The following is a 114,174-nucleotide window of genomic DNA, read 5'->3' as shown; positions in this document are numbered from 1 at the left end:
TGGTCATGTGGCAGCAGCTTGTAGGGAGGAGATTCCTAGATGTGAGAAGTGTGCAAGACGACATGAGACAAAGGAATGTGTATTATATCTGAAAGAAGTTGTGTATGTAAACTGTAGGGGTGCCCATGGTGCTGGAGATCAGAGGTGTCTGGTGAAAGAATGGCAGGTTGAGGTTGCCAGGATCAGAGTAGTGCAGAAGATGTCATATGCTGAGGCAGTGAAGAGAGTAGTAGAGGAAGATGGGTCCAGGGTGAGAGATCCTAAGAGGTTCCCTGTGAGTAGGCTGAGGCCAATAGAGAGTGATAGGAATAAAATGTGCTTAAGGTTGTTTTTCTGTGTGTTCATGGCCATGGTTGTCAATTGTACCACAGGAATGGAACGTAAATCAAAGAGGATAGATGTTGTGGTGGCAGCTGGAGAGAAGTACTTGGTTGTAGGAGATCACAGAAGAGTTACAAGATGTTTTGAATGATAGTGTCCTGTCCTCCCAGGCTGCTGGCCTGTCAACTAGCTCTCACAGTCTCACGTCAGAATTAGACGTTCATCCATGTTTCTTAAACATCAAAGTTATTGCAAATGTCACATTACAAAGTGTTTAAGGTTAAGTTTAGGCACTAACTCCAAATTGTTTATGTCAGGGTTAAGTTTGGCATTAACTTAGAATGGTTAAGGTAAGTGTTAAGATTTGGGATGGGCTTAAAACAGAAATATAAGAAATAACTTTCTATTGCAGGATTCAATATTTAGAATCAGAGGCAGATACTTACGCCCATCCGCCATCTCTATTGCCCCTAGTGTCCGTTTTCCACGTCATCTCCTAAAGTCCTCAGACATGGATGGATGCTGACTTGTATCACGGGTGACCTGGCTGGGCCTGGAGTAGTATCAGATAGTGGTGAGGTTTTAATGGGTGCAGGGTTAGTTGGTAGGGCAATTTTTTCACAAAGTGTAATTAATTCATACTGCAGAATAGTAGGCTGATACACAGCCAATACAGTAGGTGGCGGCATGCACCTATAACATTTGTTTGCGGACCGCCATAATACCAAAGAAGAAGAAAAACGTTGTCAACAGCGTTCTGCTAGAAAAAGGGTCAGGGCTATACAGCAGGTATCTTACACGGAGGCATGTGAAATAGTTGAAGGGGCGAGGGTAGCTGAAGATATGGCAGAGGATGCTCTGCAGACTGGAGTGTTGTTCGACAGTTGAGGAAAACTGGACATAATAGTATCTGCGGCTGAAAGGTTTTTGCGATTCCAGGACTTCACTGCCAAAACATTGCAAAGAATGCTGTCCAAAGGTGCTCTCCCTTTTCAGGCCCCAGAGTTTGTAGGGATGGGCGTTGGCAGTTGAATCTGAATAAAGGAGTACATTGAGTTTTTTTTATTTCGTTTATTTTGTTAATTATTTGGTCTGATATACAGCCAAAACAGTAGGTGGCAGCATGCCCATATAGCATTTGCTTGTGGATCGCAGTCATATCGACGAAGACCCCGTACAGTAGGTGGCGGCAATACAATAATATGTGTGGTCTTCGATAAAACTTTGAAGAAGAACAATCTAGGGAAAAAAGAATAACAGTGGGGTTCATTAGAGACCCGAAGAATCACTGAAACTGAAAGTATGGATTCCACTCCGGTAAGACTCAGACAATTCTAAAGAATAACAGTTATGACTTGACAACTAAGACAACAGTTGGTACAGTAGTAGCTAGCTGGCTAATACATCAGACTGTTACCATTGTCTTCCACTCAGATTCTAAAAAGGACGACTAGCTACCTAGCTAGCTAACGTTAGCTTTCTTCGTTAGCACCTCCTCCATTGTAAATTCCCGGAGTTGGTTATCTACAGCAGTGGTTCCAAAACTGTGGGTCGTGGCCCCAGGGGTTGGCAGGGGGGCACGCCCTCCCACCCCCCACACACACCAAAAAAAAATATGTTACTTTTTTATTTTAAAGTAACTCAGTCCGGCTTTAAAGTTACTCTTGAAAGTTGTTTATAGTAGAATTTCGTCATCAGTTCATTTTAGTCATTGCCTAACGTTACCTTAGAGCTATTGTCCAGATCAACTAGCTCAAGTCAGCTAACGCTTTTTTTATTTTGTTTTTTAGCCCATAGATATTGTTGTCATTTTTTTTGTCATTCAAATATCACATGACTACACATTAGACATGGCAAAATGTTTAGAATTGTAAGAAAATTAGGTTTAAAACCGCTAAATTCTGTACACCAACAGGAGGGGTGTGAACAGTTTGTCACGAGCAGCACTTGTGCCCATAAAAATAGGCATTGCGCGTGCGCGGGAAGTTCCGCAATGCTAGTAGGGGGGCCTCCTAGTGAAGGAGTTTGGGAACCCCTGATCTACAGCAAGATACAAAGCCAAATAGCCCTGTTTAGTTTATTTAATATTTATTTAACCTTTATTTAATTAGGAAAATAAGTTAAGAATACATTATTTTTTACAATGAAGGCCTACCCTGACAAAATCCTAATCTGGATGACTCTGGGCCAATTGTGCACTGTCCTATGTGACTCCCAATCACGGCTGGTTGTGATACAGCCTGGAATCGAACGAGGGTCTGTAGTGACACCTCTAGCACAGAGATGCAGTGCCTTAGATCGCTGCGCCACTCGGGAGCCTGAGGTTAGAGTGAGATGAAAATAAAATACCCAGACTTTTATAATTTCCCTGAAGAAGGGGAGTATAGACCGAGTGATTGACTGTCGTCATGACACTTTGAAGTTTATAATCTAGAGAGCTAACTAGCTAACGTTAGTGCTAACCAGAGCCATATGACTCTGGCGCTAACTACCTGTGCTGTGTAATGTAATCAAGTAAGAATCTAGCTATCTATCTATTTGTTTTGCTAAGTTCAAGAGCTCATAGCTAATTCCTGGGCATTGGAAGTAAACAATACAGCTAGATACCAATTTAGCTAGCTAACTAGTTGAAAATACATGGGAAACTGTTGAGCTTCATCAGACCTAGAAAACAAGCTTGTCTGACAGCACAGCATTTCCCCATAATATCTAACGTTAGGCTAGCTAGCTTCAATCAGCTGCTGTCTTTGGTCTAACTTGTGAAAAAATCAGAGGCACTCTTCATCAGTCACACTTCACTTCTTTGAGTCATCAGTGACACTGTTAAGTTGTTACCTACTGATTTGTCTTTGTAGGGCATCTTCTGGTTTGATCTGCTCAAAGAAACCAGGGGCACCCTTTGCAGGGCAAGAGTCGGTTTATGCATACTGTACATGTAGGCTCGCCTTTTCTTAGGACTTTTTCCTGTTTCTCACACCCTATGGCATTGTTGTGTTGCAGACTATTGGGGAGTTGTTCCGTACCCTGTGTGAGATGGGCTTCAGTGAGGAGCAGATCCAGTCTGCCTTGCAGGCAGGACACTTCTCTGTGCCTGACGCAGCTGAATGGTGAGTCCTCCCAAACCATAACCCTGTTATAATGGACAGGCAAGGAACTATGTTTTCCAATGTCAAACAGGATTGATAACTGACAAGTGTTGTCAATAATTGAACATGTCAAATATTGAATGTTGTTTTTCTATATTTTCTCAATGTGTTTATGGTAGGCTCTTACAAGGTGAAAATCTGAGGCACAAGCTGGTCAAAAATCCATCCCAGCCAGTTGGAACACCATTTGCTGCATTCAACCCTCCCAAAGATGCAGGGAGCTCTTGCCCCCCAAGCACATCACAGACATCGCACACTGACAGTAGAGGTATGTCACACCATTTTTTAAGAGTCATTAGACATTTGTTTCCAATGGTTGATTGCATACTGTAATGTAATAGTCCTGTGTCTTATTGTGCACAATTGACCCCTGCTCAGTCATTTACCCCTTTTGTACAAGTCAAATACCTGTCTTGTAAAACTTCTAGCAGCAGACTGGCTTTGCCTTGTTTGTAGCCTAATTTATCAGACTGTGGTAGCAGGTATTAGTCTGAGACTGCTATACAAGCCAGAATGTTAAAAACTCTACCTGTTGTCTGTGCGGTTGTTCCTTATGACTCTAGAAATGTATATTATTAATCAAGCTTTTCAAAACGCTTGTACTGCCGTTGAGATTTCATCACCTGGTACATGCGCAAATCCATGTAGAAGCCTGCAAGACTTTGGTTAGTATGCATGCATCGTGTGCATGTACTTAACTCTTGTGCGCGTGCCTCAGGTGATGAACAAACAATCGTGGGAGCAGCACACAGAAACCTGTGTTTTTGAAGTCAGTTTAATGATACTTTCCTGTGGATATTTTGTTTAAACTTTCCAACAACGATGGGATCAGCGGACAACCGGTAGAGTAAGTTCAAATGAAATGTATTCAACATTCTGACTTGTGAAGGGACTGTTCAGAATTTTACAGACAAGAATGGACTCTTCAGTCCACGCTCTGGAATTTGGGGGATGCTACCTGGTTTCCAGCTGCAGATACAAGGGAACTTTGTACAGGACAGGCCATTCTGTATAATTTGCAGGAATTATCCAAGCTTTTTGTTTCCAAGCTTATCTCCCTCCATCTTTCCAAGACTGCTTATTTGTTATATAGTGATGCTATTTCAGTACACCCCAGACACATTTCTGGCTTATAATTGTAGCCTTAAATGTATTACTTTACTGAAGCTTGAGGCTAAACATCCACCTACTCCGGGCATAGCAGCTAGGTATTTGACCCTTTATTTCAGGACAGTTCTTTCTGTTTCCAATGTAAAAAAAATAAAATAAAAAAATAAAATAAAAGTATTTTGTAAGTTTTATTGGATAGATAGAGGTGAAAGGAAAGCGTGCTGAAAGAGAATTGAGATGGATTTGAACCCATCCTGGCAGCGGTACAACATACAGTACATGTGCTTCAGAGGCAGCGGCTTAGACCGCTCGGCCACTCTGTTTCTAACGTGTGCCTGAAGGCCCCGCTTTAGTCCTGGGACCCCCACAGCCCTCCAGTCCATCCACAGACACCCCGCCGTTGGAGTCCCGTATCAGGCAGGACAAGAGTGACTTCCAGGAGCAGCAGAGGATGCGTGTGGCCAACGAGGCCAGGAATGAGAGGAGGCAGAAGAAACAGGTCAGCAGCACCTGCCTGATGGATCAGCTGAAACACACTGAGCACACACACACACACACACACACACACACACACACACACACACACACATAAACACACTCCGCATAGCCACAGGGTGGTACTTGCTAGTGTTACATACTTCATTGCACACAATTGATACGGAATATTGGTTTATTCAAATCATTGAGACTATATCTTCTGCCTTTTTGCAAACAAGTCACACTCAGACATGACATGATACCTGACATACAGTACTGTACCAGTCAAAAGTTTGGACACACCTACTCATTCCAGGGTTTTTCTTTATTTTTACTATTTTCTACATTGTAGAATAATAGTTTTGATGTCTTCACTATGAAATAACACATGGAATCATTTAGTAACCAAAAAACTCTTAAACAAATCAACATTTATTTTATATTTAAGATTCTTCAAAGTAGCCACCCTTTGCCTTGATGACAGCTTTGCACACTCTTGGCATCTCTCAACCAGCTTCATGAGGTAGTCACCTGAAATGCATTTCAATTAACAGTTATGCCTTGTTAAGTTCATTTGTGGAATTTCTTTCCTTCTTAATGTATTTGAGCCAATCAGTTGTGTTGTGACAAGGTATGGGGTGGTATACAGAAGATAGCCCTATTTGGTAAAAGACCAAGTCCATATTATGGCAAGAACAGCTCAAATAAGCAAAGAGAAACAACAGCCCATCATTACTTTAAGACATGAAGGTCAGTCAGTAAGGAACATTTTAAGAACTTTGACAGTTTCTTCAAGTACAGTTGCAAAAACCATCAAGCGCTATGATGAAATGAGCTCTCATGAGGACCACCACAGGAAAGGAAGACCCAGAGTTACCTCTGCTGAAGAGAGTTCATGAGAGTTATTAACTGCACCTCAGATTGCAGCCCAAGTAAATACTTGGGATGTAACAGACTCATCTAAACATCAACTGTTCAGAGGAGACTGCATGAATCAGGCCTTCATGGTCGAGTTACTGAAAAGAAACCTCTACTAAAGGAAACCAATAAGAAGACTTTCTTGGGTCAAGAAACACAAGCAATGGACATTAAACATCTTTGCAGTCTAAAACAGATGACCCCTCTCACTCTCTGTAACAGTTGTTACACAAATGACCATGGCTTTGAACTTGATGACCACTGCAGCCCCATTTGCAGTAGGATTTATTCTACTGTCCCTTGGGAATCTTTATTTTTTTACAGCAGGTCAAGTGAACCAGTGTAGAAGTCCACTGAACTAACCTTCCATGGCTGCGGAGATGGTGTGAGTGTGCTTTGCTGGTGACACTGTCTGTGATTTATTTAGAATTCAAGACACCCTTAACCAGCATGGCTACCACAGCATTCTGCAGCGGTACTCCATCCCATCTGCTTTCGCTTAGTGGGACTGTGTCCCAAAACACACCTCCAGGCTGTATAAGGGTTGTTTGACCAAGAAGGAGAGTGATGGAGTGCTGCATCAGATGACCTGGCCACTGCAATCACCCAACCTCAACCCAATTGAGATGGTTTGGGATGAGTTGGACCGAAGAGTGAAGGAAAATCACCTAACAAGTGCTTAGCGCAAGTGAGAACTCCTTCAAGACTGTTGGAAAAGCATTCCTCATGAAGCTGGTTGAGAGAATGCCAAGTGTGTGCAAAGCTGTCATCAAGGCAAAGGGTGGCTACTTTGAGGAATCTCAAGTATAATTTGAATTAACACTTTTTTTTGGTTACTAGATGATTCTATATGTGTTATTTCATAGTTTTGATGTTTTCACTATTATTCTACAATGTAGAAAATAGTAAAACTAAAGAAAAACCCTTGAATGAGTAGGTGTGTCTAAACTTTTGACTGGTACTGTATGTGTTGTTCCCTCAGGAGCGTGAGCTGGTGCTGAAGCGTATTGCAGAGGACCGGAGAAGCTTGCAGGAGAAGACCCAGCCGAGCACCCCCACTGAGACCATGTCCCCTCCAGAGAGCAGCCAAGGCCAGAGGCTGGGGGGTACGGTCCAGACCAGTGTGGAACACAACTGCATCCTCATGGTGAGGCTATACCCTCCTCCTCTGGCAATGTTTACATATGCCTAGCTGAATAGGTAGACTTTCGTCTTGAATGTTGACTTGAGAGCATCCCTATTGTTTTATTGGAGAGGCGTGCATGAATTGTGTAGCCTCGTTTAGATGGAGATTGAGGTGGTATGATATAATGGAGGTTTCACCCTCTCTCTGTGTCCCTGTAGATCCGGCTTCCCTCTGGGGAGTCCATGAGGGAGCGCTTCCCAGCCGACGCCCCTCTGCGCAGTGTGGTGGAGCACATCTCTGGGCGCCACCCCTCCCTGGCTTCCTTCTCTCTCCTCCAGGGGTTTCCGCGGAAACGCTTTGGGGAGGCAGAGTTGGCCTGCTCCCTGCGCTCCCTGGGGCTCATGCCCAATGCTGCCCTCTGCATCCAGACCACGCCACCAGAGACACCCCTGGACCCACCCAGCCCAGCTGCACACCTCTTATTGGGCCAGGAGGAGGGGGTGGTTCCACCTCCTGCGCCTCCCCAGCCACAGATACCAGTGCTGGAGGAGGGAGGGATGGAGGATCCCGCTCTGCCCCCACCTCTGCCTCACCTGTTGTGGGAAGAAGCAGTGGGCTACGCAGGCATCCCCGGTGTTGGTCCCCCAGTGACCGGACCTTCTCACTCCTGGGGTAAGATTGTGGCACATGGAGATCCCATTCAGAATGTAATTTATCCACTCACAGCCATCTTCAATATCCTAGTTGATGACTTGTCAGGTATTTTTCTACCTTTAGAAATGTATTTCCTTGGAGTATAAATGGTTATTCTGTACCCTGTAGTGCTGTATAATTGCCTTACGTACGCAGGCAATTACATTATGGACCCACTAGTTTGAGGCATCACTTTGTGATGACACCATAACACCATTACAGGCACTGCGTTTCTTTCAGGCATTCTCTGGGTTAGCTGAATGTGCAGTTTCCCATAGGTTCAGATCTAGGATCAGCTTCCTGTCCCCCAATCCTAACCTTAACCATGAGTGGGGAAAATGTGAAACTGACCCAAGATTAGCATCTAGCGTCAACTTCACTCTACACCAAAGTTTTGATGCTGTTTTTTTACTGACAGGACGTGGCCAGAAGCTGAATCCTGGTGATGCAGAGGAGGCTGCCAGCTCAGAAGATGAAGAGCTGCCAGAGGGGGGGGGAGAGCCACCCTTCCCCTTCAATGGTACTGCCACCTCTGTTTGGAATTGACTCTTACCCTGTGCCCTGTCCCTGACTCTCAGCCCTTCCTCTCTTTCTTTTCTCTTTCCTCTGAACTCTGTTCTTTGCAGTCTGAAACAGATGACCCCTCTCACTCTCTGTAACAGTTGTTGCACAAATGATCATGGCGTTGAACTTGATGACCACTGCAGCCCCATTTGCAGTAGGATTTAATCTACTGTCAGCAGTACAGCAAGTCAAGTAAACCAGTGTGTAGAAATCCATTGAACTAACCTTCCTTGGCTGCGGTCATGATAGTGAGCCAACTGGGCAGTTAATGATGTGAGATCTCCTTTCTATCGCCTCTCTGACTGTGAGAAAGCTACTTTGATTGGGAAATAGCAGGTGAATGCCCCCGACTGTCCCACTTTCACCGGTTGGCGCTGCACTCATCAACAACAACAAAAAAGCTGTCTCTCTGAGGTATTCTGACAGACAGTAATCTGTGTGTGACACTGAGTTTGTGAAGCTCGTTGCCGGGGATTCCTTTTTACAGTCACAGATGAAGATGAAGATTGTGATTGTAGAGAATATGTTGGTGAGAGGCATGTGATGGCCTATGTCTTGAAGACATTCATTCAGATTGTTAAGTAGTTTTGATATTTTTCTGAAGTAATTCAACCTGTATCGCTGTTAGAATTAATAGAGATTTTGGTGTGCGTGTTGAGTGTTTCTGTATTATAAAGGCCTTAAGTAATAACTGTGGTTAAAGGCCCAGTGCAGTCAAAAACATGATTTTCTTTTTTTTTCTGTGTTTTTATATTTCCACACCACGAGGTTGGGATAATACTGTGACAATTATGATAATGCCCTTTTAGTGTAAGAGTTGTGTGAAAAGCTTTATCCCACTGTTTTAGTGGTGACATCATCAGGTGGTAAATTAGCTAATGGACCTATAATAAAGAGTTCCAAACCTCTCAGGCAATGACAGCTAATGTTCAGTTTTCCACTCCCAGACAATCCTAGCAAAATTCTTGCTAAGAAGCTTGTTGGTTTTCATTTAAAATGGTCAAAAACAATCACAGTGAGGTACTTAATTGTTACCCAGAAATTGGTTTGATATTGAGATAAAAATTTCTGCATTGGACCTTCAACTCCAGCAGGTATGCCCCGGTTACCCTTCTTCCCAGAGAACCGGATGGAGCCCAGACACCATTGGCCAGACCAGGGGAACAGACTCCGGTGAGTGCCCAGCCTAAACCTAGCCTATATCATAGCCATGCTATCGCCTCCACAGGAAACTCAGTTAGTCACGCACAGTCATTATATACTTCTTACACAAAGAACTGCTTGCCTCTCCTAAGGGGTTCTCACAGCCTACATGTCTAAGAGAGGGAAGTGATGAGTGCTTTAAAGCCTATTCAGCTGCAAGAAGATTTCAACCTTGCGCAGGCCTCTGATGCAAAGGAGCCAGCAGCAAGTCACTCCTTTGCTCTGTGAGAAGAGGAAAACTAGACAGTCATGGAAAATTACCAGTTGAATGGCACTATACAACTCAACCATTTTTACATAGCATTTAGACTATAACAAAACCATTTATACATAGCATTTAGACTATAACTATGTCCTAGCCTTGTCTGAATCCTGGCTTAGGAAGGCCACCAAAAATCCTGAAATTTCCATCCCTAACTATAACATTTTCCGACAAGATAGAACTGACAAAGGTGGCGGAGTTAGCCTGCAGAGTTCTGTCATACTATCCAGGTCTGTGCCCAAACAATTCGAGCTTCTTCTTTTAAAAATACACCTTTCCAGAAACAAGTCTCTCACCGTTGCCACTTGTTATAGACCCCCTTCAGCCCCCAGCTGTGCCCTGGACACCATATGTGAATTGATCGCCGCCCATCTACCTTCAGAGTTCGTACTGTTAGGTGACCTAAACTGGGACTTGCTTAACACCCCGGCCGTCCTACAATCTAAGCTAGATGCCCTCAATCTCACACAAATTATCAAGGAACCTACCAGGTACATCCCCAAATCTGTAATCATGGGCACCCTCTTAGATATCATCCTGACCAACTTGCCCTCTAAATACACTTCTGTTGTCTTTAACCAGGATCTCAGCGATCATTGCCAGCGTGCGTAATGGGTCCAGATAGAGTTCAGTGTGTCAAATCGGAGGGCCTGTTGTCCGGACCTCTGGCAGTCTCTATGGGCTGACTCTCGGGCTGACTCTTTTCTCTGTATATATCAATGATGTCGCTCTTGCTGCTGGTGATTCTCTGATCCACCTTTACGCAGACGACGCCATTCTGTATTCATCTTGCCCTTTGGACACTGTGCTAACAAACCTTCAAACGAGCTTCAACGCCATAAAACACTCCTTCCGTGGCCTCCAACTGCTTTTAAATGCTAGTAAAACTAAGTGCATGCTCTTCAACCGATTTGCTGCCCGCACCTTCCTGCCCGACAAGCATCACTACTCTGGACGGTTCTGACCTAGAATATGTGGACAACTACAAATACCTAGGTGTCTGGTTAGCCTGTAAACTCTCCTTCCAGACTCACATTAAGCGTCTCCAATCCAAAATGTAATCTATAATCGTCTTCCTATTTCGCAACAAAGCATCCTTCACTCATGCCGCCAAACATACCCTCGTAAAACTGACTATCCTACCAATCCTTGACTTCGGCGATGTCATTTACAAAGTAGCCCCCAACACTCTACACAGCAAACTGGATGTAGTCTATCACAGTGCCATCCGTTTTATCACCAAAGCCCCATAAACTACCCACCACTGCAACCTCTATGCTCTCATTGGCTGGCCCTCACTACATATCCGTCGCCAAACCCACTGGCTCCAGTTCATCTATAAGTCAACATAGCAACACCCATCCGTAGCACGCGCAGGTATATTTCATTGGTCATCCCCAAAGCCATCACTTGCAAATGACTGGAACGAATTGCAAAAATCTCTGAAGCTGGAGTCTTATATCTCCCTCTCTAACTTTAAGCATCAGCTGTCAGAACAGCTTACCAATCACTACCTGTACACAGCCAATCTGTAAATAGCACACCCAACTACCACATCCCCATATTATTACTTACCCTCTTGCTCTTTTGCACCCCAGTATCTCTACTTGCACATCATCTGCACATATATCACTCCAGTATTAATGCTAAATTGTAATTATTTTCGCCTCTATGGCCTGTTTAATGCCTACCTCCCACTCTTCTCCATTTGCACAAACTGTACATAGATCTTTCTACTTTTCTTTTGTGTTATTGACTGTACATTTGTTTGTGTAACTTTGTGTTGTTATTGTCGCACTGCTATGCTTTATCTTGACCAGGTCGCAGTTGTAAATGAGAACTTGTTCTCAACTGGCCTACCTGGTTAAATAAAGGTGAAATAAAATAAAAAAAGAACAAAGCCATTTTCTCATAGTATTTAGACTGTAACAAAACCATTTTTGCCCCAACAAAATGTAATGGGTAACTATAGAAAGTGGATTTTTTTGGTCAATGTAGAGTTTTGATCAGCACTGCAACGCCTTGTTATAAACTTGCTTGTTGAACACGTAGACGTGTGCCAAAGGTCAACCGTAAGATTTGATGTGTTGGCATTCAGACTTCAGATTTGGCATGTAGGCTTGATGGCATGCTACCAGAGGAAGGTCCCAGGACCAAAACATTGCTACTATGGACTTGTTCTGTAAATACGAGAGTTTTGTCACATTTTAGCCAGTGTGCACTTGCACATTCCCCGTCATGTATTTAAAGCATCGGATTTGTGTAAGCATTGGCTTGAGGAATTTTCCACCATTGTTCAATCCATGACTGGGAGTGTGCAAGTGTACACAAGGGTGGAGAATCTTGATGCAGCCTTGTGCCCTTTTGTTTAATTAGTTGACTTGATGTGAACATACAAATGTGTGTGTGTCTCTCTCAGGGAGGGTGTGGTAGGTGACCCAGCAGTGGAGCCAGAGGAGGTTGCAGGTCGCATGGTGCCAGGGGCAGCGGGCCAGGCTGCAGTAGAGCGCCTCCAGAGAGCCGCCCAGGACGACCCTCAGGCCTCCCAAGGCCACCCGTCTCCCCCCAAGAGACCCTTCAGAACGCCCAGTGTCCCCTCCCTTTGTGTCATGGCCACCCGGGCCACAGTCAACCTCATGACAGGTCAGAGAACAACTTTAAAGTCCAACACTGTTATTTGCACTCAAACATTGTTAAAGGGGCCTCACTGCTAGCTAAGACAATGACCTAGCCAAACGAAATGGTCAGAATTGTACATACAATGATATTGGTTGTGGTTTATTGCAGTTGTGTAAAAATTCCTAAGCAAGATCACAGAAAGATGTCATGGCAGGAAAGCTGCATAGAAAATGCATTTCCTCCTCTCTCAGCTCCCAGCATGCAGTACAGCAGCAGTCTGTCATGTCTGACCCCTGAGCTGGCAGAGCTCCTGCTCAGTCACATGTCCCGCGAGAGGCTCCTTCGCCCACGTACCCTGGAGCTCTTTTTTGGCTGCCCAATGCAGAAATTTGTCCTCAACTGCTACCCGTACTCTACCAATGAGCTGCTCCGGCAGCTGCGGGCCTTCACTGCACTGAAGCACCTGAGCCTGGTCAACTCTCCTCTCATCACAGGTACACCTTTTACCTTGACAGCGTTGGTACTGACTGAGTATGCATCCCAAATGGCACCCTATTCTGTATATAGTGCACTACTTTTGCTATATGGCAACACTATTGTCAACACCACATGAATGTCAAGTTAAAACCTGTTGCATCTAGGCGTTCCGCTAGCAGAACGTCTTGCCAATATCCAATGGAACAGCGTGGCGCGAAATACAAAAACATCAAAAATACAATAATTTCAATTTCTCAAACATACGACTATTTTACACCATTTGAAAGATACACTTGTCCTTGATGTAACCACATTGTCCGATTCAAAAAGGCTTTACAGCGAAAGCAAAACATTAGATTATGTTAGGAGAGTACATAGACCAAAATAATCACACAGCCATTTTCCAAGCAAGCACATATGTCAATAAAACCCAAAACACAGCTAAATGAAGCACTAACCTTTGATGATCTTCATCAGATGACACTCCTAGGACATTATGTAATACAATACATGTATGTTTTGTTCAATCAAGTTCATATTTATATCCAAAAACAGCTTTTTACATTGGCATGTGATGTTCAGAACATGTATTCCCACCAAAAACCTCTGGTGAATTTACAAAAATACTAATAAAAAATGTTTACAAAATACATAACAATTATTTTAAGAATTATACATACAGAACTCCTTTATGCAATCGCTGTGTCAGATTTTAAAATAGCTTTTCGGCGAAAGCACATTTTTCAATATTCTGAGTACATAGCTCACCATCACGGCGAGCTATTTTGACACCCGCCAAGTTCGGGGCAACATAAACTCAGAATTAGTATTAGAAATATTGTATTACCTTTGCTGATCTTTGTCAGAATGCACTCCCAGGACTGCTATTTCCACAATACATTTTGTTTTTGTTCCAAATAATCCATAGTTATGTCCAAATACCTCAGTTTTGTTCGTGCGTTCAGGTCACTATCCAAAGGGTAACGCGCGAGTGTATTTCGAGACAAAAAAAGTGAAATGTTCCATTACCGTACTTAGAAGCATGTCAAACGCTGTTTAAAATCAATTTTTATGGTATTTTTCTCGTAAAATAGCGATAATATTCCAACCGGACAATAGTGTATTCATTCAAGGAGGAAAAAGAAAAACAGCGTGCTCGCGGGAACGCGCATATCCAATCTTTTTGTCCCCAGGCAGACCACTGAGAAACTGAGCCACTATACTCTGCCCAGAGACAGGAGAAGGCTCAATCCACTTTCTGAAGGCTTTAGACAGCCAATGGAAGCCTTAGAAAGTGCAACGTAACCCCACAGATACTGTAGTTTCGATAGAGAATCAAAAGAACTACAATTCTCAGACAGTCCACTTCCTGCTTGGAATTTTCTCAGGTTTTTGCCTTTCGTATGAGTTCTGTTATACTCACAGACACCATTCAAACAGTTTTAGAAACTTCAGAGTGTTTTCTATCCAAATCTACTAATAATATGCATATTCTCGATTCTGGGCAAGAGTAGTAACCAGTTTAAATCGGGTACGTTTTTTCATCTGGCCGTGAAAATACTGCCCCCTATCCTAAACAGGTTTTAAGGAATACAGATGGGTCGTACCACGTGCCTTTTTGAGAAGTGTAAAAAACATTTTGATTTCACCAAATTTTTACATTCTGTCAAAGAGCACATGTTCCACTTAATAAAAACACATGTATTCCCGTCTCGAGGCTAAATACAAAAATGACTATAGTAAGTGCCTATTAAAGACGCACTTTGCAGAAATCGCTCCGCAATTTCCTGGTAGCAAAAAATCTAATAGTTAGCCTAATTTCAGTTTGTGACAAAACAAGCAAGTATAGTGTAGAGAATCATTGTCCATCTAAACCACTATTAAATATATTTTTAATTTTAAGCTCTTTGAAGCTGTGTACAAAACCGAAAGTAAAAGACGCAAAACAAAATTTAAGAACAGGAAGCATAGAACAGATTTACCGCTTCTTAGACTTGCCCAAAAAGTCATGTTAGTCACACATAAATAAAGTAACAAGGTTGACTGTACAAGGGTTGACGTTTTAATCTTAAATCAGCCATAAATCCATTGTGTGTGTGTGTGTGTGTGTGTGTGTGTGTGTGTGTGTGTGTGTGTGTGTGTGTGTGTGTGTGTGTGTGTGTGTAACAGGGATTGGCAATTGAATGCAAGCTTCATCCTCAAAAAGTGTGTACCTTGTTTATCTATGGGTAACAGGGTTGCCGTGTTATGCTCGACCAGCTCATTTAAAAAAATGTTTTGGGACTATACAGATAACACAGTAAGAACAGGTAGAGGGCAGAAAACACACAGATCCCCAACAAATCAACCCCAATGCTCCACTCCAAAACCAGACTTAAAAGTAGGCATGGTAAAAAAAAAAATACAAAGCTATTGTAAAACAAAGTTAAAAAAGAGTAAAATAATGATACAAATAATTTGGGTTGGATTATGGAGTTGTGAAATTAGCTGGGTCCATCTCTTCTACAAAGGATAGGAAAGGTTGCCAGATATTATAAAATGTAATTGCAGAACCCCTAACAGAGTAGCGTATTTTCTCAAGCTTGAGATGTTGCATAACTTCCTTTATCCAATGGTTAAAAGTAGGAGGAAATCGATCCTTCCACTTAAATAGTGTGACGTCTAGCTAGAAGAGTAGTAAATGCCAGCATATTGCCCATATAACTGTTTAGAGGAGCCTCCTGTGGTGCCACTCTGAATAATGCAATAAAGGCAGAAGCTTCTATAGGTGTCTCCAGTATCTTAGAAAACAAAAAAAATGCATATCCAGAAATCTGTCAATTTCGGGCATGTCCAAAACATGTGCAATAAAGTAGAAGGAGCCTGCTTACATCAGTCACAAGTGGGATGTATATCTGGTGTAATCTTGGATAATTTTACCTTTTTGAACTATTTTAAATGGAATTACAGCATATAGATGAATGTATTCTCTTATGTATACTCTGCCAAGTTTCGTCTGAAAGTTGTTCACATTAATCCTCTTCCCATTGGTTCTTAAGAGTTCAGGGAATCCAGATTGTGCGAGTTTAATAACGTATAGATCATGCTTATGCCCCCTTTGATATTAGGGTTCACTTTAAAAATAGAATCCAGAAGGGAGTTAAGTGGGTGTGATGGGAAGTGACTGGAGTATGAAGATGCTAAACTATGCAATTGCAGGTATCTAAAGAAATGGGATCTAGGAATATTAAACTTTTGTACTCAATGTTCAAAAGATACAAAGTCCAAATCAATATACAAGTCGTTCAGTGAGGGGATCCCTTTTCCAGAGCAGATATGAGACGCCCAGTCTAATAATGATGGAGAGAATGTATGGTTCTTTAATAATGATGGAGAGAATGTATGGTTCTTTAATAATGATGGAGAGAATGTATGGTTCTTTAATAATGATGGAGAGAATGTATGGTTCTTTAATAATGATGGAGAGAATGTATGGTTCTTTAATAATGATGGAGAGAATGTATGGTTCTTTAATAATGATGGAGAGAATGTATGGTTCTTTAATAATGATGGAGAGAATGTATGGTTCTTTAATAATGATGGAGAGAATGTATGGTTCTTTAATAATGATGGAGAGAATGTATGGTTCTTTAATAATGATGGAGAGAATTTATGGTTCTTTAATAATGATGGAGAGAATGTATGGTTCTTTAATAATGATGGAGAGAATGTATGGTTCTTTAATAATGATGGAGAGAATGTATGGTTCTTTAATAATGATGGAGAGAATGTATGGTTCTTTAATAATGGGGCAGAAGTTAAATTCACTGAGACCAAACGATCGCCTGAACTGTTTCCAGATTTTTAGAGAATGTATCACAATAGGGTTTTTAGTGTATTTGAAGCAGGCTCAGCTAATGCAAGTTTTGAGCAGAGTAAGGCATTTTAAGTCGGTGGGGCCACAGGTTGAGATCTCCAAAGTCAACCATTTCCGGCCTTTAACATCAGGGATTTCTGTCATCCAATATAGATTGGTTCTTATATTAGCTGCCCAGTAATAATATTGAAAGTTCAGAAGTGCTAGACCACCCTGGGAGCGAAATTTAAATGTCTGTGTATTCACTCTGAAGGGCACTTGACTAAAATAAGTTTGCATGGCAAGAAGGATTAATAATCATCTCTAAACTTTTTAGTAGAACCTGGATCTCTGGAAGACCAGTTACAGGGTCAGACGTATAAAAGCATGTCATCCGCATAGAGTGAAACTTTATGTTCTTAAGCCACCTCTTCGAATACCTTTGATAGTGGTGTTATTACATATTGCTATGGCTAAAGGCTCAGTTGCGATGGCAAACAGCAGAGGGGATAGAGGTCAACCCTATTTTGTCCCACGTTGACGTTGGAAATGGGATGAAAGGTTATTATTTGTGCATACTGCAGCCATAGGGGAGGAGTAAAGGACTTTGATCCAGGACATAAAATTGGGACCGAATCCAAATAGTTAATCCCACTTCCCCCGATCAAATGCCTTCTCAGTGATAACAATATCTCTGGAGTGTCAGATGAAGAGGGATTATAAAGACGTCTGATGTTGAAAAAAGAATGACGATTTTTAATGAAACCAGTTTGATCTGTAGAGATAATGGAGGGAAGGACTGACTCGAAACGGCAGGCAATCATCTTAGAAAGTACCTTTACATCGCAGTTCAGTAAAGAAATTGACCTATATGAAACACAATGTTTTATTCTTTTTCCTATTCAGAATAAGGGAAATACATGCTTGTCTCATTGTCAAAGGTAATTTGAGGAGAATGATTCCTCAAATACGGAAAGCAAGAGAGGAGAGTTGATCTGAGAATATTTTAAAGGATTCGCTCAGAAATCCGTTGGGTCCAGGGGATTTTCCACACTGCATAGATTTAATTGCCAACACAATCTCTTCTACAGCTGCTGAGTTAAAAGAACAGCTCTCTGTCTCAGGTTCAACTGTAGGAATATCTACGTTCTTAAAGAAGGTGTCGAGTAAGGTAGCATTACCAGCGCATTCCGAAATGTAGAATTGTGAGTAAAAGTTACGAAAGCTTGAATTGACCTCTAAATGATCAATACATTCGTTACCCAGCTCGTCAGTTATCTCAGGTATTGTTTTAATTAGCTGTTCTCTGATGCAGCTGGTGTGCTGCATTTTAAAAAAATTACATTTTTTATTATCGAGATTTACTTATTAGAGTTTGAGTTGAAAGAAGACCAAACTCCGTCTGAAGTGTCAAACGTTGTTTTAGTAAATCTGAGTGTGAATATGCCATATCCAATATTTTATTTGGAAGTTCCCCAAGGTGTTGAATATTGCACTTCCTTAATCTTGTGCTGTGCAAAATAATTTGGCCCCTTAGATAAGAGAAATAGCACAATTTTAGGTTATGTAAAAGCAACAAAAGTTTCTTCTGATAGCAGTAGTGAGTTAAGCCGCCAAGGGCGATAATTAGGCTGTGTATTTGGTATCAATTGATTAATAGTAAGAGGAGAATGATCTGAAATGACACTGTGATAAGTGGCAAAGACGCTGTGATAAGTGGCAGAAATCAATTGTCTAGGAAGAAATAGTCTATACGTGAGAAGGTCTTATGAACTGGCGAGATAAAAAAAAATACTCTGTATGGGTTTTGACTGACAGCCGTTAATAAACTTGAGCACCGCTCGTGACAAGAAGATGCCCCGAGCCCTCCCGCTGTTTGGGATACTTTTGCACAGTGAGAGAAATGCTGTAAATCAAGAGGAATCAATGTGTTCTGAAACATGAGGATTATAAAAAATACCGCTTAGTCATACAACCAAAGATCCCATTCTATGCTCATTAAAATTACAATCTGTTTGTCTGATGTGCCTTTTTGAAAGCCTAACACTGTAAGATTGTATTTTATAACTTTATAGCTCACCATGTTGGCAATCAAATAAGCTTTCAAATAATGCCCACCTGACCAAGATTGCAATTTCTAATGGAACATGTTTGGATTGAGTAAACAACAACAGTAATTGCGTATTGGTGGGGACGCAGGGCTGTGTTCCAAACCAAAAAAAACTACCATTGTACTTGCTTCAATACCTCAATGGCAAAGCTAGGAGAGCAATAAAAACACCTTTTAGTTGAAGGCTCTTTCCTTGAGTGCGTTGAAATTACTTAGGAACACAGTTTGGAGGTGTGTGTGTGTGTAGCCAGTTAGGCCTCTCACTCAAACACTTGTAATAGTTTGTTCTTATCTTGCGTACTCAAATGTAAATGAATATTATTATGTTACTGAATGTATCCAGAGTGTTTTCAGGTTTCGTTATTGACAAATGCTGTGAAAAGAACAGTGAGTGTAAAATGCACGTCAAATGAACAGTGTAGTGTTTGGATTCAGTCTTGTGTCAGGTGAACTGTTGTCCTCACCTTTGGTCAGATAATTTCCTCATCTCCAAAGTGTTCTCTTTCAATTGCAACCATGGTCATGCAAATGCTCTTCATAGTTCCTTTGTTAGAAACATAAAAATCTGGCCCAATCCAGATAGGCCAATTTCCACGAGAGTAAAGGGTTAAAGGGCTCTTCATTTAATATAACAGGCCTTCAATATTGGTGCACATTTTCTACTTCAAATATCAAAGGACGCAAAAGGCACTATTTTTGTGGAATGACCCAAATGTAGTGGTGAGCTATCACTTTAAGAACCATATGGCCTGTTATGTTGAGGCATTGTTGCTATGATACTGAAGGTTCTCTCTCTTTGTCTTCCTGTTTTCCAGACACAGGCCTCTCTGTGTTGTGCAGCTTACTGAAACTGCAGCACCTGAACCTGACCTCTTGTAGCAAGCTAACTGACTCCTGTCTGCAACACATCACAGGTGAGGCTCTTCTCTAACCCTGGGTTGTATTCACTAGGCACCAAACTGAAGAAAACAGACTGAAACTGGGAGGGGCTATGCCTGCACTTGTCCAATAAGAAAGGTTTGTGAACTAATGAATAAGACCCTGGCTACAGCATGGACTGCCTGTGGATGAATGAGGTTTTTCATGTGGAATGGAGAGGTCAAGGGAGAAGGAAGGGGCTAGCTTTGTAACGCTGAAATGATTTAAGGCCCCCCTAATAACCTAGTAGCCTGCTATGACCCCATGCAAGAACACTAGATCAAAGCATAAACTGATTTAAAGTCAACCAAGGTAAAAAAAATTTACAAAAAATTAATTAATACATTTAATGAATTTGGGGAGCATAGTATGGCATGATTGGGTTTTTAACTTAAATGATTGAATTCATCATTATAGGTAAGTGTCAACCATTTTAAATTCCCAATAGTTCAACTCCTGTATAAAGTAATGAACACTTGAAAGGAGGATTAAGGTAAAGTGTTTTTTATCTCACCCTGTACCCTTTGTCTCCAAGGATTGAAGAGCCTGTCTTTCCTGTCACTGGACCAGACCAAAGTAAGCGATGTAGGGATGGTGCTGTACCTGCAGTCTGCTCCTTCATCACTCACCCAGCTCAGTCTGAACCAGACCTCGGTCACAGAGGCCACCTTGGCAGCGCTGCCCGCCTGTGTGCCACAGCTACGACTGCTCAGCGTCAAACACACCAAGGTAGCTCTCTCACTCTCTTTCTCGCGTTCACTATCATTCACACACACACACACCCAACCACAAAAGCTCTGCATTTCAACACACAAACATACACTCATACAGACAGAACCATTAGGCATCAACAACCAACACTGGTATAAGTTGTTTCACTCAGCATAATGATATCTCCTCCTCCGTCAGGTGAGAGACGTGTCAGCCCTGGCGGCCCTCCCCAGCCTGCAGACCCTCTACCTGGACGGCACGGGGGTGAGGGAGGGCTCTCTGGAGTGCCTGGCCATCCACTCCACCCTCTCTGCCCTTAGCCTGGCAGGCATCTCTGTCGCAGACGGCAACCACGCCCTCCAGATAATTTCAGGTGAGCTGTGTGTGTGTACTACAATTGGTCAATATTATTAATAATAATTTACGATTGCATCGTCTGTCGTCGATGTCTGACAGCCATCGTGATGTCACAAACAATGGTTTAGCATACTTGAATTTGACTGCTTCATCGGAGTCTTGCAGTGCACAACAGCGCAGCGAGCATACAGCAGAGCGACATGCCAGAGGACCTATTCCCTAATTGCCATAGCCTGAGTGTTCAACACATACAGTGCCTTGCTAAAGAATGCAGACCCCTTGGATTTCTTCACATTTTGTGTTACAAAGTGGGATTAAACCTCTTATGGACAGACTCTCACCAATATCCAATGGTAGCGCCTGGCGCGAAATACGAAAAACCTTAAAAATACTATCATTTCAATTTCTCAAACATATGACTATTTTACACCATTTGAAAGATAAGACTCTCCTTTATCTAACCACATTGTCCGATTTCAAAAAGGCTTTACAGCGAAAGCAAAACATTAGATTATGTCAGGAGAGTACCCAGCCAGAAATAATCAGACACCCATTTTTCAAGCTAGCATATATGTCACAAAAACCAAAACCACAGCTAAATGCAGCACTAACCTTTGATGATCTTCATCAGATGACACTCCTAGGACATTGTTATACAATACATGCATGTTTTGTTCAATCAAGTTCATATTTATATCAAAAACCAGCTTTTTACATTAGCATGTTTTGTTCAGAACTAGCATACCCACCGCAAACTTCCGGTGAATTTACTAAATTACTCACGATTAACGTTGACAAAAAACATTAACAATTATTTTAAGAATTATAGATACAGAACTCCTTTATGCAATCGCGGTGTCAGATTTTAAAATAGCTTTTTGGTGAAAGCACATTTTGCAATATTCTGAGTAGATAGCCCGGCCATCACGGCTAGCTAATTTGACACCCACCAAGTTTGGCCCTCACCAAACTCAGATTTACTGTAAGAAAAATTTGATTTCCTTTGCTGTTCTTCGTCAGAATGCACTCCCAGGACTTCTACTTTAACAACAAATGTTGTTTTGGTTCCAAATAATCCATAGTTATATCCAAATAGCTCCGTTTTGTTCATGCGTTCAAGTCACTATCCGAAGGGTGACGCGCCGGCGCGTTTCGTGACAAAAAATGTAAAAAATATTCCATTACCGTACTTCGAAGCATGTCAAACGCTGTTTGAAAGAAATTTTTATGCGATTTTTCTCGTAAAATAGCGATAATATTCCAACCGCGCTACGTTGTATTCGTTCAAACACTGAAAGTAAAAAATGGAACCGTCTCGTGCACGCGCGCGTCAGTGTCATTGTCCTCAGAAGGACCACTCACAAAAACCCCTGCTGTTTTTCGCCCAGAGACTGCAGAGCTCTCATTCCACTTTCTGGCGCCTTCTGAGAGCCAATGAAAGCCTTAGAAAATGTCACGTTACAGCAGAGATGCTGTATTTTTGATAGAGCTGCCCTAGAAGTAGAACAAATTGTCAGACAGGGCACTTCCTGTATAGAATCTTCTCAGGTTTTGGCCTGCCATATGAGTTCTGTTATACTCAGACACCATTCAAACAGTTTTAGAAACTTTAGAGTGTTTTCTATCCAAATATACTATATATACTTATATGCATATTCTAGTTTCTGGGCAGGAGTAGTAACCAGATTAAATCGGGTACATTTTTAACCGGCCGTGAAAATTCTGCCCCCTATCCCAAACAGGTTTAAAATCAATTAATTGTTATTCTTTTGTCAACAATCTACACAAAATACTCTGTCAAAGTGGAAGAAAAATAAGCTAAATAAAACATTTGTAACTAAAATGTAGTCGTTGTATATAAGTATTCAGCCCCTTTGTTTAGGCAAGCCTAAATTAGTTCAGGAGTAAAATTTGGTTTAACAAATCACATACTGAATTGATTATTATTATTTTTTATTTTTTTGTGGCTAACCCTTCCTCTCTCCCCCATACATACACTACTGTTCAAAAGTTTTGGGTCACTTAGAAATGTCCTTGTTTTTGAGAGAAAAGCACCTTTTTTTTGTTGTCCATTTTTAAAATGACATCAAATTGATCAGAAATACAGTGTATACATTGTTAATGTTGTAAATGATTGTTGTAGCTGGAAACGGCAGATTTTTTTGTGGAATATCTACATGGGTGTACAGAGGCCCATTATCAGCAACCATCACTCTTGTGTTCCAATGGCACGTTGTGTTAGCTAATCCAAGTTTATCATTTTAAAAGGCTAATTGATCATTAGAAAACCCTTTTGCAATTATGCTAGCACAGCTGAAAACTGTTGTTCTGATTAAAGAAGCAATAAAACTGGCTTTCTTTAGACTAGTTGAGTATCTGGAGCATCAGCATTTGTGGATTCGATTACAGGCTCAAAATGGCCAGAAATAAAGACCTTTCTTCTGAAACTCATCAGTCTATTCTTGTTCTGAGAGATGAAGGCTATTCCATGCGAGAAATTGCCAAGAAACTGAAGATCTGGTACAACGCTGTATACTACTCCCTTCACAGAACAGCGTAAACTGTCTCTAACCAGAATAGAAAGAGGAGTGGGAGGCCTCGGAGCACAACTGAGCAAGAGGACAAGTACATTAGTGTCTAGTTTGAGAAACAGACGCCTCACAAGTCCTCAACTGACAGCTTCATTAAATAGTACCCGCAAAACACCAGTCTCAAAGTCGAAGAGGCGACTCCGGGATGCTTGCCTTCTAGGCAGAGTTGCAAAGAAAAACCCATAACTCAGACTGGCCAATACAAATAAAAGATGGGCAAACGAACACAGACACTGGACAGAGGAGCTCAGCACAAGGTGCACCTGTGTAATGATCCTGCTGTTTAATCATTTTCTTGATATGGCACACATGTCAGGTGGATGGATTATCTTGGCGACGGAGAAATGCTCACTAACAGGGATGTACCGTAATTTCCGGACTATTAAGCGCACCTGAATATAAGCCGCACCCACTGAATTAAACATATATTTTTTAACATAAATAAGCCGCACATGTCTATAAGCCGCAGGTGCCTACCGGTACATTGAAACAAATGATCTTTACACAGGCTTTAACGAAACACGGCTTGTAACAAAAATAAATAGGCTTTAACAAAACACGGCTTGTAACAAAAAATTCCTCACGCTGCTGTTTCCAACGTCTTATCATCGAGTCATTACGTTTTAGATCATTAAGACCAAGCTCCCGTGCAGCAACTCTATTTCCTTTTCCAACAGCCAGATCAATCGCCTTCAACTTGAAAGCTGCATCATATGCATTTCTCTGTGTCTTTGCCATGATGAGGGTGACAAAATGACTACCGTAATCAGAATGTTGGGAAGTTTGAGAGCGCTCGATTTAATCTAAACCGTAAACAAAAAAGTTGTTTGACCTTAACCCGTTTGGCAATTTCATTGGTCTAATGAAAGCTTCATGCCGCCAAAAATCTGAGCACGTCACAGAATGTGTTTTTTTTTGGGAGAAAAAAAATTGAAAGCGGGAAAAATCCATATATTAGCCGCGGGGTTCAAAGCGTGGGAAAAAAGTTGTGGCTTATAGTCCGGAATTTACGGTAAACAAAATTTGAGAGAAATAAGCTTTTTGTGGACATGGAACATTTCTGGGATATTTTATTTCAGCTCCTGAAATATGGGACCAGCATTTACATGCTGCATTTATATTTCTATTCAGTGTGTCTATAGTTACTACGTGAAATCCCGTCACTTCCTTTTTGTTGTCTGAAACTGTCAAAGTAGCCTAATGGAAGAAAGAATATTGCAAATGCATTTACCCAGATGATCAGGATGAAATAACAATAGCCTACACGGTTATAATATTTATTTTTAAAAGGTAGGCTAATATAACTGATATCTGAGTACTTTTATGGACAAGAGAAACACAGCCCTACCAATTCTGCAGCCTAGACTAGATGTAAAAAAAATATATATAATAATAATAATAATAATAATTAAATAGGCCTAACACTGTTTTATTTAAACAATGATTTAATGAGATTGTTTGTGGCTTTTGTAACAATTTAAATAAAAAGGACATTATTACCAAATCACAGTTCTGGTATAACCAATGTGTCCTTCATATTGCATTGTTCCCGCCTATTGACCCCTCCATGCGCAAAGCCCCCAATGATGTTTGAACAGGACAATGTCAAACATCGCCCAAACCTAGCATGTACAGCAGGACTATTCAAATCAGGGCCTCAAGGTTTGCAGTACTGCTTTTGATTAAAAATCAATCAATGTTATTGATTTAATGTCATTAATTGGCCAAAGTCCATTCTCTTGTTTCCCCAGGTCTAGTACCTGATTTAGAGGGGAATATTGCTGCAGATGTTAATGTTTTGTATGACCGGAACTTTATAATTTTTATGTACTGTATTTACTAAACCACTATCTCTCTTTCTGTCTGTACCCCCCCAGGTCTCCGGCTGACCCAGCTGACCCTGCCTGGACGCCACTCGGTGACGGACGCTGGCCTGACCTTCCTCTCCAGACTGTCCCTGCTGTCCGAGTTGGACCTGACCGACTACACACACCTCACTGACCACGGGGTCACCCAGCTGGCCACCATGACCAGGTCAGATCACTCTCATTTACTTTTCTGCATCCCAAATGGAACCCTATTCCTTTTGTACTATTGTAGTGTACTACATAGGGCAGCGTTTCCCACGTTTTGGTTGTGCACATTTTGGTTTTTGCCCAAGCACTACACAGCTGATTCAAATAATCAACTCATCATCAAGCTTTGATTATTTGAATCAGCTGTGTAGTACTAGGGCAAAAACCTAAATGTGCACCCCTTGGGGTCCCCAGGACCGAGTTTGGGAAACGCTGATATAGGGATTATGGTGCCATTTGGGATGCCCGCATTATCATCTTTAGGTGTCAATATGAGACTAATCGTTACCACAGCCAGAGGCAGTAATTAATCACCCATTTTTGGGGGGGACTAACCAGCTATGTTAGTGCTGAGATGGAACAAACACTTGCACACTATTGCTCACAAGGACTAGGTTCACTCCTCTAGCTGATTCACCAGCATCGCCTACAGTTGCCTCTGTAACATTGCTGTAAATGAAGGAGTGCTGGGTCATATTCATTAGGAACCAAACGCAAGAAAACAGGATGTGACTACCTGTCCAATAAGAAATGCTTGTTTTTTTCTGTTGCAAAAAGGTTTTGTTACGGTGAGCATTAATGAATAAGACCCTGATAGAAATGCCCCTCTCTCCCATCTCCAGACTGAAGAGGCTGTCTCTCAGTAACACCCAGGTGACGGACATGGGTTTACCTTCCCTGTGCAGTCTGCAGGAGCTGCTGGAGCTGTGTCTGGACCGCACGGCCGTCACCAGCCAAGGAGTGGCTGCCCTCGTCACCTGTCTGCCACACCTGCAGGTACGGAGCACACATGTAACCCTATAGACAACTATTGAATCAGTCGATAAAACTCTACAATTAAGTAATAGAGCTAACAGAGCTCCGTTATAAAACTGTTGAAACCGCATACTATGATTAGTAGCATTGATGTTGTCTTTATGTTCCAGGTATTAAGCTTGGCCAGTACTCAGGTGGGTGACACGGTGGTGAGGAGAGGTCTGGTCCATTGTGCTCAGCTGTTCAAGCTCAACCTCAGCCGCACACGCATCACTGACCACGGTAAGGTCCCGCTCATTATCCACAATTACTACCATTGAATTCCAGCATTAATACTCATGAAGTAAGGGAATCCCTATTGCGACCATGGTCTCTTTTTCAATGATGCCCTGTGAATCCAAAATGAGACCAGGGTTTAGAGATGGATACCAGCATTTAGAGCTGGAAGGAATTTGACATACATTCTTGTTGTGTATTATGTTTCCCTCAGGACTGAAGTTCCTGAAGCGCATGCGTCTGAGCCAGGTAAATCTGGAAGGCTCAGGTGTGACCCCCTCGGGCATTTCCAACCTCATCGCCTCTTGTCCCCACATCACCAGCATTCGGGCCAGCCACACGCGGGCCATCCCACCTGACCAGGTCTCCGACGACGACGACAATCAGTAGAGAGACTAAGTATTGAGGTGACCCTCCAGCCTTTTCTGCTGAGGCTCGGGTCCGCTAGCTAGTAGCTACGACTGCTCGGTGGTCTTAGCCCCAAGTGTCATGCTGCACCTAGCTGACTGGCTCAGCATAGTCTGGGTGACGATTATCCCAGCTCTGTCTAAATGCACTGCTTCAACTGCAGCTAATGGCACTAATCGCTCAATCACAAGTCCACTTGTTATTGCTTTTGAAACCTTAGAAGGGTGCCTTCTTGTGCTTCTAAAACGAGAGCGTTCAATAACGTTTCCCAAATTCTATCCTGTTTTTTTCTCTAGCACTACACAGGTAACTAAGATTGGGACTTGATCAGGGATAACACCTAAAATCCAAGATTTTTCTGCCTGAATTCTCTAATGAATCAGTTAACACTACGAAGGTACATCTGCGTGATGTGCTACTAAAGAGGGCTATGATAATGATCCAGTTCCAACAGTTACCTCCAGTTCTGTAATGTCGATAAATTACGTTTTTGGTGGTTTAAGCCAAGGCAGCATTTGGCTACCTAGCAGCTGGAAAGCTAAGCATTATGCTAGTGGTTGTAGAAAGAGGTTGGCTTCACACATCTAGCAGTGGGCTATGATGTGTGTTGCATATTGAGTGTTTGGGTTCAACAGCAAGAATCCAAAGCGGTGACTCAGTTCATAAATAGTTTTGCTTCTCATTTTGTTTACACAATGTAAAATACTGTTTATTTTCTTAATGTAAATGGTTTTGGATAATAGCACGGTATTCTCTACATTCTCAAAGGAAAATACTAAATGAATAAAAACGGCATTTTGAATGTGTTTTATTTATTTAAAGAACCCCACTATGGTAAATATTCAATTGTCAATTCATCAATTTATTCAGACACTGTTTGCCATACAACATTCAATAAAAATAAGGCAACATTAAGGCTCTTTTACACAGGGAAAACAAGTCACTTTGAAATATCATAAATTACATAAAAGCTGCTGCATACACTTTTGATGATGTCAGCACAATGGAATGTATTCTATAATGCACTTTTGAGATGCTTCTGGTGAAATCAGCCATTTGGAGTGCAGACTGAGCTGGAAGCAGGTGGGTGAAGTTGCCCTTAGACACTGATCTTGGGTCAGTTTTGCATTTCTCCCACTCATGGTTAGGATTGGGGGAAGAGAAATCTTATCCTAGAGCTGTACCTAGGGGAAACGTCACCCCGGAGCGGGTGAGGAATATTGTTCCACCACACCACATGATGGAGATTGGGTTTACTAGCTCAGATTGCAGGGGCTCTAGGTGTGCTTGGTTGTCATTCTTTGATGTTAAATATTCTTTGTATGCCAGGAAGTCTGTTCAATTTGGTGATGGTTTGCTTCTCACACACCCAGATCTCCTGAGCCACCTGGGGGGAAAAAAAAAAAAACAGTTGGTGTCACAGCTCTATATCAGAATGATAGGAAATGAACAAACCTCATTTGGAAACATGTTAATTTTCTCCCCAATTCTATTGACCTGGCAGGGTTTTAAATTGTGTTGCACATTAGGCTAAGTGATATGAAGTACAAATAAGTGCCCGGTCATGGAGTACATAATGGCGCTACCTGCTGGATTAGTCTGAAGTCGTGGCTGACCAGCCCCATGCCGCCCTTGTAGTCGTTGATGGTGTCAGCCAGGGCGTCAATGGTCTTGATGTCCAGGAAGAGCATGTGTGGGTTCTGCCAGGCGAAGCACACCCAACACTTCTGCCCGTCCGACAGGTTTCTTATCGGACTCACCTAGCAGAGAGGACAGAGTAAGGCACAAGAATGTGTAGGATTACACGTGTTTCTATGCTCTAGAATAACTATTTCATCAATCCAACTTTTTTTTACACATTTTTTTTCTGGAGAGGAATCTAAATCTAATTCCATCATGAAGTGCCCACCAGAATACACCACAGGTTAATGCTTCAATGATTGGAAGATTTTTTTGCAAGATACAGTGTTTGACAGGAACAGGTATTACAAAAAACATGGGAAATGCTACAAATTCCTGTACAACAATCATGCCATAGACACTTTCGATACAGGGTTCACTTCAAAACAGTGTTTCTGCACCAGGTGAACAATCTGATTCGGTCTATGCTTCTCCGGTGGTTCATGGGCCCAGACTGAGCTCTTCGTTCTCACCTGTTATTTTCCTGTGAGGACAAAATGGCCAATGATCTTCCGCATCTCCTTGATCTCCGGGTAGTACTGCATGTACTCCAGAGGAGATGGGTCCAGCTGCTCTGTCAGATGCTGCAGATAGATAAATCACTTTTTTTTTTTTTTTACTTTTTTTTAAACATTTTAGTCATTTAGCAGACGCTCTTATCCAGAGCGACTTACAGTAGTGAATGCATACATTTCATAAATTTTTTTCTCCAGCACATTAACAAGCATATGTGCTGACCCAGAATAGGTGTGAAGTACAAAGGCCTTTAGGCCTTCAGCTGCAGAGAGTTGCAGCATCCATGCATAAAAACAGTTTTTATGCCTGTCAATCAAAACCCAGTGACCGGCAGGGGATGGCTGTCTTTGGGAATACCAGGCAACTTTTAATGTTTCTACCTGGTGATATAGGCCGATCTTCACGTAAGAATGTTTCCTAATCATGCCATCAGTGGGGAGAAGTTGTAGAGCCAGACAAAGAACGAGGGGTATTACCGTATATGCACTACTGTTGACTGAAATGGCACCATCTCCCTCTCCTATCAGGAGTTTGAGTAGTGTAGACTTCCTGCTCCGTTGGGCCCCACCAGAGCCAACGCGGGTCCAGATCAACCCCAAACTCCAGGTTCTTGTATATGTGTGACTGGAGGAGGAAGAGACAGTTGAGTGAATAAGAAAGGAACACTAGAAATGAGAGCTCAAACTCCAATAAAAACAGGCTCATTGTTTCATACTGACCTGGTTGTCGCTCTTTGAAGCTAACATTCTGAGCAACGATAACAGGAGGGGGGATCTTTCCACAGGAAGGATAATAAAATGACAGTGTCTATGAGAGAGAGCGAGCGAGCTGATTTCCACCACTGCAACACTAAAATGAGCCATAGTGTGAATAACCTCTGATTTCTTCATAATAATATACAGTATTTGTTCAAGAGGAAATTGTGAATGCCTTAAGAAAGATTCAATGCATAAGAGCAGTTCATTGTACGCAGCTGCATAATACATTTTTACGTTTAAATGAACGATATATAGCCTTTGATTCTTGAATATTATAACTTATAAATGCGTCATGAGCTTAGTTCAACGGTTGTTCCCCATCAGAACCAAGTCCTCACAAAATGGCTACATGCCAAACCAGTTATCATTTTTAAAGATAAAGTCAAAAATGCGTTAATTAGAAAACGCGATTAATGACCATTTTAAAAGCTTCTATGAAAATCGATATCAATCAGAATTAAACAGTTGGATTGATCCTACAGCCTTCTTAGACCCTGAAACACTCAAAAATAAATATTTGACACTGTTAAAACATTTGCACGGAAAAAAGCAACCGGAATGGCCAGCCTTCCCATGTAATTATATTTAAAATGTTGTGAGAAAGTAGCGCCACTATTTACACAAATGACAACACACATGTCACTCAGTTCAGTGCTTCCTAGTTCCATGTATCAAACAGTTATTTCAGTTATATTAAAACCAGGACAATCTGGAGAGTCCCCTGTTGATTACAGACCCATAACTTTAATAAATTGTTACAATAACGTAATAAAAAAGCTCATAAGCAATAGAATGGCAAAAGTCTTACCAGACTTGATACATATAAATCAAACACGGTTTATAAAAAAATGGACACAAATAAATACAATAACATGTTGCAGTTTAATACAATAAGCTACACATTTATGATAGGCCTTTTCTATTCCAAACTTTGGGAAGCTTTCAACTTTCCAGCTGAAATAATACAAAAATAATATATTATCTGATGAAATTGCTTTAGAAAGGGACACAAGACGGGGCTATCCCCTCTCCCCCCTCCTGTTTTCACTGGCAACTGAACCGCTTGCAGAAAGAATTAACGTTAGACAGGACCCAAACGCAACAGATATCAGCATTGATAAACATGAATATAAACTCAAGTTATTTGCAGATCATCTCCTGATATACCTGACCAATATTGAAAACGGAGAAATTGCTCAAAACATTTGCAGATTCATCTTAAATCTCAGCATATACAATTAACGTGGGGAAAAAAACCGAAATAATGGCGTTTAGGAAAAATAAAAAGAATAACTCATGATCTACAGCAATCTTTTAAGTGGACCAAAAAAATCTATGGTTTAGGATGCTTAATAAGTGACAGCAAACATAGAAAGATAACTATCCCGTTACTGAACAATATGAAAGCAGATCTAATTAAAGGGGAAAATATTCCCATAAATCTTACAGGTAAAATAAACCTCTTTAGAATGGCAATACCAATCACCCCTCTTAAGACATTCTTTAAAAAAGTATACTCGGTCATAAGACTTTACATGGCCAATAAAACTCATAGAATAATAAGGAAAAAGTGTAACGTCTTCCTATAAGTCAGAGGCTGCTTTTAACCTTTCAGACATGGAATTGTATCAACTCGGCTTTTACTTGCGACATATACACAACCAGTCAAAAGTTTGGACACACCTACTCATTCAAAGGTTTTTCTTTATATCAAAACTATTAAATAACACATGGAATCATGTAGTAACCAAAAAAGTGTTAATCAAATCAAAATATGTTTTATATTTGACATTCTTCAAAGTAGCCACCCTTTGCCTTGATGACAGCTTTGCACACTCTTGGCATTCTCTCAACCAGCTTCACCTGGAATGCTTTTCCAACAGTCTTGAAGGAGTTCACACATATGCTGAGCACTTGAGACCTGAAAATAGCTGTGCAGCGACGCTCTCCATCCAACCTGACAGAGCTGCAGAGAAGACTGGGAGAAACTCTCCAAATACAGGTGTGCCAAGCTTGTAGCGTCATACCCAAGAAGACTCAAGGCTGTAATGGCTGCCAAAGTTGCTTTTTATTTTTTTATTTAACCTTTATTTAACTAGGCAAGTCAGTTAAGAACAAAGAAATAGAGGAAGGACTAAAAACAAACAAAATATAACTATTGTAAAATAGATTGTGTCTGTAAAATTTGTATAATATGTATAAACTGAAGGTAGAAGCCGAAGTGTTATTGTTTATTAGTTTACTCCAATTGGGGGAAGGGTGTAGGGTTTGCTGGGAATAATAAAGGTATATTCTAAAAAAGTATGTATATCTATATAGGTATGTGTATGTATATATGGTTATATGTATGAATGTTCATGTATGCATATGTATAGGTATGTACGTGTATGTATATGGATATATATTTACCAAAAAAAGATATGGGGGATTGGAAATGATGCAGACAATTACGTTGATAGAAGCCACAATCTTTCCGCAATATTAAGCTGATCCACCCCTAAAAAAATAAATAAACATTATTGGACACAGACAACAGCACAAAGGGCAAGCAGGTAGAGACAACAATACATCACGCAAAGCAGCCACAACTGTCAGTCATTTTCCATAATTGAGTCTTTGAATGAAGAGATAAAACTGTCCCGTTTGGGTGTTTGTTGCAGCTCGTTCCAGTCGCTAGCTGCAGTGAACTGAAAAGAGGAGTGACCCAGGGATGGGTGTGCTTTGGGGACCTTTAACAGAATGTGACTGGCAGAACGGGTGTTGTATGTGCAGGATGAGGGCTGCAGTAGATATCTCAGATAGGAGGGAGTAAGGCCTAAGAGGGTTTTATAAATAAGCATCAACCAGTAGGTCTTGCAACGGGTATAAAGAGATGACCAATTTACAGAAGAGTGCAGTGATGTGTTCTATAAGGAGCATTGGTGGCAAATCTGATGGCCGAATGGTAAAGAACATCTAGCCGCTCGAGAGCACCCTTACCTGCCGATCTATAAATTATGTCTCCGTAATCTAGCATGGGTAGGATGGTCATCTGAATCAGGGTTAGTTTCAGATTATGGAAAGTTGTAAGGATGGATAATAAAGTAATACGGTGGATATTAAATCAAATGTATTGGTCCATGTTTGAGTTGCATAAGTAATCAGACTATGATTTACAAAATAAAGCAATGATTTGGATATGTGCCCAATGAGTGTTGCCAGAACAATAATATTTGATATCAAGTTTGAGTTGAGTCACATAAAAGGGATGATTAGTTTCCCTCCCCCCTTCAAATACGATTTTAGCTAAATATTTTCCCCACTACTGTTCTGGATGCATACAATGTATCTTTTTGAATGCAAGAAAATGAAGGAAAAAAATAGAATGAAGCATTAAGAATATTGGGTGGTATTGAACTTGAAGGGCCCATCAGAGAGCCCCTCTACAGACGTCTGATGACGCCGTGTCTGACAGCATTTTGCCCCACAAGCGCAGTGCAGAATGGATGTAGAATGAGAAGCAATATTTTCAGATAATACCTTATCCAGTGCACGACACGCTTTCCAGAAGGTTTCTCTCTGACAAGTAGCAATTTTTTTATGAATTCATGAAGCTTTGAAAGAGATGCTTTACTTGGAGGCGGTGAATTACTCACTTTGAGGAAGTGAGAGGAAACAAGGTCGACTTTGTAAGCAAATGTAGCTATATCATTAGCCTGAAATAATTTGAAGGAAAGACAGCATGCATGCTGTGTTTCTGTGGACCACGCCGACATGGAATTTTATCGTTTTCTGACCACCTATAGACAAAATATGGATAATTGCGCCTGCATCAACGAAAATGGAGAGGAAAACACCCTTTGTTTTGGGGAGAGAACGAAGGACCAACACCGTTAACTAGGTAGCTTGCTTCCTGATACCGAGGCTTGGATGTTGTCGTTTTGTCAGGATAGTTATCTAAAATATGAATAACGTTACAGCATTGTAAAGCCCTGGTTTCATTGTATGTAGCTAGCTAGCTGGGACACTAGCCAGCCACCTTACTAGCTAGTTAGCTAAGTCATAGCAAGCCAATTGCAAATTGTTATTTCAGCTGGCTAGCGTACTTGTTAGCCTACTAGCTAGCTAGGTGGTTTATTATTGGACAGAAGCCTATTACAGTAGCTAGGTGTTGACTGCTGAAGAGTGGCAGTCAATACAGCTGTCTGTTCAGTGTGTCAAGTTATTCTATAGTAAATACCTTATAGTACCTTATCTTTAAATGGCACTGATAAGGATGTAGTGAGCCATCTACTCCATGGTGCAATACAGCCAGGATTGTAAAAATGTATCTGACTTTCAGAGGAACATAACATAAAACTTGATTGACAGCACTGAAGTCCACCGCTTCGTTATGCGTCTTTCCTCCTTCCTGGCGGTGTTCAGGCCTGCTCTCCCCCTTATCCTGGGGCTCTCTTTGGGATGCAGCCTGAGCCTGCTGATGGTCTCCTGGACCCAGGGAGACACATATGACTCGTGTGGAGATGAACTGGGCAATAGGGGAGACCCCCCAGGGGACCAGAGAGGTGGTCCTGGGATTGAAGACTTCCAGCCACGCATCATACCATACCACAAGGACCCCAACAAACCACACAAGAAGGTCCTCAGGTGAGCATTTTGGGATGGATGCACAGAGGAATACCACATTCTAGCCTAACACTAGGTTTCAGAGATAAGAGTTTGCAAATGGGCAGGTTTTTCACTTAAAATGGATACCAAACAAAACCCATTGATTTCAAAGTTTAACAAACCATACAACTCTATGCACAATGACTACTTTTAACAATTTACACAGAAAATTCTACAAAAACACATTTATTGGAAGAAATGTGCAGATGCAAAGTTTTGTAACAGAATTTAGGTAAAATCTTCTGTTTTTATATGACCGCGTTTTCCCAAAAATTCTTAAATATCTTCTCCAAATTAAAATGTGAAGTTGTCTGCAGAAGGAATGGGGAGTCAGCTCTGACTTGACACCTTGAGTTTGAAAAAATCTCTTTAGGTTATTGAACTACAATAAGTGAAGTGGATTTATACCCAGTAACAGAATTGAAGTAACATCATTTTATCATGTGTCCCTGATCTTTACTACACAGAAATGCATAATTATGGATATGAATGTCATTCTACAGCACAGTAGAGTACAGTATAGTTCAGTAAAGTAGAGTATAGTTCAGTAAAGTAGAGTATAGTATAGTTCAGTACAGTGTACTCACCTCTAGTGTTGTCTACTGTACTCTACTCTCCTGACAATCTACTCTACTCAACTGTGCTGTACTTTGGAACCGTGTGGCACAGCGGTCTAAGGCACTGCATCACAGTGCTAGAGGCGTCACTACAGACTCGGGTTCGATCCCGGGATGTATCACAACCGGCTGTGATTGGGAGTCCCATAGGGCGGCATACTATTGTCCCAGCGTCGTATTAAACCGCTACTGACATTTCACCCCTTGATAAAGATTTGTTTAAAAAGCCCATGGGCAATTCCATGTAAAGAACCCTGGCTTGAGCACTAACGTGAAGTTCATAGGAGCACATCAAATTTGGTGTCAAATGAAAGCTAAGAGTCTATATTTGTTTAGATGTAAAGTCCCCTGTTTTTGGGACCTGAGTGTTTCTGGTGCCGGTTCCGACCGACATTTTCGCATACAAATAGATATGTGGACGCCTTAAGATCGAAATGGCTTGCATTGAGCGGTAGCCCTGATTCTCACGGACACAGGAGTATGTCTCTTCTGCCTGTGTGAAGAAGGATGTGAAATCTGATACCACTTGCAGCGGGGATGTCCCTCCTACCATTGCATTCGCTCTTCCTACAGAACCCTACGTCACAGCCACTAACAACGCATATGTCTGGAATCCTTACATTATAATGCAGCAGGAGGGAGTGGTTTTGTCGCTGTAGCACATTCAAACATCGATTTATAGCCAGTAATCTAAAATAGTAGATTAATATGAGATGAAAGGCAAGTTCCTAATGAGTTCAGGAGGCCAAGCTATAGCTCAGTGAGACATTCACTGCGATGGGGGCAGATGTTTTGATCAAGACAGACCTTTAGAAAATATGCACCTTTTCTCTAACACTAAATATACGTACAGTACCAGTCAAAAGTTTGGACACACCTACTAATTCAAGTGTTTTTCTTAATTTTTTTAAACTATTTTCTACATTGTAGAATAATATTGAAGACATCACAACTATGAAATAACAATCATGTATAAAACAAATAATATTATGGAATATTGTAGTAACCAGAAAAGTCTTAATCAAATCAAAATGTATTTTATATTTGAGATTCTTCAAAGTAGCCACCCTTTGCCTTGATGACAGCTTCGCACACTCTTGGCATTCTCTCAACCAGCTTCATGAGGTAGTCACCTGGAATGCATTTCAATTAACAGATGTGCCTTGTTAAGTTAATTTGTGGAATTTCTTTCCTTTTTGCGTTTGAGCCAATTAGTTGTGTTGTGACAAGGTAGGGCTGGTATACAGAAGATAGCCCTGTTTGGTAAAAGACCAAGTCCATATTATGGCAAGAACAGCTCAAATAAGCAAAAAGAAACGACAGTCTAAACCACTACTGAAGGACACCAATAAGAAGAAGAGACTTGCTTTGGCCAAGAAACACGAGCAATGGACATTAGACCGGTGGAAATCTGTTCTTTGGTCTGATGAGTCCAAATGTGAGATTTTTGGTTCCAACCGCCGTGTCTTTGTGAGACGCAGAGTAGGTGAACGGATGTTCTCCGCATGTGTGGTTCCCACCGTGAAGCATGGAGGAGGAGGTGTTTTACTGGTGACACTGTCAGTGATTTATTTACAATTCAAGGCATACTTAACCAGCATGGCTACCACAGCATTCTGCAGCGATACGCCATCCCATCTGGTTTGCACTTAGTGGGACTATCATTTGTTTTTCAACAGGACAATGACCCAAAATACACCTCCAGGCTGTGTAAGGGCTATTTTACCAAGGAGAGTGATGGAGTGCTGCATCAGATGACCTGGCCTCCACAATGAGTTGGACCGCAGAGGGAAGGAAAAGCAGCCAACAAGTGCTCAGCATATGTGGGAACTCCTTCAAGACTGTTGGAAAAACATTTTTCATGAAGCTGGTTGAGAGAATGCCAAGAGTGTGCAAAGCTGTCAAAGGTTGCCTACTTTGAAGAATCTCAAATCTCAAATATATTTTTATTTATTTAACACTTTGTTTGGTTACTACATGATTCCATATGTGTTATTTCATAGTTTTGATGTCTTCACTATGTACTACAATGTAAAAAAAATAGTACAAATAAAGAAAAGCCCTTGAATGGCGCAGCGGTCTAAGGCAATGCATCTCAGTGCAAGAGGCGTCACTACAGTCCCTGGTTCGTATCCAGACTATCACATCCGGCCGTGATTGAGAGTTCCATGGCCCAGCGTTGTCCAGGTTTGGCTGGGGTAGGCCGTCATTGTAAATAAGAATTGGTTCTTAACTGGCTTGCCTAGTTAAAGGTTAAATAAATTAAAAAAAACTATAATAAAATATACAAATTGAAAAATGAGGCGTCCAAACTTTTGACTTGTATTGTATATATTAAAATATCATCTTTGTCTCTCAATCATTGTAATGTTGTTAACCTTATCGAAAGGAAAATTATTCAAATCTAAAAGTCAAATCTTCAAATTCACCCAGAGAGCCCTTAGATTGTGTGAAAAGGCCGCACTTAACCGTTACACTTGAATCATTCCCATGGTGAATGGCTAAGCCCGCTATGCTATGAAACCACACACTATTGCAGAGACTTTGATATTACCGGCCACAATTGATATGGTGAAAACAATGTGTGGGGAGGCAGACGCATAGACACTCACATCAATACATTTGTCAGATAACTAATAATTGATGCTATAGCTAGCAATCAAGAGGAAACTCTGACTGAACGACTCAAACTCCCCACCTCATGCTCTCCAAATGGATGTTAGCTGTTAGGGCCGAGATGCATTGACCTTTGTTCGCTACATGTCAGAGGATGCTATTCACGAGCACATACTTTTTTTTGTCTCACAATTCCCGAGCATGAAACAGCACATGGGATGTTCAGGGTGCTGCACGGCTATATATATATATATATATTTTTTACCCCTTTTTTTCTCCCCAATTTTCGTGGTATCCAATTGGTAGTTAGTCTTGTCTCATCGCTGCAACTCCCATACGGACTCGGGAGAGGCGAAGGTTGAGAGCCATGCATCCTCCGAAACACAACCCAACCAAGCCGCACTGCTTCTTGACACAACGCACATCCAACCCTGAAGCCAGCCGCACCAATGTGTCAGAGGAAACACCGTACACCTGGCGACCTGGTCAGCGTGCATTGCGCCCGGCCTGCCACAGGAGTCGCTAGTGCGCGATGAGACAAGGATATCCCTGCCGGCCAAAATGGACCTCCCTGCAACAGAGCCTGGGCTCGAACCCAGAATCTCTGGTGGCACAGCTAGCACTGCGATGCAGTGCCTTAGACCACTGCGCCACCGGGGAGGCCTCTGCATGGCTATATTAACGAAAAACAGATTCCATGGGATTGAATGGTGGGCTTTTGCACAGATGGGGCTCCATCTATAACGGGATGACAGGCAGGCCTCTGCACTCGAGTTATGAATTTCGTAGCCCTTTCCTGCAGTCAATGACCAAAAGCTCCATCTTTGGCCTCATGGGTGGAATGTTATTAATATTTTCCATAATTTCATAATTAATAAAGATTATAAAATAAAATGACATCCAGTGTTTCTCTGTCAAATCCACTGGGGAGCCAGGCCCAGCCAATCAGAATGAGTTTTTCCCCACAAAAGGGCTAGATTACAGACATAAATACTTCTCAGTTTCATCAGCTGCCCGGGTAGCTGCGCCTGCAGGTGAAGAAGCCGGATGTGAAGGTCCTGGGCTGGCATGGTTACATGTGGTCTGCGGTTGTGAGGCCCGTTGGACGTACTGCCAAATTCTCTAAAACGACTCAGCTTATGGTAGAGAAATTCACATTAAATTATCTGGCAACAGCTCTGGTGGACATTCCTGCAGTCAGCATGCCAATTGCATGCTCCCTCAACTTGAACCATCTGTGGCATTGTGTTGTGTGACAGAACTGCACATTTTAGTGGCCTTTTTTGTCCCCAGCACAAGGTGCACCTGTGTATTGATCATGCTCTTTTATCAACTTCTTGATATGCCACACCTGTCAGGTGGATGGATTATCTTGGCAAATGAGAAATGCTCACTAACAGGGATGTAAACAAATTTGTGCACAATTTGAGAGAAATACGCTTTTTGTGCGTATGGAACATTTCAGAGATCTTTTATTTCAGCTCATGAAATATGGGACCAACACTTATTTGTGCTCCGTATCTATATATACATTGTATTATTGGGATAAACTCAAAAGGTAGTTCATTTCAACTCTACTTATTTTTTAAGTCCATAGCAATGACCAAAAGTGTGTAAGGTGTATACATTTGTTTCAAATTAGATTTGTGTAAGACTACCAAGAATCACTCTGTAACCCTGATTTAGTTCACTGCAGTAAAAATTAATAATGCATTTACCCTGTGCTATGGGCAACAAGGTAGTAAAAAAATACATGGTGGTGATCAGATAAAGCAACATCAACAATAGAATATTTGTCAATAGATAGCGCCTTGGTAATAACCAGATTCAGAGTATGGCAGCGGTTATAGGTGGGCCCAGTAACATGTTGGATAAAGTCCATAGAGCTCAAAAGATGAATACATTCAATGGCCTTGGAGTCAGTATCTTTGTCAACATGAATATTAAAATCGCTCAACACAATGAGTGTATCATAGTTCTCAAGGACAATAGACAATAGCTCAGAGAAATCAATAAAGAAAGTGCGGCAGTGCTATGCAGGGGTATAGCTCAAAGATGTCTGTTTCATAAGCGTGGACAGCAGAGTACAGTAAAGAAAATTAGAGTAGAGTGTAGGTCAGTACAGTACAGTAGAGCACACTACATGAGTACAGTATAAACTAGAATGGTCCAAACACACCAAGACAGTCGTGAAGAGGCCACGACAAAGCCTATTCCCCCTCAGGAAACTAAAAAGATTTGGCATGGGTCCTGAGATCCTCAAAAGGTACGGCAATTGCTCGGCCTCTGACCGCAAGGCACTACAGAGGGCAGTGTGTAGAGGTCGACCAATTATGATTTTTCGATACCGATTATTGGAGGGCCCAAAAAAGCCGATACCGATTAATCAGCCGATTTATAACGAAAAATAATAATTGTATTTATTTATGATAATGACAATTACAACAATACTGAATGAACACTTATTTTAACTTAATATAATACATCAATAAAATCAATTTAGCCTCAAATAAATAATGAAACATGTTCAATTTGGTTTAAATAATGCAAAACAGTGTTGGAGAAGAAAGTAAAAGTGCAATATGTGCCATGTAAGAAAGCTAACGTTTAAGTGCCTTGCTCAGAACATGGGAACATATGAAAGCTGGTGGTTCCTTTTAACATGAGTCTTCAATATTCCCAGGTAAGAAGTTGTAGTTATTATAGGAGTATTTCTCTCTATACGATTTGTATTTCATATACCTTTGACTATTGGATGTTCTTATAGGCACTTTAGTATTGCCAGTGTAACAGTATAGCTTCCGTCCCTCTCCTCGCCCCTACCTGGGCTCGAATCAGGAACACATTGACAACAGCCACCCTCAAAGCAGCGTTACCCATACAGAGCAAGGGGAATAACTACTCCAAGTCTCAGAGCGAGTGACGTTTGAAACGCTATTAGTGCGTACCCCGCTAACTAGCTAGCCATTTCACATCGGTTACACCAGCCTAATCTTGGGAGTTGATAGGCTTGAAGGGGTGGGTATAATTTGTGGAACGTTCCAACAGGAATCTGTTCCAAAAAACGTAAAGTAAAAGGTTGCCAACCAACAACGCATACAAAGTAGCAACGCATACAAACCTAGCTAACTAGCTGCCGAATAGACAACTCACCACGTAGCTTATTCTTAATGTTTGTCCATAGGCAACCAGAGTGAGGACAGACATTTTTCGGAATAAACGCGACGAGTGAAAAACACAATGAAATAGACCACTACCCGGTATCTTATTCTGCCGCTATACAACTTTGTATGCGTTGTTTTTTGGCAACCTTGTTATTTAAGAAGTTTTTGGAATAGATTCCTGTTGGAACGTTCCACAAATTATACCCACCCGGCTTGAAGTCATAAACAGCTCAATGCTTGAAGCACAGCCAAGAGCTGCTGGCAAAACGCACGAAGGTGCTGTTTGAATGAATGCTTACGAGCCTGCTGCTGCCTACCATCGCTCAGTCAGACTGCTCTATCAAATATCAAATCATAGACTTAATTCAACCTTCCCAAGTTCTCTCACGTCACCCCGCTCCTCCGCACACTCCACTGGCTTCCAGTTGAAGCTCGCATCTGCTACAAGACCATGGTGCTTGCCTACGGAGCTGTGAGGGGAATGGCACCGCCGTACCTTCAGGCTCTGATCAGTCCCTACACCCAAACAAGGGTACTGCGTTCATCCACCTCTGGCCTGCTGGCCCCCCTATCTCTGCGGAAGCACAGTTCCTGCTCAGCCCAGTCAAAACTGTTCGCTGCTCTGTCCGCTGACGCCAGGACAGCGGAGTCAATCACCACCTTCCTGAGACACCTGAAACCCCACCTCTAAGGAATACCTGGGATAGGATAAAGTAATCCTTCTAACCCCCCCCCCCCCCCCCAAAAAAAAGATATAGATCTACTACTGTAAGTGGTTGTTCCACTGGATATCATAAGGTGAATGCACCAATTTGTAAGTCGCTCTGGATAAGCGCGTCTGCTAAATGGCGTGAATGTAAAATTATAATATACTGCTCAAAAAAATAAAGGGAACACTTAAACAACACAATGTAACTCCAAGTCAATCATACTTCTGTGAAATCAAACTGTCCACTTAGGAAGCTACACTGATTGACAATACATTTCACATGCTGTTGTGCAAATGGAATAGACAACAGGTGGAAATTATAGGCAATTAGCAAGACACCCCCAATAAAGGAGTGGTTCTGCAGGTGGTAACCACAGACCACTTCTCAGTTCCTATGCTTCCTGGCTGATGTTTTGGTCACTTTTGAATGTTGGCGGTGCTTTCACTCTAGTGGTAGCATGAGACGGCGTCTACAACCCACACAAGTGGCTCAGGTAGTGCAGCTCATCCAGGATGGCACATCAATGCGAGCTGTGGCAAGAAGGTTTGCTGTGTTTGTCAGCGTTGTGTCCAGAGCATGGAGGCGCTACCAGGAGACAGGCCAGTACATCAGGAGACATGGAGGAGGCCGTAGGAGGGCAACAACCCAGCAGCAGGACCGCTACCTCCGCCTTTGTGCAAGGAGGAGCAGGAGGAGCACTGCCAGAGCCCTGCAAAATGACCTCCAGCAGGCCACAAATGTGCATGTGTCTGCTCAAACGGTCAGAAACAGACTCCATGAGGGTGGTATGAGGGCCCGACATCCACAGGTGGGGGTGGTGCTTACAGCCCAACACCGTGCAGGACGTTTTGCATTTGCCAGAGAACACCAAGATTGGCAAATTTGCCACTGCCGCCCTGTGCTCTTCACAGATGAAAGCAGGTTCACACTGAGCACGTGACAGACGTGACAGAGTCTGGAGACGCCGTGGAGAACGTTCTGCTGCCTGCAACATCCTCCAGCATGACCGGTTTGGCGGTGGGTCAGTCATGGTGTGGGGTGGCATTTCTTTGGGGGGCCACACAGCCCTCCATGTGCTCGCCAGAGGTAGCCTGACTGCCATTAGGTACCGAGATGAGATCCTCAGACCCCTTGTGAGACCATATGCTGGTGCGGTTGGCCCTGGGTTCCTCCTAATGCAAGACAATGCTAGACCTCATGTGGCTGGAGTGTGTCAGCAGTTCCTGCAAGAGGAAGGCATTGATGCTATGGACTGGCCCGCCCGTTCCCCAGACCTGAATCCAATTGAGCACATCTGGGACATCATGTCTCGCTCCATCCACCAACGCCACGTTGCACCACAGACTGTCCAGGAGTTGGCGGATGCTTTAGTCCAGGTCTGGGAGGAGATCCCTCAGGAGACCATCCGCCACTTCATCAGGAGCATGCCCAGGCGTTGTAGGGAGGTCATACAGGCACGTGGAGGCCACACACACTACTGAGCCTCATTTTGACTTGTTTTAAGGACATTACATCAAAGTTGGATCAGCCTGTAGTGTGGTTTTCCACTTTAATTTTGAGTGTGACTCCAAATCCAGACCTCCATGGATTGATAAATTGGATTTCCATAGATTATTTTTGTGTGATTTTGTTGTCAGCACATTCAACTATGTAAAGAAAAAAGTATTTAATAAGATTATTCCATTCATTCAGATCTAGGATGTGTTATTTTAGTGTTCCTTTATTTTTTTGAGCAGTGTATAATAAATACACAGAAATACGAGCCTTAGGTCATTAATATGGTCGAATCCGGAAACTTTCATCTCGAAAAAAAAAGTTTTTTTCTTTCAGTAAAGTTCAGAACCGTTCCGTATTTTATCTAACGGGTGGCATCCCTAAGTCTAAATATTCCTGTTATATTGACAACCTTCAATGTTCTGTCATAATTACGTAAAATTCTGGCAAATTAGTTCGCAACGAGCCAGGCGGCCCAAACTGTTGCATATACCCTGACTCTGTGTGCAATGAACGCTAGAGATGTGACACAATTTCATGTTAGCAGGCAATATTAACTAAATATGCAGGTTTCAAAATATATACTTGTGTATTGATTTTAAAGAAAGGCATTGATGTTTATGGTTAGGTACATTGGTGCAACAACAGTGCTTTTTTCGCAAATGCGCTTGTTAAATCAACACCCGTTTGTCTTAGTAGGCTGTGATTCAATGAGAAATGAACAGGCACTGCATCGATTATATGCAATGCAGGACACGTTAGATAAACTAGTAATATCATACCATGTGTAGTTAACTAGTGATTATGTTAAGATATTTTTTTTATAATATCAGTTTAATGCTAGCTAGCAACTTATGTACGGCAGGTGGTTAGAGCGTTGGACTAGTAACTGAAGGTTGCAAAAACGAATCCCCCCTGAACAAGGCAGTTAACCCCCGTTCCTAGGCCGTCATTGAAACTAAGAATGTGTTCTTAATCTGACTTGCCTAGTTAAATAAAGGTGTGTAAAAAAAATATAATATTCGGCAAATCGGTGGCCAAACATACTGATTACCAATTGTTATGAAAACTTGAAATCGGCCCTAATTAATCGCCCATTCCGATTAATCGGTTGACCTCTAGTAGTGCGTACGGCCCAGTACATCACTGGGGCTAAGCTGCCTGCCATCCAGGACCTCTACACCAGTCGGTGTCAAGAGGAAGGCCCTAAAAATTGTCAAAGACCCCAGACACCCCAGTCATAGACTGTTCTCTCTACTACCGCATGGCAAGCGGTACCGGAGTGCCAAGTCTAGGACAAAAAGGCTTCTCAACAGTTTTTACCCCCAAGCCATAAGACTCCTGAACAGGTAATCAAATGGCTACCCGGACTATTTGCACTGTGTGCCCCCCCAACCCCTCTTTTTACGCTGCTGCTACTCTCTGTTTATCATATATGCATAGTCACTTTAACTATATATTCATGTACATACTACCTCAATCAGCCTGACTAACCGGTGTCTGTATGTAGCCTCACTACTTTTATAGCCTGTCTTTTTACTGTTGTTTTATTTCTTTACCCACCTATTGTTCACCTAATACCTTTTCTGCACTATTGGTTAGAGCCTGTAAGTAAGCATTTCACTCTAAGGTTGTATTCGGCTCACCTGACAAATAAACTTTGATTTGATGTACTGTACTGAACTCTACTCTCTACCGTACTGTGCTGTATTGAGATGTCCGAACTTGTGAAACAGATTGGTACAAATGTGGTCTTTTTTGGGGGTGGAGCTCATTAGAATAATAGCCAGTGTGTTGAAAGGGGGATACCTAGTCAGTTGTACAGCTTAATGCATTCAACTGAAATGTGTCTCCCGCATTTAACCCAACCCCTCTGGATCAGATACTTTTGTGTACCTATTCAGGATGCATCACCATGAAGAGAATGACATTTATAATTATGCATTTTGTATAGTACATATCAGGGTTCCATGATGTCATTCTGTTAATGGGTGCTTAAATAACCAATAACCATAATATATTTTTTCAAACTCAAGGTGTCATGTCATAGCTGACACCCCATTCTTTGTGCAGACATCTTTGAATCTTAATTTGGGTAGATATTTTTTGTTAAATGTAGTCTCTTAAACGGAGGGAGTTTTTACCGTCATTCTGTTACCAAATCTTACATCTGCATTATTTTGCAAAATGTTCCGTGGAAATTGTTAAAAGTAGTCATTGTGCATAGAGTTGTATGGTTTGTTTAACTTTGAAATCAATGGTCTTGGTTTGCCATACTTTTAAAGTATCCGAAAAATCGGATTCTCAGCATCATTCTGTTACTGGGGGGGGGAGATCCCCTTGTGGCCCCCCTAAATGTGGAGTATGAAATAATTTTTACATAACAAATTTTTGCTATCGCTCTTTTTTTTACATCCGTTATTAGACAGTGGCAACGCGGAACACTAATTTAACCCACACATTTTCTAGAGGGACGGCTTTAGGCAGAACACAACAGTATCGTACCACATGCAAAACGATATGACAACAATAACGTCTAATGTCACTGGCCCCCCTAACAGTACAACTGGCCCCAGCTTGGCCCCCCCAGTTGAAATGGTCTAGAACCGCCACTGGCCATCTGGACAAGAATGGACACTAGGCGCATTCAAGTCTTACATTCACCTTGACATAGTCATTTACCAGACGTTTTTAAACCAACTTTACTTATAACGAGTGCATTTTTAGAAGCAATAACATTGTAGTTTACAACATTGTAACAACTTTTTATTAGCATATTGTTAAATAGTACATTAGTAATTGCATAGTAAATCTCTCCGTAAGATGGGGCCTGTTCCTTATTTCATCTATGTAATAAAATCACTCAGCTCCGCTCAGTAATGAGTGAGTTTGATTTGAAACAGTGAATGTCCCTCTGAACACCTCCTCTGTGATCAGGACGCGCTACATCCACACAGAGCTGGGCATCCGAGAGCGCCTCCTGGTGGGCGTGCTGACCTCGCGGGCCACCCTCAACACGCTGGCCGTGGCGGTGAACCGCACCGTGGCCCACCACTTCCACCGCACCTTCTTCTTCACGGGCCTGCGCAGCTCCAAGGTCCCCCACGGCATGACGGTGGTGGCCCACGGCGACGACCGGCCCGTGTGGCTGATGTACGAGACGGTACGCCACCTGCACCAGCACTATGGCTTGGACTACGACTGGTTCTTCCTGGCCCAGGATGACACCTACATACAGGCCGAGAGGCTGGCCGAGCTGGTGGGCCACCTCAGCACGGGACAGGACCTCTACATGGGCCGGTCAGAGGAGTTCATCGGTGGGGAAGAGAGGGCCAGGTACTGCCACGGGGGTTATGGGTACCTGCTCTCCCGCAGCCTGTTGGCCCGCCTGCAGCCCCACCTGGACACCTGCCACAACGACATCCTCAGCGTCAGGCCTGACGAGTGGCTTGGGCGCTGCATCATCGACTACCTGGGTCTGAGCTGTGTGGAGGTACACCAGGTAAACACACAGCTGAGACATCATTATTATAAAACATGTTTATAGAGTTTGCAATAACGATTACCAGTCTTTTATCAATGCTATGTCATCATGATTTACAGTACTTTGACTACACCCATCAGTTGTCTTACCTACGAGATGGCTAACATTTCCCTCCCCACTGTTTGCATGTTACTTACAGGACATGACATATCGCTACTTTGAGCTGGGGAAGAAAGCAGACCCAGAGCGAGAGGACAGTGCCCAGTTTAAGAATGCCTTCACAGTCCACCCTGTGTCAGAGCCCAGCCTAATGTACCGCCTGCACAAACGCTTCAGCCAGATCGAACTGGACTGGACCTACCTACAGATACAGCAGCTGCAGGTTGATATTGTTTAATGGAATCAGATGGGCTTTCTGTATGGTTCTGGCTATTTGAGGAGTTGGCACTGGTGTTGGTTTGACTGGTTACGGGTCCAGTGTGCAAATGTTCAGTTTTCCTACATACCGCACCAATTTCTACGAAAATCTACACCTGGGCAGAAATTTCTGTCTGACCCAATATTTAGGCATTTAACAGTGACCGAACCGTTTTGTGAGGATGTGATGTTTGAAATCCTGACATCAACTCATTCTAAATTGATCTGCTAATGTCATTTTGTAAACAATCTGTCAGTTTAAAAGTGAACTTTGTCATTCAATTCAGTACAACTTTATTTATCCATTCGGGCAATTAAGAATCAAAGTCCTCCACATAGAAAATAGCCTACAACAGGCATCACATGATTCCCTAATACAATACACCCCCCATACAATACATACATATACAATTTAATACGCTTACAATATTGCTTATAATAAGCTTTGAGAGACGCTGACCAAGGAGAATGTCAATCCATTACAGTTAAGCCTTGAATCAACTACCCTCAACATTGTTGATAAATATCCTAGTATTGAAGAAATAAATCTTTTAAGATGCTTTTGATACATGTAACACTGTTGTGTCATTATGGTTGTGTCTTTTGTCCAGGTCCAGATCAACAACCTGAGTGAGTTGACCCCAGAGGGTAAGGTGGGGGCCATCTGGCCAATCGGGGTCAATCCTCCCTTCATGCCAAAGACTCGTTTCGAGGTCATCAACTGGGATTACTTCACCAAGGAGCACATCTACTCATGCTCCGACAGCGCCCCCAAGTGTGAACTGCGTGGCGCCAACTGGGCCGACGTGAGTGCCGTGCTGGAAACGGCCATGGAGCACCTCAACGAGCGCTACCAGCCCCAGCTGCGCTTCAAGAAACGCCGCCTGCTCAACGGCTACCGGCGCTTCGACCCCACCCGGGGCATGGAGTACGTGCTGGACCTGGCCCTGGAAGCCTTCACCCAGAAAGGTCACAGCCAGGTGATCGCCAAGCGGGTCAGCCTGCTCCGCCCCCTCAGCACCATTGAGATCATCCCCATGCCCTATGTGACGGAGGCCACCCGGGTGCAGATCATCCTGCCCGTCACGGCCCGCGAGCAGGACTTTGTGGGTAACTTCCTGGACATGTATGTGATGAACATGCTGGACACGCACGACAACGTCCTGCTCACCTTCCTGTTTGTCTACGACCCCTTTGACGCCCAGCACGTCAGCCAGTCGGACGTGTTCGCCGGCATCAAGGCCATGATCGGCGAGGTGGAGAAGCGCTACGGTGACGTGAGGATCCCCTGGATCAGCGTGAAGACGGAGGTGCCGTCGCAGGTCAAGCTAATGGACATAATCTCCAAGAAGCACCCGGTGGACACGCTCTTCTTCCTGGCCTCGGTGTGGACCGAGGTCCACGCTGACTTTCTCAACCGCTGCCGCATGAATGCCATCAGCAACTGGCAGGTGTTCTTCCCTACCCACTTCCAGGAGTTCAGCCAGACCATCTTGTACCGCGACCAGCAGACCTTGGCCTCCTTCCCCGCCGAGGCACTGCGCGACGGACGCTTCGACCGCCACGTCTTCGAGGAGGCATGTTTCTACAATGCCGACTACATGGCGTCGCGCACCAAGATGGCCGCTGACATCCTGGACAACGACGAGCTGCTGGAGAGCATGGACGTGTACGAGATCTTCGTGCGCTACTCGGGCTTGCACGTGTTCCGGGCGGTGGAGCCGGCACTAGTGCAGAAGTACGTGCGGCGGGTGTGCAACCCGCGCTTCAGCGAGGACATCTACCACCGCTGTGTGCTCAGTAACCTGGAGGGCCTGGCCTCGCGGTCGCACTTAGCCATGGCCCTGTTTGAGCAGGAGCAGGCCAACAGCACCTAGGGGGTCTAGTGGTGCTTTTCCACTGCAGCACTGGTGTCACTCCAGGCTTTTTTCAGGGCCAGGCCTCAAAGGCAACATCTTTGGGCCAAACACTGGTGCAAAGCCTGACAGTGGAAATGCACCATAGGTTTACCATCTAGAATGACTTGATACCTTTGGCCTTCTTTATGAACCTGAACCACACCGCCTAGACTTTTGGACGAGGCATATTATGGGATGTTGAATCTCCAAACGGATCCCTAAGGACCCATGTGCAATCTTAGGCCTGCAAAGACTGATGTTACAACGTGTATTCCTGCAAACTGTGCGTGCAGGCTGGCAGAACTCTGTGCTTTCACTCCAATGGTAGCCCAAGGGGAGGCTCTATCGGAAGGTGATAAATGAACAATGAGCTCTGAGAAAACTGGCATGAGCCATATGTCTTCCTTCATGGCTGTGCTGAATTATGATTCTAATACTGGATTTAAAGAGAAGACATTAAGTGTATATGTGTATTTTCTTTCAATTGACACTTTCGTTTTTTTAGTATGTTTATCCCATAGAGTGTGATTTGTTTCATGTGGTTTGTTTCATTCCCTAGACAGATAGGGGGGAAAAAACAGACCCTACGGATGTTAAAGGCAGATGTCGCTTCTGGACTCTTTTCTGATGTTATTTTGGAATCCCAGACCTAGCTATTTCCTTTGCTAGCTACAGTATCCGGTGTGCAGTTCAATGTTTGTTTCAAACACAGTCATCTTACCGTGGGGTCTCAATTAGAGAAGACAAAACAGAACAACTTGTTTTTGAGACCTATGGCCACATGACAACGGCAGCTGTTTTTCACTGAGTGAGGAGTGATGCATACTTTGCAAGTGAAGACCATGGATTGCGAGCCAAGGACAAGCTAATAGGGTAGGAGATTCTAGTGGTTGATACTCCTCCAATCATATTCAGAACTCTGAACTCTGTATTCTTCCTGGCTTGCCTCAGAGCTCTGTAGCAATGTACAGTTTGTACCAAAGTCTGCCTCCTCACATTAAGGTAGTAATCCACCCCTCCCCGGGCCTCCCTAGATTTTAGCTGGAACTCTTTCACGTGTCCTAAGTGCACGTTCAGAATGACTTACATGCTGACCACACCCCTTGCGTTACGTACTCGAGCGTTGCAAAATAAGTGTACACGTTATTCAATGATTGCATCCAAACTGCTCGCCCGCGTCAACAAGTGTCTGCATAGCCAGGCGCTAAAATAGAACTTTGTTCTATTTGTGCCGCGCTGCAAGTCCCACCTCTCCCATCTCCTCATTGGTTGATAGGAGCATATACCCACGTGGGTGATTGATAGGTGAGCTGAGGTCCACACGCCAGTCCAGTTGGTGGTAATGCACCTTAAAGTTGGTTGCCAACCGCCATATAAAGTCCAAAGAAGAGAAATTACTAGAAACTTGTCTGTGGATTAATTGTCAAGGACCTTGTGCATTTCAGGTAAAAATAACAACCCAATGTTTATATCCCAAGACAAATGAGCTAGCTAGCTAAATTGCCATCAATGTTTAATGCTTTTCGACCTGTCCCCAAATGAATATAGTCGGTTCAGAGTTCGTTTTGATATTTCAACCTGTGTGTCCTGGTCGCGTCTGGTGTGGATGGACAAAATCAACATGCGTGCGCACCCGGTCTAGTCAGCATGTTAGCAGGGTGGGTCCTGTCCACTTGGCAGCGGTCCAACAGGGAGTGGGAGGGGAGAAGCTGTTTCTTCATAATGGGGTGCGGGTTCAGAGAAATAAATGGGCCACTTCACATCCTCTCTCTGGGCAGGAGCGAGGGGATTATACTGAGGGGCGAAACTGCCCCCTGTGATCGTCAATTTAGCTAGCTAGCTTAGTGTTGGTGATCGTGTGCCCAATGGAGCCGCTTCTTCTTAGCTGTCTGGTCGTCTGCAATAGCCCATCCGTGACAAGGATTGACGAGTTGTGCGTTCCGAGATGCCGTTCTGCACACCACTGTTGTACTGCGCCCCGCCTGTTAGCTTGCACGATTCTTGCCATTCTCCTTCGACCTCTCTCATCAACGAGCTGTTTTCGCCCACAGGACTGCCGCACCATTCTCTGTAAACTTTAGACACTGTCGCGCATGAAAAGCCCAGGGGGTCGGTCGTTTCTGAGATACTGGATCCGAAGATCATACAACGCTCAAAGTCGGTTATGTTACTCGTTTTGCGAATTCTAACGTTCAAACAGTAACTGAATGCCTCGATGCCTGTCTTCCTGCTTTATACAGCAAACCATGGCCACGAGATTCACTGTCTGTAAGAGCGATCCATTTACGTGAATGGGGTGGTGTACCTAATAAAGTGACAGACAAATGGTGTAAAAAGAGAGCTGTGAGGAACATGGACTCTCCACAAAGTCATGCACAGAGACTGCGGTTACCACCTATCCATTTAGATAGACCAATATGAATGCTGTTTGTCAGAGAGAGAGAGAGAGGAGCACAGTTTAAGTACAGTCTTTTATATTAGTCAAATGACAGGTTTCCATTGTCAGACAGAGGGTGAGTTGTAGTTTCTAGAATGCCCAGCAAGGGGTGCCCAACAGTCAAAGATGCTCCATGACTGCCAAACATACAAGAACATCTGGGTCAAACAAGTATCGATTGACACAATTGAATACAACAACTAGTATGCTCCCTTGATTGGTGAAGTTGACATACATTGAACCTGTAGTGACAAAAACTCTCATATGCAGATAACATCTATGCTGGCTGGGTAGCACACAGGTTTTTAGCAAATGTTCGAAAAAGGCCCCTTCACAAAATATTTTGTGCCAAATCCAGTGCTCTGCAGATCCGCTTCCATGCATTCGTGAGGGTATTTACATGTCCTGTTTGAAATGTATAAAACCTGTCCATGCAGCATGCATAGGTCTTTATGAAACACAACCTCTTTATGCTGAGTATAGGAGCTCTCAGCCATGTTCAAGAGCATCTTGACACAAAACAAATGTAACAAGGACACAAGTTTGAAGTGTCGACTTCAAATCAGAAACTGAGAAGGCTTCTCCCATGACACACAAAACTAGAAGGGCACAGAACTGAGTTGCTGTGGTAGTTAGAGATGAGCAAGCCTTGTATGTGGCGAGATGGAGGCATCATCACTCCCAGCATTCAATTCTATGGTTCTGCCCCATTAAAACTCAACAAGGACCTAAAATACCCCCCCCCCCCCAAGTGTACATAGAGGGACACTAGCGTCCCTGTCCTACAGCTTTAAACCTATGAAACCCAATCCTTCCAACCCCATATGTCCCACCGTTCCCTAAACGAAACACACAAACAGACAGTCATAGGCTGTACAGTTGCCCTCAAGGGAAAAAAACTGATATTTACATTCACAAATCCCTTACAAATGTCTTCATATTCCCCCTTCAGTTTCAACTGGTAACATAGCTTTATCGAGCTGAGACAAAATCACAGTAACCATTGTTCATTGTCTATTTTAACTAGTATAATACTCTTTTATCGAGACCTTTGGTGACTCCGTCAAAATGTTCAAGGACAAAATACTGTCAGACAGATCCATTTGGAACAGGTAGTTCACAATAGATGTTAACTAAAAATACAATGAACAAAGACCCATTTCTTCATTCATTTCAAATAATAGAATTAGTTACCGGCCAACATTTTACATAGCAGGCAATGTACAGATGTTGTGGCTGCAGCTTCACTGCCTGCCCAATGATTGTTCAACATAGGAAATGGTGTTGGTTACATCATATTCCAAAATGTGTCTATCGTTAATATTAAAAACACTGGCTTGAGTATTGGGAGAGATCTGTAGCTAATACTGTTCCCAGACATGACTTCTGTAGAGTTATGACAGGACAATGAAGCAGCAAACAATTAACCACTAAAGCTAATCCATTTGCATGGCAATTTGCTGCGGCAAGTCTGTCTGGGTGCTTTGTTACAGAGAGTCTGTGTAAAAGCATACAGGGTGTACTGACTCCAAGGCTCCACGCTATGGCTGCCAAGTGTTACTACAGTACTTCACCTTGTGCTTACTCATATCACCATCTATCCTTTCTACAGCCAGCAGATATTGGTGTTAATTGTCATTGTCCCTTTTAACAATCTGCTGAAATACATATTCACTTTTACAGAGATCTACTTATACTGTTAAGTAAATTACAGAAGAAAGTTGAAGAAAGAAATTAAGCTAATCTTAGATTGCATTTTAGATTAGTTTATAATGAGGGGAAAATCTAATTCATGAAAGCTGCCTACCTTGAACAAATTCATGTTTTAAAAATGACAGACCTCAACATTTGGGCTTCAGAAGAGAAATTAGCCCAGTCCCACTACTTCATACTATAATCTTCATTCTGCTGGTGTTCATCTGGTTCCACACATCAAAACACACACTCTGAGCATATGGCTCACATGAACCATACAGCTAATGATACACTAAAAACAATGGGCACAATCCAAACTGTGTGTGAGTCAAGACACTTGAAACATTAGGTTACAAACAACCACTTTGGACTCACGAATAAGATGCAGTGGACCATTGTGACCTTTCTATTATGTACAGTACTGCTGGATTCAGTCCATCTGGTTGAGATGAGAAGGATCCAAGACACAGTGATCATTCTGCAGGCAGCTGGTACAATGCCTTGTAGTCTCTATGGAAAGACTGACATGCTAGTGGGTTCTAAGTGGGTGACATTAAAAGTAACCAACTGTGGGCCTGGGTTTCCAGGAGTGTGGAGAGAGATGTCCATCAGAGATGAACAGATTGTTAAAGTTTTTTTTAGATACATGCGATTGGAGATGGGTCAGAGGCCACGGGGTCACAGTACTACAGTAATGTGAAGAAAGCAACAAAAAAACAAACACAGGTCTGGGGTCAGATGAAGAGTGCAGCGTGACGTCTGAGACGGCGTTTAGGTGTTCCTCACGGCCAAGGCCTGCTCCAGCTCCTGTCTTCTCTGCTGGATCTGTGAGAGGGAAGTGGCATCAGCATCACACACACAAAGACAACCTGACCTCAATATGCCTGAGTGGATACACAGTATCATTCAATCAATTTGTAAAAAGTGGTAAATCAAACATTTGATTGCTTGTGAATGTGACAGGTAAAACAGAGCAGGTACAGCTTCAAAGCAAAATATGACTTATCTGATCACAATTCCTAGTTTGTTTCTACTTGGATGCTGTTGTGCGAGTTATTAAAAAGGTTTTAAGGTGCAGCGTTTGGCGTTTCTCCTCACCTTGCAGTAGAAGTAGCGACTGACAGCCTCCTGGGACCAGGGCTCGTGGTAAAACTCCGCCCTCCTCTCCTCCTCTGGGTTCCCCACCACGTCTGTCATCAGCTGCAGCCAATCAGAGAGCACTGTTGGTCAGAGGTGTGTGTGTGCGTGCGTGTGTATGTGTGTGTGTGTCAGGCCCTCACCTTCAGGTCTCTGCTTTGGGACTTGAGCCAGTCCTGGATGTAGCCCTTAGGATCCCTGGAGAAGCTGAGCATAAAGTCCCTCTGGATCTTCAACTGGTTGATGGACTCAATGGTCTCATGGATCTACAGGGTTCATAATGATCACTGATGTTAGAGGACAGCTTACACAGATCTAAGCATATGAAAATAACTTTCCAATTTCAATACACCAATTTATTTGAGCCACTGCATTTCTTCAGAATTTGCATTCAAATAGTTGTGTAAGAAATGGGGGTGACGGTGTAAAGATCAAGGCTTTTCCCACAGGAACATGAAGCCACAACACCTATGTAAAGGTAGATTTACATTGTGGAGATGTGGGAATAACGGTCCCAGCTCTGACAATACAGAGATTTTCTCCACACGGCCGACATGCAATTTATACCAGTGCGATTGTTTATCCACGGCGCGCGCAAAAGTGTTAGCAAGGGTTGGGGTCGATTCCATTTCAATTCCAGTCAATTTAGAAAGTAAACCAAATGTTTATTCCAAATTTTCCCCATTGAAAAGCATTTCAGTGTACTTCCAGAACTGAAATGGAATTGACCCCAACCCTGGTGATTGCATTTCGGGCAACAAGATTCTCCGGGAGAATCAGATAGAAATCTATCCGACACGGTCAGACAGCCATGAACTCTAATTCACAAATAACTGACGGTAATTAGTCGTCACACAACTCCGCAATGTAAATCTACCTTTAAGGTCATCTTGGGTAATTGTGATTGGCTATCCTTCCTGTGTGGTTGTCCCACCTTGTTGTCCAATGAGGCGATCTCCTGCTGGTTGGCGGTGGAGAGCAGGAAGCTGCTCATCTGGCTCTTCAGGGGGTCCTCCACCTCCACATCAATGTCATAGCATGCCGTCTTCTTCTGGTCGTTAGGGTCCACACTGCATGGAGAGGCGGGGAAGGATGGTGAGACTGAGGTTTGTTGGCAACATTTCAAATGTAATAAAAATGAAAAGCCTGGAAGGCAAGAATGCTAGTGGTCTGTCTGTATCTTACCAGGATTCTTGCCTCCCAGCCTTTACACTTTTATTGGATTATCTACCCTTTGGGACAGTATTAACTGTGAAGCACTGTGCCCATATTGTTATCTTATAGCTTTTCAAATGTATTCATCTGCTAGGTTTTTACATTTTCATAACATACAAAAATTCCTTTTATCATCATCCTTCAATTCAAACCAGGAAGTAGCCAGGTAGGTGTTACAGTAAGTGTAAGCTACTCACCTGATGACGTGGTTGATGACGATGGGGTCAGGGGGCAGGAGGAGGTTGGTGAGACGCTGGGGGATCTCCGAGAACTTGAGCCTCGGGCAGTCAAAGATCTGAGAGGAAGACAATAACATTGCAGAATACAGACATATCAGCAGGGAAGGGCAAATGTGTGTCTCCCAAATGGCACCATATTCCATTTATAGTGCACTACTTTTGTCTAGGGCCTTAGGGATCTTGTCAAAATTAATGAATTATATAGAGAATAGGGTGCAATTCAGGACGCAGCCAATAGCAAAAGGCATACTCTCCCTACTGAAGATATTATGGCAACAGCTAACAGGTAATACAGTACCAGAGGAGAACTAGAAGGGTGTAGTCTACCTGCTGAAAGTACTTGTCACAGTTGATGTACTCCTTGTCATGGGAGTCCTGTAGCTTGTTGGTCTTGACATACTGCCACAGGGCCTGGATGATACAGGAGCGGGTCTGGGTGTGGATACCCAGCAGCCGAGCCAGACGAGGGTCCAGTTTAAACTGGGGCGGCTGCGGAGAGGTCACAGTCAGTACTAGCCGACTGACCTCAGGAACTATTACAACTGCCAGATGACAGCTGCTTTGGGGACACTTGTTAGAGTTTTGTAAGTCCTCTAAATAGATTTTAGCCTCGTGCACTACTGAAAATTAAAAGGACTGCCAAAGCAGCAGCTACTCTTCCTGGGGTCCAGCAAAATTAAGGCAGTTTATACAATTTTAAAACATTACAATACATTTCACAACACACTATGTGCCATCAGGCCCCTACACTACCACATATCTACATGACTAAATCCATGTGTATGTATAGTGCGTATGTTATCGTATGTGTGTGTGTGTATCTGTGCCTTTGTGTTGCTTCACAGTCCCCGCTGTTCCATAAGGTGTTTTTTTTATCTGTTTTTTTTAAATCAAATTTTACTGCTTGAGTCAGTTACTTGATGTGGAATAGAGTTCCATGTAGTCATGGCTATATGTAGTACTGTGTGCCTCCCATAGTCTGTTCTGGACTTGGGGACTGTGAAGAGACCTCTGGTGGCATGTCTTGTGGGGTATGCATGGGTGTCCGAGCAGTGTGCCAGTAGTTTAGACAGACAGCTCGGTGCATTCAACATATCAATACCTCTCATAAATAAAAGTAGTGATGAAGTCAATCTCTTCTCCACTTTCAGTCAGTAGAGATTGACATGCATATTATTAATATTAGGGCCAGCCGTGCTGTCCTGTTCTGAGCCAATTGCAATTTTCCTAAGTCCTTTTATGTGGCACCTGACCACATGACTGAACAGTAGTCACGGTGTGACAAAACTGTAGGACCTGCCTTGTTAAGGCAGAGCATCACTTTATTATAGACAGACTTCTCCCCATCTTAGCTACTACTGTATCAATATGTTTTGACCATGACAGTTCAATTTAGTGTTACTCCAAGCAGTTTTGTCATCTCAACTTGCTCAATTTCCACATTATTTATTACAAGATAAAGTTCAGGTTTAGGGTTTAGTGAGTGTTTTGTTCCAAATACAATGCTTTTATTTTAGAAATATTTAGGACAAACTTATTCCTTGCCACCCACTCTGAAACTGCAGCTCTTTGTTGAGTGTTGCAGTCATTTCAGTCGCTGTAGTAGCTGACGTGTATAGTGTTAAGTCATCCGCATGCATAGAAACTCTGGCTTTACTCAAAGTCAGTGGCATGTCGTTAGTCAAAATTGAAAAAAGCAAGGGGCCAAAACAGCTACTCTGGGGAATTCCTGATTCTAACTGGATAATATTTGATAGGCTTCCATTAAAGAACACCCTCTGTGTTCTGTTAGACAAGTAACTCTTTATCCGCATTATATCAGGGGGTGTAAAGCCATAACACATGTTTTTCCAGCAGTAGACTATGATCAATAATGTCAAAATCTGCACTTAAGTCTAACAAGACAGCCCCCACAATCATTACATCATCAATTTCTCTCAGCCATTTGTGTAAGTGCTGTACTTGTTGAGTATCCTTCCCTATAAGCATGCTGAAATTCTGTTGTCAATTTGTTTACTGTAAAATAGCATTGTATCTGGTCAAACAATTTGTTCCAGAAGTTTACTAAGGGTTGGTAACAGGATGATTAGTCGGCTATTTGAACCAGGTAAGGGGGCTTTACTATTCTTGGGTAGCAGAATGACTTTTGCTTCCCTCCAAGTCTGAGGGCACACGCTCTCTAGTAGGCTTAAATTGAAGATGTGGGAAACAGGAGTGGCAATATCGTCTGCTATTATCCTCAGTAATTTTCCATCTAGATTGTCAGACCCTGGTGGCTTGTCACTGTTGATAGACAACAATTTTTTTTCACCTCTTCCACACTGACTTTACGGAATTCAAAAGTACAATTCTTGTCTATGGCGCCCTCACCTGGTAGTCCAGCATTAGCAGCAGTGTGCAGCGCACGCTCACGTCCCCTGGCCGCTTCACCTGGAAGCCGTCCGTCTCCTGGGTGGTGGGAGTGCGGTGCCACTAGCAGGAAACACAGAGACAGAAACCCCACCTTGAACACTACCTACAGGCACCGGCCACAGAATTCCAGAATATGTACATACAAACGTGCACACAAAGACGATAAAAGAATACAAAACCAAATGTGTACACTTTCAACGAGCAGCCTTGCTCTCGACCCTTTGAGTATGTTGTCTTTTGGAAGGCTGAATCGCTGTAAAAGAATAGATCATGCATGGTGTGGTAAGGAACTGAGTGAACTATCAAGACAGCAAAGGGTTGATCATTTGTTTTTCCAGAGGCGCTAACGCATATGTTGGCATTCAAAATAATAAAATAAATCAGATTGAGAATCACTATATCAGAAGTATTTTATAACCTAACAAGAGCATGGCTTATCAAGTTGAGACTGTACCCTACCCAAATAAAACCTCTATTTGGCATTACAGTATCAATTTTCTCCTCTGATATCCAGATATCAAACCCTCCCTGGTATTTTATCTATGTTGAAATGTTATTTGAGTCTGCATCTTACCTTCGCTTTACTGGTCAGCAGCTGAAAAGAAAAACACTTAAAGTTCCCTGCGTTTCAGTGAATTGTAGCCACTTAGCATGCAACACTGGGAGGGAACTGATGGAATGCTTTTCTACTGCTTTACCACTAACTCAATGTAGGGTTTACAAAAATATATCTTCATTGCTGTGTTGTGGTACATTCCTTTTGATGGACAGATTCATTCCATTCATTATCTATGCCATCTATCCTTGCTAAATTATTATAAGGTGGGAAACCTTGAGAGTACTCTAACCTCAACACTCAAGGAAGCATTTTGTCAAGTTAGAACACCTTGTGGCTTTGTGTGAATGTGCTTACAGTGTCAAAAACATGTTTTTACAATTCAAAGGTTGGAACCCCAGACACCCTTCTCTGGTAAAATCTTAATTCTCCGGTAAAGTGGATTCTTCAAGATCTGAAACCCCATTGAATACTAAAATCCACAATAAGCTGTTTAGGACTGGCTGTGTTTTACTGCCTTTTCAGTAAAATATCTGTTCTCAGATGATAACATCCGCCTGCTAAGTCAATAAGAGTGATGTCAGATCTTCTAGTAGCCAACAATACCAAAATAGGCTGAATACAGTAGATGAGAATAACCACTGGGCACACACTGGTTGAATCAACATTTCCACGTTATTTATTCATGTATTGTCAAAAATACATTGGATTTGAAAAAAGTAATCAACCAGTACTGTTTCTCAATTTCTAATTTCAAACTCAGTTTTTCACCATTTCTGACATTTAACCCTAGTAAAAATTCCCTTTCTTATGTCAGTTAAAATAAAGTGGTGATCCTAACAATGTGAAATGTCAGAATAATAGTAGAGAGAATGATTTATTTCAGCTTTTATTACTTTCATCACATTCCCAGTGGGTCAGAAGTATTTGGTAGCATTGCCTTTAAATTGTTTAACTTGGGTCAAACGTTTTGAGTAGCCTTCCACAAGCTTCCCACAATAAGTTGGGGCGAATTTTGGCCCATTTCTCCTGACAGAGCTGGTGTAACTGAGTCAGGTTTGTAGGCCTCCTTGCTTACACACGCTTTTTTTCAGTTCTGGCCATACATTTTCTATAGGCTTGAGGTCAGGGCTTTGTGATGGCCACTCCAATACCTTAACTTTGTTGTCCTTAAGCCATTTTGCCACAACTTTGGAAATATGCTTGGGGTCATTGTCCATTTGGAAGACCCATTTGCGACCAAGCTTTAACTTCCTGACTGATGTGTTGAGATGTTGCTTCAATATAGCCACATACTTTTCCATAATCTATTTTGTGAAGTGCACCAGTCCGTAATGCAGCAAAGCACCCCCACAACATGATGCTCCCACCCCCGTTCTTCACGGTTGGGATGGTGTTCTTCGGCTTGCATGCCTCCCCCTTTTCCCTCCAAACATGACGATGGTCATTATGGCCAAACAGTTCTAATTTTGTTTCCTCAGACCAGAGGACATTTCTCCAAAAAGTACGATCTTTGTCCCCAAACCGTAGTCTGGCTTTTTTATGGCAGTTTTGGAGCAGTGGCTTTTTCCTTGCTGAGCGGCCATTCAGGTTATGTCGATATAGGACTCCCTTTACTGTGGATATAGATATTTTTGTACCCGTTTCCTCCATCTTCACAAGGTCCTTTGCTGTTGTTCTGGGATTGATTTGCACTTTTTGCACCAAAGTAAGTTCATCTCTAGGAGACAGAATGCGTCTCCTTCCTGAGCGGTATGACGGCTGTGTGGTCCCATGGTGTTTATTCTTGCGTACTATTGTTTGTACAGATGAACGTGGTACCTTCTGGCGTTTGGAAATTGCTCCCAAGTATGAACCAGTCTTGGCTTATTTCTTTTGATTTTCCCATGATGTCAAGCAAAGAGGCACTGAGTTTGAAGGTAGGCCTTGAAATACATCCACAGGTACACCTCCAATTGACTCAAATTATGTCAATTAGCCTATCAGAAGCTTCTAAAGCCATGACATAATTTTCTGGAATTTTCCAAGCTGTTTAAAGGCACAGTCAACTTAGTGTATGTAAACGTCTGACCCACTGGACTTGTGATACAGTGGAATTATAAGTGATATAATCTGTCTGTAAACAATTGTTGTAAAGATTTGTTGTGTCATGCACAAAGTAGATGTCCTAACCGACTTGTCAAAACTATAGTTTGTTAACAAGAAATTTGTGGAGTGGTTGAGAAACGAGATTTAATGACTCCAACCTAAGTATATGTAAACTTCCGACTTCAACTGTGTACACACACACACACACACACACACACACACACACACACACACACCAGCACCAGTCAAAAGTCTGGACACACCTACTCATTCAAGGGTTTCTTTATTTTTTACTATTTTCTACAATGTAGAATAATAGTCAAGACATCAACACTATGAAATAACACATATGGAATCAAGTAGGAACCAAAAAAGGGTTAAACAAATCAAAATATTTGAGATTCTTCAAAGTAGCCACCTTTTGCCTTGATGACAGCTTTGCACACTCTTGGCATTCTCTCAATCAGCTTCACCTAGAATGATTTTCAACAGTCTTGAAGGAGTTCCCACATATGCTGAGCACTTGTTGGCTGCTTTTCCTTCACTCTGCGGTCCAACTCATCCCTAACCATCTCAGTTGGGTTGAGGTCGGGGGATTGTGGAGGGCAGGTCATCTGATGCAGCACTCTATCAATCTCCTTAGTCAAATAGCCCTTACACAGCCTGAAGGTGTGTTGGGTCATTGTCTTGTTAAAAAACAAATGATAGTCCCACAAAGCGCAAACCAGATGACATGACATATCGCTGCAGAATGCTGTGGTAGCCATGCTGGTTAAGTGTGCCTTGAATTCTAAATAAATCACAGACAGTGTCACCAGCAAAGCACCCCCACACCATCACACCTCCTCCTCCATGCTTCACTGTGGGAACCACACAGTGAAGCATCTGTGTGGTTAGGGTCTGTTCACCTACTCTGCATCTCACAAAGACAACGGTTGGAACCAAAAATCTCAAATTTGGACAAATCAGACCAATGGACAGATTTCCACCGGTCTAATGTCCATTGCTTGCGTTTCTTGGCTCAAGTAAGTCTCTTCTTCTTATTGGTGTCCTTTTAATTGTGGTTTCTTTGCAACAATTCGACCATGAAGGCCTGATTCACGCAGTCTCCTTTGAACAGTTGATGTTGAGATGTGTGTTACTTGAACTCTGTGAAGCATTTATTTGGGCTGCAATTTCAGAGGCTGGTAACTCTAATGAACTTATCCTCTGAAGCAGAGGTAACTCTGGATCTTCCTTTCCTGTGGCGATCCTCATGGGACCCAGTTTCATCTTAGCGCTTGATGGTTTTTGAGACTGCACTTGAAGAAAGTTGAAACAAAGATTCACTAGAAGTTGACGGAACTTCCATCAAGCCAATTAGAGGCTGGAGAGGGGCAGGCAGCAAACTAAGGTTAATTAAACCAACATTGCTTTCACATAAAAAGCCTGCTGAAATAAAATGCTGATTAAAAGTATCACTTCTCATTTTTCTCAATAATGATGCCAGAGTCTGAGATAGAACTTAAAGTAGATAGATTTAGTATATCTATTTCTCATTTGCCTGAAAAGCTAACCTCAGCCCAGGCCAGTTTTTTTAATTTATTATAACTAGATCTGAAAGATCTATAGAGAACCAAGGATTTTTTACACTAAGGTGTTTGAAGGGAGCATGTTTGTCTGCCAGAAAGAGAAAAAGAGATGAGAACAATTCTAGAGCTAATTCAGGGTCAGGTATGCAGCTGAGATAAGAGGAGAGGTCAGGGTAATACACATCATGAAGAAAAGCTTGTGGGGGGAAAAATGTCTCTTCATAATTATACGAGGATCAGTGTTAATCCTTTTGGTATCTCTAATACAATGACAGGAGAGCGATCACTGAGATCACTAGCAAAGACACCACTCGACAAATACTTGTGTGGATTATTTGCTGGAATTAGGTCAATCAGTGAGAAGTTTGCTGGATTTTGTATTAATCCGTGTGGGTTTTGCAATCGGTTGAGTCAGGTTAAAGTCAAGAAACATATTCTTAAAATGGTCTGAGGCCGGAGTAGGCCAATTCTTAGTTAAAATCCCCTAAAACGACAAATTCAGATGAAAGAAATGGTTTTAAATACTCAGAAATACTACCAACATGATGGTGTCCTTTGTTGGGCAAAACAGCTGTCAATGTTACCTTCATAAACCCAACCTCACTCCGAATTGACATTCACATACAGCCTGGGTAAGAAAAGTTAGAGGAGTTACTGTCAACTATTCAATGTTATTTAGGTAGTCTACACAAATGAGTATGGATGCTGAGCAATGTCTATATGTGTTCAGCTGAAACGTACACATCTTGTTTCCAAATCTAAGCATGGTACACAGAGGTAGGCATTTGGATGGTAAAATTGTTCTCACTGAAGTGCATTACCCCACATTTACCAGTAGGTGTCACTGTTTAACATGGACTGTAGCGTCACATTTTATTTCAATATACCCCTTGATTCAAACAGCATTTTAGTATCAACATTGAAACAAGGTCAAATAAAATCTGTCGAATCAAATATAAAATTCAACAATTTCAACCATGTGTGGTTGAAATTTTGGTTGAAATTGTGGTTGAAATGCAACCATATGGAATTTTCTATGCAATTTCAACATATACATGATTATATTGAAATTAGATTGATGTAACAACCTGTAGGTCAGGTTAAGTCAATGTATTTAAGTTGAAGTTTACCCTAATTTCAATGTTTACAAGGCAGGTTGAAATGAGACGAAAACAGTACTGGTTGATGACTTTTTTCAAATCTAATGTATTTTCCACGTTGATTCCACGTCCCAATACGTTGACAAATTACATTGAAATAATGTTGATTCAACAAGTGTGTGCCCAGTGGGTAGTGTATTTACTTTCTCAGAATCATAACTAGCCTATGGCCTAATCTTCTACAGGGGTATACATTGTGAGCTGCATTGTAACTAAAGATACGATGCCAAGAGTCTTTAGTGGTTAAAGACTATAGTTAACCCCTTGTTTTCCCAAAACCTGCTGAATAGATCTGGATGAGGCTGAACACCATAGAATTAGAATGAATAGAATGGATGTCCTCATTCAGGTTATTTACGCCATTATGAGTGGACTGGGGGCCATTTTGAGGGTCCCCAAAGCAGTAAAGCGTTCCTCAACTGACATTCCATTCTCATTCTATTTCTATGGGCAGAACACAGACAGGGTAGGAGACGAGAGTGAGAGAGAGGACAGAGGGTACAGGTATACGGTCAGCTGTCCTCAGGGAACATGAACTCACCTCTACAAGGTGGTTGTCAGGACCGTATAGGTCTTTGTCCAGCTCAATCACCAGGCTCTTGAAGAAAGAGGAGAATTTCCTCTTCAGCTTCCCAGGCTATGAAATAAAGAGAGGTGGTTAGTTAGTTTAACATGGACGGAACATTTGGTCTGATATGAACATTTGAGGAGTGCAACACGGACAAACTCACACACACGTTTACATTGTAGATAGGGTTTCCCCACTTTGTAAAGCAGTTTTTTGTTGTCTGAAATATGCATGCGTACTTTATGAAACAGCATTTCTCACCACTGTTTTAAAGTGGCTAATGTCTGGGAATGCTAGTCCCGGATGTTGCGTATTGCATGCAGCCAATCAAGTTGCAGCAGTCTGTTTACTAACCCTGGCTGAATGCGGGGCGCAATATCAGGAAGTAGCACTAGCCATTCTAGCATGGTGTTTCATAAAGAAAGTATGCATATTTTCCTAATTTTTTCCCGTCTTCTCGACATTAAATCGAGTTAATAAAGAAATGGATTCCTTTGAAGCCTGAATATAGAACGTTTTATGTACAAACCAGTCCACGGGGGATACGAGTGTATAGCCGGCTGTATGCATTCCCTTTGGACGGTAAGATGAAACGACTCAATAGCGCCATCTGCTGGCCGCTGGGCTAGGCCCTTGTTTGTTTCCTGGTTACTGAACATCGGTCTCCGGGAGTGATTCCAACTAGACCCTTATGCACTACTGTTTAACACCTGCCTTAGATAACTTGATATACTGTAGTCATTGACTATAGCAGCATTTCTAGGACAACAAAGCAGTGATATCCTCAAATTTACTGTAGGCCCTAGGGCAAGGGGATGACCAAAGATGTAGAAGGCACCACATACAATGTGAAAACAGGATATTCTCAGAGTCCACTTCCTTAAAAGTGGGCCAAAAATATTTGTGGGCTCAGAAACCTCAAATAGTCCAAACCACTGTGAAATGACAGCCTTGACTCAAAACTGATGAGAGAATTAGAGTTGAGCCACCATTTGATGTCGATCTTACTCTGTGAAAGAAATCTATGGTCATCTTGCTTTTCATGTTACAGAAATAATCTGTGCAAACATTTAGCGAAACATTTATCATTCCTCAGAAGGCCTAACAAAACAAACTAATCTTGTTGCTGACTGAAGTGGGCAGACTGTGGAATTGTGGAGATATGTTAGAACTATACAAGACTGCCATACATGAGTGTGGGGCAAACACTCCACACAGCAGCTCCTGGATCAAAGACCTAGCAATATTCATACTTGGTTGAATGATTAAGACATGGCCACAGATTTTTTTGAAGGTATTTCACCATGGTGAAAAGGAAATTTAACCCACCATGCTGCCACATTTCAAATACAGTCCCCCATAAAATAGCTGGTTAGCGTTTTTCGTCATGAATCATGTTCTGGCGGCAGTTCTCCAGAGTGGTCACTAGCTGGCAAAGCCACAAAGTGATAAAATCTGGTGTTAAACTTAACCCTAACCACACTGCTAACCCTAACCTTAAATTAAGACCAAAAATCTTGTTTTCATGAATTTTTACAAAATCACTCACTTCTGCCTCCATGACAAGACTCATCACAATAAACGTCAACCTGCCAGAAAATATGTACTGAGGAGAAATCTGATTCAGTGGTAGGGATCAGTTCAAAAGAAACCGTTCATAATCGCTATCGTACAGAGACGACTTCACAATGAGGAAAAAAATGTACTTTTCTAAACAAAATCAAACAAACCAATCACGATGAATTGATCCAGTGATATTCCATCGTCCTACAGGAAGTAGAATACTCACATCATCCAGCAGCTTCCCCTCAACTCGCAGCTCCCATGATGCAATACTGCCATCCGAGTCGTCAGCGTCGGGCTTGGCAGGGTTGAAGGTGTTGGAGATGTACAGCCTCAGTTTACGCTTTTGCTGTTGACACAAACACAAAGACACTGTTGGAACCAGTGGACATTTCTGTACACATCAGTCTTGGGCACTTTGGTACCAAAGAAAAATACAGAGATGTTTCATGTTCCATTGTTCAAAGGGCATAGTATTTTCATATAGGGAAAGGGAATACCTAGTCAGTTGCACAACTGAATGATTTCAACCAAAATGTGTCTTCTGCATTTAACCCAACCCCTCTGAACCAGAGAGGTGCGGGGGTCTGCCATAAATCAACGTCATCAGCGCCCAGGGAGCAGTTGTTGTTGGGGGTTAACTGCCTTGCTCAAGAGCAGAACGGCAGATTCTTCCACCTTGTCAGCTTGGGGATTCAAACCTTTCGGTTACTGGCCCAACGCTCTTAACCGCTAGGCTACCTGCTGCTGCTCATACAGTAAAGTATATTATAGTAGTGAGATACTTCAGGCCTATGATATGTGTTACCTTCATGGGTCTCTTCAGGGCTTCCTGGATGTCCACCCGTTTACGCATGATGGTCTGGTCCAGTTTACGTTCGAAGGCCAGCAGGTCCATGTAGGCCTGTGACTCAGGGACCAGCTCACGGATCTGATCAGAGGAGAAATCAAACAACCAACTCTTAGTGTCTCTGACACAACATAATCTATCATATTTAACACTATGCCCGTGTATTGCTTTAGAAGAACAAAAATCCTATTATCCAGTAAAAATTGAACTGAAAAAAACATTGTGACAATACGTTGTGGTATTGACTGAGTTTTGCATTTAAGCTTAAGTTTCATTAAGGTCAGGCATTCTGCGATCAAAGCATGTCTGGTGTCTGCACTGCAACGGTGACTATTCTCTCAAGCCACCATTTTCCCCAAAAATCTTTTCGTCCTTCTGTTACAGGAGTGACAGAGCGGGCAGTAGTGCCCACAGGAGCTGTGACTGCTCAACACCACTCACTTAATTGGTGTACCAGTCCAGCCTTTAGTCGTTCTCAGTCTGCATTTGAAATGCTGCGGGCACATCAGCGCGAACCCCACCCCTACCCTCCTTGACACATTACCATACTCATCCCCAGATGGAGGGAGTCTGCACTCTGCCAAGGCTACTTACCAAACTGGGCACAGACTCCCAGATTCTCCCACTGCATTACCCCTCTCCCTCTTTCTAATCTATCTGTCTCTCCCTTCATTGTTCCCTCGATCATCTCATTCCTTCTCTACCTGCATCTGTCTGGCACCAAGTTGAGGTGTCGTGCAGACAGAATGCAGTGCGGGACATTTCCTGTCCCTGAGCCATGCAGCCATCTCCATCCTCTGTCTGGCTTGTGTTACGATAAGACCCACAGACTACAGAGACAATCATAGGAGAGACTGGGAGCAGCATGGGGCTCCAGTCCAGTGCCAGCAGCAGCCTTTATAAAACCAATGCCCAGGTTGGGCAGGGCTGAGACGGGGCAGGGGGGCATGAAGGGGAGAGCGGAGGTTGTGGCGCAGGCAGGCAGAGGATAGTGGCTAGACGTGGGTTTGTTTAGCCCTGACGCGGACCACACACTAGACCCACCCTCACCTGTGGAGAAGATGTGCCTCCTCTAAACCGTAAGGTTATTTTATACTGGCTCTGTTTCCTACTAGTCTATTGATTATTCCATTTGAAAATAAGAGGAATCATTAAACAACGGTGCCCACCGCCAAGCCTGCGCCAAGCCTCTGATCACCCGAGCATCTCTTTACGCTCCATTTGTAATAACACATAATCATCTGCCCCTCCAAGCCCCTAGATCAAAAACACACATGTTCTATTCAACAGAGAATGGATAATAACACGTAAACACTCGAGGAATGGGAGAAAAATACAAATATACGCAATCTCACCCTCTGTGGAAGAATCTTGTCTGCCATTTTCCTTCTCTTGGCGCTACAGAGGGAGAAAGACAGAGAGAAAATGGAAAAAGAGAGCATGTTACTATGGTGACAGATAGCGTAGCACCCAGGCCATCTGCTAAAATGCTGGGCCACATCCAGCACCCCAGTGTCCCAGCTGTGTGTGTGTGTGTGTGGGGTGAGTGGTGTGTGTATTGCGCATGTGTGTGTGTGTGTATGTACGCAATGCGGATGTGTGTGTTTTGGGGGATCCAGCAGAGGCAGGACTATGGTATACCACCTGGAGAGCAGGGACTAGTGACACATTTAATACCTCATGCACACACACCTCATGACTCATGCTGTACCATCCAATGTACTGTATAGCCTTCTCTTTATTAATGCTGTATATTGTTTGTATGTTAGTGAGTGTTGGCTCCTACGCCAACTGTGGCCATCTCCAGAGACAAATTTGTTATGTGACCACCAATAACAATGCTTCTGAATCCAACTTTCTTCTTTCCGATGAGGAGAAACCCTATAACCCTTGTGATCTTATGTAAAGTTAATGTGATAACATGTAAAAACAACATGTGATAACATGAAACTACACATGTGAAAACATTACCTCATGTGGGGAAAAATGACAACATGAGGATGCAAAATTTCAACATGTGATACCATAAAAGTACACGTGACAACATTTGAACTAGACAAAAATCTCCAGGGGACCATGACACCATCCCAAGAATGTCACTGCCCTTAGGGAAAACAACAGGATGTGGACAATCACATGATTTCACATGTGGACAATCACATGATTTCACATTTCCACATGTTTTGCTTGTGAAATCTGGTGATCTGGTGACATAATCCAACGGTTGGGACAGTTATAGTCTGAGGATATGGGAGGACTGTCAAACTGCACTGCTATTTTAGTCATCAGTTCATCTGACTAGTCTGTTATCATTGATTTCATTTACTTTATTTCAGCATTTTGAGTTATTTTTTGTACAGTTGTCCAATGTTGGTGGGGCATATTCTCTGGTAATGTAACTCTTGAATCTCTGATAAATACAGTTTTTCTTGAGTGTATTTTTAACAAAACTGAGATATACTTTGAGGTCCAAAGTGTAGGAATACAGGTGAAATCAGCTGTTGACATGGACATGGTGGAGTTGAAGAAAGATTGGAATGCTGAGTTCAAATCCCAGGGTTTTTTTTTGTTCTTTTTTTTATTTCACCTTTATTTAACCAGGTAGGCTAGTTGAGAACAAGTCCTTTATTTAACCAGGTAGGCTAGTTGAGAACAAGTCCTTTATTTAACCAGGTAGGCTAGTTGAGAACAAGTCCTTTATTTAACCAGGTAGGCTAGTTGAGAACAAGTCCTTTATTTAACCAGGTAGGCTAGTTGAGAACAAGTCCTTTATTTAACCAGGTAGGCTAGTTGAGAACAAGTCCTTTATTTAACCAGGTAGGCTAGTTGAGAACAAGTCCTTTATTTAACCAGGTAGGCTAGTTGAGAACAAGTTCTCATTTACAACTGCGACCTGGCCAAGATAAAGTAAAGCAGTTCGACAAAAACAACACAGAGTTACACATAAACAAACGTACAGTCAATAACACAATAGAAAAATCTATGTACAGTGTGTGTAAATGTAGAAGAGTAGGGAGGTAGGGCAATAAATAGGCCATAGAGGCGAAATAATTACAATTTAGCATTAGGTGAGGACACGTTGAATTATAATTACTGTATAAATAAACATACATATTTGACACACTTTGAAATTGTGTAAGTTGAAAACACTATGTTAAATGCACTGTATGTGTACCATAACGACTCAGTTTTGTTTTCAGGGCATTACCTGTGAAATGTCATGTGAAAATCATGTGGTTTTTCCTGTAAGGGAACCCTTCAGTAGCATACTTGTCAAATTCTTTGGGTATGAAAAAAATATTGAAAATATGATAAATATTTTAATTTCTTGTCTTGGACATCATTTGTGTTACAACACCCAATAGATTACTTACCATGGGTCTCAGCTAATGCAAATGAGGTGTGCTGGTATGGTTAAGATGCCTAACCTTTCTAGTCCGGTCCTGCAGCTGCAGTCTGCGCCTCCTCAGTGACTCTTGGTTTACATTATGTTTTTGTTATGAATCAGGTTATTGCCGGAAAAGTGGTGCATTGTTAATATTGGGCCCAGACACTGATTTGAGAGAACAAGTTTGAAATAGTGTCATAGGTTTGTTCTCTCTCAAGCTTCCTCAGTACGTCTGGTTGGGGTCCAAGCGATGTCATTTTGGAAGCCCTGTGTTAAGTGAACCATAGGACAGAGCAGTATAATCAAATGCCTACAGCTCAAGTTGGAAGTTTACATACACCTTAGCCAAATACATTTAAACTCAGTTTTTCACAATTCCTGACATTTAATCCTAGTAAAAATTCCCTGTCTTAGGGGAATTAGGTCAGTTAGGATCACCACTTTATTTTAAGAATGTGAAATGTCAGAATAATAGTAGAGAGAGTTTATTTCAGCTTTTATTTCTTCCATTACATTCCCAGTGGGTCAGAAGTTTACATACACTCAAATATTATTTGGTAGCATTGCCTATACATTTTTTAACTTGGGTCAAACGTTTCAGGTAGCCTTCCACAAGCTTCCCACAATATGTTGGGTGAATTTTGGCCCATTCCTCCTGACAGAGCTGGTGTAACTGAGTCAGGTTTGTAGGCCTCCTTGCTCGCACACACATTTTCAGTTCTGCCCACAAATGTTCTATGGGATTGAGGTCAGGGCTTTGTGATGGCCACTCCAAAACCTTGACTTTGTTGTCCTTAAGCCATTTTGCCACAACTTTGGAAGTATGCTTGGGGTCATTATCCATTTGGAAGACCCATTTGTGACCAAGCTTTAACTTCCTGACTGATGTGTTGAGATGTTGCTTCAATATATCCACATAATTTTCCTACCTCCATGATGCCATCTATTTTGTGAAGTGCACCAGTCCCTCCTGCAGCAAAGCACCCCCACAACATGATGCTGCCACCCTCGTGCTTCACGGTTGGGATGGTGTTCTTCGGCTTGCAAGCATCCCCCTTTTTCCTCCAAACATAACGATGGTCACTATTTTTTACTATTTTCCAAAAAGTATGATCTTTGTCCCCATGTGCAGTTGCAAACCGTAGTCTGGCTTTTTTTATGGCGGTTTTGGAGCAGTGGCTTATTCCTTGCTGAGCGGCCTTTCTGATTGTGTCGATATAGGACTCCTTTTACTGTGGATATAGATACTTGTGTACCTGTTTCCACCAGCATCTTCACAAGGTCCTTTGCTGTTGTACTGGGATTGATTTGCACATTTTGCACCAAAGTACGTTCATCTCTAGGAGACAAAAAGCATCTCCTTCTTGAGCGGTGTGATGGCTGCGTGGTCCCATGGTGTTTATACTTGCGTACTATTGTTTGTACAGATGAACGTGGTACCTTCAGGTGTTTGGAAATTGCTGCCAAGGATGAACCAGACTTGTGGAGGTCTACAATAATTTTTCTGAGGTCTTGGCTGATTTCTTTTGATTTGCCCATGACGTCAAGAAAAGAGGCACTGAGTTTGAAGGTAGGCCTTGAAATACATCCACAAGTACACCTCCAATTGACTCAAATGATGTCAATTAACATATCAGAAGCTTCTAAAGGCATGACATAATTTTCTGGAATTTTCCAAGCTGTTTAAAGGCACAGTCAACTTAGTGTATGTAAACTTCTGACCCACTGGAATTGTGATACAGTGAATTATAAGTGAAATAATCTGTCTGTAAACAATTGTTGGAAAAATGACTTGTGTCATGCACAAAGTAGATGTCCTAACCGACTTGCCAAAACTATAGTTTATTAACAAGAAATTTGTGGAGTGGTTGAAAAACGAGTCGTAATGACTCCAACCTAAGTGTATGTAAACTTCCGACTTCAACTGTATAATGTGAGGATATGTGAGTAATGTTAAATTGTATTAGACATTGGCACACCAGCAGGGACCTCAGACTCACTCGGAAGTCTTTTAACAGGGCAGGGCAAAATAATTAGGGTAAGTTAACAGGCCAAATGCTGAAACACATTACAGCAACATCGGGGGCTGGCTTGGTTACATTTCAAAGGGATCTGAGGGTCATAAACTGGGAATCACAACCCTCTAGAGATTATGAAAACATTGCATCTTGCCAAAACAGAAAAAAAACATAGTTGATTAAAGAGGTGTTAGGGCATCTTTTGGTATGGCTGACATTCCTAAAAGAGACACTTACAGCATCATTTGTTCCCATCATGCCATGCTTCAGTCTACAGCATGCATCTTCACATTCGGAGGTACCCTAATGAACACCTGGTAAAGCTTTCCTCATGGGAAGGCAAACATAGGGGTTTGTTTGGGGTAACATTTGGGGGTGGGTTGACCGAGCCTACACTCGTATGTGCTGGGGTTGGGGGTCAGGGGAGAGGGCAGGGAGGCGAGTAAAAACGTGTGAAAAAACGGACATGCAGCAGAATAAACTCCTACTTTGATCCGAGCGTTGGATCTGATTGGGCATCTCTCATGTCCATCTGCCTCGCTGGCATCTCATTGGCTCCAGGGAATCCCACTGGCTTCCTAAGGGTTGATGTGATTTGAAGGTTGTCCGATTAAAGAGGTTGGTTGGTGTGACAACACACTAGTGGCAGCAAGCAGGATGTCTGTACTGAAGGACAAACTCGTGGTTGTGTGTATGTTTGTGTAAGTGAGGGTGCGTTAGTATCGGTGCAAGTGTGGAGGTAGTATGCACAGGCATCAGTGTGGGGTGCATCTGTGTGCATGCACACACAAAGTGAGAGAGGAGGACATAGTGGATCCTGGTGATCAGTGGATCTGGGGGTCTCATTTGACGCTTGTCTAGCAGGGAAAGGTTCTCATTGGACAGTGGGGAATCATGCTTCACTCACTTCAGTGTTTAGATGGCACACTAACAACAAGCAGACACATTGGTAATGAACACACTGGGACTAAGGCACAGACTAGCACACCGTGGAAAAAGGAGTGACAGAGAAGCAAAAACACCCCCTCTAGTCCTACTAGGATCCAGGTAGTATTGATAAATGTAGTACGTGGGCAAACTGGGCATATCTGAATACTTCTATGTAGGCCTATAGTCTTTGTGGGTTTTCAATGTGCAAGGTATAGCTGCACCTGAAGCTTTTTCACAAATTATAGGGCTGTCCTATAATTCTCAACCCAAAACATCCTTCCTATTGTCTACAATGCAAAAAGTACCAAATGAAAACTGATCTTTGACTCGACTGCAATTACACAAAACTATTTCTAGCATCCTTGTAAATTGAAATTTGAATATGCCCTATTTTTAGAAGCATGGCAGATCTGTATGGGTAGAAAAGTGCTGGCTCGACAGGACGAGCTCAGGTGCATCTAGCCAATAGCCATACGGTTTCAATGACACTGCAAACACAGGTGGCTGTGCTTGGGCTGGGCTGTTGGCTGGGGAGGGGGCTGTCAGCTGCCAGAGGACAAGCATATGCTTTGCCAGAGAAAGTGTCACCTACTGGGTCACCCTGGCATATCGATCAGGCAGGCCCTCAACAGGGAGGGAACCGTGGGGGTAGGGGTGGAGGGCCGACATGGGACAACAATTTTCCTGGCCCTTGTCTGACAAGGCTGCTTAATTGTGAGTGGATCAATTGCACCGCGGATACAGAGAGGGAGAATATTGATCTACTCTCTAATAACTACACCTGGCTCAATCACCTCCCTGAGGAATTACTCAGGGCCGGTGGTGTACATGTGAAGCACAACACAATGCGGGTGTGGTTCTGAGGAACTGTTTTTGTGACTGTCAAGTATTTTTAGAAGCCAGTTCATGGGATAGACTGATTGGTTTTGGCAGAGACGTTATATCTCGTAACCTAGGTTAGCTCTTATTCTGAGGAGTGTAGATGGTTTCCACAATATGCTGACCATGATAGGTAACAGACCACAAAACAGAGGTCATAATGTGGCTAAAACTAATCGCCAAATGTAGATAAGGGGTGAACAGTGTCAGAGAGTAGTGGATAGGTTGCAATACTAAAGCAAGCAGTAGGGGGAGCACAGAAAGAGAGAGCACTCACAGCACAATGCAGGAGTGAGAAACAGTCGGTCTGATAGATGCAGATGGTGAATTGCAGATATTACACACAGAAACATGACCAGAGGCAGGCATGGAGTAGAGAGGGCTAGGTTGCAGAGGTGAGAGGGGACTGGGGTTGGATCGTGGATGAATCCTGGCCGTGTGACTCACTTTCTGGCCCGGTTCTGTACGTTCTGCTGCTGCTGGTTCTGCTGGGAGGGGGCAGGTCTCTTGCGGCTGGGCTCCATAACCGGGGTGGGCAGGCCGGGCCGCACCGTAGGGCTCCCACTGTACGGGGGGCCGGGAGGGCCCATGGGGGCACCCTGGTGGGGCATCCTAGCTCCAGATGGCATTCCAGGACGCTAGAGATGACAGGAGACACGGTATTAGTTACTGCACATTTCAAATACACAGACGTAGGGCTGGGCGGTATACCGTATTTTTCTATATACACCGGTATTGATGCTCGGGCCGGTTCGGGTTTTTACTTTACCTTCTATTACGGTATTTCAATGTTTGGTTTGTTAAATGTGATACGTAACTCCAGCGAGTTTAATGTCCGTTTTTATAGTTTACTCTGTTTGCTACTTGAGCCGTCTTTCTCCCTCTCCGCTTGCTGCATGCCGCGTCCCACACCAAGCCTGCCCCGTCAATCAAGAACAGAGCAGCTGCCGACCACGGAGTCACAAGTGCTTTCTTGCCGTTCACTCTGCAGTCTGCATGGTCAGAAAGATGTTTGTGACAACGACGCTGCTTTCTATAAGCGTTCTATAAATACACTATTCGTTTGTGTATCTTACTGTGTGAAAACTACGGTCTGCTAGTTTGTCATTTAGCAAGTTTTGTTAGCCACTAATGCTAATCGCTAGTTAGCTGACTAGCTAGCTTGCTAAATGTACTAAGAGTCAGAGCAAATGTAGCTACCTAATACAGCCTGGTCACAGATAGAACAATAAGCTAGATGTTTCACAAGATGTATAGATCTGAAGCATCTGGTTGGCGATGACAGGAAGCCCAGTTGCCAGCAGCGGGAGAAGTTTTGGATTTTGGCCGACATTCTGCAAATTTTCACACATTTGATACAGTACTGTTCCCAAAACGATAATTTGTTAAGACGAGTGGACTTGTTTAGCAGACTTTACCCTTTGCCAAAGTTTCCAAAAAAATGCATTATTTACAATGAGTGCAAGGACGAATTGAATTATTGCACACGTCACAGAAATATGCAAATACATGCTAGAACGTGCCAATAGGATCTCGATAGCTTGTGCTTGGCTCTGCCCACCTCCTTGCTTGTTCTGCCCACTCCGATTAATTTGCTCCCATTGGAAACAACAGGCTGTGGTCTATCTTGGGTTAGTTATAAAATATGTTGCATGTTACCAGTGCTGGTGTAGGCCTAGATAAGCATGTTGTTTGTGCAACAGTATCTTCTAAATCGGATAAGAATAGGCGAAGCATTAATATGTTAGTTAGCTAGCTACATGAGGTAAGAAAACATGTAATCTAATATCTATTACGTTCCCCTGAAAACACTGACCAACACTTTGGTTCCTACTCAGTCAATTCTTCCCTGGCTTATTCATTCATTGTCATGTAAACAACAATGTATTCAATGTGCTCCCCACTATATTCCAACGATGGAAAAATAATTATTAATCTAACTCTATGATTTCAACAGTTCACCAATTAACTATGTCTAGATGTTTTGCCCATATCATGCAGCTCTGCTTGGAACAGTGTGGAAATTATAACAAAAGTGCAGAAAATGATTAAATTAGTTTTTGTTTGAAGTTGGATTGAACCGTATAAAATAATCCAAATGGAGAAAGCCCCACTGAAATCACTTTTAATGTGTTGCCACCCTAGAGTCATGAACTACTCAAAGCATATTTAGAATGTGAAAAATATTGTGATATGATATTTTGGTCATATCGCCCAAACCTACACAGACGTCATGGTTTGGTATGTAGTGTAAACTCATATGACTGGTCTGTATCAGGTGTGTTAAACTAGGACTGGAACAAAATCCTGCACATACTAATGCCTTCCAGGACCGGGACCGGGAACCCCTGGTTTATGTCCTAGCACAGGTGTAATTTACTCCAGTGATTCCATTAATAAAACATTGAATGAATGAAATCAAGTCGTATAGTATTCATGTGTAATGATTCCTTTCTCACTCACTCATGTATCTCTTATTCTTGCTGATAGCAAGATCACTCAAAACACACCCTGAAGAAAGGGCTAACAGTGATTACACACACACACACACACACACACACACACACACACACACACACACACACACACACACCACACAGAAGCCAAATGTCCAAGTGGCCAACAATCTAGCAGCGGCCTGCCTGCCTGGCAACCCTGTGAAACTGGGGAGGAGGGGGGGGGGGCAACACCTGTGGCTGCCTGTCAGTCACTCCGTGTGTCCGTCCCATGGCAACAGCTGTTGTCCCAGGCTGTGTTTGATGCCACAGCGAACTGTCTGACTGAAAACTGAACCCAAAGAGCTACCCAATGAGAGGAGATAACCCAGAGAGCTACCCAATAAGAGGAGAGAACCCAGAGCTACCCAATAAGAGAAGAGAACCCCAGAGCTACCCATTGAGAAGAGACAAATCAATGAGCTACCTAATAGAGCCCCACAGTGGAGTTGTCATAATTCCCATAAACCCTAGCAGTCAAACAGGGAAATGGTTCCAATAGTTTTTCCACCATTCATTTTTCTCATAAAATAAGGGCTGTGTTTCATGTAGGCTTACCCTGGCGTGACATTTAACCAGGTAGGCTAGTTGAGAACAAGTTCTCATTTGCAACTGCGACCTGGCCAAGATAAAGCATAGCAATTCGACACATACAACAACACAGAGTTACACATGGAATAAACAAACATACAGTCAATAATACAGCAGAACAAAAGAAAACAAAAAGTCTATATACAGTGAGTGCATATGAGGTAAGTTAAGGCAATAAATGGGCCATGGTGGCGAAGTAATTACAATATAGCAATTAAACACTGGAGATGTGCAGAAGATGAATGTGCAAGTAGAGATACTAGGGTGCAAAGGAGCAAGGTCAATAAATAAATAAATAAATACAGTATGGGGATGAGGTAGGTAGATAGATGGGCTGTTTACAGATGGGCTATGTACAGGTGCAGTGATCTGTGAGCTGCTCTGACAGGTGGTGCTTAAAGCTAGTGAGGGAGAAATGAGTCTCCAGCTTCAGAGATTTTTGCAGTTCGTTCCAGTCATTGGCAGCAGAGAACTGGAAGGAAAGACGACCAAAGGAGGAATTGGCTTTGGGGGTGACCAGTGAGATATACCTGCTGGAGCACGTGCTACGAGTGGGTGCTGCTATGGTGACCAGTGAGCTGAGATAAGGCGGGGCTTTACCTAGCAGAGACTTGTAGATGACCTGTAGCCAGGGGGTTGGCGACGAGTATGAAGCGAGGGCCAACCAACGAGAAAGTACAGGTTGCAATGGTGGGTAGTGTATGGGGCTTTGGTGACAAAACAGATGACACTGTGATAGACTGCATCCAGTTTGTTGAGTAGAGTGTTGGAGGCTATTTTATAGATGACATCACCGAAGTCACGGATCGGTAGGATGATCAGTTTTACGAGGGTGTTTGGCAGCATGAGTGAAGGATGCTTTGTTGCGATATAGGAAGCCGATTCTAGATTTAATTTTGGATTGGAGATGCTTAATGGGAGTCTGGAAGGAGAGTTTACAGTCTAACCAGACACCCAGGTATTTGAAGTTGTCCACGTATTCTAAGTCAGAGCCGTCCAGAGTAGTGATGCTGGACGGGCGAGCAGGTGCGGGCAGTGATCGATTGAATAGCATGCATTTAGTTTTACTTGCGTTTAAGAGCAGTTGGAGGCCACGGAAGGAGAGTTGTATGGCATTGAAGCTCGTCTGGAGGTTAGTTAACACAGTATCCAAAGAGGGGCCAGAAGTATACAGAATGGTGTCGTCTGCGTAGAGGTGGATCAGAGAATCACAAGCAGCAAGAGAAACATCATTGATGTATACAGAGAAGAGAGTCGGCCCGAGAATTGAACCCTGTGGCACCCCCATAGAGTCTGCCAGAGGTCCGGACAACAGGCCCTCCGATTTGACACATTGAACTCTATCAGAGAAGTAGTTGGTAAACCAGGCGAGGCAATCATTTGAGAAACCAAGGCTGTCGAGTCTGCCAATAAGAATGTGGTGATTGACAGAGTCGAAAGCCTTGGCCAGGTCGATGAATACGGCTGCACAGTAATGTCTCTTATCGATGGCGGTTATGATGTCATTTAGGACCTTGAGTGTGGCTGAGGTGCACCCATGACCAGCTCTGAAACCAGATTGCATAGCGGAGAAGGTACAGTGGGATTCGAAATGGTCGGTAATCTGTTTGTTAACTTGGCTTTCGAAGACCTTAGAAAGACAGGGTAGGATAGATATAGGTCTGTAGCAGTTTGGGTCTAGAGTGTCACCCCCTTTGAAGAGGGGGATGACCGCGGCAGCTTTCCAATCTTTGGGAATCTCAGACAATACGAAAGAGAGTTTGAACAGGCTAGTAAGGGGTTGCAACAATTTCGGCAGATCATTTTAGAAAGAGAGGGTCCAGATTGTCTAGCCCGGCTGATTTGTATGGGTCCAGATTTTGCAGCTCTTTCAGAACATCAGCTATCTGGATTTAATTGGCAGGTTGCTGTGGAGGGTGCCGGGCAGTTGACCGGGGTAGGAGTAGCCAGGTGGAAAGCATGGCCAGCCGTAGAGAAATTCTTATTGAAATTCTCAATTATAGTGGATTTATCGGTGGTGACAGTGTTTCCTAGCCTCAGAGCAGTGGGCAGCTGGGAGGAGGTGCTCTTATTCTCCATGGACTTTACAGTATCACAGAACTTTTTTGAGTTAGTACTACAGGATGCAAATTTCTGTTTGAAAAAGCTAGCCTTAGCTTTTCTAACTGCCTGTGTATATTTGTTCCTGACTTCCCTGAAAATGTGCATAACACGGGGGCTATTCGATGCTAATGCAGAACGCCACAGGATGTTTTTGTGCTGGTCAAGGGCAGACAGGTCTGGAGTGAACCAAGGACTATATCTATTCCTAGTTCTAAAATACAGGCAAAGATCTGAAAAGTAGACATCATTCAAGACTACAAAACCCTGCAAGCTCCTGCATGTCATCTCTAGCTGACACCTTTGCTATCAGGTATTGTGTCAATTTAAAACTTGCACAAGACAATTCACAGAATTGTCAATTTAAAGAAATGTAGCCAATTTAGTCATTAGTAAATTTAGCTAACATTACCTTGGTTCGGAAGTCTCGTCCACATCATCATGGCATTTGTAGTTCTTTATGAAAGCCACATTATCAGCTAATTAGCATTTCATTTTTGGGGGGTAAATACAGGCAAATATATTGCTAAAAGACACCTTGTCCTAGAGAAATGTACACAATTATTAAAACGTCACACCAGGGTAAGTTTACACGAAACACAGCCCTTATTTTAAGTGCTTCTAAAAATCCCTATGGGGAAAAAAATGAATGGTGGAAAAACGATTGGAACAATTTCCTCGTTTGACCGCTAGGTTTTATGGGTATTATGACTGATACTGTGGTACTCTATGAGGAGGAGAGTTCCAGAGTCCTAGGACTCAATGTGCAACAAGCACAAGAGTAAATACAAAGAAACTTAGCTCTATCTCGATTTTGTTATGACATCAATGCTCCATGAGATTAGAAAGTCAATCATTACTTTTTTGGGAGGGAAACATTTCCTAATACGGCACTTTCCCTAAAAGAGTTGACATGCCATTTGAGAGTGGTAAATACAACAAAACCACAAAGGGAAAACACTAAGTACTTAGTTTAAAGAGGACATTCATTGTATGCCAATTCTAAAAATGGATTTTGCTTTAACGTGTGGATAAAATTGTATAATAATCATTCCACAAGGAGGAACTGTGTCATATTGGTTATTTCATGACCATTATTTGAGCGAGGCTAAAAGCCTATTCCTACATACAACCCCTGTATTGACTCCTGCGATAACCCCTTATTCATAACAAATAGATGAGATAGGAACCCTTGTGATCTGGCAAACAATCACCTTTACAACTTAGTATCAAAGTGGCCTTGGTAGGAGAGTTTAAAAGCCTCCTAGGCTGCATCCCAAATGGCATCCCATTCCCTGTAAATGAACTACTTCTAACCTTATTGGCCCTGGTCAAAAGTAGTGCATTATATAGGGAATATGGTGCTATTTGGGGCGTAGCCCAACTCTTTTCATCAGTCAGGAAGTGGTTCTGCAGTATGGTTCCCTGGTCGCTGTGAAATGTGGCACCTCACAGAGTGGGAAATGGAGTAACAATAGCCCCACATTACTGACTGCCACAGCTAGCAACATTTATTTTACCACTTTACACATACATTTTGGGATTCCTCCTCTGTAAAAGTAATTTGCCTGACGACGTGCTAGTGGACAAGGAGAGTCTAATTTCATACGTTGCCACATTTCTGCTCCTCCTCTCCTTTATTACCTTTGATGTTTTTCAAAAAAAGGCGAGAAGAGGACGGAGGAGTTAGCAAAACCTATAGAGAATCTCCCAATAACAGGTCATACTGTTCTGCCAAATAAGATCTCTGGGATGATCTTGCATCACCCATGTTTTAAGCTAGTGCTTTGACATTTTCCATTGGGGAGAAATTGTGTGGGTTTTCAATCGACTCTAAACTGTTGTGAAATCAAGATAAACCGAGTTGGGGAGTATTGGGAGCTAACATACTGTATGCACATCTACAATCGCTTAAAAGCACACAAAGACACACAAACCCAAACACTATTAATCATCAACAGCAATCCGTTTATTAACTCCATCTTATCTGCACTAGTCATTTGGTTGAGTGACTGTGTGAAATAGAGTTGTGGGAGACGTTAGGTGCGGTTTGTGCCACTACTGTAACCTAGGGGTCACCACTGTTTCCACTCACAGGACGGTCAAACATATGGTGCTCTGGTGAAAAGTAGTGCACTATATAGGGAATATGATGCCATTTGGGATGGAACCAGGCCCACATGGGAAAACTGCCGCAGAAACAGCCATTTTACGACCAGCTTAACATGAGGATGACAATAGGAAATAGCCCTATAGGATCTGTAAAATATATTCTATGCTTGAAGTACTCAAATAACACCAATAGCCACAACAATGCCACAGTCTCTGGCTTTACATTTCATGAATCAATTGCAGCCAACACTGAGCACCCTCTTATCACAAGGTGATCTCTCGTTAAACCATCAATATGTGCTAAAATCACCTGATCTCAATTACAACCACTATTGGCAAGCATTTTACCGCTCCCTAAAGCTGATGTCGGTGTTAAAGGCCCAATGCAGCAGTTTTTATATCAATATCAAATCCTTTCTGGTTAACAATTAAGTACCTTACCGTAATAGATTCAGCTGTTGTACAATATCATATTAAACACAGCAAAAACTGAATTTCGACTGCCTTTAACTTTAAGTCCTGGTTGCTTATCAAAAGGGGAAAATAAAGTATTCCTGAATTTCTACATCTAAAATCGATAACTTAACCAAGCCAATCATGATTGAGTTAATATAATCTGTTTTCATTAAATTAGTCTAATCAAGGTATGTCAAATGACAAATTATATTCTGATGTGACCCAAACACACATCTATAATGCACTGTATTGTACTTTACTGTACTCTACAGTAAACTCGAGTATAGTTCAGTACAGGAAAGTAGAGTTGTAGGGCAGCCCCCGAAGTGACTCTTCTTATCAACTGTATGCAACAATTTCCTCTGTGTCATCTTAGGAATTCAACATTCTCTGTGTTGAACCCCCAATGTCACATCTCTAAGAAGCAGAGGTTCTGTTGTGATTACATCATGTACGTCTAATATCTGATTGGCGGTTAACTTTACAGTAATACTTTTGGTCAACAACTCAGATTTTGAATCAAAATGACATTCATTGTGCTTACTCTTATGTTCCTGACCTGCTGTGGTCAGATACTCTCTGTCCTTCTCTCTAACTCTCCCATGTGCTATGAGCCATGGCACAAGCCAAGGTTTCTTTGTCTCTCTCTAACCATGCTTGGAATAATGCCTTTGAAGGTAGGCCTTGAAATACATCCACAGGTACACCTCCAATTGACTCAAATGATGTCAATTAGCCTATCAGAAGCTTCTAAAGCCATGACATAATTTTCTGGAATTTTCCAAGCTGTTTAAGGGCACAGTCAACTTAGTGTATGTAAACATCTGACACACTGGAATTATGATACAGTGAATTATAAGTGAAATAATCTGTCTGTAAACAATTGTTGGAAAAATTACTTATGTCATGCACAAAGTAGATGTCCTAACCGACTTGCCAAAACTATAGTTTGTTAACCAGAAATGTGTGGAGTGGTTGAAAAACAAGTTAAATATCTCCAACCTAAGTGTATGTTAACTTCAGACCACAACTGCATATATAATATACTGTATATACACATATCAAATCTTACTGCCCACTACAGAGTACAGTTCAGCACAGTACATTATAGTTCAGTACAGTACTATACTGTGTCTATATTCTTACAATAAATATTTTGGATTTATACCAGTCTTGGTATTTTCAATGTTCCTGATAGGTGGATATTTCATTGGGGTCAGGAGTAGAGAACCTAGAGGCAGCTGCCTGGTATCTAAATCGTTTGACACAGGAACAACGGAAGATCACCTGATCTGCTGGTTTATTCTTGTGGGTTTTTGGTTTTAACACGCAGGTGCATGTTATCTCCCGTTAGTAGCGTTTTAAGACATTCAGCCGGAACATGCAGCTGTGCATTAAGTTCTGCCTGTTGGTTACAATTGATCCCATTAAAATGGAGGCCAGCTAGTCAGTCAGTGAGTTGGAGAGAGGCTGTGGTGCAATGGAGTCCATGTCCTCTCCCAGTCACAGTCACACAGGTGCTGCTGTCACTCTGCTGGCTGCGGGCTGGTGGGCGGGCTGGGAGGGAGGAGAAGCAGCTGTGTGGTTTCTCTGGGGCCTGGGCAGAGAGAAAGTAGCTCTAACTTTAACATTCCTGTTGGGGTCTGGGTGCTGCTGGCTGGTCTCTTTCTTTGGTTACCTTGACAAGAAGACCCTGGCTCTTCTCCCCCCCCCACTGTCCACTTCCTATCTCGGCAGGAGGGTGGAGCGTTTCCCCTAGACTGGGCGTGTGGCCAGGCCCCGCCGTGCTGTGTGGCCACCCAAGGTAGAGGGAAAGGGGACACCTAGTCAGTTGTACAACTGAATGCAGGGGACTGGGAGAGGATAGGGGAGAGACCTGATTGAAGGAGTGGTAATACTATAGTGGGCAAATAATAGGTTAACTAACTGGGATCCTGTAAAGTATAGAAAAGGAATGATTGACCGACTGGATGTGCCCTATTGGCTGATTGGATGTGCCCTATTGGCTGATTGGATGTGCCCTATTGGCTGATTGGATGTGCCCAATTGGCTGATTGGATGTGGCCTATTGGCTGATTGGATGTGCCCTATTGGCTGATTGGATGTGCCCTATTGGCTGATTGGATGTGCCCTATTGGCTGATTGGATGTGCCCTATTGGGTGGTCCTCCTCTGCAGTATTGTCTTCCCAAATCCTTACAAATCCATGCCAACAGCAGCCCATATCTGATTTCTGTCCTCCACTCTTCCCCGTCTCTCACAACTCTGTCTGTCAGCCAGCCAGCAATTTAATCTGCCATGTGGTTGGATATCTGAGACGACCTTTGACGGCATCTGTAGGAGGGTTGAAGGTGTTTGGAGAGGCCACAGTGTATTTAACCCACATAGGGCTAAAAATGTGATTGGAGAAGCTCCGTAATAGAATCTGGGGCATGGCAAAGTTCATGATAACAGTCACACACACATACACACACGCTCTGTACGTAGTCATACTATGACATTTGAAATGTCTATTCATTTTAAACCTTTGTGAGAGTAATGTATACTGTCAATTTTTGATTGTTTATTACATTTTTGTTTATTATCTATTTCACTTGCTTTGGCAATGTAAACAATGTTTCCCATGCCAATAAAGCCCTTTGAATTGAATTGACAATTAAGAGAAAGAGAGAGAGAGAGAGAGAGAGAGAGAGAGAGAGAGACTCAAGGTCGCCCAGTGGCGCCCACCCAACAGGCTTCCAAGACCAGGCCATCTCCAAGAGACCTCTCCCCCACGGACTGAAACCCCACACATGGAAAGAGTCCAGCAGGAGGCTGAAACACCAGGACCTTCAGAGCGCCACATAAGTGCAACAGTAGGTGTGTGTGTGAAGGAATGTGGCTGGCCTTTCAGATGTTCTATCTCCAGAGGGGGAGTTGTGTTCTCTTAGCCTACTGTAGTAAATATTCATAGGGATAAGTCTCAAATGGCACCTTATTCCCTTTATAGTGCGCTACTGTTTACCAAAGCCCTATTGGACTGCGTAGAGAACATTTTGGGACGCACCCTGGTTTTTAACTCAACTGGGAGTGAAACAGAGAGTAAAACATCACTCCTCACCACAAACTAAAGATTCCTGCAGTCTATACAGTGAGCTGGAGTCTCATAACTCGCCGGCATTGAAGTAAATATGATAATCAAGACGATTCTACTGAGAGAAGAGGCAGTTCAGGCATGAAGAAAAATATTTAGAGAGAGAGAGAGAGAGAGAGAGAGAGAGAGAGAGAGAGAGAGAGAGAGAGAGAGAGAGAGAGAGAGAGTTAATTGGTCTTTTGAGAAGACACACTCATCTGGCTCATCATCACCTCTGCTCATTGTTTCACTTCAGTCTCTGCCCACTGGGCAGATGTCAATTCAACGTCTATTCCACATTGGTTCAAAGTCATTTCATTGAAATAACACGGGGACAATGTTGATTCAACCAGAGTGTGCATAGTGGGTATGCTGTACACTTATGCTTAATGCACTTCATCTTGTAGTACATGAACTGGCCAATACAATGAATGTGATCTGGATGTGTATATTCATATTCCTTGTGACTTTTAATAGATGGGTGAGGATTTGAGAAGACTTTGTGGACTAGACAATGAAATACATTGACAGTGGTCTCGATTAAAGCCTCATGTCTTTGGGTTTTAACTGCCAGTCTAAACAAAACACACATCCATAACCCACACACACATCCATAACACACACACACACACACACACACACACACACCCTCCATGATCACAGCATTGTGCTCATCATAGGCACTATTGTATTCCCAGGTCAGTTAATGCTGCATATGTTATGACAGCAGTGACAGACCTTACCCTTTCCCCCAACCATGTGAAATTCACCCATTGCCATTTATTTTAAATAAGCTCAATTTCCTGCATTTCAAAACATTGAAGCATGCTCCAATAACATTATCCACATGACCATACACGTATATGTTCAAATGATCATAGCAGCGCGCTTATCTTACGACCGCTCTGAGACTGTGTTTTGAGTGAGCTGGTTGCTTCCCCCCACTCACTCGCTAACTCCAAGCATGCTCAGTGTGCTCTGATAGCCAGGGGGTTGGCTGCTGCTAGCATCGCTCTGTGTCCCTCTCTCCTTCCTTCTCTCTCTTTTTTGCATTTCAAATGGCTGTCCTCCTCCGCTCCCTACTCCTTCCCTGATCTTCTTTAAAAAGAAAACAGTGTGGGATCCAGAGGGCTGGATATAACCTTCACATGGACAGCTATCTCTCTCAGATTGCCTATGCGCCGATGCTCTCTCTCACACACACGCTTGAGTAGTCACATATACACACACACACACACACACACACACACACACACACGCCAGGGTCCGGCTCTCTCTGTCTCAATGACAGACAGTGCTACTGGGCAACTCACCACTCCATGGACCAGGAACTCAAACAGTTTGCTCTTGGTGGCTTTGCGCGCTCCCCCCGCCGTCTCCTCCGTAGCCATTTGCGCCGTCCCCTCGCTTCCCCCTGCTCCTACTACGTCTCCCTCTCTTTCTTTTGTCTTTCCCTCTCCCTCTCTTCCCCTTCACCCGAGCTTCAAATCCCCTCCCTTGCTTTACTTTCCTCCTCTTTGTGCTCTCCTTTTCTAGCGCCGTCCCCGACTCTCTCTCCTTCGCTCTCTCTCAACCCTCTCCCCCTCTCTCCCTCTGTGTTTTTGCCGTGCAGCCCTGCCGAGGCGCTCACTCTGTCTCAGAGCACACTTTTTAGTTGAGCTGCCTTTCAGGAGTAGAAGCCCTGCGGAGAAGGGGAGTGGGGGCCCCGGCAGGGGGGTTTGAGCCGGCCCACCCCTGGCGGCCCCCTGCCACAGCTGTTGCATTCCATTCCATTGGTAGATAAGGGCATGCGGTGTGACTGGCTGCCTGTGCCTGGTTGTTTGAGCAAGGGGACTGGGAAAGTTAGCCTCAGTTAGACATTCCCACCTCCTAGTGAAGAACCCAGAGGCCATGGTCAGCCCCTTCAGCACAGCACACAACTCATTCTCAAAAAAGGACTAGTGGCTCTTAAAGGGGCCACACTGTATATTACTACTCTAATAGAGTGCAGTATAAAACCTAAATCACTACAACCTGTGTCTCTCAAGTAACAGGATCAAATGTAGCTGAAAAGCCATTTACCATCTATATACACTTATATCACGCTATACAGTGTGTCATATTTATATGGCATAGTACTGTCATTGGTCAGCGAGGCAAAGATTCAGAGAACAGTTCCTGATTGGACACAACTGTGTGCAACACTGTGTCTAATGAGCCAACTAATCTCCTCTAAAGCCCACTTCACAATTGGAGAGGGCCTCCTTCAGAACACCTTCACTTCCTGTCTTTCAATGACCATATCCCAAATGGCACCCTATTCCCTATATCGTGCTCTTCTTTTGACCTGGCCAAAAGTAATGCACTACATAGGGAATAGGGTGCCATTTGGAATGTATCCCATATCTGGCTTAGCCTGGCATTGTCAGAGAGGCATTCAGAATGGTCTAGGGGTTCTTCCCCTCCACGCTTCATTAGTTGTAGGGTGAAGTTGCCCTTAGACCCGTTTTTCAAAGTCGGGGAGAACTGCAGGGAAAATAATTACGATTATTGTATGGGACGATATAGAAACGTTTTTGAGAAAGGTAATTTGAAAAACGCAATTTTATTGAGGAAATGTATTTATTGGTTTCTTCTCATTTTGGTAAGAGATGAAAATGCAATGAATTGAAGGTTATTTGTTTAAAATCGAAATGTACAGATTTTAAGGATGTCATTAGATTTGGGGTGGGATGGGATCGCAAGAATTTCTTGTGAATAAACGGGGCCCCCAAAAATTCTGGTGGAAAAAAATGGGGAAAAGTTTTAATACCACTCCCCTAGACAATTAGGTGGCCATGATGGTATGAGGGCCATATTGGGAATTTAGCCAGGACACCAGGGTTAACACCCCTACTCTTACAATAAGTGCCATGGTATCTTTAGTGACCACAGAGAGTCAGGACACCAGTTTAACGTCCCATCCAAAAGACAGCACCTTACACAGGGCAATGTCCACAATCATGGCTCTGGTGCATTGGGATCTTTTTTGGGGACCAGAGTGCCTCCTACTGGCCCTCCAACAACACTTACAGAAGCATCTGGTCTCACATCCAGTGACTGACCAGAACCAACCCTGTTTAGCTTTAGAAGCAAGCCAGTAGTGGGATGCAGGGTGGTACATAGTTTTCACGTTATTTCAAGGAAATTAGGCTGAACCAACATGGAATAGACGTTGAATTGACGTCTGTGCCCAGTGGGAAGGGCTAATTGAGTAACTGTAAGTGACTGACATAACAGAGGGAAACGGCTGGTGTACTACCACATTTCTAAATTGCAACCGTATGTATTCTACTATTCTCAATAGTAACTCCCAACATTGTCTTTTTTTTTCTTTTTTTCCCCATGAGGCCCCCTGATGATGTGAGGACCCAGGCAATTGCAATATGACGCATTTCCATACAGGATTTAGCTAGTGGTCACTAGCTGGCACAGCCACAAAGTCCTTAAATCAGATTTTAAACCTAAACCTAACCTTGTAAGTAAGCATTTCACTGTAAGGTCTAAACCTGTTGTATTCGGCGCATGTGACAAATAAAATTTGATTTGAACCCTTAACATTAACCACACTGCTAACGCTAATGCAAGCGTTTCGCTACACTCGCAATAACTGCTAACCATGTGTATGTGACCAATACAATTTGATTATATTTGAATGCTGACATTAAATTTAAAAAGATATATAATTTTTGTTTTCATGAATTTTTAAGCTGGCCCATCTAGCGGAAATGCCTCCAGGGCAAGATTCATGACAAACGTCAACCTGCTGTGTCTGCATGCACGTGGGTGTGACTGCATGTGTTTTTTGGGACCTTAGAGAGAAAGAGAGAGCGAGGCAGTCTGTCTATTGGTCGGGTTACTAAGAGACCTGTCTGTTGCAGACATGGCCGTCGGTCATTATACTGATTCACAGAATCCTCCTCTCCCTCTGACTGACCAAACAAGGCTGTGAAATATTAATGAGTTGATTTAAATGACAAAAGGGTTGTGAAGTTGGGCAGGATCAAAGGCTTATGACACATGCCAGTTGTTAGGATTGTCACCAGCAGCTCTGTGATCTGTGGCCAGGGTGAGAGATAGGAGGGAACAATATCCAGAGCAACTTACATACATTTTCATACTTTTTTGTTGTTGCCATACTGGTCTCCCATGGGAATGCAACACACAACCCTGGCATTGCAAGCGCCATGTTCTACCAACTCAGCCACACGGGACAAGGATTGGAACAATTCCAACTAATCCTTAATTCAAACGGATCAAAAACCTGACGGCAGAAAAATAGACATATGTCTACTCCAAATGCTCTCTGTGGTATATCTCCTCCAAAATGGATTTGATACAAGGTGTTTCTGTTGAAATGGCAGAGGGGGGTACATGGGACAGCACCGGGGAAAGGGAATACTGTCTGTATTGAGGGTAATCGAGTTCCCACTTCCCTACATTCTCTACTCTGAGCTTGGACTTGAGTGCTCTGGCAAGCGAGGGAGACTTTCTTGAACAAGTGACAGCAGTACTGTTCAGTTATTGTAGCCAAGGGCCAGCTGGTATGTGGGCCTGTAAACGTCTAGGTCAAAGGTCACGATTCCTCAACTTTCCCTGGAGTGACTCTGACCCCTAATGAGGGAGTAGTGGCACCCAGCGCCATTCATAATTTAACTAGCTAGAGGAAACTGAGAGAAATGTTCAAAATAATAGCAAACAGAATCATAGGATAGGTCAAATTAAAGGGTGTGTGGAGCTAATGGTTTCAAATGATTAAAAAAAAAATGTCTTCCTCTTTTCCAGTTATTGTTTAGTCTTTGAGACATTCAATAAATGCAAAACATCTATTGGACAGTGTGCTCTGTCCTCATCGCTGTTTTAAAACGTGTTTTTTCCCTTGTTGACGGCGACACCTACTGTTGAGATGGGTGAAGTGCCTCTTGTCATTGTGATCTACAGAATACAGTATGTGCTGCAAAGCCCCATAGATATTGTGGTCTTATGGTTGACTCCATCCTTCGCCCCCTTAAAAGATGGGTTTATTTTTCTTGTGCATGAAAAATCTGTGTTGTAGTGATTATGTTATTTATATTATGCATCTCTTTTCATTTCTAACTAGATATACAGTAGAATAGAAAAATCTAAAATAATCTAATCTAAAATAATATAATACAAATATGAATCTGTTCTGGTGTAAGGTCAAGCAAGCACCAAATAAATAGACCTTAAAACAAGCAGAGCCAGAGAGAAACGGTGTCCTTGTTTCTCCAGCAATAGCACGTGGGCGTCAAAAGATAACAAAGGGATCCAACAGTTCAGGAACAGGCATCGTCAGCTTGTGCGCAGGAGTACCCCTTGCTGGACCCCTGCTGGCTTCCTCACCAATAGGCCTACCAATTTCACCAAAATGGTCATATCCCATTCTGTTGCAGATAGGGGGAGAGAGGGGGGCTAACCTGGGGTAAGTGCTTGCAGGGAGCAAAAGTACTATCAACTGCCAGCAGAGGAGGCACATACTGGTGAGCAGACACCCCTGTCTAGGATAGACGCAGTCTGCTTAAATGAAAAAGGACCCCTCCCTCACTGACGGATGCAGTGTGATGTAGGAATGTGGAAATATACTAGACCCAGTCATGAATAATCTATTTCCACACTCTTTCTCCTTTTTGACATTTAAAAAAAGGGAACATCCATTTTTGGACTTTTAAATGAGTTGAAATTGAATCCCAGATTGCCCCTTTAGTGCAATGATGAAGGAGCACGAGGAATGATCATTCCTAAACCGAACCACCATTACTACAGTGTCCGTCTGATTGAATGGGCAGACAGACACAATAGAGTGGTGAGAAGGAGCTCCGTGGACCCTTAGTGTCCGGAAGTAATTTAGCCATTCATTGTAATAACTGAGATCTGCAGAGTTGATATTTTCTTGAGTCAATAAACTTATGACATTCCTGGATTACTCATTATATTAAGAAAGTCAGATTTAATCAACAAATACAATGCATTCGGAAAGTATTCAGACCCCTTGACTTTTTCCACATTTTGTTACGTTACAACCTTATTCTAAAATGAATTAAATTGTGTTTTTTTTCTCATCAGTCTACACACAATATGCCATAATGACAAAGTAAAAAAAAAACTGAAATATGACATTTAAATAAGTATTCATAACCTTTACTCAGTACTTTGTTGAAGCACCTTTGGCAGCGATTTCAGCCTCGAGTCTTCCTGGGTATGACGCTACAAGCTTGGCACACCTGTATTTGGGGAGTTTCTCCCATTCTTCTCTGCAGATTCTCCCAAGCTCTGTCAGGTTGGATGAGGCACGACGCTGCACAGCTATTTTCAGGTCTCTCCAGAGATGTTCGATCAGGTTCAAGTCCGGGCTCTGGCTGGGCCACTCAAGGACATTCAGGCGTAGGATTGGCTGGACATTTCGGAACTGTGATAAGGGGCATCTTCTCCCCACTTGGTCATGGGTATGCAGTGATATTGCCAACACAGCCAGATTAATCGAGTCTTGTACCCTTAAAAATCTATATAAAAAAATGGTTATTTATATATTTTATTCCCTTTTTTTCCTCCTCTGACGAGGAACAGATCTCAGGAAGGGTACCAAAACATTTCTGCAGCACTGAAGGTCCCCAAGAACACAGTGGCCTCCATCATTCTTAAATGGAAGAAGTTTGGAAGAGACTCTTCCTAGAGCTGGCCGCCCTAGAGCTGGCCGCCCGGCCAAAATGAGCAATCGAGGGAGAAGGGCCTTGGTCAGGGAGGTTACCAAGAACCCAATGGTCACGCTGACAGAGCTCCTCTGTGGAGATGGGAGAACCTTCCAAAAGGTTTCTCCCATTTCTCCCATTCCACCAATCAGGCCTTTATGGTAGAGTGGCAAGACGGAAGCCACTCCTCAGTAAAAAGCCCATGACAGCCCACTTGGAGTTTTCCAAAAGGCACCTAAAGGACTCAGACCATGAGAAACAAGATTCTCTGGTCTGATGAAACCAAGATTGAAGTCAGCATCATTAGGGTTTGGCCGAGGTAAGCCATCATTGTAAATAAGAATTTGTTCTTAACTGACATGCCTAGTTAAATAAAAGTTAAATAAAATTAAAATACAAAGTATGGTCTAATATACCATGGCTTTCAGACAATCAGCATTCAGGGCTCGAACCAGGTTTAAAATTGTAATTATAAACTGGGTGGTTCAAGCCCTGAATGCTGATTGGCTGATAGCCGTGGTATGAGACCGTATACCAGAGGTATGACAAAACATTTATTTTTACGGCTCTAATTACGTTGGAAACCAGTTTATAATAGCAATAAGGCACCTCGGGGGTTTGTGGTATATTGCGTCGTGCCTATGAACAGTCCTTAGCCGTGGTATATTGGCCATATACCACATCTCCGCAGGCCTTATTGCTTAAATAAATCCCCTTTGTGCATGTACATATCTATAGATAAATCCAACAGGTGAGTTTGAGTGATGAAAGTTGGACAAAGGATCTTGAAATCTCTGAGCAAGAAACACTTGGACGAACATAAAGAAAATAATGATAATCTATTTTTGGGCAATTGTGCTGTTATTATGTGCCAGATGTTAAGACTACAAACCGGGGAAAAGGGTGAGAAGAGGAGATGGTGGGACCATTTGGTGGCACGAATATGTAGTGGGAGGCGGTGAAAAAGTTATGGCTCCTGTACACTAGCACGCGGTAAATTGCCACATGCCGCCCAGAGTGGCTCACTTGTGGGCGTGCTGGCAGCATACGGCAGCATATAGCAGCACGTTCAATTGTGCGTCAATAATTCAGCATAGCAAGTTTGTATGGTTTGGTTATTAAATGGGTAAATAGTTTAATCCATTCTCCATTTCATGAATTTATTCAAGGGTAAAAATTAATATGTTCTAAAACGCTCTGGTGACAAACACACTTCGCTTCCCTGTTTCCAATCGTCCACATGGCTGGGAGAACCTATTCAAGTTAGTAAATACATTTAGAAAATGTAAAAAAAAACGATGTACTATTAGCTAACTAGCTACAGTGCAGGATAACTCAAATGAGCTGCTAACGTAGCTAGCTAGCTATCTATCTATCTAGCCAACTTTACATGCTGTATAGATAGCTAGCTAAGTTAATTAAATATCACCAGCTACCTAACTTCATATTAGCTAGCTTTCTTGATGTATTTATCATTGTAAAAACTACAAATGCATTTGTAGGTAGCTAGCTGACAGCCATGGAGGAGGGTGAAAGGATAGTAGCCCCAACTGTCAAAGTGAGAGAGTAGGCTATTCTGGATAGGGCAGGTACTTTTGTGTAGTTCCAGTCCCTAGAAGTGAGGACGGATATAATACTAACATAATATTCAGTGCGGTCCGTCCAATTTGAGCATAATGAAGTCTGTTTCTTGCGAGGTTCTCCGTCCTCAGATATAAAGAACTGTGAAAGCCTATCTGCAAATGAAGAGGTCCCAATGAAGAGCAGTGATTCTCAGTCCTGGGGACACAAAGGGGTGTAAATTTTTGTTTTGCCTTAGCACTACACAGCCAATTTACATTTTAGTAATTTAGCAGACGCTCTTATCCAGAGCAACTTACAGTAGTGAGTACATACATTTCATACATTTTTTCTCTGTACTGGTCCCCCATGGGAATCGAACCCACAACCCTGGCATTGCAAACACCATGCTCTACCAACTGAGCCACACGGGACCAATTCAAATGATGAACTCATCAAGCGGTATTTATGTATTCATTTGGGATGCTATCCTTGATATGATCCTGCTATTGTCACATGCATCTATCTATCTATCTATCTATCTATCTATCTATCTATCCAATGTTATCATGATTTGTTATAAGGGATATTATACTTTAGTAATCCACAATGACCTGGTGATGTAAAAGTCTAATAATGATATTATCTTCCATATTCCTACATTGTAACTGGAGATTCCTTCAAAATGATTGCCTACAGTTACCGTGTAGTAGGGCACTGCACGGTTGGTTGACCAGGGCCAATTCAGGTGCGTGAAGGCTACCTGTGTCCTTCATAACTTCATGAGGATGGACACGAGAACCAGGTGGGGATCTGCAGCTCACCGCCATGTGCCAGAGGAGAAGTCTGCTGCTCTGCAGGATGTGTCAAGGATGGGGTCCAACAACGCAGCAAGAGAGGCAATCCGTGTGCCGGAGATCTTCACCTCCTACTTCTTCGAAGAGGGTGTTGTTCCCTGTACAACCAAAGGCTCTTTATAAGCCATCCACATTGCAATAAGAGTATTATTCCATTTACAGTGTATTGCAAAATTATTCATCCCCCTTTTGGACACTACAGTGAAAATGGTTAACTTTGTTAAAACAAGGCCCCTGAACTCTTGTGTATTTTCTGCACTATGCAATGATATGGGCAGAGACCATGTAACGCTTTTACAGCATACAGAAGTGCTGTGGTTATCAAGGGGCAAAGTATTGACACGTTTTTTTTTTAATTGAGAGATGAGCCTAAAGTTTTCTTTACTGACCATCATTTTCACCTGTCTGACCGCTTGCATGATGACGAGTTCCTCACACGACTGGCCTCTCTGGGTGATGTTTTTTCTCACCTGAATGATCTGAATCTAGGATTACAAGGACTCTCCGCAACTATATTCAATGTGTGGGACAAAATTGAGGCTATGATTAAGAAGTTGGAGCTTTTTTCTGTCTGCATTAACAAGGACAACACACAGATCTTTCCATCATTGTATGATTGTTTTGTGTGCAAATTAACTCAAGCTTACGGACAATGTCAAATGTGATATAGAGAAGCACCTGAGTGAGTTGGGTGCGCAATTACGCAGGTACTTTCCCGAAACGGATGACACAAATAACTGGATTCGTTATCCCTTGCATGCCCTGCCTCCAGTCCACTTACTGATATCTGAACAAGAGAGTCTAATCTAAATTGCGACAAGCGGTTCTGTGAAAATTTCATTTAATCAGAAGCCACTGCCAGATTTCTGGATAGAGCTGCGCTCAGAGTTTCTTTCCTTGGCAAATTGCGCTGTTAAGACACTGATGCCCTTTGCAACCACGCCCCGACAGTTGAAGTCGGAAGTTTACATACACTTAGGCTGGAGTCATTAAAACTCGTTTTTCAACCACTCCATACATTTCTTGTTAACAAACTATAGTTTTGGCAAGTCGGTTAGGACATCTACTTTGTGCATGACACAAGTCATTTTTCCAACAATTGTTTACAGACAGATTATTTCACTTATAATTCACTGTATCACAATTCCAGTGGGTCAGATGTTTACATACACCAAGTTGACTGTGCCTTTTAAACAGCTTGGAAAATTCCAGAAAAGAATGCCATGGCTTTAGAAGCTTCTGATAGGTTAATTGACACCATTTGAGTCAATTGGAGGTGTACCTGTGGATGTATTTCAAGGCCTACCTTCAAACTCAGTGCCTCTTTGCTAGACATCATGGGAAAATCAAAATAAATCACCTGAAACCTCAAAAAAATTGTAGACCTCCACAAGTCTGGTTCAATTTCCAAATGCCTGAAGGTACCACGTTCATCTGTACAAACAATAGTACGCAAGTATAAACACCATGGGACCACGCAGCCGTCATACCGCTCAGGAAGGTGACGCGTTCTGTCTCCTAGAGATTAACGTACTTTGGTGTGATAAGTGCAAATCAATCCCAGAACAACAGCAAAGGACATTGTGAAGATGCTGGAGGAAACAGGTACAAAAGTATCTATATCCACAGTAAAACGAGTCCTATATCGACATAACCTGAAAGGCCGCTCAGCAAGGAAGAAGCCGCTGCTCCAAAACGGCCATAAAAAAGCCAGACTATGGTTTGCAACTGCACATGGGGACAAAGATCGTACTTTTTGGAGAAATGTCCTCTGGTCTGATGAAACAAAAATAGAACTGTTTGGCCATAATTACCATTGTTATGTTTGGAGGAAAAAGGGGGATGCTTGCAAGCCGAAGAACACCATCCCAACCGTGGGAGATATATATATATATATATGGCTCAAAAAAATAAAGGGAACACTTAAACAACACAATGTAACTCCAAGTCAATCACACTTCTGTGAAATCAAACTGTCTACTTAGGAAGCAACACTGATTGTCACGTCCTGACCAGCAGAGGGCGTATTGCTTAGTCTAGGTCAGGATGTGGCAGGGGGTTTGTGTTTGTTAAATGTTGGGTTGTGATTGGGACTTCCAATTGAAGGCAGGTGTGTATAGTTGCCTTTGATTGGAAGTCCTATATAGGTGTGTGTGTTTGTCTTTGGGGTTGTGGGGAATTGTTCTGTGTTGAGCCTATGCTTTGCCAGACTGTTGGTTGTTCGTTCATTCTCGTGAGTTCTTTGTTATTTTGGGTGTTCGTTTTTGATAGTTAATAAAAGTCAAGATGAGCCTGCACATACCTGCTGCGTTTTGGTCCTCTTCTCTCCAGTACGACATTTTTAAGGATGAGTACGACTTATTTTATGACAGAATTCCCCACCGAAAACAGACCAAGCAGCAGAGGAAGGAGAGGCACCAGGAGAAGGACTCATGGACTTTGGAGAAGATGGAGAGGATCGTTCAGGATTCCTGGAGATGGGAGGAATTACTGGACGAAGGTGATCCATGGGCTCAAGCTGGGGAGTATCGCCGCCCGCAGTGGGAGATCGAGGCAGCGAGAGCTGAGAGGTGCTGGTACGAGGCAAGGGAGCGCAACGGACACGGGAGGCAGCCCCACAATTTTTTTGGGGGGGGCACACGCTGAGATTGGCGGAGTCAGGTGGTAGACCTAAGCCAACTCCCCGTGCTTACCGGAAGCAGTGTGGTACTGGTAAGACACCGTGTTATGCTGTGGAGCGCACGGTGTCCCCAGTGCGCGTTCAAAGCCCGGTGCGCTACATACCAGCCCCCCGCAAGTGCCATGCGAGTGCAGGCATCGAGCCAGGGCGGATGGTGCCAGCTCAGCGCGTCTGGTCTCCAGTGCGCCTCCTCGGTCCAGCTTATCCTGCGCCGGCGTTGTGCACTGTGTCTCCAGAGCGCTGGGAGGGTCCAGTTCGCCCAATGCCTGCTCTCCGCCCGTGCCAGGCCAAAGTGGGCATTCAGCCTGGAGTGTGGGTAAAGAGTGTCCGTACCAGAACTCCAGTGCTCCCCCACAGCCCGGTTTATCCTGTGCCTCCTCCTCGGACCAGGCCTCCAGTGGGTCTCCCCATCCTGGTCCATCCTGTGCCACCTCCCAGGGCCAGGCCTCCAGTGGGTCTCCCCATCCTGGTCCATCCTGTGCCACCTCCCAGGGCCAGGCCTCCAGTGGGTCTCCCCATCCTGGTCCATCCTGTGCCACCTCCCAGGGCCAGGCCTCCAGTGGGTCTCCCCATCCTGGTCCATCCTGTGCCACCTCCCAGGGCCAGGCCTCCAGTGGGTCTCCCCATCCTGGTCCATCGTGTGCCACCTCCCAGGACTAGGCCTCCAGTGGGTCTCCCCATCCTGGTCCATCCTGTGCCACCTCCCAGGGCCAGGCCTCCAGTGGGTCTCCCCATCCTGGTCCATCGTGTGCCACCTCCCAGGACTAGGCCTCCAGTGGGTCTCACCAGTCCAGAGCTGCCCGCCAGTCAACAGTCGTCGTCAGAGCTGCCCGCCAGTCAACAGTCGTCGTCAGAGCTGCCCGCCAGTCAACAGTCGTCGTCAGAGCTGCCCGCCAGTCAACAGTCGTCGTCAGAGCTGCCCGCCAGTCAACAGTCGTCGTCAGAGCTGCCCGCCAGTCAACAGTCGTCAGAGAGGCCAGACTGCGCTGACCTGCCGGAGTGGCCAGACTGCGCTGACCTGCCGGAGTGGCCAGACTGCGCTGACCTGCCGGAGTGGCCAGACTGCGCTGACCTGCCGGAGTGGCCAGACTGCGCTGACCTGCCGGAGTGGCCAGACTGCGCTGACCTGCCGGAGTGGCCAGACTGCGCTGACCTGCCGGAGTGGCCAGACTGCGCTGAACTGCCGGAGTGGCCAGACTGCGCTGACCTGCCGGAGTGGCCAGACTGCGCTGACCTGCCGGAGTGGCCAGACTGCGCTGACCTGCCGGAGTGGCCAGACTGCGCTGACCTGCCGGAGTGGCCAGACTGCGCTGACCTGCCGGAGTGGCCAGACTGCGCTGACCTGCCGGAGTGGCCAGACTGCGCTGAACTGCCGGAGTGGCCAGACTGCGCTGAACTGCCGGAGTGGCCAGACTGCGCTGAACTGCCGGAGTGGCCAGACTGTCCCCAGTTGCCAGACTGCCCAGACTGTCCCCAGTTGCCAGACTGCCCAGACTGTCCCGAGCTGCCAGAGTGGCCCGACTGCCTGGAACGGCCTGCACCTGAGCCACCTCCAGGATAGGTGGGTTGGGGAGGGAGGGTGTAGCACAGTGCCGTCGTTGACGGCAGCCACCCTCCCTTCCCTCCCTTATGGTTTAGGGGTTATTGTTTGTTGGGTTTTTGTTGGGGTATTGGGGATTTTCTTGTTTTTCTTTTTTAGGTGCATCCTGGAGTCTGCACCTTGAGGGGGGGGTACTGTCACGTCCTGACCAGCAGAGGGCGTATTGCTTAGTCTAGGTCAGGATGTGGCAGGGGGTTTGTGTTTGTTAAATGTTGGGTTGATGATTGGGACTTCCAATTGAAGGCAGGTGTGTATAGTTGCCTTTGATTGGAAGTCCTATATAGGTGTGTGTGTTTGTCTTTGGGGTTGTGGGGAATTGTTCTGTGTTGAGCCTATGCTTTGCCAGACTGTTGGTTGTTCGTTCATTCTCGTGAGTTCTTTGTTATTTTGGGTGTTCATTTTTGATAGTTAATAAAAGTCAAGATGAGCCTGCACATACCTGCTGCGTTTTGGTCCTCTTCTCTCCAGTACGACATTTTTAAGGATGAGTACGACTTATTTTATGACACTGATTGACAATAAATTTCACATGCTGTTGTGCAAATGGAATAGACAACAGGTGGAAATTATAGGCAATAAGCAAGACACCCCCAATAAAGGAGTGGTTCTGCAGGTGGTGACCATAGACCACTTCTCAGTTCCTATGCTTCCTGGCTGATGTTTTGGTCACTTTTAAATGCTGGCGGTGCTTTCACTCTAGTGGTAGCATGAGACGGAGTCTACAACCCACACAAGTGGCTCAGGTAGTGCAGCTCATCCAGGATAGCACATCAATGCGAGCTGTGGCAAGAAGGTTTGCTGTGTCTGTCAGCGTAGTGTCCAGAGCATGGAGGCGCTACCAGGAGACAGGCCAGTACATCAGGAGACGTGGAGGAGGCCGTAGGAGGGCAACAACCCAGCAACAGGACTGCAACCTCCGCCTTTGTGCAAGGAGGAGCAGGAGGAGCACTGCCAGAGCCCTGCAAAATGACCTCCGGCAGGCCACAAATGTGCATGTGTCTGCTCAAACGGTCAGAAACAGACTCCATGAGGGTGGTATGAGGGCCCGACGTCCACAGGTGGGGGTTGTGCTTACAGCCCAACACCGTGCAGGACGTTTGGCATTTGCCAGAGAACACCAAGATTAGCAAACTCGCCACTGGCGCCCTGTGCTCTTCACAGATGAAAGCAGGTTCACACTGAGCACGTGACAGACGTGACAGAGTCTGGAGACGCCGTGGAGAACGTTCTGCTGGCTGCAACATCCTCCAGCATGACTGGTTTGGCGGTGGGTCAGTCATGGTGTGGGGTGGCATTTCTTTGGGGGGCCGCACAGCCCTCCATGTGCTCACCAGAGGTAGCCTGACTGCCATTAGGTACCGAGATGAGATCCTCAGACCCCTTGTGAGACCATATGCTGGTGCGGTTGCCACCTCATCAGGAGCATGCCCAGGCATTGTAGGGAGGTCATACAGGCACGTGGAGGCCACACACACTACGGAGCCTCATTTTGACTTGTTTTAAGGACATTACATCAAAGTTAGATCAGCCTGTAGTGTGGTTTTACACTTTAATTTTGAGTGTCACTCCAAATCCAGACCTCCATGGGTTGATAAATTGGATTTCCATTGATTATTTTTGTGTGATTTTGTTGTCAGCACATTCAACTATGTAAAGAAAAAAGTATTTAATAAGATTATTTATTTCATTCAGATCTAGGATGTGTTGTTTAAGTGTTCCCTTTGCTTTTTTGAGCAGTGTATATACACAACATATTTATTTTATCAAATGGTAGCCTACAATGGCATATAAAATAATAGGCTACTTGATGGCCAACAGAGGCAAATGTATCATTTCTCCACATTTAATGTCAGTTTCATTGAGGACTTTTCCCCATTAAAAGAACCACGCAAGGGAGTTCCATAACTTCCATTTCAAATTTCCACTCGGGCAGCCCCCGAGACCCAATAACTGAGCATGCATTAAAAAAAACTTCGCTTGATACCGTTGTCTTTAAGCAAAGTCAACATTAGAATGCAGTTTAAACCACCTCCGAGCTTATGTATGTAATGCCCCAAAGTAGTTTCCAGTTGGAAATAGGCCTCTCCATAAATGACTGACTCTCTAAATAACCAACCTACAACTGGTATAAAGTTGTCACGACGTACTGCTCCCTCTAGTTTACGTGCCTCAGCCAATAGCTATAGTGCTCTCAAAACACACACACACACACCCACCCCCCTCCGGCCAACCGGAACTCCCCACCAATCACTCAGCAACAGCCTGCTTTCACTGCCTGACAATCAGCAGCAGGTCGCAGTGAAATCTTTTTGGATGAGAAATGCCATGGCGAGGTCGTTTTTATGCCCTATATCAGGAGCTGGCGGAAAATAAGTTTGCTTAAAACAATTCAGAGACTGCAACGAATACATAAGAATGACACACGTATAAGGAGAGCGAATCAATATTACAATCCTGAAATCAGCTGCAACTGTCAATGTGAAAACAAAAGCTTAAAACGATGTTTGAGATAACTTTGAATCCAGAAAATTAATGGTGAAGTCGCTTCCGGACACGGCTTCCTCGCCACTCTATTCTTATGTAAACACTAGCGAGAGACACTGAGCACACAGAAGACCATGTTGAGCATACTGCAGCACAGTTTAATCAATTCATCATCATTAGTTATACTGCGAGGGGTCATCAATGACGACACTGTCAAAATCCCAGTCTAAACAGAGAACATATCCAATATCTGGTGGATAAATATTCCAAATTGAACAGGCTAGAATTAAATCGTTCCAAATCTATCGTAATCTATTCACAACTATAAAAGTCCTGGTTTCCAGTATGCAGCCATAAACTAAATGTGATTCCGAGACGCCAATGCCAACTCGCTGAATAACGATTGGTTTTACTTGACAGCGCTGCTCAAAGTGCCGTTGTAGCACTGTAACAATAAACTGATCAAAGAAACGGGAAAATCCATACCCAGTCTGGCCAAAGCCAGTCTCTCAATACACCCGCTTTGTCTACATTTTCCAAGCATTCACTAGAGAAAGGCAACAATGAGAAGAGAGAAAGAAAGGAGAATGAGAGAAAGAATGAAAGAGAGAAAGGTGTCAGAGAGGGAGAAATAGGGGGAACATAAAAGATTTCTTCCAGAAAGTGCTGACACTTGTTTTACAGTATGGTGCTCCCTTCACATACACAGAATGTTAGAGAGTACACACAAACTCCTTCATGTTATTGTCACAGTTGGGGTGCGAGAGGGGGAACTGACCGAGGGGACAGGAAGAAACAAGTGTATGGAATAAAGTCTGTAGCTGCAGATTTGTAATAGTCAGACTGGTACAAACTGGAATTCAAGTTGCACAGAAAATACTTGCATAGTAATAGAATATTATATATTAGCATAAGGTAGTCATAGGTAGTAGGATAGTAATAGAATATATATTATCAAACTCCATTAGGATAAAAAACTTGATGACACGCAGGAAAAGTATCATTCTATGCAGAGTAAGCATAGGCCTAATACTATTAACAGGTGAATGATTGCATGCATTGATAGCCAGTATAAAAGTCTAGCAAATCATCATTCCAGGGGTGGTTTCAGGACCTGACCTGCTACAGATTTGGGACTAGTTTAGAATAAGACTTTGGTTGCCACGGGAGTTATTTGGAACAAAGCATCTTTATCCAGAGAGCATTTACGGTTGAGCTCCTTGGCAGTTGCCCCCTTGCACTGAAAGGGAACATTGTGAGAGTGGATGGAGACTCTGTCCGCAGCCTCACAATGAGCTGAGTTTCCTTGCAGCCTTAGGCGGGCAGCAACACTCAACACACTGCAGGAAGGCTTCTGGATAATACCTGAGGGCATTTCCTGTTTGCTGTCACCATAGCAACCACGTGTCCTACCTTTCCGTTACAGGTAGGGACTTAAACTGGAGCCAATGAGAAACTGGGACAATGTGGAAATATTGCAGTCGCTTTATTCTAACTGTAACAGTAGCTGCTGGTTTAGTGCCAATGTAGACTACATCAAGTCAAAACTTGAGATGGGTGTTGAGCGAAACCACATATCTGGCTCTGCATAGGCAGAGCCAGATATGTGGCTCTGTAAAGCCCATAGTGGAGAGATACAGTAGCTATAGACGGAGACATGGCTAAAGTCAGAAGTCGGGTGCATCCCATTCCTATATTGTGCCCTACTTTTGACCAGGTCCCATGGGACGCAACTGTACAGTCCAGTCCCACCCCTCCCCTACAGGACCTCAGAGCAGCACTGTGTTGCTGGGTTAGCCCAGTACAGTACACTGATCCACAGTGAAACGCAGAATCATAGACAGTCAGCCATCATGAATGTACCAGACCCAGCCAGGTATCTCATCTCAGAAAAATAGTATTGGGAATATTCTGAATATGCACTGGCAACCCTCTCCTCTCGCTACAGAAAGTCTCCCCTCCCCCTCTGTACTGTAGCCTAGTCTGCATAAAGCTATCCAGCCCATTAGCCCTGATCCTTCAGCACCATTCTGCCCAGGCCGGATGGAAGAGGGAGCAGACAGAACAAGGACAGGGTTGAGTCCCAATGGAACCCTATTCCCATTGGGTTCTGGTCAAAAGTAGTGCACTATGTAGGGAATAGGGTGCTATTTGGGATGCAACCCAGGATCAGAAGGAGGCCTTTTATCAGACTGTTCCCAGTCCAGGATACACTCCAAAAAAATGCTGTGTTGTTTGGATGACCCAACTGCTGGGTTGTAGGCATTCAGTCACTTAGTTGGGTTGTTTTCTTTAAAAAGAGCAAGGTTAGGTTGTTTTCTTTAAAAAGAGCAAGGTTGGGTTGTTGATGCATGACACAGTGGGTCAGATCAGAAGACTGGAGGAGTGGCTTCGTTGGGGGCATTCCAGCACATCTGTTCTGTTGTATTGTTATCAACTGTTAAGGTTGAACACTTCTGTAGTTTAATGAGGCTTACACAAGTGTATGAGTTAAGAGCCTATGCTTATCCCAATGTTGGGATAGTGATCACTTTGTAATTTTTTAAATAACATTATTATTTACATATTGTGGTAGAATACCCTAGAGATCAAGGACTAGGCTACATGTGACAAAATATTAAAGGAAAGTAGAAATTTGTAGTATACAAACATAACATGATCAACAGGAATTACATTTACTTTCACGGGTGGCCAAAAATAACCACCTGAAAGCCACACCCATAATAAGCCACGCCTCCTGAAAATAACCTATGGATTACATTAAAAAAGACCCAGCCTGAAAGTGAATAAAAACCCAATTGATGGTTAAATTAACCTGTTTGGATAATCCCAACATGTTGGGTTATTCACAGAACCCAAATGGCTGGGTCAAAATAACCCAGCGTGTGTTCTGTCCAATATTTACCCAGCACTGGGTTACCAAATAACCCAAATCTAGAAAAACTGAAGAGAGACAACATCAGTGGAAGGTATACGAAATAAACTGATTGAGTCTATGATTAAAGTATCTGGGTTAATTCACCATGCCAAAATGGGACATTGAGGAGGAAATGGGGTGAAATGAACTGGAAACAAACGGGTCAGACAGGACTGACGTTGGTTCCCCAATCCAGCTCTAATGCTGCATGTGCTTGAGACCCAAAGATGCTCATTAAAATGTTGCAAATCTTGCTCAACATGCACTGTCTGAGTCTGACAGTATTGAATATTACATCATCTCAAAAAAGGTTATTGATGGGTTCTATGTCCGGGGTGAGCATGATATGTGTAACCATTTTATTTTGCATATCAGAAGGGTTCTTTACTGCTGTGATGGTTGTGAAGAACCATCCTGTTCTTTCCCTCTACACCATGTTTTCCTTTATGCCATGAAATGCTACACTGTTAAAACGTTCCTGTAATTTGATGGTACTCTACAGCCCTTATGGTACTCACGTGATCTTATGTGAAGTTAATGTAATAACATGTGACAACATGAAACTACACATGAAAACGTGGTCACGTGAAGTGTTCCAAAAACACATGATTTCACATTTCAAATTTCATGTGAAATCATGTGATTTTTCTGTAAGGTAGGCTACTGGTTGCAGTGAAAGTATGGTAAACAACAAGCTACTAAATGTTCTGTATTTGTTCCAACCATCAGTGGAAGTGTTTTACCAGTTTGAGTCATTGATGGATATCTTGTCAAAGGTTGAGCACCTTTTAACACTGTCAGTTCTGCAATCTTTGTAAGAACATGTGACAATAAAGATATTAAGTTTTAAGAGGTTACTGTGCATTTCACAGTAACTTAATGGCAGTTAGTTGCCTGGTAGTTATTGTAAAATTCCCAGTAACTTAATAGCCAGTAACTTACTGTACTTTCATGTATCTTTTCTGATTATTATTATATTTTTGATTTAATGATCCGGAAAACAATGCATTGGCAAGGCAATTCAAGCAAAGCCAATATGCAGTGATAATGTATTGGGCCTATAGCCAACTGCACAAACATCATTGCTATAGTACTGTTTTAATAGGTTAATGTTGCATAGGTTTGTTTTTTAAGTCATGTTGAAAACAATTCTGAGCGGTAGATCTCGGCTTGCATTTTGACTCAGAAAAGGTTGGTGACCACAGCCCTAGGGCCTACAGGGACAAAATGAAGAACCCTTTTCTGGTACTAATTAGCTATTTTTATGAGAGAGTACTGTACAGAAACTGCATTCCGTCGGTGCTGGTTGGCCTTAGAAAAGATGTGACAAATACCACACCCACCATCAACATAACTCAAACCAAATTACAAATCACCCTTACCGCCGGCATCAATCCATGCAGCTGCTGCTGGCCATATCTGGATGGTTTTCATTTGCAACTCGGCTGCACTGCACACTGTCTGGCTGCACACTCTTTCTGGATGCATGGCTCTGGGGGACATGGCAGTGACGCAGTACTGAGCGTTTGCATTTAAATAGGTCAGCCTTGGTGAACCCAGACAGGCTGTCTCAGACAGAAAACCCGGCAACTTTTTGCTTACTTTTTTTTATTTTATCTGAAAGGTATTTCTGGCAACAAGACCTGTACTTTTATTTCTGCCAACCAACCCAGTCATCATTGCAGTAATGTGTTTAAAAGTCCAGCCAACCCCTCAGTATAAACTTACCCTTTCATCTTACCAGCTTTGGCACCCATTAAATCATGAACATTAATGAACATTCTATTGTTGTTGTCCGACAAACTTGTCCTTGTCATTTTGAAAAAGTATAGCCTAAACACAAAAACGGCAGTCTGCATAGCCGTAATGCTGAAGAGGCTTTGGCACACATTACACTCTGACAGGTACTGTGCTTACTGAAACTGCCAAAGTTATCTAATCGTGATATGTTAACTGAGTTGAGGTGAGTGCTGCTCATCCTCTTTAGTCAAGTTGGCTCTATTAGCACTAATTAGAAAATGTTGCATGTTATGTAGCTTAACAAGTGGATTGTTTTACTCTTCTCTTGCTTAGTAGCCTACTCCCTACCAAAAGCCTGTGACTTGTCTGATAATCAGTCAATGTGATTTTGTTTCACTGAATCTCTTCTGTAAAGGTTAATTGGTCTCTGGCTGGGCAATTAAGTACGTGGAGGTGGTAGCTCATTAATTTGTTTGCTCATCTATCAATGATCAGAAACATGCAATAAATCAAGTCTAGGCCTATTATTTTCTATCGTATCGTATCATCAACAAGGCAGTTAACCCACAGTTCCCCGGTAGGCTGTCATTGTAAATAAGAATTTGTTCTTAACTGACTTGCCTAGTTAAATAAAGGTTAATAAAAATAAAAAAATTAAAAATTGGTACACAACCTTCACCACAGTGTTCTCCACTCTATATAATATATGTTTATAGATGTGTTGTTTATTTGATGTATTGCTAAAATAAAGGTTCAATAAAACAAGTATTACACTTGAGTTCTTACTGATAAAAAAAAAAAAAAACTTCAATAGTGGTAAAGACTGACTTCAAAGAGACCACATTCAAGTCCTCCATCCTCCACTTAGTCTGACTGCTGCTCTCTCTGGCTCCACAACAAATCCCCGCCTGGCCATCTAGAGGTGTGAATACCCAGCCAGCCTACAAGTAGAGGATGGTAAGTGCCTTACAGCAGAAAGAGACTTGGGACCAGCAGCACAATCTTGTGTTCTAAATACTGTAATTGTAAATAGTGTGTACATTTTTTTATATATATTTTTTTACTTTGTGTGGTTTGTTCACTTATGACATTAGATCAGTGTTGGCTGCTAACTTGGCCCTTATCTTAAATATTTCACTTCTGTGGAGACATTGGATCAGCATTCTTGTCGCGTTTCCTGTTAGTACATTTTATGTAGGGAGGCTAATGATCCATAATGTATGACATTCCTGGGGGTGTGTAAACTATTATTTTTTATTAGCATAGCATTTTTGTATGTTTTCTATAGTTATGTTCTTGAAAATGTATCAATTTATCAATTTGGCCACTTGGAGGCCACTTGGGTACATTTGGGCAAATCATGAAGGACACATGGGTGACTTCATACATGTAGCTTGCTCATTCTTGACGTTATCAGTCTGAAACGTTGCACATACACTGTTGCCCTCTTGTGGACACCATCTAAATTACCTCCAGCTTCCTAGCTGAATATGTGGTGACTTTTCTCTTGCATTTCAATGGTTGTTTTTTTCTTTGTATTTTCTTTTACCAGATGTAATGTGTTCTATTCTCCTACATTAATTTCACATTTCCACAAACTTCAAAGTTTTTCCTTTCAAATGGTATCAAGAATATGCATATCCTTGCTTCAATGCCTGAGCCACGGGCAGTTAGATTTGGGTACGTCATTTTAGATGAAACTTTTTTTTAAAAGGGGTTGATCCTTAAGAGGTTTTAAGTCATTTTTTGGGGTATCTGTACTTTACTTACGTATCTGTACTTTACTTTACTATTAATATTTTTGACAACTTTTACTTCACTACATTCCTAAAGAAAATTCTGTACTTTTTTACTCCATACATTTTCCCTGCCACCCAAAAGTACTCTTTAAATTTTTAATGCTTAGCAGGACAAAAAAAATTGTCCAATTCGCACACTTATCAAGAGAACACCCCGGTCATCCCTACTGCCTCTGATCTGGCGGTCTCACTAAACACAAATGCTTTGTTTTTAAATGATGTCTGAGTGTTAGAGGGTGACCCTGGCTATCCGTAAATTTCAAAAACAAGAAAATGGTGCCGTCTGGTTTGCTTAATATAAGGAATTTTAAAATATTCATACTTTTACTTCTACTTTTGATACTTAAGTACATTTTAGCAATTACATTTACTTTTGATACGTAAGTATATTTAAAACCAAATACTTTTAGACTTACTTTTAGAGAAATACTTCTTACCTACTTTTACTTTAGACATTGTCTATTAAGGTATCTTTACTTTTACTCAAGTATGAGAATTTAGAACATTTTGCACCACTGCCTGTGAGTGTGCAAAGAGACAAGGTAAACTCGGTCTGTGTAGCTATTTTATTATCTATTTATCAGTTGTATTGCTTGGGGATAGAAGCTGTTCAAGAGGCTGTTGGTGTCAGACTTGATGAACCGGTACCTATTGCCGTGCGGCAGCAGAGAAAATAGTCTATGGCCCGTTTCCTGTAGTCCACGATCAGCTCCTTGGTCTTGCTGACGTTGAGGTTGTTGTTCCGACACCACACTGCCAGGTCACTGACCTCCTCCGTACAGGCTGACTCATCGTCGCCGGTGATCAGGCCTACCACAGTCGTGTTATCAGCAAACTTGATAATGGTGTTGGAGTCGTGCGTGGCCACGCAGTCGTGGGTGAACAGGGAGTACAGGAGGGGACTAAGCACACACCCTGTGGGGCCCCTGTGTTGAGGATCAGTGTGGTAGAGGTGATGTTACCTACCTCTAGCACCTGGTTTCGGCCCGTCAGGAAGTCCAGAATCCAGTTGCAGAGGGAGGTGTTCAGACCCAGAGTCCTAAGCTTGGTGACAAGCTTGGAGGGGAGAATGGTGTTGAACGCTTAGCTGTAGTCAATGAACAGCATTCTGTTTGAGAGGCTGCCATAACCAGCCTATCAAAGTACTTCATGATTACAGAAGTGAGCGCTACAGGGCGGTAATCATAGTGTCAGGAAGCCTTAGAGTTCTGAGGAACAGGGATGATTGTGGTCATCTTAAAACATGTGGGGATTACAGACTGGGACAAGGAGATGTTGAAAATGACCGTGCATATGCCTGCCAGCTGTTCTGTGCATGCTCTGAGAATGCACCCTGGAATACCGCCGGGGCCCGCGGCCTTGCTGGTGTTGACCTGATTAAAGACCCATCTCACGTCGGCGTCGGAAAGCGAGATCACCCAGTCCTCTGGGTCGGTGACGGCCCTCACACCCGGCTCAATGTTGTTGTTGTCAAAGCGTGCATAAAATGCATTGAGTTCGTCTGATAGAGAGGCATTGTTGGGCAGATCACGGTTGGGTCTTCCTTTGCAGTTCGTAATGGACTGTAGCCTCTGCCACATGTGACGGGTGTTGGAGCCTGTGTAATATGATTCCACCTTATTCCTATATTGTCCTTTAGCTTGTTTGATGACTCTGCGGAGGTCATAGCGGGCCTTCTTGTACTTATTCATGTCTTCGGGCCGTAGCATCAGGGTTGTCTACGATAGCTCTGTGTGCTGTAGCCCTGCTCTTTAGAGCGTTGGGCCAGTAACCAAAATGTCAGAATCCTCGAGCCGACTAGGTGAAAAGATCTGTCAATGTGCCCTTGAGCAAGGCACTTAACCTTAATTGCTCCTGTAAATTGCTCTGGATAAGAGCATCTGCTAAAATGACAAAAATTTAAAGAAATGCCACATACAGTATGGGAGCCGGGTCGTTCCATGAAAAAAGTGCCTTTTGCGTAGAAAGTGTACCAATATTGGATTTGAAAAGCAAGTTATATTAAATGTAGTGCCCTTTAATATTGACCACATGGATAATTCAATAAATCCGATTTTTTATATTAATAAAGGCTTGCTAAAGTGTCAAAATTCAGTAGTTTGACATGTCCCTCCGTCAACCCTTTGTCACTTCTAGGAAGATTTTAACCCACTTAATCCTGTGCGGTAAGACTTCCTTTTAAAAATATTTTTGTTAAAAGAAACATTGGAACATCCAATAGTCAAATCATAGAGTAAATGCAGTTGAGCTGGTTTTACTCTTTTTGGCCATTTGCTGGTGTTTTGTGGTGGAAAACTGAGCAGGTCGATAACACGTCAATCCTGTGTTAGACAGGAAAGAAATGCTTTAACAATCGCATTTTTTGCAATCAATTGCCACTCCCTGTTGCACACAACAAGCTTTCATTCACCCTGTCACAAGGGGATTTATGGCTGATTGAAAAATGTATTATCAACCCTGTTACGGTTAACCTTTTTTCACTTAATAGGCACTTACTATAGTAATTTTTGTATTGAACCTCTTGAGATTCTGCTCTTTATGACAGAATGTTAAAATTAGGTTACACTTCTTAAAAAGGCACCTAATTCGTGGAAAGACCCCTCCTGTATTGTATAATGTTGACTTGCACACTATTCTAGCATGTCATTTTTTCTGTACATTCAAACTTTCAGTGAGTTTAGCATTTCTTATCAAGTCCAAGTCTACCAAGCCAATACTGTAGCTCGTTTCCTAGGTAACAAAAGCTTGGCCCTTCTTTCATATGCCCAGGGCTTTCCTTGCCAGCCAAATAAGGAAGTGCTCATTGTCCAGTTCTCCCTGCAAGTAATCCTAAACACAAAAGCCATGGACCATTCAATAGGGTTACCTAATATTTGGGGAGAGGGGTCCAAATGTGTCCAAGTTTTAACTGAGGGCCTATGGCAAAGCTTCAAAGACTTGCAAAGGCACCTAGACCCATGTTATCCAAGGTCATTGCAGAATCTGAAATGCCTTGAACCGGATGACAGAAAGTGGGTCAAGATATTACCAATACTGTACTTACATTCAAGTACAGTATAAGCCATGTTCTGAAGAAGTTCTGCTGTGAAGCCAAACCATTAGTCATGAGCTAAAATAAAACTATGGGCCCTCGACCAAAACTTTCCTCCTCCATCTCTCTTGTTGGAAAGATGGGTCATCTGTCTACCGGTATTCTGGATTCAACAGAACAGAGGGAGAGAGGGAGGGAGGGAGAGATGGAAAGAGGGAAGGAGCGAGAGGGAGATGTAGAGGGATTCTATTAATGTTCAAGCATCCAGTACAGTGAAAAGAAAGCAGCTACTCCATCAGGCCTCTTGAGGTGTGACAGTCCCATGCATACAAATAGGACTTTATCTCTCTCCGCAGACTTTTAACAGGGTGCAGCAGGGTGGATCATCTGACTCCCTCTCTCAGGGCTCGAGGTAGAGGCTGCCCCTAACTACAGATCTAGGATCAGTTTACCCTACTCACAGCCCTTAGCTTAAACATTAGGTGGATGTAAAAAGATCTGCTCACAAACTGGTCTGTACCAATGACTGCTGCTGACTCTCGGGGGTCATGTCTAGCCTATACAGTGACATCACACGCCACAACTTCCACGCCTCTTCTGTACATAGACAACAACACGTAAACCAAACTTAAATCATCTTTCAAAAGTTTGTGCTTTATGCTGCAGCCTTGGTGTGAGGTTTTTGCCCTCCCACTCTTAGGCCACATTAGCCGTTGCAACTAATTTTCCAATGAAAACTTTTCAGCAGCTCCACACATTGCAAGGTGAAATGCTGACTCTGCACTAGGGACAGTACAGAAGCCACACATTCCAACCGGGTTAAAGCATGGAAATCCACTGTTGTTTTTTGTCTTGATGGAATCTAAGCACAAGGGAAGAATGGAATGCCGAGCATACATATCACCAAAATGCATTGGATTGAAAACTTCATCACGACCACAGCAGTTGTTTCTAATAACATATAATATGTTAGGATAGTGAATTATAAAGCTTTAAACAAATAGCCCTCTAACTTACATGCTTTGCAGCAAAATAGGACACATAATCATCAATACAAATGCCACCACTACATTCAGAGCCACAGATCTAGTTGACAGTGTTTTGCTAAAAGACCAAGTGAAAGTGCCACATACAGTACCAGTCAAAAGTTTGGATACACCTACCCATTCAAAGATTTGTCTTTATTTTTTCTATTTTCTACATTGTAGAATAATTGTGAAGACCTCACAACTATGAAATAACACATATGGAATCATGTAGTAACCCAAAAAAAGTGTTCAACAAATCAAAATATATTTTATATTTGAGATTCTTCAAAGTAGCCACCCTTTGCATTAATGACAGCTTTGCACAGTCTAAACGTGTACTGCATCTCACACAGCTACTCCTAGCACTAGTCTCACAGTGAGTATTAACATTACAACTAATCAAGACCCCAAAATACAGTAGATATAGATAGGAGCTTGATTCTGTGCTCCTGCCCTTTTCATGAGATCCTGCTATGCATCGATGCAGAAGGCTTCTGAGGCCAGAATGCTATAGTGCATTCCACATGTCCCTGTCTCTGCAAACACCACTGAGCCACAGGCAAAGGAAAGGCCCACATCATAGGCAGCTTGCAGCACCTTAATTGGGGAGGGCGGGCTCATAGTAATGGCGGGAATGGAATGAATGGTATCAAATACATCAAACATGTGGTTTCCATGTGTTTGATACCATTCCATTCACTCTTCTCCAGCCATTATTATGAGCCTTCATCCCCTACCAGTCTACTGTGGCCTACATTGAGGCCTACTGAACTACCACCCCCTTACATCACTAAACCAACACAATCCTAACAGGATAAAGAGACACACTTGCAAATAAAGGTTGAATATATGTTCTAATATATTGTTCTAGTATATTGTCTTATATTGTCTCCCCCCCAAAAAATTGGTCTACCATTACAGCTGAGAAACATATCCACCAACGATAAAGAACTTGATGATAAGCTTGGGATAATTCTCAGAGCAGTGGGTTCAATAAGGCTGCTTACCGACCCATAGTGGTCCCACTTTACATTCAATTCCCAAAAACCACAAAGGCAGTTTAGGTACAGTGAAATTACAATTATTAAACAGTACTCAATACTTACAACTGTCGCCCGTTTGTGGTATACACACTTTCAAGCATTTGCAAATGAGGATAATTAAATATTCTAATCTAAAACAATAATTACATAGTGAGTGAGTGGGTGGGTGTGAAGCCACAATTGGGGTTTGTTTACAAATCTTATGTTAAAGGCCCAGAGTAGTCTGTTTTTCCTGTGTTGTGTATCATATTGTACAACAGCTGATGGAACTAACAATGGAAAAGTGTTATTTAACTAGGCAAGTCTGTATTTTCAACCAGTACCTATCAATCTACACAGGACCTTCTGTAGTGGTTTGCATGGGCAGGAGTTTCGGCATGCCTGGTGACATCACCATACAGTAAATTGGTTAATAAATCAATAACAGAGATAGTTCCAAACCTCTCTGCCAATAACAGATCGTTTTCAGTTCTCTTCCCCACTCACACAGTCCGAGCTAAATTCTTGCTTTGAGAAATAGTTTTTAGTTAAAAAGAGATTTGTCAGTTTTAATGTAAAACTATTACAGCAAGGCACTTAATTGTTAACCAGAAATGATTTGATATTGGTATAAAAACGGCAGCATTCGGGCCTTTATTATACAATTATTTGTGTATTGTATAATTGCACAACCTACAAACTAACTATTAATGTAGCTACCATGTAAATAGGTTTTAGGACACTTGATGTAACGTGGGAATTGTAGTCATACAACACAACAAATAGGCTAAAGTCCATGTCAATTTCATCTAGCCTAATTCATAGCCATAGGGCATAGGCAGAAGAGAGCAGTGAATGAGAGTAATTTCACACGTTTGTTGTTCTACATGCGTCAAACAGAGAAGGGGAGTGTTGTCTCGTCTGTCGGTCTACTCTCGATTCGGATACAGTGTGCATCCACCTTATTTCTAATCAAGTGTCTGTTTCTCACACAAGTCAAGGTTAACAAGCCGGCCGTGTCTGCAGTGGGTGAAAACGGCGAGGGGTGGAGGTTCAAGGGAGGGGTGAGTAGTCTTGAAAAACCGAACGTAGTCACTGTGTTGCCTATAGTCGGGTTTTCGAGACTAAGGCGGGGTGAGGTGCAATTATTGTATAGCCTGGCCTGCTGTATAATGATGATGCATACATACACCCATATTTTCAAGTTGGTTACATGCGGTAGGATTGTCAATCAATAACATACAAACATAGGCTTTTCGTGGAATAATGATGGAAATGAAAGGGTAGATTAAACAATTCATCATAAAAAAAAGATTTTCAAATTCACAATCAACTAGACCCAGTCGAAAACTACTGTGCGCACTAATCCGGCTGGCAATATGCCTTCTGGTGCCGTGGGTTTGGCAACGCAGAATGAGTTCTATAATGGTGGAAAATAAATTATTCTCACTATGCAGGGTGAGCACATAGTATAACAGAAAACAGATGTCAAGACAATACAACAAAAAGTGTGCTGCGGGCACAACTCTTACCTTTCTCTCCATTGCTGAGATCCAGTCTGTGCACTCCAAGCAAACTGAAATAATGTTCCTGAAGATCTGTGCGGTGTTCACTCCTCAACTTCCACACCGCTACTCTATCACTCCCCCATTAGGTAGACTGGTACATCGGCAACTGTAGACACAGTAGGGGATGGAGCGGGGTCTGGTGAAGCTTAGTTCGTTTCAAGAAGCGCAGGCGCGGGGTCTGCTGGAGATAAAATATAATAAAAAATTGCGACTAGCAGGGAGGGAGTGTCATCAAATTACCGCTTTTGCCGTTGACACACACACACTGTCTGCCCACTAAAATATTTCACAAGAGATGTAAACCGTTAGGGAATGTTAGTCTCTTAATGCAAATGGTTTAATGAAAAAGGCACAAAGGATGACGAGCTGTCTGTAGCGCGTTTTTTGAAAGATGCAGTGGAAATTATACTTAAACGATTTTACTGAGTTATAATTCATATAATGAAATCAGTCAATTTAAATAAATAAATAAATAATGCCCTAATCTATGTATTTTCCATGAATGGGCAGGGCGCAGCCATGGGTGGGGGGCAGGTCCAGCCAATCAGGAGTTTTTCCCCACAAAAGGACTTTAATACAGACAGAAATACTCCTGTTTCATCAGCAGTCCATATGTCTGGTCTCAGACAATCCCGCAG

General features: G+C 42.9%; 3 protein-coding genes and 1 pseudogene across 15 annotated transcripts; 2 read left to right on the top strand and 2 right to left on the bottom strand.

The window, feature by feature from the left end:
- Nucleotides 1-1,045: 1,045 nt before the first annotated feature.
- LOC106578672 (uncharacterized) lies at nucleotides 1,046-27,755 on the top strand. Of its 3 annotated transcripts, none has more exons than XM_014157747.2 (17): nucleotides 1,046-1,638; nucleotides 3,322-3,428; nucleotides 3,587-3,735; nucleotides 4,931-5,076; nucleotides 6,955-7,119; nucleotides 7,317-7,770; nucleotides 8,210-8,311; nucleotides 9,447-9,528; nucleotides 12,240-12,463; nucleotides 12,691-12,933; nucleotides 19,677-19,775; nucleotides 20,315-20,508; nucleotides 20,689-20,863; nucleotides 25,316-25,472; nucleotides 26,137-26,290; nucleotides 26,440-26,551; nucleotides 26,760-27,755. In XM_014157747.2, exons 1-17 carry the CDS (start codon nucleotides 1,624-1,626, stop codon nucleotides 26,933-26,935), a joined length of 2,754 nt encoding a protein of 917 aa, XP_014013222.1. In that variant the 5' UTR covers nucleotides 1,046-1,623; the 3' UTR covers nucleotides 26,936-27,755. The 3 variants fall into 3 exon arrangements, with proteins under 3 accessions (XP_014013222.1, XP_014013221.1, XP_014013220.1); XM_014157746.2 differs by having other exon boundaries at nucleotides 4,919-5,076; nucleotides 9,450-9,528; XM_014157745.2 differs by having other exon boundaries at nucleotides 4,919-5,076.
- A 365-nt stretch (nucleotides 27,756-28,120) lies between these two features.
- LOC106599259 (ATP-binding cassette sub-family F member 2-like) lies at nucleotides 28,121-31,560 on the bottom strand (annotated as a pseudogene).
- Nucleotides 31,561-33,338: 1,778 nt separating this feature from the next.
- On the top strand, nucleotides 33,339-52,144 carry LOC106578673 (chondroitin sulfate glucuronyltransferase). Of its 2 annotated transcripts, XM_045702197.1 has the most exons (5): nucleotides 33,339-33,787; nucleotides 34,312-34,533; nucleotides 46,093-46,657; nucleotides 46,839-47,021; nucleotides 47,668-52,144. In XM_045702197.1, the coding sequence occupies exons 2-5, from the start codon at nucleotides 34,367-34,369 to the stop codon at nucleotides 48,931-48,933; spliced, it is 2,181 nt and encodes a 726-aa protein (XP_045558153.1). In that variant the 5' UTR covers nucleotides 33,339-33,787; nucleotides 34,312-34,366; the 3' UTR covers nucleotides 48,934-52,144. The 2 variants fall into 2 exon arrangements, with proteins under 2 accessions (XP_045558153.1, XP_045558152.1); XM_045702196.1 differs by having other exon boundaries at nucleotides 33,339-34,533.
- On the bottom strand, nucleotides 51,412-113,716 carry LOC106578675 (SWI/SNF-related matrix-associated actin-dependent regulator of chromatin subfamily D member 3). Of its 10 annotated transcripts, none has more exons than XM_014157755.2 (16): nucleotides 113,501-113,716; nucleotides 74,108-74,298; nucleotides 72,340-72,429; nucleotides 67,801-67,843; nucleotides 66,404-66,526; nucleotides 65,822-65,944; nucleotides 64,006-64,101; nucleotides 58,664-58,684; nucleotides 58,280-58,342; nucleotides 58,048-58,149; nucleotides 56,005-56,166; nucleotides 55,636-55,733; nucleotides 55,101-55,293; nucleotides 54,367-54,489; nucleotides 54,185-54,286; nucleotides 51,412-53,911 (listed from the first exon to the last, which is right to left on the bottom strand). In XM_014157755.2, the coding sequence occupies exons 1-16, from the start codon at nucleotides 113,510-113,512 to the stop codon at nucleotides 53,858-53,860; spliced, it is 1,596 nt and encodes a 531-aa protein (XP_014013230.1). In that variant the 5' UTR covers nucleotides 113,513-113,716; the 3' UTR covers nucleotides 51,412-53,857. The 10 variants fall into 10 exon arrangements, with proteins under 10 accessions (XP_014013230.1, XP_014013226.1, XP_014013228.1 ...); XM_014157751.2 differs by lacking the exon at nucleotides 113,501-113,716 and adding an exon at nucleotides 85,839-86,296; XM_014157753.2 differs by lacking the exon at nucleotides 113,501-113,716 and adding an exon at nucleotides 85,839-86,288 and having other exon boundaries at nucleotides 55,158-55,293.
- Between the last annotated feature and the right edge of the window lie 458 nt (nucleotides 113,717-114,174).

Source organism: Salmo salar, chromosome ssa19 (assembly GCF_905237065.1).
Source record: "Salmo salar chromosome ssa19, Ssal_v3.1, whole genome shotgun sequence".
Lineage (NCBI taxonomy): Eukaryota > Metazoa > Chordata > Actinopteri > Salmoniformes > Salmonidae > Salmo > Salmo salar.
This window is presented reverse-complemented; position numbering and strand designations above follow the sequence as displayed.

Bases quoted from the DNA above. Each gene is read 5' to 3' on its own strand.
- LOC106578672 (XM_014157745.2), top strand. The intron at 7,120-7,316 runs GTGAGGCTATAC...GTGTCCCTGTAG, and splicing joins AACACAACTGCATCCTCATG to ATCCGGCTTCCCTCTGGGGA. The intron at 9,529-12,239 runs GTGAGTGCCCAG...TGTCTCTCTCAG, and splicing joins GACCAGGGGAACAGACTCCG to GGAGGGTGTGGTAGGTGACC.
- LOC106578673 (XM_045702196.1), top strand. From the start codon at position 34,280: ATGCGTCTTTCCTCCTTCCTGGCGGTGTTCAGGCCTGCTCTCCCCCTT. The intron at 46,658-46,838 runs GTAAACACACAG...TGTTACTTACAG, and splicing joins GCTGTGTGGAGGTACACCAG to GACATGACATATCGCTACTT. The intron at 47,022-47,667 runs GTTGATATTGTT...TCTTTTGTCCAG, and splicing joins TACAGATACAGCAGCTGCAG to GTCCAGATCAACAACCTGAG.
- LOC106578675 (XM_014157751.2), bottom strand. From the start codon at position 85,916: ATGGCTACGGAGGAGACGGCGGGGGGAGCGCGCAAAGCCACCAAGAGC. The intron at 64,102-65,821 runs GTGAGTATTCTA...TTTATTTCATAG, and splicing joins AGGGGAAGCTGCTGGATGAT to CCTGGGAAGCTGAAGAGGAA. The intron at 55,734-56,004 runs GTAGACTACACC...TCTTCCTCTCAG, and splicing joins GTGACAAGTACTTTCAGCAG to ATCTTTGACTGCCCGAGGCT.